The 121,896-nt window shown below is 47.1% G+C and overlaps 33 protein-coding genes across 33 annotated transcripts; 14 read left to right on the forward strand and 19 right to left on the reverse strand.

Moving 5' to 3' along the window:
- Positions 1–9,865: 9,865 nt before the first annotated feature.
- On the reverse strand, positions 9,866–10,876 carry F5J12DRAFT_846489 (uncharacterized protein). The gene is made up of 4 exons (XM_051746350.1): positions 10,764–10,876; positions 10,598–10,704; positions 10,450–10,536; positions 9,866–10,396 (listed from the first exon to the last, which is right to left on the reverse strand). The coding sequence occupies exons 1-4, from the start codon at positions 10,833–10,835 to the stop codon at positions 10,054–10,056; spliced, it is 609 nt and encodes a 202-aa protein (XP_051597622.1). The 5' UTR covers positions 10,836–10,876; the 3' UTR covers positions 9,866–10,053.
- A 2,517-nt stretch (positions 10,877–13,393) lies between these two features.
- Positions 13,394–14,639, reverse strand: F5J12DRAFT_266325 (uncharacterized protein). The gene is made up of 7 exons (XM_051738655.1): positions 14,245–14,639; positions 14,100–14,191; positions 14,024–14,048; positions 13,914–13,967; positions 13,672–13,862; positions 13,523–13,616; positions 13,394–13,473 (listed from the first exon to the last, which is right to left on the reverse strand). The coding sequence occupies exons 1-6, from the start codon at positions 14,440–14,442 to the stop codon at positions 13,592–13,594; spliced, it is 585 nt and encodes a 194-aa protein (XP_051597623.1). The 5' UTR covers positions 14,443–14,639; the 3' UTR covers positions 13,394–13,473; positions 13,523–13,591.
- Positions 14,640–15,762: 1,123 nt separating this feature from the next.
- F5J12DRAFT_914384 (uncharacterized protein) lies at positions 15,763–18,800 on the reverse strand (the record flags this gene model as incomplete). The annotated part of the gene is made up of 18 exons (XM_051749116.1): positions 18,622–18,800; positions 18,516–18,560; positions 18,328–18,451; positions 18,137–18,267; positions 18,023–18,087; positions 17,887–17,970; positions 17,709–17,833; positions 17,633–17,657; positions 17,528–17,581; positions 17,286–17,476; positions 17,131–17,228; positions 16,927–17,081; positions 16,705–16,877; positions 16,642–16,655; positions 16,476–16,591; positions 16,313–16,416; positions 16,160–16,252; positions 15,763–16,105 (listed from the first exon to the last, which is right to left on the reverse strand). Exons 1-18 carry the CDS (start codon positions 18,656–18,658, stop codon positions 15,763–15,765), a joined length of 1,977 nt encoding a protein of 658 aa, XP_051597624.1. The 5' UTR covers positions 18,659–18,800.
- A 1,209-nt stretch (positions 18,801–20,009) lies between these two features.
- Positions 20,010–23,080, reverse strand: F5J12DRAFT_266419 (uncharacterized protein). Its single transcript, XM_051738656.1, has 17 exons — positions 22,779–23,080; positions 22,591–22,714; positions 22,410–22,537; positions 22,293–22,357; positions 22,159–22,242; positions 21,963–22,108; positions 21,889–21,913; positions 21,784–21,837; positions 21,542–21,732; positions 21,387–21,484; positions 21,176–21,337; positions 20,960–21,122; positions 20,892–20,905; positions 20,726–20,841; positions 20,566–20,666; positions 20,414–20,506; positions 20,010–20,360 (listed from the first exon to the last, which is right to left on the reverse strand). Exons 1-17 carry the CDS (start codon positions 22,801–22,803, stop codon positions 20,018–20,020), a joined length of 1,932 nt encoding a protein of 643 aa, XP_051597625.1. The 5' UTR covers positions 22,804–23,080; the 3' UTR covers positions 20,010–20,017.
- On the reverse strand, positions 22,891–26,627 carry F5J12DRAFT_266545 (PLC-like phosphodiesterase). Its single transcript, XM_051738657.1, has 10 exons — positions 26,346–26,627; positions 25,882–26,267; positions 25,658–25,828; positions 25,256–25,604; positions 24,914–25,206; positions 24,690–24,855; positions 24,184–24,633; positions 23,992–24,125; positions 23,541–23,931; positions 22,891–23,447 (listed from the first exon to the last, which is right to left on the reverse strand). The coding sequence occupies exons 1-10, from the start codon at positions 26,485–26,487 to the stop codon at positions 23,359–23,361; spliced, it is 2,571 nt and encodes an 856-aa protein (XP_051597626.1). The 5' UTR covers positions 26,488–26,627; the 3' UTR covers positions 22,891–23,358.
- A 1,049-nt stretch (positions 26,628–27,676) lies between these two features.
- F5J12DRAFT_846543 (uncharacterized protein) lies at positions 27,677–28,787 on the forward strand. Its single transcript, XM_051746351.1, has 4 exons — positions 27,677–27,952; positions 27,984–28,096; positions 28,175–28,294; positions 28,377–28,787. The coding sequence occupies exons 1-4, from the start codon at positions 27,751–27,753 to the stop codon at positions 28,521–28,523; spliced, it is 582 nt and encodes a 193-aa protein (XP_051597627.1). The 5' UTR covers positions 27,677–27,750; the 3' UTR covers positions 28,524–28,787.
- Positions 28,788–29,198: 411 nt separating this feature from the next.
- F5J12DRAFT_846546 (uncharacterized protein) lies at positions 29,199–30,133 on the forward strand. The gene has a single exon (XM_051746352.1). The coding sequence runs from the start codon at positions 29,367–29,369 to the stop codon at positions 30,006–30,008; it is 642 nt and encodes a 213-aa protein (XP_051597628.1). The 5' UTR covers positions 29,199–29,366; the 3' UTR covers positions 30,009–30,133.
- Positions 30,134–30,563: 430 nt separating this feature from the next.
- F5J12DRAFT_928613 (uncharacterized protein) lies at positions 30,564–31,331 on the reverse strand (the record flags this gene model as incomplete). The annotated part of the gene is made up of 4 exons (XM_051749454.1): positions 30,564–30,772; positions 30,833–30,902; positions 30,994–31,142; positions 31,170–31,331. The coding sequence occupies 4 exons, from the start codon at positions 31,329–31,331 to the stop codon at positions 30,683–30,685; spliced, it is 471 nt and encodes a 156-aa protein (XP_051597629.1). The 3' UTR covers positions 30,564–30,682.
- Positions 31,332–32,926: 1,595 nt separating this feature from the next.
- Positions 32,927–33,426, forward strand: F5J12DRAFT_784531 (uncharacterized protein; the record flags this gene model as incomplete). Its single annotated transcript, XM_051743054.1, has 2 exons — positions 32,927–33,093; positions 33,147–33,426. 2 exons carry the CDS (start codon positions 32,927–32,929, stop codon positions 33,424–33,426), a joined length of 447 nt encoding a protein of 148 aa, XP_051597630.1.
- A 677-nt stretch (positions 33,427–34,103) lies between these two features.
- Positions 34,104–35,023, reverse strand: F5J12DRAFT_266755 (uncharacterized protein). Its single transcript, XM_051738658.1, has 3 exons — positions 34,558–35,023; positions 34,398–34,464; positions 34,104–34,336 (listed from the first exon to the last, which is right to left on the reverse strand). The coding sequence occupies exons 1-3, from the start codon at positions 34,914–34,916 to the stop codon at positions 34,244–34,246; spliced, it is 519 nt and encodes a 172-aa protein (XP_051597631.1). The 5' UTR covers positions 34,917–35,023; the 3' UTR covers positions 34,104–34,243.
- Positions 35,024–36,415: 1,392 nt separating this feature from the next.
- Positions 36,416–37,995, forward strand: F5J12DRAFT_846559 (eukaryotic translation initiation factor 1-like protein). The gene is made up of 6 exons (XM_051746353.1): positions 36,416–36,768; positions 36,862–36,969; positions 37,073–37,242; positions 37,268–37,274; positions 37,376–37,525; positions 37,566–37,995. Exons 1-6 carry the CDS (start codon positions 36,648–36,650, stop codon positions 37,589–37,591), a joined length of 582 nt encoding a protein of 193 aa, XP_051597632.1. The 5' UTR covers positions 36,416–36,647; the 3' UTR covers positions 37,592–37,995.
- A 440-nt stretch (positions 37,996–38,435) lies between these two features.
- On the forward strand, positions 38,436–38,855 carry F5J12DRAFT_682090 (uncharacterized protein; the record flags this gene model as incomplete). The annotated part of the gene is made up of 2 exons (XM_051740266.1): positions 38,436–38,568; positions 38,647–38,855. Coding segments are annotated over 2 exons (342 nt in total), but the record flags the coding sequence as incomplete, so codon positions are not given.
- Positions 38,856–39,449: 594 nt separating this feature from the next.
- Positions 39,450–40,405, forward strand: F5J12DRAFT_266808 (uncharacterized protein). The gene is made up of 4 exons (XM_051738659.1): positions 39,450–39,799; positions 39,853–40,001; positions 40,091–40,160; positions 40,222–40,405. The coding sequence occupies exons 1-4, from the start codon at positions 39,647–39,649 to the stop codon at positions 40,309–40,311; spliced, it is 462 nt and encodes a 153-aa protein (XP_051597634.1). The 5' UTR covers positions 39,450–39,646; the 3' UTR covers positions 40,312–40,405.
- Positions 40,406–40,852: 447 nt separating this feature from the next.
- F5J12DRAFT_846574 (uncharacterized protein) lies at positions 40,853–41,580 on the forward strand. The gene has a single exon (XM_051746354.1). The coding sequence runs from the start codon at positions 41,220–41,222 to the stop codon at positions 41,430–41,432; it is 213 nt and encodes a 70-aa protein (XP_051597635.1). The 5' UTR covers positions 40,853–41,219; the 3' UTR covers positions 41,433–41,580.
- Positions 41,581–42,541: 961 nt separating this feature from the next.
- F5J12DRAFT_846579 (uncharacterized protein) lies at positions 42,542–43,387 on the reverse strand. Its single transcript, XM_051746355.1, has 3 exons — positions 42,954–43,387; positions 42,791–42,860; positions 42,542–42,733 (listed from the first exon to the last, which is right to left on the reverse strand). Exons 1-3 carry the CDS (start codon positions 43,322–43,324, stop codon positions 42,644–42,646), a joined length of 531 nt encoding a protein of 176 aa, XP_051597636.1. The 5' UTR covers positions 43,325–43,387; the 3' UTR covers positions 42,542–42,643.
- Positions 43,388–45,694: 2,307 nt separating this feature from the next.
- F5J12DRAFT_846586 (uncharacterized protein) lies at positions 45,695–46,595 on the forward strand. The gene is made up of 3 exons (XM_051746356.1): positions 45,695–46,128; positions 46,222–46,291; positions 46,350–46,595. Exons 1-3 carry the CDS (start codon positions 45,758–45,760, stop codon positions 46,440–46,442), a joined length of 534 nt encoding a protein of 177 aa, XP_051597637.1. The 5' UTR covers positions 45,695–45,757; the 3' UTR covers positions 46,443–46,595.
- Positions 46,596–50,153: 3,558 nt separating this feature from the next.
- Positions 50,154–51,369, reverse strand: F5J12DRAFT_784536 (uncharacterized protein; the record flags this gene model as incomplete). The annotated part of the gene is made up of 4 exons (XM_051743055.1): positions 50,154–50,351; positions 50,420–50,598; positions 50,687–50,924; positions 51,292–51,369. 4 exons carry the CDS (start codon positions 51,367–51,369, stop codon positions 50,154–50,156), a joined length of 693 nt encoding a protein of 230 aa, XP_051597638.1.
- Positions 51,370–54,110: 2,741 nt separating this feature from the next.
- Positions 54,111–54,682, forward strand: F5J12DRAFT_895008 (uncharacterized protein; the record flags this gene model as incomplete). The annotated part of the gene is made up of 3 exons (XM_051747793.1): positions 54,111–54,263; positions 54,332–54,480; positions 54,574–54,682. The coding sequence occupies 3 exons, from the start codon at positions 54,111–54,113 to the stop codon at positions 54,680–54,682; spliced, it is 411 nt and encodes a 136-aa protein (XP_051597639.1).
- Positions 54,683–70,695: 16,013 nt separating this feature from the next.
- On the reverse strand, positions 70,696–73,037 carry F5J12DRAFT_784539 (uncharacterized protein; the record flags this gene model as incomplete). The annotated part of the gene is made up of 10 exons (XM_051743056.1): positions 70,696–70,752; positions 70,810–70,861; positions 70,909–71,090; positions 71,140–71,286; positions 71,337–71,417; positions 71,570–71,607; positions 71,660–72,020; positions 72,072–72,102; positions 72,246–72,781; positions 72,936–73,037. The coding sequence occupies 10 exons, from the start codon at positions 73,035–73,037 to the stop codon at positions 70,696–70,698; spliced, it is 1,587 nt and encodes a 528-aa protein (XP_051597640.1).
- A 220-nt stretch (positions 73,038–73,257) lies between these two features.
- Positions 73,258–74,966, reverse strand: F5J12DRAFT_784540 (uncharacterized protein; the record flags this gene model as incomplete). The annotated part of the gene is made up of 5 exons (XM_051743057.1): positions 73,258–73,301; positions 73,443–73,464; positions 73,570–74,166; positions 74,262–74,411; positions 74,625–74,966. 5 exons carry the CDS (start codon positions 74,964–74,966, stop codon positions 73,258–73,260), a joined length of 1,155 nt encoding a protein of 384 aa, XP_051597641.1.
- A 1,736-nt stretch (positions 74,967–76,702) lies between these two features.
- On the forward strand, positions 76,703–77,323 carry F5J12DRAFT_784541 (uncharacterized protein; the record flags this gene model as incomplete). The annotated part of the gene is made up of 3 exons (XM_051743058.1): positions 76,703–76,867; positions 76,909–77,085; positions 77,276–77,323. 3 exons carry the CDS (start codon positions 76,703–76,705, stop codon positions 77,321–77,323), a joined length of 390 nt encoding a protein of 129 aa, XP_051597642.1.
- Positions 77,324–79,378: 2,055 nt separating this feature from the next.
- On the reverse strand, positions 79,379–79,945 carry F5J12DRAFT_683361 (uncharacterized protein; the record flags this gene model as incomplete). Its single annotated transcript, XM_051740278.1, has 3 exons — positions 79,379–79,585; positions 79,646–79,766; positions 79,815–79,945. Coding segments are annotated over 3 exons (459 nt in total), but the record flags the coding sequence as incomplete, so codon positions are not given.
- Positions 79,946–81,268: 1,323 nt separating this feature from the next.
- Positions 81,269–83,541, forward strand: F5J12DRAFT_784543 (uncharacterized protein; the record flags this gene model as incomplete). The annotated part of the gene is made up of 8 exons (XM_051743059.1): positions 81,269–81,552; positions 82,033–82,188; positions 82,530–82,558; positions 82,617–82,756; positions 82,861–82,882; positions 82,968–82,996; positions 83,072–83,150; positions 83,348–83,541. The coding sequence occupies 8 exons, from the start codon at positions 81,269–81,271 to the stop codon at positions 83,539–83,541; spliced, it is 933 nt and encodes a 310-aa protein (XP_051597644.1).
- A 545-nt stretch (positions 83,542–84,086) lies between these two features.
- Positions 84,087–85,966, reverse strand: F5J12DRAFT_951702 (uncharacterized protein; the record flags this gene model as incomplete). The annotated part of the gene is made up of 4 exons (XM_051749812.1): positions 85,311–85,966; positions 84,891–85,270; positions 84,623–84,847; positions 84,087–84,578 (listed from the first exon to the last, which is right to left on the reverse strand). Exons 1-4 carry the CDS (start codon positions 85,612–85,614, stop codon positions 84,087–84,089), a joined length of 1,401 nt encoding a protein of 466 aa, XP_051597645.1. The 5' UTR covers positions 85,615–85,966.
- Positions 85,967–86,069: 103 nt separating this feature from the next.
- On the reverse strand, positions 86,070–87,757 carry F5J12DRAFT_771575 (uncharacterized protein). The gene is made up of 5 exons (XM_051742250.1): positions 87,668–87,757; positions 87,377–87,609; positions 87,262–87,320; positions 86,938–87,201; positions 86,070–86,887 (listed from the first exon to the last, which is right to left on the reverse strand). The coding sequence occupies exons 1-5, from the start codon at positions 87,695–87,697 to the stop codon at positions 86,562–86,564; spliced, it is 912 nt and encodes a 303-aa protein (XP_051597646.1). The 5' UTR covers positions 87,698–87,757; the 3' UTR covers positions 86,070–86,561.
- A 2,190-nt stretch (positions 87,758–89,947) lies between these two features.
- On the forward strand, positions 89,948–90,973 carry F5J12DRAFT_784545 (uncharacterized protein; the record flags this gene model as incomplete). Its single annotated transcript, XM_051743060.1, has 5 exons — positions 89,948–90,259; positions 90,361–90,469; positions 90,580–90,680; positions 90,728–90,737; positions 90,840–90,973. 5 exons carry the CDS (start codon positions 89,948–89,950, stop codon positions 90,971–90,973), a joined length of 666 nt encoding a protein of 221 aa, XP_051597647.1.
- A 625-nt stretch (positions 90,974–91,598) lies between these two features.
- Positions 91,599–93,205, reverse strand: F5J12DRAFT_784546 (uncharacterized protein; the record flags this gene model as incomplete). The annotated part of the gene is made up of 7 exons (XM_051743061.1): positions 91,599–91,620; positions 91,677–92,112; positions 92,150–92,347; positions 92,394–92,741; positions 92,815–92,921; positions 92,975–93,029; positions 93,058–93,205. 7 exons carry the CDS (start codon positions 93,203–93,205, stop codon positions 91,599–91,601), a joined length of 1,314 nt encoding a protein of 437 aa, XP_051597648.1.
- Positions 93,206–95,935: 2,730 nt separating this feature from the next.
- Positions 95,936–96,960, reverse strand: F5J12DRAFT_784547 (uncharacterized protein; the record flags this gene model as incomplete). The annotated part of the gene is made up of 4 exons (XM_051743062.1): positions 95,936–96,052; positions 96,248–96,342; positions 96,651–96,844; positions 96,908–96,960. The coding sequence occupies 4 exons, from the start codon at positions 96,958–96,960 to the stop codon at positions 95,936–95,938; spliced, it is 459 nt and encodes a 152-aa protein (XP_051597649.1).
- A 1,514-nt stretch (positions 96,961–98,474) lies between these two features.
- On the forward strand, positions 98,475–102,070 carry F5J12DRAFT_906675 (uncharacterized protein; the record flags this gene model as incomplete). Its single annotated transcript, XM_051748809.1, has 18 exons — positions 98,475–98,628; positions 98,858–98,922; positions 98,971–99,142; positions 99,224–99,342; positions 99,388–99,563; positions 99,609–99,774; positions 99,824–99,972; positions 100,027–100,361; positions 100,479–100,664; positions 100,727–100,792; positions 100,814–100,865; positions 100,975–101,050; positions 101,072–101,118; positions 101,140–101,173; positions 101,195–101,282; positions 101,322–101,579; positions 101,641–101,758; positions 102,025–102,070. 18 exons carry the CDS (start codon positions 98,475–98,477, stop codon positions 102,068–102,070), a joined length of 2,307 nt encoding a protein of 768 aa, XP_051597650.1.
- Positions 102,071–102,251: 181 nt separating this feature from the next.
- On the reverse strand, positions 102,252–104,433 carry F5J12DRAFT_951708 (uncharacterized protein; the record flags this gene model as incomplete). The annotated part of the gene is made up of 4 exons (XM_051749813.1): positions 102,252–102,362; positions 102,457–102,491; positions 103,039–104,297; positions 104,405–104,433. 4 exons carry the CDS (start codon positions 104,431–104,433, stop codon positions 102,252–102,254), a joined length of 1,434 nt encoding a protein of 477 aa, XP_051597651.1.
- Positions 104,434–109,288: 4,855 nt separating this feature from the next.
- Positions 109,289–111,631, reverse strand: F5J12DRAFT_784550 (uncharacterized protein; the record flags this gene model as incomplete). Its single annotated transcript, XM_051743063.1, has 7 exons — positions 109,289–109,759; positions 109,810–109,951; positions 110,073–110,250; positions 110,297–110,795; positions 110,904–111,156; positions 111,337–111,413; positions 111,488–111,631. The coding sequence occupies 7 exons, from the start codon at positions 111,629–111,631 to the stop codon at positions 109,289–109,291; spliced, it is 1,764 nt and encodes a 587-aa protein (XP_051597652.1).
- A 2,719-nt stretch (positions 111,632–114,350) lies between these two features.
- F5J12DRAFT_784552 (uncharacterized protein) lies at positions 114,351–117,098 on the forward strand (the record flags this gene model as incomplete). The annotated part of the gene is given in 13 exon segments (XM_051743064.1): positions 114,351–114,498; positions 114,563–114,627; positions 114,677–114,778; positions 114,798–114,915; positions 114,969–115,085; positions 115,194–115,448; positions 115,563–115,835; positions 115,889–116,034; positions 116,127–116,249; positions 116,287–116,308; positions 116,462–116,511; positions 116,639–116,861; positions 116,911–117,098. The coding sequence occupies 13 exon segments, from the start codon at positions 114,351–114,353 to the stop codon at positions 117,096–117,098; spliced, it is 1,830 nt and encodes a 609-aa protein (XP_051597653.1).
- A 2,932-nt stretch (positions 117,099–120,030) lies between these two features.
- Positions 120,031–120,548, reverse strand: F5J12DRAFT_724273 (uncharacterized protein; the record flags this gene model as incomplete). Its single annotated transcript, XM_051741525.1, has 2 exons — positions 120,031–120,201; positions 120,255–120,548. Coding segments are annotated over 2 exons (465 nt in total), but the record flags the coding sequence as incomplete, so codon positions are not given.
- Between the last annotated feature and the right edge of the window lie 1,348 nt (positions 120,549–121,896).

Below are 121,896 nucleotides of genomic sequence, written 5' to 3' on the forward strand. Positions count from 1 at the left end.
ATTCAAATTAAACCCAAGGATGACATCATGGTTAAAATCTCTGAGATTACCATGATAATGGCTGCTATTCATGGCCAGGGTATTGATTTGAATGACAAGATGAAGGCTCTCATCTTAGTCCATTCCATGTCTCAAGCCTGGGATCAGGCTCCTGTCAATATTTTATCTTCTATTGCTGCCAACCAATTGTCCCTGGATACCATCATTCCCAGGATGAAAGAAATCTGGGCATATAAGTCTGGAAAGACTTTGCTCCCACAACAAGATAGAGCTAGAGGTTCAGGTACCCAAATTAAGCAGGAGTCCAATTCACTCCTTGCTTGGATGAATAAGCTGCCACTCTGCAATGTCTGCAGGGGCACACATAACACTCAAGATCATTGAGGAGGAGGTCAAGGATCATTCTGTGGAGGTCATGGTTGTGGTCATGGAGGTTATACTCCTTACCCACAACAACAGCAACAGCAGCAACGTCCTTTTCAGAACTGTGGTAACAATCAAAACCACTGTTGTGGCAAAGGCAAGGGCAAGGCCCAAGCCAGTGCTTTAGAAATAGAAGCACAGGGAGCTGAAGTTGTTAACTTTGCTTCTATTGAAGAAATGCCCAATGAATATCCCCAAGGGGATATGTCAAACAAATATGCTGCTGAAGATTTTGATATCACTGCTATTGAAATGAACCACGAAACCACTCCTGAATATTCTCCTGCACCCCCTGCAGTTGAAAATGTTTACTCATCCAACCTAAACATGTTCCTTGGCTCCCATACTATTTCTCAAGGAGCCACTATCAAATATGATCCAGATCTGTCCCAACAGGACATTATGATGGCCATGGAAAACATTGGCACATCTTCCACATTCCCAATAGATGGTTCTACCAGAGAATTGTCCTCCTGGTTCCTGGATGAAATTCAGGGATCCTTCAATGATTGAGTTGAGTCAGTTGAAATTTGTGTCAAAATCCCATGTTCTGATTTGCCATGTACATGTACTATTTGTCACTGAGCAGCCACAGGTCCACTCCACATGGACTTACCCCTACAGGAACCATTACAATGGGAGAGTGCGAACTCTTCACAGAGGACAATACCCTTTCCCTCTGATTGGGAGGACAGGGTATGTCATCACAACTCCAGTCACCCTCAACAAGAGTGGCAACTCCTGTTTTGGCTTGCACATACATGGCACAGGCAGGGATTGTTGAGGGTTATAGCATTATAGCTCTGCAGGGAGACTGAAATTTTAATCAGTCTTCCAGAAGACTTTGAAAATGCTACCCTTTATCTTTAAAAGAATTTCATGACTTTGTACCTGATGTAAAACCTGTAAAACCTCTTCACTTTTCTATCTTTTGAAACCATCCTGATGTAGAATATGATCCTAATGACTCAGCTGTGGGATATTTCCCCAGTGAGTTCAATGGGAATGCTTACAATGCCTTTGACTGCTATACCTTTGACTGCTATGCCTTTGGCATGCACTCATCTAAGAACTTACCTAAACACAAGTCAATTTGGATGTTGGATTCTGGAGCTTCACATCATGTGACTCCATTTAAAACTGATTACCTTACTTTCTGAGAATTCTCCAATCCCACTCAAGCATCTACTGCTGGATTGTTGAGAGTACAAATTCTTGGGGAAGGAACAGTTGTTGTGCACCTTGAATCAGGCCACAATCTCACTCTCCATAATATAGCTTACAGCCCTTTCTTTTCAAAGAGCTTTGTTCTAGAAATGCACTCCTTAAAAACAGGTATAGGAGCACAGTGACTCTAACTCATGAAGTGATTCAAGCACCAGATAGCTGGATTGTCCTTGAAGCAAGAATAGCTTCACTGACTTCACCACCACACTGGTTTGTGGGTGCACTGCTTCCACCTACCAATGCCTTTGCAGTCCTTTGCCCTCTGGTAAAGTCATTATCACTGGAACAACTCTGGCATAATTGACTAGGACACCCAGTGAATAATATTCTTCATCATCTTCACTGATTGGGTCTTCCTGAAATACATATACAGGGGGAGACTTCTTCCTGTAAAGGGTGCACTCAAGGAAAAATGTCTTCCAAGGCATTTAAACCTTCTTGGAAATGTGCTACTAAACCTCTCAAATTGGTTCATGCTGACCTACTCAAACTACTTGTCAAGTCTTATTTTCAATCCAAATATGCTCTTACATTTTTGGATGACTACTCTTCCTTCAGCTTTTGTCTCTACCTTCACAATAAATCCAACATGTATACTGCTTTTGCCAACTGGATGGTGTCTGTCCAGAATACTACTGGTCACCATCTTCTTGTGCTCCATTCAGATCAAGGGGGAGAATTTATGGGTCACACTTTCAAAGCACTCCTCACTACTCAAGGTATTACCCATCAATTGTCAATTGCCAATCAACCACAACAAAATGGGTGGGCTGAGTGATGTAATTGCACCATTCTTGACAAATCTGGTGCTATCTGACATCATGCTTGCATTCCTAAACACTACTGGAATTTTGCTTTTGATTGTGCACTTCATGTGTATAATCGAACTCCACTCAAGCAAATTCTCTTCAAAACTCCTGCTGAGCTTTTCTTAGGAAAAGTTCCAGATATTGCTTATTTCTGCACCTTTGGCTGTAAAGCCTTTGTATGGGTTCCAAAAGAACAAAGAAAAGATAAATTGGAACCTCATGTGAATGAAATGGTTTTCTTAGGTTACAAACCAAACACCAAAGGATATAGATTTATTCATGGTCAGAAAATTATTCTCTCTCACACTGCAAAATTTGTAGAAGACTCCTTTCCTTTTTGCTAAGATTCAAAAAAGAAACCTGATACCTTTGACCCCAATCCTGAAGATGACCAATCATCATCTTCTGACTCTGAAAGCCTACATTCACTTCTGAAACCTGATCAGTTCTAAAATGGGTCTCATCAACCCAGACCACCTAGTCCTATTAATCCACAACCAAACTCACAGCAGGGAAGAGCTGTGGACCAGCCTAGAGCTCAAAGAAATCAGAGAGCACCTGCTGCTGAACCACCAGTCAACCCTCAACTTATGCAGCATCCTTATCAACCTTGGAATGCTCCTCATTGAGAACCTCATCCTCCTACCAAACCTCATCCACAAAGACAGACCAGAGTTCCTAATCAACCTGGCAATGTCTATGGAGATAAAAGAAATCCTGTTGAAATTGAAAGGGAGATTCATGAGCAACAAGGTCACTTACAACAACATTTATGAGATGTTGAAGAGTCTGCTCAAGAAATTCAAGAAAGGAGACAAGAATGAGTTAGGGTAGAGTTGGAAAATAGGAGACCTCCATCACCTGTTTTGCCTCCTCATTTACAACCTCCTCCAGTTCCTTCTCAATGGACTGGACACCCTACTCAAATTCCTCCTTCACCTCACACTCCTCTCCCAGAATCTCCTTGTGGAATGCTGGATCAACAATTTGAAATGCATCCTTTTAAACTTGCACTAGCTGCTAGAGTTAAAGAGTCTCCAGAGCATTTCAAAGATGTTCTAAAGTTGACTCCAGATTTACAAAAGAAATGGTTCAATGCCATGAAGGATGAATTAAAGTCTATTGAAGAAAGACAAGTATGGACTTTGGTGGATCCTCCACAAGATTGGAAACCTGTTAAATGTCAATGGGTTTTCACTATAAAAAGTGATGATCATTACAAAGCTTGTCTTGTGGCAAAAGGCTTCACACAAGAATTCAGAACCAATTTTGAAGATACCTTCTCTCCAGCCACTCACTTTGAGACTGTGTCAATTCTACTCACTTTCACTGCTCAAAAGAACTGGGGAATGGAAGCACTGGATGTCAAAACTGCCTTTTATATGGCAACCTTGATGAAGAAATTTATACAAAGCAACCAGAAGGCTTCAAAATTAAGGGTCAAGAACACAAGGTTTATCAGTTACTACATGCCTTGTACAGCCTAAAACAAGTGGCACTTGCATGGAATAAAGCCCTACATGCATCTCAACTTTGCATGGGCTACATTTGCTCAAAAGTGGATGCTGGGATATATATCTATTCCTCACAAGCTGGTATTGTCATCTTCCTTGTCTATGTCAATGATGGACTTTTCCTTGGATTGGACAAACATCTTCTTAAAGCCAAGAAAGACAAGTTTATGAAGAAATGGAAATCCCATGACTTAGGAGAAGTAAAAGAATATCTCAGTATTCAGGTTCACTGAGATTGATCAAAGAAAGAACTCTATCCTGATCAAATTCCCTATGTCAAAAAGGTTATTCACTTCAGGTAACCATTTTTCATAAGCATTTAGGCTGAATAGTTTCTCCAAACCATCCAGCCTAATAGCCTCCCAGGCCAAGGTCTGCCCAGGGACATCTGGTCATATCCCAGGGCTATGCAGATTTTTAGGCCCTGGGACAGATGGGATTTCCCACATAGCCATCCATTCAAATGCAATTATTTAGGATGTCCCAAGACTGCCTTGGGTGGCAGGGGTCCCTACTCCTGAAAGTGCAGCTTATATTAGCATTGAAATAGCTGCAGAAATCCTAGCCCCCTTGCTCCTCTGACAGGTTTAATCCACAAAGTATCCTTCAACCTATACATCCCCTCCCATCCCACCATGCATAGTAGTATACAATTTGTACTGTATGAAGGAAGAAGTAAATGGTTTTTGAACACTTGTGTGACAAGCCAATATCTCAAAGTCCCCCACATAGAACATGGTTTTGGTCACCTTTGCAACACCATCTGCAGAGGGCAGAATGTCCCAGATGAGCCTCTGAGGTTGTCATGGGGCATTGTGCTGGTATGCAAAGGCAACTTAGGAGGATGTGCCATCATAGCCCCCTGAGGCTGGGATGGGACATCCCACTGACTTTCATAAGGGGACTTGGGATGTCCCACAGCAGCCTCTAAGGCTAAGTTGGGACATCCCATCCCCCTGTCTGGCAAGATGTCCCACAACACCCTCCACATAACACAAGGCCAAAATGCTATCAGACCATTTGCATGACCATAGGAGGCATGCACCCTTGTTGCACTCCAAAAATTCCCAGATTGAAGGACCATGTTGGAAATGATGTATTCTGTGCACTGCACTCCACATAGTCTTGTTCCCACATCACTGGTTTATGCCCCATGCTAGTGGAGAATCTCCAAGCAGGTGGGGGGAATCTCCATGCAAGTGTGGAAAATCACCAAGTGGGTTGGGAGAATCTCCAAGCAGGTATAGGGAATCTCCATCTAACTGTGGAGAAGTGACATTTAGCATAGACAATTGTATTTTTCCAAGTATTTTGAGTGTTTCTCATGCAAAATTTCACTTTCTGATAAAATAAGCATATGGTCATGATTGTACAATCAGGGGCTACAACTTTTATTATGGTGGCATCACTCCATTTACACTTCCTGGGGTGGTAATGCAGTACCAGTACTGGCTATAGTAGTTATTAGTGTCATGTAGTGTAGGCTATGCTTCACTTTGGTAGTGCACATTTTTGACTACCATTGACTATGAAAAGTGTAGCATTGAGTGGTAGTGGTCAAGTCACATGACAAAGGATCACATGATGCAAGGTCATGTGCAGCAATCACATGGCCAATTATGTAATGGTCATGTGCTCCAGTGTGGTCCAAATGCAGTGCTAGCCTGATCACATGATGGGCAGTCATGTGACTGTCACTGCTCATGGTCCCATGACCTGAGATCACATGACAGAGAGTCATGGAGCAGGATGGTTGTTCAGTCACATGACTAGATATCACATGACCAGTTGCCTCAGGTGGCCAGAGATGTGGGTCATGTGTAGGCATGAACCCATGTCATGTGACTGAAGTTACCTCATGTTTGACACTGTGAACCTGGCATGTGACTAAACTGTCCCTGAATGCATGCTGTTCCAGAGTGTGGCTGTGCTACAACATCAATCTTGTTATTACTCATTCATTCCTCAATGAAATGGTCTGTATTTCAGTAGGTGAACTGGTCCACATGGTATCTACATCATGTCCAAAGATCAACCAATCAACATCTCTGGTTTCTGGGTTATACAAGGATTGAAAAAAGCCAGAAAACATCACACCATGCATCCCTCACTGGGTGCATGCCATATTTAATACCTCAACCGGATTCCCCATGTCTACATCCATCTATCTCCAAAATTCCAGGGCAGTCCATTGGGAATTGAGTGAACAGGAAGCCAATTACACATCCCAGATGCGTGGGAAAACCCAAAAAAGCGCAAATAAAATAGTGGAGATTTCCAAAACATATCAAAGACATTTCATTGCTCACTCCCCAGTGGGGCTATGACTACCAGAATTGAGGTGTGACATGGTGGGGCATTCTCCATCAGATTGGCACCATGTGCCTTGCAGTTGCATCCCCTCAAAGTGACAGAAATACAACATGGTCCAATGGTACACTTTGCAATGCTCATCACAAAGCCATAAATCACTACTAGACTTGGTGTTTAGATGTGCCCATTTGCATTTCTGTCACTTTGAGGGGATGCAACTGCAAGGCACATGGTGCCAATCTGATGGAGAATGCCCCACCATGTCACACCTCAATTCTGGTAGTCATAGCCCCACTGGGGAGTGAGCAATGAAATGTCTTTGATATGTTTTGGAAATCTCCACTATTTTATTTGCGCTTTTTTGGGTTTTCCCACGCATCTGGGATGTGTAATTGGCTTCCTGTTCACTCAATTCCCAATGGACTGCCCTGGAATTTTGGAGATAGATGGATGTAGACATGGGGAATCCGGTTGAGGTATTAAATATGGCATGCACCCAGTGAGGGATGCATGGTGTGATGTTTTCTGGCTTTTTTCAATCCTTGTATAACCCAGAAACCAGAGATGTTGATTGGTTGATCTTTGGACATGATGTAGATACCATGTGGACCAGTTCACCTACTGAAATACAGACCATTTCATTGAGGAATGAATGAGTAATAACAAGATTGATGTTGTAGCACAGCCACACTCTGGAACAGCATGCATTCAGGGACAGTTTAGTCACATGCCAGGTTCACAGTGTCAAACATGAGGTAACTTCAGTCACATGACATGGGTTCATGCCTACACATGACCCACATCTCTGGCCACCTGAGGCAACTGGTCATGTGATATCTAGTCATGTGACTGAACAACCATCCTGCTCCATGACTCTCTGTCATGTGATCTCAGGTCATGGGACCATGAGCAGTGACAGTCACATGACTGCCCATCATGTGATCAGGCTAGCACTGCATTTGGACCACACTGGAGCACATGACCATTACATAATTGGCCATGTGATTGCTGCACATGACCTTGCATCATGTGATCCTTTGTCATGTGACTTGACCACTACCACTCAATGCTACACTTTTCATAGTCAATGGTAGTCAAAAATGTGCACTACCAAAGTGAAGCATAGCCTACACTACATGACACTAATAACTACTATAGCCAGTACTGGTACTGCATTACCACCCCAGGAAGTGTAAATGGAGTGATGCCACCATAATAAAAGTTGTAGCCCCTGATTGTACAATCATGACCATATGCTTATTTTATCAGAAAGTGAAATTTTGCATGAGAAACACTCAAAATACTTGGAAAAATACAATTGTCTATGCTAAATGTCACTTCTCCACAGTTAGATGGAGATTCCCTATACCTGCTTGGAGATTCTCCCAACCCACTTGGTGATTTTCCACACTTGCATGGAGATTCCCCCCACCTGCTTGGAGATTCTCCACTAGCATGGGGCATAAACCAGTGATGTGGGAACAAGACTATGTGGAGTGCAGTGCACAGAATACATCATTTCCAACATGGTCCTTCAATCTGGGAATTTTTGGAGTGCAACAAGGGTGCATGCCTCCTATGGTCATGCAAATGGTCTGATAGCATTTTGGCCTTGTGTTATGTGGAGGGTGTTGTGGGACATCTTGCCAGACAGGGGGATGGGATGTCCCAACTTAGCCTTAGAGGCTGCTGTGGGACATCCCAAGTCCCCTTATGAAAGTCAGTGGGATGTCCCATCCCAGCCTCAGGGGGCTATGATGGCACATCCTCCTAAGTTGCCTTTGCATACCAGCACAATGCCCCATGACAACCTCAGAGGCTCATCTGGGACATTCTGCCCTCTGCAGATGGTGTTGCAAAGGTGACCAAAACCATGTTCTATGTGGGGGACTTTGAGATATTGGCTTGTCACACAAGTGTTCAAAAACCATTTACTTCTTCCTTCATACAGTACAAATTGTATACTACTATGCATGGTGGGATGGGAGGGGATGTATAGGTTGAAGGATACTTTGTGGATTAAACCTGTCAGAGGAGCAAGGGGGCTAGGATTTCTGCAGCTATTTCAATGCTAATATAAGCTGCACTTTCAGGAGTAGGGACCCCTGCCACCCAAGGCAGTCTTGGGACATCCCAAATAATTGCATTTGAATGGATGGCTATGTGGGAAATCCCATCTGTCCCAGGGCCTAAAAATCTGCATAGCCCTGGGATATGACCAGATGTCCCTGGGCAGACCTTGGCCTGGGAGGCTATTAGGCTGGATGGTTTGGAGAAACTATTCAGCCTAAATGCTTATGAAAAATGGTTACCTGAAGTGGGTTATTAAACATTTCAATATGGAGACTGCTCAAAATGTTCACACTCCATTACCTTCAGGATATCAACCTGAAAAAGCTCCCACTGATTATCAAGTAACTTCCCAACTCTGCTCTCAGTACCAATCTATTATTGGGTCCTTGCTCTATACAGCCCTTGGTATACATCCAGACATTGCTTCTGTGGTTATTCACATGAGTCAATACATGGCAAATCCCACTGAGGATCATCACAATAAAGTGCTGCATATAGTTCACTATATTGCATCTACTCCAAAACTCATGCTTTACTATTCTGGACTTGAATCATGGATCTTCAGATTTGCTGATTCTGATTGGGCTGCAAATAAAGACACTCATCATTCAACTACTGGATATGCCATGTTCCTTGGCAGCTCCTTGATCTCTTGGCAATCTCAAAAACAGAAGACAATTGCACTTTCCTCTACTGAAGCCAAGTATATGGCTTTATGTGACACTGCTCATCAAATCAAATGGCTTCACATGCTGTTTGATGAACTCAGTTTAAAAACAAACAAGACCATACTTTACTGTGACAATATGGGTGCTCACTTTATTGCTGAGAATCCTGTCTCAGATGCATGTTCCAAACATATTGACATCCAGTGGCACTTTGTTTGTGAATGCATACAAGATGGTTTGTTTGGTATTGAATACATTCAAACTGACAAACAAAAGGCTGATGGTCTTACTAAATCCTTGACATGGCAGAAGTTCAAAACAAATTGCTCATCAATGGGACTTGTTACTCTCCCATTCTAGAGCAAGGGGGAGTGTTGGAAATAGTTATTAGTTCTGATCATCTAGACACTTCTAGATTTACATGTTGTGATATATGAGGCATATCACATGACATGCTCAGTCATACAACTCCACAATGATGTCACATAATACATCATATTCCATGACATTCTCCACTGTTCTACACTATACATGGTAGTAGTTTCCTTTTATGCTACTGGTCTGTATGTACATCTACATGTATATAAACTCAGGGTGTTTTCCCTTAGACCCTATTGTTCTACCTACAGAACAATCTACTCAGTTATTGAGCCCCTGCTCTAACTTCAGAACTACTTCTTCAAATCTACCAAGCCCAACTTAGTATTATCAGGCAAGTGCTCTGTCTGTGCTCTCATTCCCTTCCCATTCCTCTGCACAATACATTGTACCACAATATGTCCATTGTGGCAATTTGCCAGGGTGCCATTCATAACCCTCCAGGAAAATGGCAAGATGTGGGCTGTAAGGTGGACAATAGTGTAGGTATTACAGACAACTGCTCGAAGACTTCTCTGTCAAAAAACACTCAATCCAAGTCAGCTACAACATGCAAATATAGCAAGACAAGGCAAACTGTGATACAACAGGAGAACTAATGAAAGTACACAAAACATCAGGAACATATGCCAAATGAAAGCACAAGCTTCACTGCAGGACTTCTTGGCCCACCCACTCCTCATCTTTCCCCAGGTCAACTGATAGCATCCTTTCGGGCATCGTAGACACTAGAACCTCCCTGTCGCCTGAAGGGATCATGGATGTAATCTTCTCGAGAATCACATCACGAGCCATACTCAGACATCCAAAAACACTAATGTCCTTGTGGGTGTATGTTATCCATTGCAATCTAAGGAAGGCATTATATGCCACCTTAATTGCCATGCAAGTAAGCTTTTTTGCTCTCATGCCAGCTGTGAGTGAAAACAGGATCCCCAGTACATGTGTCAAGTCAATGATGTAAGCCATGAACTTTGTAGGGGCACCTTGTCTGAAAGGATCTGACTTGGTTGATGCTTGAAACATCATAAAAATGCCACGTACAGTCGCTGGTAAGATTCATAAACCCACTTGCCAATGGCATTTAATGGTAGGATTACGGGAGCTAGAGCCATAAGAGGTATGGGGCTCCTTAACATGCAATGATTCTCCTTGAGTCCGTTACACAGCCAGATCCCATAGCAGTACTTACCCAGATAATGCGTTGCTACGAGAGAGATTGGGATTTGACTTGGCCGGTGCATCGACCCTGTCAACCATGCTGATCATCACCTTACAGAATTCCTCACTATTCAAATACTACAACGGAGGTGTCAATTTGTCATGGTGGGGCTCACCAGCAAGGTAATTACACTCACTTGGCAAGGATCATAAAAGTTCCAGACCACCACAATGTCAGTGTGTATGACACAAAGGCAATTCTCCATCATGTAATCCCAGAAATTTGTGCTGGTATCCAGTACCCTCCAGTATCCTTGTAGAGAGATGAGTCATCAAATAACTTGTTTCAGGCTCTCATGACCTACTCTGCTTTCCTATGCTGTTTAACAAGTCAAAACACATGCACTGTCGCAATGATTGACACTTGTGTGATTGATAAGTCAACCTTCAATGTAGGCAACATTCGTTGTGCCCCTGCAGCTGCCAGAGGCACTGGTGATACTCGGTTCTCCGGGGAGGTGAACTCATAGATACCATGTCCTGAGTAAGGCTTATTAGGTCCTTAAGCCCCTGCTCATATCTGGCTTTCGCTGGTGGTCTCTGGGCTGAGCGGGAGAACGGAATCGAAGGAGTAACACCCACAGCTAACTGCAACATGTGCAATATTCTCTCCCGTAAACTCCTTGATTAGCTGGACACATTGCTCTTGCAGATATCGTTGCCCTGCTTCAAGATCGTTTGGCATTCTCTGCCGCATGAAACTCACAAGCCGGTCATGTTTCGTGAATACGACTATTGTCAGCGCTGAATGCGGTTGGTATACTGGAGATTAAACAACAATATAATTGCTCACTATTCCCTAGGACTTCCTTCCTTTCTTTCAAGAGCGCCTCTTCAGCGTCTTCCACAAATCGTTCACCGTACGTCGGGATGGGTATCTGAAAACACAACCTATCATATAGACCCTTCCGTCAAAACCTTCAACGTGGCTGTCTCAGAACTACGTGCCAGACCGCGTGAAGCCGATTTTTGATATCAGGTTCTTTCTTCCTCTCTACTATGAATGACTTCACGGTTTCAAAGTTGCCAGCATCGCCCGCCTCAAAACCTTTGCTATCATGCAAAATGAGCCGGTCGTTCTCTGGCGAAGTGAATTCCTGTTCAATGTCTGCCTCCCCTGGTTTATCCTTTTCTACAATCTACGGACGTCATCAATGCCGGGTAGGGACACAGAATTTGAACCACTCAACCGCAGTGTTCACACCGAAGATTCGATTGATCAAAGTGGATTTTCCAGCACCTGACTGTAAGGATGTTAGAACCTAGGCGAGTGGCGGCGTGCAAGTCCAAGTTACCTTTCTAACTGCCAAGACTCGGAAACTATTACACGGCAATAAGTGAGACACTGGCAAGTGTGAAGTTGAGACTCACTGAGGACACTGTTCAATGAGCTCTTCAGTGGTTGGTCGTAGACTATCGCGATTCGCAGGTGCAAGTGTGTTGGCAGCTACACCTGTACCTGCGTTGCCGACTGCAATATCCTGCAAGCCCTATATGTCAGGACTCGTCTCATAGCGCTCGATTCTTCGCTTACGGTTGGTACGCTTCGCACTACGACCGACTGCTCGGCATTTGGATGCAGACTCTCGGCATCTGCAGGGGAAGATGGGTTCGGGTTCGGAACTCTATTCTGCAGGCCCTCTGTCAGGACTCATTCAGTGGCATCTGTTATTTACGTACGACTATTGGGGCTTGGGATGCGAATCCGAGGGTGATGAGTAGCTCGCCCCATTTCTGCTGAACACTGCGAGGGTCTCAGGATCGAAGGAAAGATGTACACGGTAGAATATACCATGTCCTTCCAATCTGGAGTGAACATCGTCCGATCCGAACGTGACGGTTTCAACAGGCGGCTGGCGCCGGAAACGGTGGCGCGACTTCTTTCAGCGTACGGAAATGGAAGGCTGCCCCGCAGTGAACGTTCTACGGTGGGTCAGTCAAGGGCTTGATGACGTGCAGTTTAAACGAGACTGACAATGGTTCATCGAGGTCCTTGCGAAATGCGCCACTCTGCTGTTGGCTTCGAGGTATAGGGTATACCATGTCATCGACGACGAGCTCTACGGATTCGACATCTTCCGCGTCTTCCAACGCGATATCCGCCCAAAAAGTTAGTCCAGTAAATGCTTTAACAGCAATCTCAAAGCCATACAGGATAACTGTAGAGGCAAAGACATGGCTCGAGATAGTGCGCGTCTAGGAAGCTGCTGTGCGTTTATATGCCGAAATTCACAGGTGGCCGTGCTACTCTACATCTGGGAAACAGCTACGCGACGCGGCTGTTAACAGCTCTTCCGCACTTGAGCGAGCTCTCTCATTGGCCAACAAGTGTCTTAGCGAGTCTTACGACAAGTCACTTCCAAACGGAGGCAGGTATAACCTGCTCACTCCCTCGGGTAGTTTTGCAGATGTAAATGGGAATCAATTTAGACCAGATGTCATGATCGCCATGAACCAGGCTTACTCGATGGACAACTCGACCTTCAATGTTGGTAACATTCGTTGCGCCCCCACAGCCGCCAAATGCACTGGCGATACTGCATTCCCCGGGGAGGCGAAATTCTTAGATACCTTTTCCTGAGTGAGGTTTATCAGCTCCTCGAGCCCTCTCTCGCACTTGTGTTTCGCTAGTGATGTCTGAGCTGAATGGTAGCAGGGAGTTGATGAAATGATACCCACAGCTAGCCGCAACATGCGAGATGTTTGTGCTTCCTGTGAAGTCTTGAATCGGCTCCATGCGATACGTTTGCAAATATCGTTTTGCCTCCGCCTCAGGGTCTGTTGACTTCTTCTTTCGCACGAAACTCACAACTCTGTCGTACTTGGTAAATACCACTGTGGTCGGGACTAGCAGTAGTCGAAAAACAAGAGATGCGAAGAGAATGGTTTTGCTCACTGTTCCCTAAGGCTTCCTTCGCTTCTCTAAGGAACGCTTCCACACCGTCCTCCAGCAGCCGTCCGTATTTTAGAATTGGTACCTAGAACATAACCTATCGTGCACATCAGCTCTCGAAACCTTCAAATGTCTACCTCAGAAGGACGTACCAGACCACATGAAGCTGATCTTTGACATCTGGCATCTTCTTCCTCTCTTCTATGAATGACTTCACGACGTCATAGTTGCTGCCTTCGGCTGGTTCGAAACCTCGGCTGCCGTGCAAGATGAATCTGTTGTTCTCCTGTGAAATGAGTTCTTTCTCGATAGCTGCTTGCCCTGGTCGATCTTTTGCGACGTGCTATAGAGTTCGTTAATGCAAGGTAAGAATGAAAACCTTCAATCACTCAACCGCAACTTCCAGACCGAATATTCGATTGATCAGAGTCGACTTCCCTACACCTGACTACAAGGATACCTTTATTGGGATCTTCTCGAGTGACGAGTGCAAGCCGAGATTACCTTTCCAACTACAAAGACTCGAAAGCTATTGCACATAGATGAATCAACTGTCCAAACATGGGGATTTGGTACTCACCGAGGACAAATGTCGATCAGTTCCTTAGTGGTTGGCTGTAAACCTTCGGAATTTGACAGTCCAGATGTGCCTGTACTGCCGACTGTAACATCCTCCAAGCCCTCCATATCAGGACTCGTCTCGCAGTGCTTGATTCTTCACTTACGGTTGGTACGCTTCGCACTGCGACCGACTGCTCGGCATTTGGTTGCAGACTCTCGGTATCTGCGGGGGAAGATGGGTTTGGGTTCGGAACTCTACTCTGCAGGCCCTCTGTCAAGACCCATTCAGTGGCATCTATTATTTGCGTACGGCTATTTGGGTTTGGGATGCGAATCCGAGGGTGACGAGTAACTCGCCCCATTTCTGCTGAAACACTGCAAGGGTCTCAGATCTCAGGAGTCGAAGGAAAGATTTGCACGGTGGAATATACCATGTCCTTCCAATCTGGAGAGAACATCGCCCGAACCGATCGTGAAGGTTTCAACAGGCGGCTGATGCCGGAAACGGAGACGCGACTTCTTTCGGCGTACGGAAACGGAGAGCTGCCCCGGGGCGAACGTTCTACGGTGGGTTAGTCAAGGGCTTGACTCAGACAGGCAGTTTGAACGAGACTGACAAAGGTTCATCTATGTCTTTGCGAAAAGCGTCACTCCGCTGTTGGCTTCGAGGTACAAGGTACACCATGTTATTGACGACGAGCTCTACGGATTTGATATCTTTTTAGTACATCTTCCAACGCGATATCTGCCCACAAAGTTAGTCCAGTAAAGATGTTAACAACAATCTTAAAGACATACAAAATAACTGTAAAGGCAGAGACATGGTTCGAGATGGTGAGCGACTAGGAAGCTGTTGTGCGTTTACATGCTGTCGTCAGGCGCCCAAGAAGTACTGTTGGCAGGTTGTTGGCCGTCACGCTGCAGGTGGCCCGCTTCACCCTTCTTTCCAACACCAGCCATACTTCACTGGCACAACGACATGAAACCCCACAGCCCCACCCTCCAATTGACTGGAACGAAGCTCCCATAATCCATTTACATTTACGGGTAGTCTTGACCCGGACGTTATCACTGTGGGTCACCCCTGAGAATCCTAAAGGGGGACTGTAACGTCTGGTTCGAGATCATGATCACGGAGGAATCTGACGCTCAGCACAGCCAGAATTGACCTTCGGAAATCAACTCCTGTCAGAGGTACATTCAAGGTACAGTTGAGGTACAGCCGCTGCTCCACGATGTACGATGAGTCTGCAACCACCACCGTCGAGAGCGCCCGACTTCGCCCTCATGCAGAACAGAATTTTTCGAATACATGCCAATCCGTTTACTTGTCCTAAGCTACCTCAACCTGCCAATCCTAGTATAGGCTGTGTCAGTGGCCCATCTGATGCGTCCCTTGCAGTACTCTGTTCGTAAACCTCCAGGAATGCAGGCGAGAGGTGCATTATAATGTGGGCAATGTGTTGTAAACGGGTGACGTGTGGGCACCTCCGGATCGGTTTGACACCGACGCTCTCAACTGCCCGAGGACTTCTCGCATCAGGAAAATTTTGATCCAAATCAGCTACAACGTGCAAATACAGTGAGATACGGCAGGAGTAGCGTTAGTACCGCGATACAACAGGAAAGCTAGTAAAAGTATGCAAAACGTCCGGAAAAGATGCTGAATGAAAGCACAGGCTTCACCGAGAGGCTTCTTCGCTCGTCCACTCTTCATCTCTCTCCAAGTCAACCGATGGCATCCTTTCGAGCGCCCTAGAAACTTGAACCTCCCTGCCGTCTGAAGTGATCATGGTCGTAATCTTCTCGAGAACTACGTCACGAGCCGCAGTCCAACATTGGAAATTCCTAATTTCCACGTGGGTGTACATTACCCATTGCGATTCAAGGTAGGCTTTGTATGCCATCTTAACCGCCATACGAGTAAGCTTCTTTGCTCTTATCCCAGCCGTGAGTGAAAACAGTATTTCCAGTACGTGTGTCAAATCAACGATGTAAGCCATGAACTTTGTGGGAACGTCTTGTCTGAGAGGTCACTGAGTCATCTGATGCTGAAAGCATCACAAAAGTGCCACGCACAGTCGCTGGTACGTTGCAAGAACCCACTTGCCAAGGCCGAGGAAAGCATTTAATGGCAGCATTACAGGAGCTAGAGCGATGAGAGGGACCCCCCTTGATGTACAGCGACTCGTTTGAGCTTGTTGCACAGCGGGTTCCAACAACGACACATACCCGGTTAATGAGTCGGTGCGAGCGAGGGAATTTGGCTCGGCTGGTGCATCGACTCTCTCAACCATGTTCATCATCACCTTTCGGAATTCCTCACTATTCAAGTACTACAAGGGAGATGTCAGTACATTGTAGTAAGGCTCGCTGCTAGGGCAACAATGCTAACTTGATAAGGGTCATAAAAGTTCCAGACCGCCACGATGTCATTGTGTATGACACGAAGGCAGTCCTGTATTGTATGACCAGGGAAATTTGCGCTGGTACCCAGCGCACTCCAGTATTCTTGGAAAAAGGTCAGCCTCTAATGAAGTGTTGCATACATCCAGACTTACTTTGCTTTCCTACGCTGCTTAACAAGTCAAAATACATGCACTGTCGCAATGATTGACACTTACGCGATTGATAAGTCAACCTTCAATGTAGGCAACATTCGTTGTGCCCCTGCAGCTGCCAGAGGCACTGGCGATACTCGGTTCTCCGCGGAGGTGAAGCTCATAGACACCATGTCCTGAGTAAGGCTTATTAGGTCCTTAAGTCCCTGTTCATATTTGGCTTTCGCTGGTGGTCTCTGGGCTAAGTGGGAGAACAGAATCGAAGGAGTGCCACCCACAGCTAACTGCAACATGTGCAATATTCTCTCCCGTAAACTCCTTGATTAGCTGGACGCATTCCTCTTGCAGATATCGTTTCCCTGCTTCAGGATCGTTTGGCATTCTCTGCCGCATGAAAGTCACGAGCCGGTCATGTTTCGTGAATACGACTATCGTCGGCGCTGAATGCAGTTGGTATACTGGAGATTAAACAACAATATAATTGCTCACTATTCCCTAGGACTTCCTTCCTTATTTTCAAAAACGCTTCTGCAGCGTCCTCCAAAAGTCGTTCACCGTGCGTTGGAATGGGTATTTGAAAACACAGCCTATCATATAGACCCTTCCGTCAAAACCTTCAACGTGGCTGTCTCAGAACTACGTACCAGACCGCGTGAAGCTGATTTTTGATATCGGGTTCTTTCTTCCTCTTTACTATGAATGACTTCACGGTTTCAAAGTTGCCAGCATCGCCCGCCTCAAAACCTTTGCTATCATGCAAAATGAGCCGGTCGTTCTCTGGCGAAGTGAATTCCTGTTCAATGTCTGCCTCCCCTGGTTTATCCTTTTCTACACTCTATGGACGTCATCAATGCCGGGTAGGGACACAGAATTTGAACCACTCAACCGCAGTGTTCACACCGAAGATTCGATTGATCAAAGTGGATTTTCCAACGCCTGACTGTAAGGATGTTAGAACCTAGGCGAGTGGCAGCATGCAAGTTCAAGTTACCTTTCCAACTACCAAAACTCGGAAACTGTTACATAGCGATAAGTGAGACACTGACAAGTGTGAAATCAAGACTCACCGAGGACACTGCTGAATGAGATCTTCAGTGGTTGGTCGTAGATCTTTGCGATTGGGAGGTGCAAGTGTGTTGGAAGGTGCAGGTATGTCGGCAGCTACACGTGTACCTGCATTCAGAGCTTTTGTCTGCTAGTTGCCATCTATCAGCACTTGTCCAGTACCGCCCGCTTCCCACTTACAGCCGATGTGGAACGACCAGCGATTGGTTGCTCAGTGGTCGATTGTGAAGGCACAGGGTTTGCGGGTACACTCGGAGCCGTAACCTGTAAACCTTCCGTCAGCACTCATCGTGTAACGCCTGTTTTTTTTGCGCACGCCTGACTGGGTCTGGGGCAGAAAGCGGAGCTTGATGGATATTTTGTCCCATACGTGCTGAAACTCTGTGCAAATTTGAGGAGCCTAAAGAACGATGCATAGGCTGGAGTTTACCTTGCCTATCTAACTTGGACTGAACATGATCAGGGCGAATTGTTACGGTTTCTGGATCCGTTTCGCTACAGCAAGAGAACCACGACCTCTTTCGGCTTACAGAAAGAGAGAGCGGCTCTGTATCCAATGTCCTATCGTGGATCAGCCGTGAGCCTGAGAGGTGGGATTGACGTAGCTGAAAGTGTACTGACAATGGCTTATCAAAAGCTTTCGAAAAAGTGTCGCTCTTCTCTTGACTTCGAGCAAGGGAGTATTCACCGCCATTGAGTTGGAATTTGACAGATTCTATGCCCTGTGCATTCTGCAACTCGATGTCTGCCCACAGGTGTTTCGGGAAGTTAGTCCCCAGGAATTAGTAGTTGACAGTCTCAGGTCATACAGGAGAGTTTCAGCGGCGAAGCCATCATACAGGGCCGTGGGGTGACTGCAGGAAGAGCAAGGGGTCAGCGCAAGTCGCACAGCGCCTTCGGGCGCCTGAGTCTTACTGTGTACAATGCTGCAGAGAACACGCGATGGCCTCATGTCCTTTTTCGCTCTGTTCGGTTACCGGCCAAGCAAGCGCCATCCTTCAAGGTTCCTTCCTGCTTCCCACTCTTATCGAGGAAAGCTACTAGAAAAGTTAGCTCATTGTAAGTAACTTGCTGGTCGGAGATCTTCAGGTAGCACAGAGGCAGACGTGTACTGGATCATCTCATTCACGTATCTGCACTGTCCGTTTTATGTAACTGGTCTTCGTCGTACTACAAGAACACTAAGGACAACTCGACACTAGGCGTCCAAAGCTGACCTCACAACAGAAGAACGGTGTGTCTAAAACGCGCGGTATTCATGCGTTCGTGAGGTACCAGTGGACCATGACTATGACGCTGCATCTGTAACATTAATAAAACTGCCGATTGCGCGACTTTTGTAGTACTGCTCCTGCGCAACTTTTTATACTACCCCTGCATAATTTTTAACACAGCCACTTTGCACCAGTGACTTTGCACTTACCAAGTCCAGCAAGTTCGCGGCGCACTCAAACGTCAGACGAAGACTTTCTTGCCAGACGGGGTTGAACCCGTTATTCTTCACGGAGCTCGTTCGAGCAGTAATGGCGCGGGTCGTGCCCGAACCACTCGGTCCCGATGAAACCGATGGAGACGACGAGCCTGAAGACGGCGACGAAGAGGAAAAGAAATGTGCCCAGTCTGGAGTGCATATCGAGACTTCCACATAGGGATCTACGATGTTCCGGTCGATTACCTCACGACCCATGGAGTCTTTCGGACAAGGGAGTAGTTGTGCTGAAAAGATCTACACCAAGTACAGGCGCTAAGCATGGTAACAACTCCACATAGATAAGAGAGTACTCACAGTAACGTCCAGGTAATGCACAGTCCGGAGAGCCAGTGCCCCCTTGTCAGGCAGACGAGCAGTCAAAATTGACCTTCGGAAATCAACTCCTTCCGCAGGTACATTCAAAACACAGTGCTCCACGTTGTACGACGAGTCCGCAACCACCACCGTCGAGAGCGCCGGGCTTCGCCTTCATATAGAATAGAAATTTTCGAATACATGCCAATCCGTTTACTTATCCTAAGTTAGCTCAACTTGCCAATCCCAGCACAGGCTGTGCCAGTGGCCCATCTGATGCATCCCTTGCAGGGCTCTTGTTCGTAAACTTCCAGGAATGCAGGCAGGAAGTTGGCACCTCCGGATCGGTTTGACACCGACGCTCAACTGCCCAAGGACTTGTCTATCAGGAAACACTTGCTTCAAATCGGCTACGTGCAAATACAGCAGGATACAACGGAAGTAGCATCAGTAGCGCGATACGGCAGGAAGACTAGTGAAAGAACGCAAAACGTCAGGAAAAGATACTAAAGGAAAGCGCAGGCTTCATCGAGAGACTTCTTCGCTCGTCCACTCTTCATCTCTTTCCAGGTTAACCGACGGCTTGCTTTGGAGCGCCCGAGAAACTCGATCTTCCCTGTCGCCTGAAGGGATCATGGATGTGATCTTGTCGAGGACATCGTCACGATCCTTAGCCGAACATCGGAAATACCTAATGTCCGTGTGGGTGTGCGTCATCCATTCCGATTCAAGGTAGGCTTTATATGCAATCTTAATCGCCGTGCGAGTAAGCTTCTTTGCCCTCATCTCAGCTGTGAGTGCAAACAGTATTTCCAGTACGTGCGTCAAATCAACAATGTAAGCCATGAACTTTGTGGGAACGCCTTGTCTGAAAGGTCGGGAGTCATCTGATGCCGAGAGCATCACAAAAGTGCCACTTACAGTCCCTGGTATGCTGCAAAAACCCACTTGCCAAGGGTAAGGAAAGCATTTAATGGCAGCATTACAGGAGCTAGAGCGATGAGAGGGACTCCCCTAGAGGTGCAGCGAGTCTTTTGAGTTTGTCGCATAGCGGTTCGAACAACAAGACTTACCCGGCTAATGTGTCAGTATCAATCCGGGAGGGGGAGGCCGGTGGATCAACTCTCTCAACCATGTTCATCATCACCTTTCGGAATTCCTCACTATTCAGGTACTACAAGGGAAACGTCAGTACATCATAGCAACGCTCGCCGCTAGGGCGAGAATGCTCACTTGGCAAGGATCATAAAAATTCCAGACCGCCACGATGTCATTGTGTATGACACGAAGGCAATCCTGCATTGTGTAACCCGGAAAGTTTGCGCTGGCACCCATTACCCTCCAGTATCCTTGTAAAAAGATGAGCTTCAAATTAAATGTTTCATATACCCGCACCCACTCTGCCTTCCTACGCTATTTGACAAGCAAGTCAATATATATGCGGCTATCGCGATGGCTGAAACCTACGCAATTGATAACTCAACCTTCAATATAGGCAACATTCGTTGTGCCCCTGCAGCTGCCAGAGGCACTGGCGATACTTCATTCCCCGGGGAGGTGAAACTCATAGATACCATGTCCTGAGTGAGGCTTATTAGGTCCCTAAGCTCGTGCTCATATCTGGGTTTCGCTGGTCGTCTCTGGGCTGAGTGGTTAAAACGGAATCGAAGGAGTAACGCCCACAGCTAACTGCAACATGTGCAATATTCTCTCCAGTAAAGTCTTTGATTTGCTGGACGCATTCCTCTTGCAGATATCGTTGTCCTGCTTCAGGATCGTTTGGCATTCTCTGCCGCATGAACATCACGAGCCGGTCATGTTTCGTGAATACGACTATCGTCGGCGCTGAATGCGGTTGGTATGCCGCAGATGAAACAACAGTATAATTGCTCACTATTCCCTAGGACTTCCTTCCTTATTTTCAAAAACGCTTCTGCAGCGTCCTCCAAAAGTCGTTCACCGTACGTTGGAATGGGTATCTGAAAACACAACCTATCATATAGACTCTTCCGTCAAAACCTTCAACGTGGCTGTCTCAGAACTACGTACCAGACCGCATGAAGCTGATCTTTGATTTTGGGTTCTTTCTTCCTCTTTACTATGAATGACTTCACGGTGTCATAGTTGCCAGCATCGCCTGCCTCAAAACCTTTGCTATCATGCAAAATGAGCCGGTCGTTCTCTGGCGAAGTGAATTCCTGTTCAATGTCTGCTTCCCCTGGTTTATCCTTTGCTACATTCTATGGCCATCATCAACGCCAGGTAGGGACACAGAATCTGAACCACTCAACCGCAGTGCTCACGCCGAAGATTCGATTGATCAAAGTGGATTTTCCAACACCTGACTGTAAGAATGTTAGAACCTACGCAAGTGACAACAAGCGAATTCAAGTTACCTTTCCAACTACCAAGACTCGGAAACTATCACATGGCGATAAGTGAGACACTGACAAGTGTGAAGTTGACTCACCGAGGACACTCCCGAATGAGGTCTTCAGTGGTTGGCCGTAGACCCTCGCGATTGGCAGGTGCAAGTGTGCCTGCAGTTGGAGATATGTCGGCAGTTGGAGGCGAGTGGACAGGTACAGGTGTACCAGTACTCCGAACTGTGTCCTGCTAGTTGCCATCTATCAGCACTCGTCCGGTATCACCTGCTTCCCACGTACGGCTGGAGTAGAATGAGTAACGACTGATTGCGCAGTGATTGGTTGTGGAGCCCCGGACTTTGCAGGCACAGTCGGAGGCGTAACCTGTAGATCCATAGTCAACACTCATCGTGTAACAACTGGTACTTGCATACACCTGACTGAGCTTGGGGCAGGAAGCGGAGCTTGATGGATACTTTGCCCCGTGCGTGAAGAGACTCTGTGCAAATTTGAGGACCCCACTTAGGAACTATATATAATCCGGAGCTCACCTTCTCCATCTAACTTGGACCGGACCTCATCGGAGCGAAGTTCGATGGTTTCTGGCACAGTTTCGCCAAAGCATGAGCACCACCTCTTTCGGCTTACAGAGAGAGAAAGCGGCCCTGTTCCCAATGTCCTATCATGGGTCAGTCGTGAACCTGAGAGGTGGCATTGAGAAAAGATACTAACAATGGCTTATCAAAAGCCTTCGAAAAAGTGTCCCTCTTCTCCTGACTTTTAGCGATGGAGTACTTAACGCTATTGAGGTGGAGTTCGACGGATTCTACGCCTTGCGCGTTCTGCAACTCGATATCTGCCCACAGGGGTGTCGTGAAGTCAGCCTCCAGGAATCGGTAGCTGATACTCTCAAATCGTACAGGATAGTATCAGAGGCGAGGCCATCCTAGAGGACCGTGGGGCGACTACAGGAAGGGCGAAGGAGTTAGTGCAAGTCGCACGGCGCCTTCAAGCACCTGAGCCTTGCTGCTGAGATCACGCGGCGGCCTCATGTTCTTTCTTCGAAAGCGCCCTGTTCGGTTACCGGCCCAGCAAGCACCGCCCTTCAAGATTCCCTCCTGCTTCCCACTCTTATCCGGGAAACCTATTAGAAAAGTCAGGTCATTGTAAGTAACTTACTGGCTGGTGTGTGTTGCAATGATCATCTCATTCACATAAATATTTGTGCTGTCCGTTTCACTGCGGCCTTTCGCGTGACTGCTATGATTTGGTTCTACTCTATATATACTCCTGCGCTAAAAGTACACTTGTACATGGGATATGAGGCTAATAGATGGGTATGCACGCCAGGATCAGCCGGTATGATCGAAATGGTTGTTTGCAGTGAAATATGAACGATGGGAAAAAAAATACGTCGACATCGAAGTTTAGTTTAGTTGAATGCTTGTGAAGTTGTGACGGACGATCCGTGATGAGCGTGGATGGGTATAAGTCGAAGATTCAAGCATCCTGCAATGAACACTTCACGAACAACGTCGAGAACAGATACTGGCAGAGTTGAGAATCGTGTAGAGGTAGGTGCCTGTACCCTGTCAACAACAACAGCACACAAAAAAATCAGCTATCCCGTCGTACAACGGAAGACTAAAGAACTAGTTGGAAGAAGATGAAGTCGCACTTACCCATAGCCAGACTTGCCAAGTTGACACAGTACACCGCAATAGGTTCACTGTCATTTTCTCCGTCCCTCAGGACCGTAAACCGCACAAACACCAAGTCCAGCAAGTTCGCGGCGCACTCAAACGTCAGACGAAGACTCTCTTGCCAGACGGGGTTGAACCCGTTGTTCTTCACGGAGCTCGTTCGTGCAGTAATGGCGCGGGTCGTGCCCGAACCACTCGCTCCCGATGAAATTGATGGAGACGACGAGCCTGAAGACGGGGATGATGAAGAGAAATGTGCCCAGTCTGGAGTGTATATCGAGACTTCCACATAGGGATCTACGATATTCCGGTCGATTACCTCACGACCCATGGAGTCTTTCGGACGAGGGAGTAGTTGTGCTGAAATGATCTACACCAAGTACAGGTGCTAAGCATGGTAACAACTCCACATAGAGAAGAGAGTATTCACAGTAACGTCCAGGTAATGCACAGTCCGGAGAGCCAGTGCTCCCTTGTCAGGCTGACGAAGCGCTTCTGGTTTGAGAATATACCCAGCTCTTCCATTGCGCTGGAACATTGCATGGTTGATCATATATCCCAAGTCTTTCCAGAGGGCCAATCAACATAAAAAACTAAGAGGCGATAGGGAACGCCAACATACCAAATGTCTGCAAGTTGAGCGCGACGAGTTGCGCACCAGCCGCCCAATACCGATGCGGGAGGTAATTCGTGGAACTAAGCCGTAAGCCTTTGGGATATATCCTGACGAGATGGTCTTTGTTATGCTTGATCAAATCCACCATGCCTTGTTTCATAATCTTGTTGGCGGTGGTTTCAGAGAGGGAGAACATATGCTCCGGAGCATAATGTTCTTTCTTATTGATACCTCTACACTTCACACCGACGGTGTACACCAGTAAAGCGACGAGGGCGGCAGACATCTTCACTTTTGTGCCTTGTTTGTCGGACTTCACCGGCTGCTCGGCAATCGCTGTCGATGTTGCTGTTGCTGCGCCCACAAGGGCAGTGGTAACAGACTTCTCCGGTACTTGGTGATGCCCACGAACACGGTTGAAGACGTTGCGTGCTTTGCGGAATTCTTCCTTCAGCTCTGGCATGTGGCCTTCAGCTACGCTTATCAGGTAAACTACGGACAGATTAACGCACCTTTGATGGCCTCGATATTCTGCGTCTTGGCCCTGCGCAGTTCCTCTTTAACTTCGTGGCCGATGTCCAAGTCCGAAGCTGACGTCTCTGTAGAAGACGACTCCGTATCGACTACTACATCCTTCGTACGAATCCGCTCTCGTTCCGAAACGTAGAGATTCTTCGCCTGGAACAGAAAGCACAACCCGTCATGATGAGATCACACCCGCAGCTTTCATACACACCTTCAGTAATACTCTTCCCTTCAACTCTTCGGGACTCGGAAGCTTATCGATCTTCGGATGCTCCCCTACAGGAGCACTGACCAAAGCCTCTCGAAATACTTCATGCATGATCGCGACAAGCATATTTTGCTGGGCAACGGAGCAGTGTATCTCAGCAGAGATGATGATCGGGTAAGGTGATGTCACGAATGCGTATTTCGATATTGCTTCGCAGACCTCTCGGACGGGCACTTTCGACGTTAAAGTTTTGCCGTGGAAAACCATTGGTTCGTTGTCACCGTCAAAGATATCCACTGAGAGGACATCAGAAAACGTGATAAGACAAATGATGGATGCACTTACGCTCAACACTTCGACAGCCATGAAGAAGAGCGCGGATGTATCCCTCAATTGTGCTGTCCCCTACAAGCTGGTGACCGACGAGATACGTATTGTGAGAGGAAGAGATAAAGTAATGGCAGAGTGGTTGAGTCATATCCTGGTATATTTTTCCATGTTGGTCCGTGAATGCAGAGTTGTCAGAGGATAGCAGAAAGGCGGTAAACGCATCGAGAGACATGACTACATCACCACAGCCGTCCGACGGCGACGACGGTAGTGAAGGTGAACCGGGTATAGTCCCAGCCTTCGACTCGTATTTCTTAGCGTAGCGCAAGAATATCGATCGCAGCTCCTCCTGGGTGAGAGAAGACTGCAGGCGATATCAGCCGACGCATGCTTAGGATCATGCGGCACGGGACATGCCTTTTGACAGTTCCGCATAAAGGCCTCGAAAACTGTGAGCGTGAACCTTCCGCCGTTTTTCGAAGACAGCTTCTTGTAGAGGAGATCGAGCTCTGGTCGCGCTTTGAGGAGCTTGACAAACTTCTGAAAATCGATGAAGTCAAGAAAGCCGTTGCGTTTTGAATCCGCTTGCTTTAAGGGTATCAATGGTGTTGTCTATTGTAGAAATAAAAAGTTCAGCCCACCTTGAACAAGCGCTTCAAATCATCTTGGGAAGAGTTTATATTGAGGCGCTTGCAAAGTCTTTCGACTTCATCGAAGGACAGTTTCTGATCGTTTTGATGCTCGGTCGATTTCCAACACTGCCTCACCCATACAGCATGTCGCATCTCCTCGTTTCCTAGACCGATCATTAATTCTTGACGAATTGCGTGTAGTTTCCGTAACGTAATATCCCACAGCTGGAAGCTATCTTTTGAAGAAGCAATCAAGTGAAGTGTCTTGTATTGGCCATCGAGGATGTAGATGATGGTTATCCATCTATCCTCGTACTCGCGAGCGAGTTGAAACTGTTGACGATAGTATCTTGCGTCCGAGCCAAATCGAAGTTCCTTTATGTTCTCGATAGGTACTACACGTGTGGTTGCATAGCATCGCACGCGCAAGTCAGAAATAGACGATTGCAGGTTAGGAGCAGGACCACACGCACTGATCCTCAACTTCTTAGATTCCCAGATAATCTGACCCTGATCTGCGTCAAGTCGAAAGATGTAGCTCCTTTGTGATCCGGGGGAAACCTTCGTCATGGGAACCCCGTGTTGTAGGAGTTCTGGGACAGGCACATCGGCCATGGATGCCTTGCGTACAATTGTCTGGAATGGTTGCTGTTGAACTAATGGTTGGGGATTTGCGACGGTATCCAAAGAGATTGGAGAAGAAGTTTGAGTGGGTTCGGGGTACTCGGCCAAGCTATAAATGTTGGAGGTATGGGGAAGTGACTCTGACAGAGCTCTGCCGTGCCGCTTCCTAATCTGGGTATTATTAGAGGGGCTACGCAATGAGATGGCGCGGACGACAGGTCCAGCTCTGACTTTGGAGAGTCGATTTGAAAGAGAACGACGGATGCCGCTGTCAGTAGAGTCGCGCCTGGGAAGATCCAGGAGTGGTGGTATCGCGCTGTGGGTTGAAGGCGTCTTGAAATGCTCGAACGGGTTTGCCCTGAGTCGTCAAGAGCCCTGCCGCCCGTCGTAGGATCTGCGTTGGGGAAGGACTTTGTTTCTGCTGTTCGTGTCGCTCCATGACAGGAAGGGAAGACGCCGGCAGCATCAAAGAGAGTATTTAACCGACGAATGAAGCACCCTCAGCAACTAACCGCGCCTCGTGTGTAAGCAGTGCTCCGATACAGCAAGCACCCCGGGCGCTGTCGACGGCGTCTCGAATAACACTGTCGTGGCCAGCAGTGGTATCCTTGTTGAGAGGGTGGCTTTGAGGCCACCGCTGCGAGCTTTATGGCGGCACCAGGGGTAACCGAGTGCCGGGCCACATCACTGTGACTCCGGGTCCTCTCCTCAGGATTACAGCGACGTGCGTGGGAATGCAGGTGTATAGACTGACCATCAGCATCACACACCCGAACACAAAATCCCTCGTTCAGACCGAAGTGCAGCGAAAGGCACTGCGCCATCGAAACGACCTGCAGCCGAAACGACCTGCAGCCGAAACCCAACGTTTGATGCGTTTGATATCCACGTGTGGTTCTCAAGGTCGGTTCACTGCCATTCCATTCTCAAACTGTGCGCACCACAGGTCTGTTTCTGTGTCTCCACCAGGACCTCCGTCAGTTCACATTCAATTGAGTCCCGGCCCTCCTACACCGCCTTCACGTCTCGGTTGTGATTTCTCTTTTTCGGTGCGCGCAACGAGGGCAGCCTCGTGGCTTCAAGGCCATCCTTTGTCTCCGATGATGGATCTGAAAGGATTGAAAGATTGGTGGGACTCTCGTCTTTCAATCCTTTCAGAGCCTTTCAACCTCGGCCAATATATAAAGCAAATGCCACGGTACGTCCTTATCTCTCCATTGTCTTCTGAAAGTCGTACTCAACAAACGAAACGCTATGCCTAACTTTTTCAACCCGCTCCACCAACCTGTCCCGCCGACCTTCCAATCTCAAGACAGCGCTCTCTCGGACGCATGTCCGACACTTGTCCCGCCTTTCCCAACGAACCTTCCTTATCCCTCATTCGTAAGACTCCCACAGTCACCGCCACAGAAGATCACTGCCGTGCAACCGCGCGCGTTCCCTGCTCCACCGATCAGTGTTTGAACTGATTGGGGCACCGAGTCGAGGGATGGGTGTCCCCATGCGGGAGCTGGTCGTTAGATCAGGCTGTGCGCTCGAAAGAATGCTTGTAGGTGCTGCTGAGCATGTTGGGGCAACGATGGGCAAGGCCTTGCGCGTGGTTAGGATCAGGACTCGTCATTTCGGTATGTCTGAATGCTTGTAGGCTTTCCACGTCCACGATTTAACGGATGATTAGTGGCCGGGGTACGAACACGTCGACTGGAGCTCTTCTATCGAACTGTTTACCTCTTCTGGTCCGCTGACGCGCGGACAGCTCGCCGTAGAAATATCCAATGCATTTCATAGCTTCATCATGGTCAGTGCATCATCTATTCCCCACTTCTTCTCTTCGAGTACACCCTCTCATGTTTACACACATACTAACCAATCTCCCACAGAAATCATCCACATATCCTCCCTCTCCCCTTGCGTACGATTGGCGAACAAGTACGGGTGGTATTAGCTTTGATAGACTCATTCTCCTTGCGTGTTGGAATTTACATGACGACGTGTGGATGGCGGACGTGTTTGTGGACCGTCGGTAAACAAGCCGATCGTTTCGCGACTTTCGCTTTGATTTCTTCTTTCTTCTTTTCCTTTGTGTAGTTCTTTTGGTGTTACTTTAAAGCGACGTCTTTCTGTTAATGTAGCTTTACACACGCTATCCAATCTACATCTGCAAAACTACCCGAGGGCATGAGCAGCATATGGATGCCTCCGTTTGGAAGTGACTTGTTGTAAGGCTCCTTTCGCGTTCGGTAAAACAATTGTTGGCCAATGAGAGGGCCTGCTGAAGTACGAAAGAGTTGTCAACAGCCGCGTCGCGTAGCTGCTTCCCGGATGTAGTACATTTATGGGGCGTCCTAATATAGTAAAACCCTTACACTCTATCGGTGATGCGTGACGTCATGATCGTCTTTATGATGTCATCCCTCCTTTTCTTCCGTCCGCTCGATTTTCGACACCCAAGAGCTGTAGCATGACTACGGCCTTCCAGCGAACCAGACGAAAAACTCGACATGATTTTATTACGGGCTACTACGCCGCGCGTGTGGATATCGTGCACAAGGGCGGATATCTGCGTTCCTCGACGTGCCATTGCGAAAACTGCCAGTACTCGCAGTGTCAACACCAACGCTGGCATTAAATACAGGAATGCAAACACAAAACCTACCACCTCTCCCATAGACGACGAAAACAAGGACCATCAACCGTCCCAAGGGCATGTCACAGCTCCTGCTCAACGGCATCCGCAGGATCCACTCTCACAGGCTGCACGTTCCGCACTTGAAACCCGGCATCCCAGTTCCACCTCACGGCTTGAAGGAGAGGCAGATAAAATAGATGGCCCATCGTCCCTCGATGCAGCCTCCCCCTCTGAGAGCGGCATGAAAGCACCGAGATCAGGGTTAAGCGGGAACGAGGAGGGTGTCGGGTTCGTCGAACAGGTTGGTTCTGCGAGTGGAACAGAAGCGTCTCGTTCGATGCGGGCCGGAAGGCAAGGAGAAGGAGAAGTAAAAGAAGAAGCGAGACCACCTGGCATTCTTGCCTCACTCAAGCAGATGCTTGGGATCGGAACGTCTGTGGAGGACGTGAAACAGAACAGGGGAGGTGGAGAGGGTGTTACGGGAACCGGTACTCGGATGGGTATGACCACTGGAACCAAATTGGATACGACGGGGACTAGATTCGGGAAGGGGATGGCAGCAAAACCACGAGAGGGAGGCAGTACAGAAGAGGGGACCAATCCGAGGACGCCCGGGTCACGCAGATTTTACTATAATTGCGCAACGCTAGGAAGCGTCGACATGGCCAGCTCGTCATCAACTGCACCAGAAAAAGTGTCCTCCCAATCCCAGTACTCTGATTCATTTCGCAAACCAGAAGAGAGAACGCATGGGGGCCAGAACGAGCATGTCGAACCTAAACGACCAACTTGGGATCGCGATAGTGGAAGTGGGAATGCGGTGGAGGAGCCGTTTTTGCCTTCTCACCTGGATACCAACGGGAAAGGCGAAGGAAGAACTTAGAAGACGTGGTGCCGGTAGTGAACAGGCTCGAGCACGGGTCAGAAAATGTTAGTTATCCCTGAACGGAACGGCATCCACAGGGGATGAGCCGGGGGAATCGAGATGGAGACGGGTAACAGGGCGACGTGCACTGGCTAGCACAGCGTACATAACTATACTTAGGCTATGTGTGTGACTTGAGAAAAAAAGGAAACAAAAAAGTCGTTGGTCTCTCAAATTTTCAGATCTCGAATATGGTCAAGCTTGCCTCGCCGTGTCTGACGGATGGCCTGTGGTCTAGGATGAACTCTTACCTTTGACCTCTTCTATCACTGTCAGAACAGCGAACCCCAGTACAGGAGCGTCATTCGGGTGAAATACCCACTGCATTTCGCACGCATCCGTATGGGGCCTATTCTACGCGGTAATTAACGGGTAATACATGCCACCCCTATTCAAGCTTCAAGGAAGTCCCCTTCTGTGTGCAACAAACGACTCGTCAGTGTCCCGTACTAGTATACAGCTCCAGTCAGGACATGCAGCACAGTTTCTTTTTCAGAAGCATATAGCAGCTTTATTTCAATTCATCCGTATGCAACACCAGCTGAACATTTACAGACGTCCACCCGATACTTTGTGCTTTCTTACACTGACACACGTGTTCAATACGTGGCTCTGACTCTACCATCCCTCGTTCACTCGCTGGGAAATTTGAACCTATACAACTCCGTCTCGAGGTAGCCAGGTGGAGCTGTCGGAGTCTGCTGGAGGGGTCCGACGCTGATCTAAAAGAAAGGCGTGTTTCAATCCTCTAGAATGTGCCATAATCGACGCTCTACAGCTACCTGCGGGCTTTTATCATCGGTCGGAGCGATCCACCCAATTTCTCCGGGTTCATCGAGCCTCTTGACAATCCTGTCCATCCATCCATTGACACGCAACCACGACCCCACATTAAATTGTCAGAATCCAACGGGCAAGAACGAAACTGGTGAATGCAACCTACGTATAGGCATCTTGAAGTTCTCTGTATCTAATCACCCACTCTTGTGCGCGTCCCTCCACCACAGCAAATACCTTGCCTTCCAGTTCGATAACTTGCATCCCATTGGTGGTCAGTGTGTATATGTCGCCTTCGACATGCCTGAGGACGAACTGTACAAAGTACGTGGATGAGCGTACGAGGTATGGGTATGTTAGGTGACGATTCGTACCCTCGGAGGTCGGATACCGGAGCTCCTTGCAATCAAGTTGACTGGTAGGATGGTAGGTAGGATCAGGGAAATGCCAACGTAGGGGTTCCCCCAGCGCCGTTGAGAGCTGAGGAGATAACGACCTCGGCATGTGTTTTGATATTGTTGGGCATGCTAACAGTGATGTGTTCGCTTGCAAGACCGGGTGTGGGGGTTTGGGGACTCGACAGAGTCGACTCTGGGAGTTAGATGAAGGCGGCCGGTCACCGTCCTTTTATCCTCCATGACACGGCGCAAAGGACTTGTCACAATCAGGTGAGAAGCCTACGAGTTGTCGCAATGCGACACTTCTCATGCCCACGGGATTTAAGATCAAGCGGGCTTCCATTCCCCTGTCTGACCACAATGAGTAAGTCTCAGGTACCGAGGCTCACTGGATCATAATTCTTCACTGCAATGTTTTCCGCCTGTGGGTAGAAAGAGCGTTCGACCATGTCCTTACAAGAACCGTCTCATGCAGTACCCCGGATGCCATGAAGGTCACACAGACACAGTACATGCAATTGTTCATTTCTCAGATCCCCATGTCTCGCGTACAAAGGCTTCGGGCTCCGTGGTAGATTATAGAACACTTGAATTCACCGCCGTATCCCCCACCTATTATGTGTACAAAGGTCATCGGGGTCAGGTGAGCTGATACAACACCAAACTTATCCTATTTGAATGGGCTTCCACTCAAGCTGTCAGGCATCAGAACACAAGAAAAAGACATCAGCCCATCGTTCCCGGACTCGAAGAATGCTATGGGGCAAAATTCATTCCTCGGATCCCCCAGATCCCCCAGATCTCGCGTACCGAGGCTCCCTGGATCTTAGAACATTTGATACTTCACCGCCGTATCCCCTACCTACCATGTGCATGTAGCATAAATCATTTGGAAGTCTTGATCGACCACGGCCACTTCGCGCGGCACCATCCTCCACGCAGCATTCTGGAACCAGGGCTTACAGACGCTTGCAGTTGGAATCAGCGATGAAATAGGCCGGTTCAACCGGTCTCATCGAGTATTGTGTTTTAAGCGTAACCCGGCGATGAGATACCCGGGAGAGGTAGACCATCGCCGCATCGATGGAGGCCGACTCTCCTACGGTGATGCATGGATTCGCTAGCACATGATTGGTCAATCAACCCGGAGAACAATATACATCCTTATATCCTACCGCTGTCACCCGGAATTTCCTTCTCGCATAAAGTCGGTGTCTGTGATAAATGCGGCTCTCCAATGACCGTCCCGACACAAAAACATTAGAAATTCCATTGTACGGTTGAATCCATCAAAAAATACTTCTATGTGAGAACATTCGTAGCTGGCTGCAGAGGAATTCAGATGGAATCGAAGTGACAACTAGGCGACGCGCTGCACACAGCGAGTGTGTCATCGGCTCGAGAATATGAAAGTCTTTTCCTCCGAAAAGGGCAAATCTGCGTGCGCCAAAAGATACCCTCCATAGTACAGCACAAAAGACATCGTGATCAGATGAGAAGTTCTCGAGTTGGCACAATGTCACACTTCCCATGCTCGATTCGAAGGGGCTTCCTTTTGTGCACATAATAGGCGGGGGATATGGTAGTGAAATCAGTGCAAGCAAAACAGAAGCGTCTCGTTCGATGCGAGCCAGAAAGCAAGGGAGATGGTAAGTACAAGAAGAAGGGAGACCACCTGGCATTCTCGCCTCACTCAAGCATATGCCTGGGATCGGGACGTCTGTGGAGGGTGTGAAGCAGAACAAGGGAGGTAGAGAGGGTGTTACGGGAGCCCGGTACTCGGATGGGTATGACCACGGGAACCAAAACGGATACCACAGGGACCGGATTTGGAAAGGGGACGGCAACGAAACCAAGAGGGGGAGGCAGTAAGCCCAATCTGAGAACGCCCGGGTCACGTAATACAATGGTGCAACGCTAGTAAGTGTCAGGGTGACCATCCCGTCTGGAATTCCACCTGTGTCATCACAATTGCAGCAGAATTCCAAGCGCTGTCCCAATCCCAGTGCCCAGACTCGTCTCGAAAACCAAAAAAGAGAGCGCACGGGGACAAGAACGAGCATCGCATGCATAAACAATCGAGTTGGGACCGCGATAGTGGAAGTGGGATTGCGGCGGAGGAACCATTTTTACCTTCGCATCTGGATAGCAATAGGAAAGGCGAAGGAAGAAGTCGTGGTGCCAGCAGTGAACAAGTTTGAGTACGGGTAAATCGTCTTCGTCTATTCCTGCTTCTTGCACCTCTGGGGTCACGTCGTTGGTTATTTTACAAAATCACACACAGCTCTCATACTGAACAGTGGAATTGAGAATGAGGTGTAGGGAGTGGAGCCAGGTGAGACAGTTGCATGCGAAAACGCCGTCAAGTGCCCTGCTAGTCGTCCCATGGAATGCAATCAATGAAATGTGCTGTCAGTCTCGTGAGTACCACTGCACAGGTGAAGTGCACAAATGTCGTCTACTTGGTCAACGTTTCTAGGCTCAACGTTTCCAAGCTTGGTGGTGCCTACGATTGTCAGAAAATGCTGGTTGTTCTGGAACGGAGCGGGATGTGCAACCACCACAGAGGATGAGCTAGGGGATGTCCTCGCCGTCTTGCCTGTGGGTCTAAGATGATTGAGAAGGAACGATTGTCTTCTGTCGAGTCTTTCGTTTGCCTAGAGGAGACTAGAGATGCCGAGATGTCTAGTTTCTCCGAGTCTTTTACTGTTGCAGTGGCACGTGAAAATTATATCCGCTGTGTTTCGCACGGCATCCGTAGAGGACTCCTCTACTCCTAGTACGTGGCAAACCGGGCAGTACCACCCCCGTCCTTTGAAAAAAGGCCTGCGATCCCTTTCTGTGTGCAACGTCAGACTCAACAGTGTCCTGATAATAGTATACGGCTCTGGTGTCCAAGTCTGGGATTTTTCAAGTATCATCGACATACTACACAACAATGGCTGAACATTCACATAACACTCCGCGCTATCTTACACCGAAGAATCATCACGCCGCTTCGACTCTCCGATTCCTCGTTCACTCCAGGGGAAATGCGAGGTTATATAATTCTTCGGGGCGGTATTGGCCCGGTGGGGCTGTCGGAATCTCCCTGAGGCGTCCGACACGGATCTGAAAGACAAGCATGTTTGAGTCCTCCAGAATGTTGCCATAACAAGCGTTCCACGGTTACCTGCGAACTTCCATCGGTCGGAGCGATCCATCCAATTTCTCCGGGTTCATCGAGCCTCTTGACGATCCTGTCCATCCATCGATCCACATCCAGTCACGACCAGCCACGTGAAGTTATCAGAATCCAGTGGGCCAGAACGAAAGCGGTCAATGCAACCTACGTATACCCATTTTGAAATTCTCTGTATCTAATCACCCACTCTTGCGCGCGTCCCTCCATCAGCAGCAAATACCTTCCCGTCCTTCTCGACGACTTGCATCCCATTGATGGTAAGTAGTGAATATGTCGCCTTCGACCCTCCTGAGGACGAACTGTGCAAAGTACGTGGATGAGTGTACGACGTATATTGGTGATGATCCGTACCCTTGGAGCTTGGATATCAGGATTCCTTGCAATCAAGTTGACTGGTAGGACTGGTAGGACGGGTCGGGGGAACAGCCAACGTAGGGGCTGCCCCCGGGGCCCATGAGGACTTGAGGAGATAACCACCTCGGCATCTGCTTTAATAATGTTGGACATGCTGACAGTGACGTGTTCGTTCGCAAGATTAGGTGTGGGGAATTGGGGACTCGACAGCGTCGACTCTGGGGGATAGATGAACGTTGCTGTTCACCGTCCTTTTATCCTCCATGGCACGGCGCAAAGGACACCTCCATCGGGTGAGAAGTCTTCCAGTGGGCTTCCATTCGACCTGTCAAGTACCGGGGGAATGGTAATGTAGGGGTTGCCACTGATGCCGCTAAGGACTGAAGGGATAACGACCTCGGTACCCACTATGATACTGTTGGGTATGTCAACAGTAATGTGTTCGCTGGAAAGACCAGGTGTAGGATTTGAGATTCAACATTGTCGACCCTAGGAGACAGATACAGGTTATTGCTCACCGTCCTTTTGTCCTCCGTAGCACGGTACAAAGGACATCACGATCAGGTGAGAAGCCTTTGGGTTGGCGCAATGTCACATCTCTCATGTTCGGTTCAAGTGGGCTTCCTTTCGATGGGGTCTCGGCTCTGGCAGGTCGAATGAAAGCTTGTATTGTCTCAGCTCCGCAGTTGATCGCGATGGCCGTTGTACACATCATAGGTGGGGGATATGGCGGTGAAATCAAATGTTGTATGACCTACTTCTGTAAATTTCGTCCCACAGGAACTCTTAAGGCCGAGCTTCCTTAATGGTGTCAATATCATTCATTGTCCGACGAGCCGGATGGAAAGTACCCCAATCGTAGTGGTGCCGCAGTCACCCCTTTCCCCCCGCTCCTCTTCAGGTGTTATCAAGAAAATGAAAATAAGACAAAAGTTGCTTTGTTTTGGGCATGGTGCCCGTCGTCATACGATTTGTGTACAGTCTTCTCAAACTGTCTGATTTCACGCCGTTGAAATCAAACATCGTTCCATTCTTCTTTAGTGATTGCTACCCAGCTCGCAATGATGATGAGAACGAGCGACGGTGAATACTCGACTGGTGACCTCGATTACGGATTTTGCACTGGTTCATCGGGGTGGAGCAAAATGTCTATGACAGTTCCAGTGCACGCGCCCTGCGCCGCCGGTGAGGCTTGAAGTTGAAGGCAGTCTGGATAACCATCACTTTCATCCTAATAGTGATGTTTATGGCGTCAGGGAGGTTAATGTGTCATCAGCATTTCTTTTCACCTCGCACGCCTGCACGTCATTTCACGAAAGCATATTGGTCAACCGAAGCGACGGGCTGTTCCTTGAGAGAATCTTCCGCCGTGCACCAGAAAACAAGTATGTAGCTTTCGCAAGCATGTTTTGCACTGTTACCTGCAATGAAAGGGTCAGGTCATGCATCTGTCCATTGGGCGAGGGTGATGTTGGTCGGAATACAAGCCACAGTCATGATAAATCCCACGCCGTGTCGACACCAGTGCAATTGAGTCTTTCCTTCCAAAAAAGGCAGCTCTGTATTTGCGCAAAAAGGCAACTGTGCCATCCTCGCGTGACAAACAAATTGCAAAATCCTGCTGCCGTGCAACCAAACAGGGTAGAGCCCAGTGTCCCCTTCGGGGTGACATACGTAAAAATTGGAACGATACAGAGAAGATTAGCATGGCCCCTGCACAAGGATGACACGCTGTTCCGGAGTGGTAGACCTACGGGTCTCAATATTTATTTTCCTTTCTTTTTCTTACTCGGTACTATACAGCTCGAACGGACGTCTATTCATCACGAGAGGATAGATCTTTTAAAGATGTGTGATCATTAGTTTATCTATCGTATATGGTAGATGTCATGTCATCTTCTTGTCTACTATCATCGCGAGTCGACTGCCATCTTTGCAATATTCACCATGTCCTCTGAGACTCAACCCGAACCTATCCAACCTGTCGAAGTCCTGTATTGCAAGGGTAGGTGCTGCCTGCTTGTCCATTTACGAAAATTGCTGACACTTGACTTGCACACCACTTTACACGACACTGCTCATCATCAACGACACGCAGTCTGCACATTTCCACCCGAGTACTGCGAATTTGGATCCAGCTTCACTCGATGCAAAGAATGGTTGAAAGAGTCGCATCCGGCGTTGTATGACAAGTATTATTCAGATGGTGGGTTCTACCGTACATATGCGAAGGATTTATTTCGCTCAGTCTGATACGATATCGACGACACCACCCACCATTCATTCCATTGGCGATACGTATCGAGCAGAAGCTCTCCAGTCCAAGCTCGGAACCCTCAGTCTAGAAGCGCAAGCTAAACTCGAGAAGGACACCGCCGAGAAGGAGGCCAAAGCGGAGAAAAAGGCGGATGCGGCACTCAAGAAGAAGATGGCGTCTCAAGTCTCGATAAAACGGATGGAGAGGAACAAGCGGAAGTTTGTTACGGCTATCCACTGGACTAGAGGCGTTTGGTGCGTCACGCTCCCATTCTTATCCCCAAACTTTTCCCTGTAACAATCCTATCCTAAATTCATACGAAACATCTTAACCACCTCCCCCCATGCAACAACAGACGTCGAGCTAAAAAAGGCTTCTAAATTCCTCGCCCAAAAATTCGCTACTGGTGCATCCGTCACGAAGAACCCGCAAGGACAGGACGAGATCGTCGTACAAGGGGACGTTGCGGAGGACGTGCTAGAGCTCATCGAGAGCAGGACTAGGGGTGTTTAAGTCCGTGCCGAGTGCAAATGTGGTGATTGTAGAGGAGAAAAAGAAGAAGGGGGAGTGAGCGATGGCGCTCGTGCATAAGATAGGAGAGGACGGCATGTCATGGGGTGGTGTAGGAATGGGTTTAAATTAGCTGGGGTAAGGCGAGACGGACGGACGAAATCGCATCTGTCAGGCAGGTCATTGGTCAATTCGCTCTAGTGAGTATTCCCGAATGAATTTTGATTAAGAGGCATTCATATATTGTGGTTATCCCTGAGCCGCTTTGTCGTCCGTTCTATGGTACGCTTTCACAAATTGAGACAGATCCCATTCAGAATTCATAGAACTCGTTCGATCCGGTACTTGTAACACGCTATAGTGACCGTACCGTCTCTTTTGACCGTCGGAACTTCATTTCTGAAACTCTAGTCCCCCGTGGTTTGGCTCGTCTTAACCGTGCCAACCACATACCTAACAGCCCCGTTCACTCATAAGCTGTTCAGGGAGTTGGTGAAATCATCCTCTCCAAGCTTCTAATCGACATAGTCACGTGTGAGGTACAGTGAGATCATGACGTCATACGAGAACTCCATATATGTATCAACCAGAGGCCGTGGCTAGCGGTCAAAAAGCACTAGTTCCCAGACGCTACCAGATATTGAAAGATGTTACGACTCACGTTCAAGTCTCCCTTCGCAGTTGCCACGTCCATCTCTACTGTGGTGCTACGCACCCCCGCTGCTCCAGTTCTCGTACCCAGCGTTGCCCAGAGGCATCTACACCATTGCGCTCCGCTTTCCAGACATTCTCTCTCTCATGCCCCTGGTTCTCAGTCTACAACGCTCTCCCATATCCCCCCATCTTCTTCGTCTTCAAGGCCATCGGATAGATTCCGACCTGACACTGAACCATCACCCCATCCAAATGCCGAAGACTACTGCAAAGATGACGTCGTTACACCTCCACCTTCCTCTTCTGTGTACGCCGTCGATCCCTCATGCGAAAACGTCCAGTCTGCCCAAGACGCACCGACGTCGGGGGAATGGTCCCAAGCCAGTGCACACTCTGGGGAATGGACTCGATCTCCTGATTCAGCGCGGATGATGCGCGAGAATGAAAAATCGAGATGGGAAGATCAGTACGAAAACGTAAGTCGGGATGAACCGTATGATGTTCCGACTCCTTCCAAGGAAACTTGGTCATTGAGGGACGGTTCTAAAGGAGAGGAGAGGAAATTAAGGTACGGTGGGCAGGAGGTTTGGGCCAAGGAGAAGGGGCATGAGGTTAGTCCGTCGTGGGAGGGTCCTTCAGGGACAGAGAAGGGGGGCAGGAAGCCGGAGGGCATATGATAAAAATGCTTTTTTTTTGGGGGGGATTTCTTTGATTTTTTCGAGCCTTTGGCTGACGTGCAGCTGCATCCATAGGCTTAGAAGGATCAACAGGTCGGGTCTCGTCAGAGCTGTGGTGACGAAAACGCACTGTAACATTAAGCTTGTTGGAATCACATCATTTTCATCGCAAGCACACGGTGACTGTTGATCGCGCATACTATGGAGCTGATTCTAGGAAATCTACATTTCGGAATGTACAGATTGAAACAACGACCATCGGCAAGTGTACGGTTTGGCCTTTGGTACTCTTGCATAGCAAGCCAACAACCTACATGCGTGTCACCACTACGGTCTCTTTCCATCGCAGAGTCCAGTTGCAGTACGGTATCTGTGTAACCTTCGCGCCATGCGGGGTATTCTGTGAGACGTTCTTGAAGGACATGATAGAACGCTCTTTCTGCGACGGGTGGGGAATATTGCGGCGAAGAATTATGATCCAGGGAGACTTGGTACCTGAGGGGAGAGTTTAATGAATTTCGTCCCCCAGGATTGGTCAACTCCAGGGACGGGGATTCGAGGCCTTCTCCCCGATGACCCTTTGTTGTCTGACATGAATGGAAACACACTCGAATCGGGTATGAGAAGTGTGGCATTGCGCCAACTCGAAGACTTCTTACCTGATCGTGATTTCCTTTGCGCCGTGGCACGCAAGATAAATGACCAGCGACATTTATCTATCTCCCAGGCTGTCGAATCATTAAATTCTCACACCTAATCCTGCGAGCGAACACATCATTGTCAGTATGCCCAACAATATCAATGCAGATACCGAGGTCGTTATCTCCTCAGCTCTCAACGGCATCGGGGGCAACCCCTACGTGGGCATTCCCCTGAACCGACCTACCCGCCTACCAGTCAAATTGATTGAGAGGATTCCCGGTGTCCGACCTCCACGGGTACGAATCGTCACCTAACATACCTCGTACACTCATCCACGTACTCTGTGCAGTTCATCTTTACGCGGGTCGAAGACGAAATATACACGCTTACCATCAATGGGTTAAATGTCGTCGAGCAGCAAGGGAAGTTGTTTGCCGCGGTGGAGGAACCCGCGCAAGAGTGGGTGGTTAGATACAGAGCATTTCACGATGCCTATACGTAGGTCGCATTTACCGGTTTCGCTCTGGCCCACCGGATTCTGACAACTTCATATAACCGATCGTGGCTGCATATGAATGGATGGACAGGATCGTCAAGAGACTTGATTCCCGAGAAGAAATTGGGTGGATGGCTCCGACTCAAGATGGCGACCGGCAGGTAACTGCGGAACATCGATTATGGTGACGTTCTAGGGGACTGAGAAATGCTTGTCTTTTAGATCCGCATCGGACGCCTTGGGGAGATCCCGACAGTCCCACCTGGCTACCTCGACCGGGAGTTATATAGGTTCGCGTTCCCTGAAGAGTGAACAAAGGATCGGAGAGTCAAGGCGGCGTGCTGAGCATGTTTGTCGGTGTAAGAAGACACAGTGTCGTGTAAATCCTCAACCGTTGTTGTCTATGTCAATGATACTTGAAAAAATACCGCACTTCGTGCGCACGGATGAAATGAGTAAGATTGTCCATAAGAGAGCACGAACCGAGCAGAGCTGCAGGGTAAGATAATATACATAGCACAACTTGCCAGTGGTGCTTGGGCGAGAAGATTACCGGACAAGAACCATCGGGTCGCTTGATGTACACAGAAACGGACTATGAAGCTAGCTTGAACGGAGGTATCACCGTTTGCCACATAGAACTGACCTCCACCTGTTAGACCACTATCTAAAATGCCTCCTGGTGGAGTTCGCTATAGCGTGATACCGTAGCGGGTATTTCGCCGGAACGTTTCTGTGGGTTAGCCGTTCGGACAGTGACAACAGAGGACTTAGGCATCGCCTTCAGACAACAGTTGACTTCGTAGTCCAGACGTCCAACCTTGTCTCACAACGCTGTGAAACCTAATTTGGATCCGGGTTTTCACGGCCCGCGCGGGCCGACGAAAAAAAAAGAGTAGGGAGCTCCCTACTACGAATCTAACTGTGCCAGTTTCGTTCAGAGGCCTTTCCAAAATCTCTCCACCAATTCCGTCATGTCTTTCTTTCACTCATCTGTTCAAGAGGGTCCCTCATTTATCACACATGAATTCCTGACTGTGTGCACTTACCAGGCCGAAGCAGAGTGGCTGCAAAGATTACGAGCAAATCCTTTCCACCCTCGCTGTGGACGTGCAAAAATAACAGACGCGTTTCGCCGAGATCCGCCTTCAGGAACGGCGTTGGAGTAGCGAGAGAGAGCCTCCGAGCAACGAACTGAGCTCAGGGGAGGCTATAGGCTAATGTGTGTAACTGTACATGTGTACGCCCGAGTCTTCGTCCGTCTGTATGCGGCTGTTCTCTACCTCCTTCCCCAGGCCTCCCTACTACAACACGCGACGCTGCATTTCACGCTTGGGACGATCCTCAGTTGGTTCGCATGTGTATACGCGGATGTGGCGCGAGTCGTGGCTAGGAATGACGGCGGTGCTGGGATTAGACCTCTAATATTGTGAGCGTAGCACTCCAATCTACTCTATCTGCAGCCCTCTGGTGCGATCTTGTTTGCGAGGCGGGTAATGTCTCGTAGTACTCATGGCCGAAGAGGGTGAATCCGTTCTTGACCCGTTCAGAGGACGCTTGTGGCAGTGCTCAAGAAACAACACACCAAAATTGAGGAAGAACTAATATTCTACTCGAAACCTCATCGAGGAGTACGACGAGCGACTCGACTACCATCCTCCGTATCAAATTCCATTACCTCGTCGGAATGTCACTGCTAGTGCGCCCATGACACCCCTGGAATTGCAAACCTCGTCATTGCAACAGTACCCGGCAACCCCAAACTGGCAGACAAAACCGACCGTCCTGCAGTTATTCTGTATGTACATTACTACTTATTATGACAATAGATTGACGTCTCCGATTCAGTGACACCACAGTCAATACAAGCAACGCGCAAGCAGTGATGCGATAAACTTGCTGATGCAATGTCGAGGGACGACGCGACCGGAGCCGTCCATTCAATTTCTTCCAAGCCATCGAAACCATCCGTTTTATCCTTCATGGCATGTCACAAAGGCCATCGCGATCAGCTGACCCGACGCCGTACCATGCTTGTCCTATTCGAATGGGCGTCCACACCACCTGTTAGAGGCCAGGCCACAAGGAGAAAACATTAGTATCGAAGAGACGGCTTTCAACCTTCATTCTCGGGGTGACTAGAGTCGACCAATCCTGTGGGGCGACAGTTATCAAAATTTATTCCTCCGGGTCGGATCCCCTGGGTCTCGCGTACCAAGGCTCCTTGGATCATAGATCAACGATCGGCTTCACTGTCATACCACGGCCGCCTCGTTTCATCCCCTACATGGCATGCCACAACCGAGGGTTTACAGATACTTCGTCGCAACCAAAATTGTCAATGGAAAGCAGTCGTAATAGGCCAGTTGGAACTACGTTCTTGCTGAGTACAGCCACGAGAATGCACCATGGGGTATTGCTCCCCAAACCGGTGTATGTCGAGTGTATCTCTCGGTTCGTGCCACCATACCTAAGGCCTGCAACGATCAAGTGGATGACTTGATATTGGTTTCTGATCATTTGATATTGATATTTCAAGTACCATTGAGATAGACGACAATGGTTCAACATTTACACGACACTCTCTACTTTCTTACACCGACAAACGTGCTCATCACGGCACTTTGACACTTTGAACCATCGTTCAGAGTGGAAATTGGAACCTATATAACTGCTCGAGGGGGTATTGGCCAGGTGGGGCTGTCGGAGTGTCATTGAGAGGTCCAACACGGAGCTAAAAGGAGCGCATGTTTCAGTCGCCTAGAATATCACCATAACGTTCCTCAGCTACCTGCGGGTTTCCTTCATTGGTCGGGGCGATCCATCCAATTTCTTCGGGGGCATCAAGTCTCTTGGTGATCCTGCCCATCCGTCCATTCACATGCAACCACGATCGGTCATACGAAGTTATCAGAATCGGGAGGGCCAGAGCGAAAGCGGTGAACGCGACCTACGTGTATGCATCTTGAAGTTCTCTGTATTTAATCACCCACTCTTGCGGGGCTTGCTCCACCGCGGCAAACAACATCCCTTCCAGCTCTACGACTGGCATCCCATTGATGGTAAGTGTGTATATGTCACCTTCGACTCGCTTGAACACGAACTGCACCACATAGGAACGTGAGATGATCAAGTATTCATCATGCGCAGGGGGGAGGACGATGATACGTACCACTGGGGGCCGGACACCGGGAGTCCTTTGAATCAAGTTGATTGGAAGGATGGTAGGCAGGATCAGGGGAACGCCAACGTAGGGGTTGCCCCCGATGCCGTTGAGAGCTGAGGAGATAATGACCTCGGCATCTGCTTGGATGTTGTTGGGCATGCTGACAGTGATGGGTGTGCTCGCAAGACTAGGTGTGGGAATTTGGGGACTCAACAAGGTCGATTCTGGGAGACAAACAAAGGACGGTCACTGACTTTATATACCCATGGCATACTGCGAAGGCCATCACGGTCAGGTGAGCCGATGCAATATCACACTTGCCCTACTCGAGTGGACTTCCATTCGGCCTGTTCAGACCAGACCGCAAGGAGAAAGCTCATCAACATCGAGGAGAAGGCCTTAAACCCTCGTCCTCGCAGTTGACCAATCCCTTGGGACGAAACTTACCAAACTTCGTTCATGGGATTCCCACATCTCGCCTACCAGTGCCATTCCGGGGTCCCTAGTACATCATAGACCATTTGATTTCACCGTCATATCCCCCACCCATTATGTGTGCAAAGGTCATCACAATCAGCTAGTAAGCTGACGCAATAAGTACCACGCACTCGCCCTACTTGTTTGGATGGGTTTCCACTCCACCCGTCAGAGTCCAGACCAAAAAGCGAAAAGCATCAGCATCGAGGAGAGGCCCTCCAGCCCTCGTTCTCGGAGTCGACCAATCCTGTAGAGTGAAAATTTACCTAAATTTATTCCTCGGATCCCCCAGATCATGTGTACCAAGGCTTCCTGGATCACAGGTTATTCGATAGGCTTAGCTGTCATACCACGGCCGCCTTTCTTCTTCCCCCACACGGCATGCTGGAACCGAGAATCGGTGATGAAAAGCAGCCTTAATGAGCCGGTTGGAGCTAGTGTCTTATTGAGTAAAGCCACCTCGAGAAATGCACGGTGTGGTATTGCTGCCAAACTTTGGTGCATGTCGAGCCCTCGATGAAGGTCGAATCTCCTACGGTTATTCACTAGCATACGATTAGTTCATTGCCTAGAGACAAATGTATATATACCCTCACTCTCATCGCCTTCACCGATTTTCTGTCTCTCATCAAGTCGGAATCTGTGATAAATACAGACCTTTGGATGGGCCGAGCAGAACACTAGTGCCGGTCATGTGAGAACCCCTTCGTGTACAACACAATTCCCCGTTTCTGTGAAATAAATGGGGGCAGCTTCTGTTCGACTTTTTCGAACAACGAATGATAACAATGCCATCAAATACTAGTACTCTTGCTTCTCCAACACCTTCTGGAAGAACAATAGTTAAAGACTTGATGGTTGCTATATCACGTTTAGCGGACGCATATCGCATTGAATCCACACCGAGAGTTCATGCATGTCATGCTGAGTGCTCTCGCACTCACAGCATCAGATATCAGCTTGTCGGACGAAATACACTGCTGCACATATTCCGCAGACTGCATGACTTTCAACCCCTGAAATGTGAGTTCGTACACACGAGAGCCATGACATGGTGCTCCAGTAGTGACGGAAATGTTCCTGACTAAAATCCTCCACCCACTTCGTGGGAGTTGGGGATCATTCATCGTTGCGACAGAGTCGAACGAAACTACCCAAATCTGGTTCCTAGAAACAAGGTATTGGTTGCCACAAACGGGTTCTCGCACGATCAGCACTAGCGTTTATTAGCGCTCTGTTCGGCTCGCCAGTGGTCTTTATTTGCACAGACACCGACTTTATGAAAGAAGTATCCAAGTGAAGGTGGTAAGACATGAGGGTATATATTGTTTTTTTTGGGTTGATCGATTGATAATGTGCGAGCGAATACATACATGTAGGAAGTCAGCCTCTATCGACGTAGTGATAGTCTACCTCTTCCGGGTATCTCATCGCTAGGAAAAGACTAGTTTAGCAGCAATACCCCATTGTGCATGCCTCGAGGTGGCTCCATGAACCAGTTCCAACCACGTCATTACGGCAGCTTTTCAAAATTGATAATAGGGGAAGCATCAAATGTCTAGAGACATGGTAGGCGAGATCTGGGGGATCCGAGCAATGACTCGACAGGATTGGTCGACTCCTAAAAGATGCTGATACCTTTCTCCTCGTGGTCTGGAGCCTGACAGGTAGAGTGGAAGCCCATCCGAATAGACGGGCTAAAGTGCTGATAGTGATGACCTTTTTATAGATAATTAGATGGGGACACGGCAGTGAAATCAGAACATATGTGATCTACTAGGGACTCGGAGCCCGGTGCCTTGGTACGCGGGATACGAGAGTCCGAGGAATCAAGTTTTGTCCTCCAAGATTGGTCAACTCCGGGCACAGAGGGTTTAAGGCCTTCCCCTTTCTGATAACTTTTCTCCTTGTGGTCTTGTTTGAACAAGGCGAATGGAAGTCCACTCGAATAGGACAAGTGTGGTATTGCGTCAACCCACCTGACCGTGATGGCCTTCGCAGTATGCCATAGGTATATAAAGTCGATGACCGTCCTTCCTTTGTCTCCCAGAGTCGACCTTGTCGAACCCCCAAATCCCCATACCTAGTCCTGCGAGCGCACACACCACTCTCAGAATGCTCAACAACATCCAAGCAGATGCCGAGGTCATTATCTCCTCAGCTCTCAACGGCATCGGCGGCAACCCCTACGTTGGTATATCCCTGAACCTGCCTACCATCCTTCCAGTCAACTTGATTCCAAGGATTCCCGGTGTCCAGCCTCCAGTAGTATGTATCATCGTCCCGCCCTCCGCGCATGATGAATACTTGATCATCTCACATTCCTACGTTGTGCAGTTCGTGATCAAGCGGGTCGAAGGTGACATATACACACTTACCACCAATGGGATGCAAGTCATAGAGCTGGAAGGGAGGGTATTTGCCGCCGTGGAGCACGCCCCCCAAGAGTGGGTGATTAAATACAGAGAACTTCAAGATGCATACACGTAGGTCGCGTTCGCCGCTTTCACCCTGGCCCTCCCGATTCTGATAACTTCGTGTGACCGCTCGTGGTTGCATTTGAATGGATGGATGGACAGGATCACCAAGAGACTTCCCGTCCCCGAAGAAATTGGATGGATCGCTCCGATCGATGGAGAAAACGCGCAGGTAGCTGAGGAACATTATGGTGATATTCTAGATGACTGAGAACATACCTTCCTTTTAGATCCGTGTTGGACCTCTCAATGACACTCCGACAGCCCCACCTGGCCAATACCCCCTTGAGGAGTTATATAAGTTCCAATTTCCTTCACTGTAAGCGATGAATCGGAGTGTCAAAGTGCCATGATGAGCACGTTTGTCGGTGTAAGAAAGTACAGAGTGTCGTGTAAATGTTGAACCACTGTCGTCTAGGTCAATGATTCCGCATGCCAAATAATATGTGTCAGTGAGGTATGACGCCATTCCTGACCGGTCAGACCTGTGAGGTCACACGAAAGGGGGTAGCACCCGATTGCGCCTCGTAAGAACGAGAGATCCAGTGAATGCTTAGTGATAAACCAAGTTTATACTCCATGAAGCATTGCATCATTATGGACCTCCATCGCTCGTCGATGGTATGAAGGTAAGGAGTAACTAAGAAGCTTGTCTTCTAACCAGTTCCTTCAGGACCTCGGTTCCAGGCTCAGCCCCTTGGATATCGTTTCCATAGGCGAGAACGACTCTTACATCTTCCACAGCCACAACTCCTGAAGGGGGCGAACGGCGAAAGACAAATGGAGAACTTGAAACATGCTCATTACAGGTCGCAAGTTTCAGGAAAAGGTCGTGCATGGGTTGAGAGTCAGCTATTTCACACCCATGATGGAAATACCAACCGTCGCGTCAGGCCAACGATACCTCATAGCAGATTACCATGGCTCTGACAAGTGTCACAGTGATATTTGCACTATTGGACAACTTCCTTCGAGGCGTCATGGATTCAAGGATGCACGTTTCTGAATCTGAACGGTCATCGGAGATCCATATTCGCCCAGATTCCGACTTTATGCAAGAAGACCCCTCGTGAAGGTGATAAATTTCGATGTAGAATGTGACCAATCGTATGCTCCATCAACGTGGCGCATCATGGTATACCCAGGCTTGACGTAGGCTCCCAAGTATCAAATCATCGAGTTGTCGTCGAAACGCGCCAGATTCATGATAATACCCCACCACACAGGTCTCTAGAGGACTCTATTTAGCAGGAAGCCAGATCTGAACCACCTACGTGTGTGTGACCACTACAGTTTCTTTCGTTGCGCAGCCCAATTGCAATACTTAGGCTTCACGGCACCCCGCGTATTACGTGAGACGACTTTTTCAAGGACATGATCGAACGCTCTTTCTGCCATAGGTAGGAGATATTGCGGTGGAGAATTATAGTCCAGGGTGCCTTGGTACCTGAGATCTGGGGGATCCGAGGGATGAAGTCGGGGTAGCTTTCGACCCATGGAATTGGTCGACTCCAGGGACGGCGGTTCGAGGTCATCTCTTTGATGGTGATAGTTTACTCTTTGGGGTCAGACAGGTCGAATGGAACGGACATGAGAAGTGTGGTATTTCGCCAACTTGAAGGTTTCTTACCTGATTGTGATTGTCCTGTGTGCCGTATCATAGAACCTAAAGGGACGGCAATCAGCAATCTTTATCTATCTACCGGAGTCGACGCTGTCGAGTATTCGCTCCACATTTAGTCTTGCGAGCGAACAGGCCACTGTTAGCATGCCCAATAATGTCAGAGCAGGCAAAGAGGTCGTTATCTTCTCGAATTTCGAAGGAAACCAATGCGTTGGCATCCCCCCGACCTTATCTGCCTTCGTACCAGTCAATTTGATTGGAATGCATCCCGATGTTAAACCTCCAGTGGTACATATCATTGTTCTCCCCCATGCACGATGAATACTTTATACACTCCTCCGCATACTTTGTGCAGTTCGTATTCCAGCGGGTCAAAATACATGGAGCGGGAAGAGAAGTTGTTTGCTGCTGTGGAAAAACCGCGCAAGAGTGGGTGAGAATTTCACAATACCTGCCGCATTCACCGCTTTTCGTTTTGGTCGACCGAATTCTGACAACTTGGCGTAAATAATCGTGGCTGCTTTGTGAATGGATGGATCGCTCCGATCGAAGGTGGAGGCCGGCAGGTGGAACATGGATTGTGGTGACGTTGAAGAGGAGGAGTTCGGTATACGTGACTGCCGTTCCGAGTCAAAGCGTATGCACCGCCACCACTGACTGGTTCCTCCGTGCCACTGCAGGCCAGGGCTGCACCACCTCCCTCCATCGTTTTCTGAAAACTGTACTCTAAAAAAGAAACATTATGCCCATCTTTTTCAACCCTCTCCATCAACCTTTCAGAACCTCTCTTTACAACGTCACCACAGCACGCTTGAAAACCCTCCCTTCATTTGTGAAACTCTCAGCACGGAGACCATTCGCGAGTACTATACATACGCCTACGTAGTACAGGGCGCAGCTTCAGCAACACTTCAAGTTAGCGATCAGGATAGGAGAACAGCCCTGCACTTTGGAGACCTCCCAACGACAAATCGGCATAACCCAACTTACTTCCCACTTCTGGTCGCAAGGGTAGGTGCCAATGAGGAAAGGACGGTCGTCCACATCAATGCCACATACACTCGTGTGTATCATCATCCATTTCTCATATGGACAGCGGAACGCCTCATGTTCCAGCCAGCGCAGGTATGTAGCACGTCAGACCTCACCATTATCACCATCGCGACAGAAATTCAAGTAATATGTGAAATATCTAAGTAGCTCCGGCTCCTCATCGTGTACAAATACTCCTTTTGGAAAGTAGCTCGGTTACTCAGCGACGCAGATGGCGGCCTGACAGCTAGTCAGTCTTTAAAGTCTGCAATGAGTTTTGACGACTATCAGCCTTCTTTTTGCGGGGTTCCAAGATCGAAGGTCTTCCTGAGATGAGGCAGATTTTTCTGCTGCGTTGCTTGAGGGCGCAGTTAGCGTAAGGTCGGAGTTCGCAATGGGCACCTCTATCTGATGTTGTGGATGGGAGTTGTACTTGCCATAAGGTGTTCTTTTCCACTTCGGGAGGTTGGCTTTGTCCGCCGGATCACAGTTCCTGTGCTTCCTTTTTCGCGGCTTCAACTGCTCTTCATCGCATTAGGCCCTCTCGACTCCTTGCAGCTGTGCTGACGATCGGCAAGCCTGGAGAGGTGTTTGCTGCAGCATTCGATACCTGTAAGGGTCTCACGCATGCCTTGGCAAGGGACGACGATATCACCGACGAAGATGATCGAGCTGTTCGTGACTTGTTCAAGGTGATATCCGTTCCCGAAGGTATAGGGGCACGAGGTGTTTTATCATTCCTGTTTTCTTGTTATGGGGAAAACATCGCGAAGCAGACCATGAAGGTGGATATTTGCTTTTCCCTGTACTTCAACGAAGTCCCAAGTGGCTACGACCCTCACCTTCTATCGAAGAGGATCTTTCCGGCTCTGTAAGGTACCGATACTCCGCAACTTAGTGTGGCGAGGAACAAGTCCCGTCCGTGCGAATGATGCATGATCTTTTGAAGATTATCACGGACGTGCTTCACGATTTCATCTTGCAGAACATCTCAGAAACGCCATATCTCTACCCCCTCTGTAGACAGCTTGCATTCGTAGCCCTCGTTCTCAAAAGGTCTCGTCTTCTACATTTCCTCTGCGAAGACACCAGTCCCATCCATCTCGACCAGACACTGCAGGCAGAGAGGCTTCAACGCCGTTTCGCCGAAGTTTGCCAGTAATTTGACGGTGTTAGTAGTCTGATTAGGCATGGAATGGCCGACTCGATTTACGACATGGGCGAGACTACATTTAATCCAGACGGAGACCACTTGAGGGCCATAACACGAGAACTTAGCAATCATTCCCCTTCAAAGGACACTCTAGCCACACTGTGCAGGAAGTTCCCAGATATGGGGGAGATGTAGCACAGGAGGAGACGGAAGAAAGAGACGAATCTAGGTGAAGACCGGGTAGAGGTTGGCATTGGAGAACTCGGCCTTGATGATAAGCCAGAGCCAGAACATCGGCGTGGCATAAGTAATATCCGACGAATCTGTCCTGCCAGACCCGCCAGTAAGGAGGCCACCAAATTCCCCGTGCCGCAGGCGATCATCGCCCCGGAGTCTCCGCCCTTGGAAAACGCGCCTGAGTCGCTGTCGTATGGGAGGATTTCCCATTCAACTGAGTCCCGGAGAGTTTGGTTGGAGAAGTACTCGCACACATAGGAGAAGCATCCAGTGGCACGACCAATCGTGGTAAGAGGGGTAAGGCTGCGCTTGGGGACGTAGAGGCTGTTTTCGCCGTCGTGGTCCTTCGTCTTGGGATGGCGCATGCAATCCTCAACGAGACTGTCCCTGAGCACCAGGAGGCGTTCGGCTGGGTGCTTGAAGCCGAACTGCACTTGCGTGCGAGGATACATCTCGTTTACGTCGATCTCCGTCCATGAATATAAATAGTTACACCTTCAGTGAAAATGATCAGCACGCACCTAAGTCGATAACGTTCTCCTTAAAGGTTAGGCAGAATATGGCCTTTTCGAGCTCGACGACGCGAACGTCCTTGGCGAAGCCATGCGGAGTTGTACCGACAGTGATAGCAGGCGACCAGACAACGTGGCCGATCACACGCTGGCTCTGCTCACCGAAGTCCTTCTTCGTCTGCTCGTAGAGCTCCTGAAGCTCGTTAAAACGCAAGAAGCTGTATTTCACGCTTGGGAAGGTCCTCACCTGGTTCGCATATGTTAGCCTGTAGTATGCGCGGAAGTGGCGCGACTCGGGGCTAGGAATGACGGCGGTGATGGGATTGGACCTATATTGTAAGCGTAGCACTCCAATCTAGTATATCTGCGGCCCTCTGATACGATCTCGTTTGCGAGGCAGGTGGCGTCTTATGGTAGTCATGGAAGGGTGGTCAAGAAGGCGATTCATTACGGTGACCCGTTCAGACTCCTCAGGGGACGCGCTCGCTGACGTCTACAGGACGCTTTGCTCAAAAATAACACATGGATACTGTCTACTCGAAACCACGACGACCGCCATCCGCCGCACTAAAATTCCACACCACTACCTCGTCGGAATGTCACTGCTTGCAAACCTCGCCATCGCAGCAGTACTTGGCAACTGCGAACGGGCAGACAAAACCGCCTGTCCTGCAGTTATCTTGCACGTACATCACTACTTATTACGACAATAAATTGACGTTTCCGATTCAATGACACCACAGCCAATACAAGCAATGCGCAAGCAGTGGTACGATAAACTTGCTGATGCAGTATTGAGGGACGACGCGGCCAGGCCATCGAGCCCGTCCTTTTATCCTCCATGGCATACTGCAAAGGCCGTCACGATCAGCTGACCCGGCGCCACACCACGCGTGTCCTATTCGAATGGGCGTCCACGCCACCCGTCCGAGTCCTGACCACAGGAGAAAATATTGGAATCGAAGAGAAGGCTTCCAGCCCTCGCTCTCAGGGTAACTAGAGTCGACCAATCCTGTGGGGCGACAGCTACCAAAATTTATTCCTCCGGGCCGGATCCCCTGGATCATAGATCGTTTTATCGGCTTCACCGTCATACCATGGCCGTCTCGCTTCATCCTTTACATAGCATGCTGGAACTAAGGGTGTACAGATGCTTCGTTGCAACCAAAATCGGCGATGCAAAGCAACCGTAATGGGCCGGTTGGAACTTGTTTCTTACCGAGTACGGCTACCTCGAGAATGCACCATGGGGTATTGCCGCGAAAATTGGTGTGTTTCAAGTTTATCTTTAGCAAATGTATATATTCCTCCTCCGGCACAGTTCCACTTGGTTCGTGCCACCATACCCAAGGCATTCGACGATCCGATGGACGACTTGATATCGGTTTCTGTTCATTTGATATTGATGTTCCAAGTGCCATTGACATAGACGACAATGGTTCAACATTTACACAACACTTTGTACTTTCTTACACCGACAAACGTGTTCATCGTAGCACTTTGACACTCCGATCTATCGTTCACAACGAAGGAAATTGGAACCTATATAACTGCTCGAGAGGGTATTGACCAGGTGGCGCTGTCGGAGTGTCATTGAGAGGTCCGACACGGAGCTAAAAGGAAGGCATGTTTCAGTCGTCTAGAATACCACCATAATGTTCTACAGCTACCTGCGGGCTTTCTCCGTCTGTCGGAGCGATCCATCCAATTTCGAGGGGCCTGTCAAGTCTCTTGGTGATCCTGTCCATCCATCCATTCACATGCAACCACGAACCACAGTCAGTCATATGAAGTCATCAGAATCGGGTGGGCCAGGGTGAAAGTGGTGAACGCGACCTACGTCTATGCATCTTGAAGTTCTCTGTATTTAATCACCCACTCTTCCGGCGTTTTCCCTGCACCGGCGACCAACCTCCCTTCCAGCTCTATGACTTGCATCCCATTGGTGGTAATTGTGTCTATGTCACCCCAGAGAAGAATTATGTAATGTATACCCTCATGTCTTACCGCCTCACCGGATTTCTGTCTCTCATCAAGTCAGAGTTTGATAAATTTTGAAAGACCGTTGGCTGGGCCGAGTAGAACACTAGTGGTGATTATGTGAGAACCGTACAACGCAATTCCTCGTTTCTGTGAACTGAATTGGGGCAGCTTCCGTTCGACAAGTCGAATGATGAACGATAACAATGCCATCAATGACTAGTACTCTTGCTCCTCCAACACCTTTTGGAAGAACAATAGTTAAAGACATGATAATAGCTATATCGGGTAAGTACCTTTACCGGACGCGCATCCCATACCTCGTCCCGTACGAATCCACACCGAGAGTTCATGCATATCGTGTTTACTGTTGCACATATTCCACAGACGGCATAACCTTCAACCCCTGAAGTATGACTTGGTACACACAAGAGCCATGACATGATGCTCCAGCAGTGACGGGAATGTTCCTGACTAAAATCCTCCACCCGCTTTGTCGCAGTTGGGGATTATTCACTGTCGGATAGAGTCGAACGAAACCACCCCAATCTGGTTCACAGAAACAAGGTATTGGTTCCCACAAAGGGGTTCTTGCACGATCAGCACCAGTGTTTGTGAGTTCTCTGTTCAGCTCGCCAGTGGTCTTTATTTGTTACAGACACCGACTTTGTGAAAGAACTATCCAAGTGGGAGCGGTAAAACATGAGGGTATATATTGTTTTCTGGGTTGATTGATCGATAATGTGCGAGCCAATACATACATGTAGGAGGTCAGGCACTATCACTATCGATGTAGTGATATAACCTCCCTCTTCCAGGTATCTCATCACGGGGAACAGACTAGTTTGATAGCAATACCCCACTGTGCATGTCTCGAGGTGGCTCCATGAACCAGTTCCAACCACTTCATCACGGCTGCTTTTCCAAATCGATAATAGGGGAAGCATCAAATAACCCGGGGGCTTGGTAGGCGAGATCCTGGAAGACGTTGGTGTTTTGCTCCTGGTGATCTGGAGTCTGACAGGTGGGGTGGAAGCTCGTCCGAATAGGCGGGTTGAAGTGCTGATAGTGATGACCCTTTTATAGATAACTGGATGGGAGATATGGCGGTGAAATCAGATCTTACCTGATCTACTCGAGACTCGGGGCATGAAAATCCGAGGAATCAAGTTTTGTCCTACAGGATTGGTCAATTCCAAGGTCGACGGTTTAAGGCCTTCTCCTCGGTGTCAATAAGTCTTCTCCTTGTGGTCTGGTCTGAACAGACCGAATGGAAGTCCACTCGAATAGGACAAGTGTGGTATTGCATCAGCTCACCTGACCGTGATGGCCTTCGCAGTATGCCATGGGTATAAAAAGTCGGTGACCAGCCTTCGTTTATCTTCAAGAGTAGACGTTGTCGAGTCCCCAAATCCCCACACCTAGTCTCGCGAGCGCACACATCACTGTCAGCATGCCCAACAACATCCAAGCAGATATCCCGGTCATTATCTCTTCAGCTCTCAACGGCCCCGGGGGCAACCCCTATGTTGGAACTCCCCGGATCCTACCCACCGTCCTACCAGTCATCTTGATTCAAAGGGATCCCGGTGTCCGACCTCCAGTGGTACGTATCATCATCCCTCCCCCTGTACATGATGAATACTTGATCATCTCACGTTCCTTCTTGTCCAGTTCATGTTTACACGGGTTGGAGGTGACATATACACAATTACCGCCAATGGGATGCAAGTCGTAGAGATGGACGGGAAGTTATTTACCATGGTGGAGGGACCCCCGCAAGAGTGGGTGATTAGATACAGAGAACTTCAAGATGCATATACGTAGGTCGCGTTCACCGCTTTCGCCCTGGCGCACCCGATTCTGATGACTTCGTATGACTGATGGTGGTTGCATGTGAATGGATGGATGGACAGGATCGCCAAGAGACTTGACACCCCTGAAGAAATTGGATGGATCGCTCCGACCGATGGTGAAGACCCACAGGTAGCTGTGGAACATTATGGTGATATTCTAGACGACTGAAACATGCCTTCCTTTTTAGCTCTGTGTTGGACCTCTCAATGACACTCCGACAGCACCACCTGGCCAATACTTTTGGAGGATGATGTGCTGCAGGATTGTCAAGTCTATGGAGAGGAATATACTCAGACTTCAAGTTGGTTGAAGCTGAACAATGAACTACCTATGGAGAGGACTATACTGTAGGTAGGTAAGTAAATGTTCCAATATAATGAATGGAAGGAGTCCCACCTCAGACTTCAAGTTGGTTGAAGCTGAGGTGCAGTAAGGAAAAAATAAACTGCTAAGTGTCCGCTTTTGGATTATATAATGCTGTGCTCGGTGAACCACAACTAAGGTAAAGGTGATAAACTCCAACACACCCCTCCAGTGAGTATAGTCAAGAAGGAATTAAAAGAAAACAATACCCATAGCTTCAGAGAAACAAACATGCTTCTCCCTAGACACACCCTTAGTCAGCACATTGGCCACCTGGTCATTGGTAGACACATAGTTGATGACTACTTCTCCAGAATCCACCTTCTCTCGTATGAAGTGATGACAGATTGCAATATGTTTCATGTGGTTGTGGAACATCGCATTTTGAGCCAGTGAGATAGCAGATTGATTGTCAATGAGGAGGGGAGTGGGTTTGTGTGATGACACAGTCTTGAGTTTGAGGAGACTAGGGTATGAATCCAGATAGCTTCCTTCGTGGCAGCGCATGTGGCCATGTACTCGGCTTCTGTACTCAAGAGAGCAACAGATGATTGCTTTTTTGATGACCAGCTAACAGCTCCACCAGAAAGGATGAACGTATAGCCAGTAACAGAGCGGTGGTCATTGATATCCACTGCCCAATCTGCATCTACATACCTGATCGTGCATGCATTTGAGTCTCACTTATAGGTAAGGCAGACATCGGGGGTGCATCGCAGATAGCAAAAAACGTGCTTTAGCGCAGTAGAGTGTTCATGCCCAGGGCATGCAGCATGACGGCTCAACATGCCTACAGTAAAGGCAAGGTTGGGCCTCATTGCTAGCATTGCATACATGAGGGCTCTGAGAGCACCCTGGTATGACTTGGTGTTGGCCTCTGGAATTTCTAGTTTTTTGAGCTTTAGGTTAGGCTCAATGGGGGTTGTGATGGCTCGCCCCTTGCTCATTCCAAAGTGCTTGAGAATACTCTCAACATATCTCTTCTGTGAGAGCTGTATGATACCTTTATCATGGTCGTGAAGTATCTCCATTCCTAAAATCCAATGTGCCTCCCCCAGATCTTTCATCTCAGTACTCCTGCGAGAGCTGAGCCTTGACATGCTCAATGGTTGTGTGGCACTTTGAGAGTATTAGCTTGTCATCTACATAGACAGCAACAACAATGAGTATGCTGTTCTCGACTTTAAAGAAGAGGCTATGGTCGGCCTGGCTTTGAGTGAAACCCAGGGATTCAAAAACAGTCTGAAGGCAAGAGTACCATAACTTGGGGGCCTGTTTAAGGCCATAGAGCACTTGTAGCAGCCACCAGACTTTGTTGCTGTCAGGAGGAAAGCCCAGAGGGGGGTGAAGGTATATTTCTTCATCTAATAGTCCATTTAGGAATGCGGATTTAACATCCATCTGATGAATTTCAAGATTATACTTAGCAGCAAGCACCAGGAGTATGCGGATGGTTGTGAACTTGGTGACAGGTGCAAATGTTTCCGTGTAGTCGATCCCATGTACCTGTGTAAAGCCTTTGGCTACCAAATGAGCCTTGTACCTCTCAATTTCACTGGTCAGCCCTCGCTTGATCTTGTAGACCCATTTTGAGTCAATCAGTTTATGGCCAGGGGGCAGGGCAGCTTACTCATACTGTCTGATGGACTTAAAGGTCTGTAATTCATCAATCATTGCAGCATACCACTGATCTGCATCGGTGCATCACATTGCATTGTTGAATGAGCGAGGTTCATTGTCATGTGTTGTGGATGCTTTGTAAGCCACTTCCTCATTCGTCTCAGCCACCTCAGCCTCACTGTTGCCACATGCACGCTCTCGCTCTCGAGCAACTTCATCAATGGGGCTTCCACCCTCACTCTCTGCACCTGAACCCTCTGGTGCCACAAGCTGTTGACTAGGTAAGGTTGTCCTGTCATAGGAATTGATGAAAAAGCGATAATCATCATCTCTAGGTGGTGCTTTTCATGTTCTGGTGGACCTGCAGGTCTCTCGAGGCAGAATTGGAGTTGGATAGGGCTGTGGGGGTGTCGCTTTATGCATGGTAGGTTTCAGCATCGTCCTAGCTCGCTTTACTGATGGTTTTGAGGCTGTTTCAAGCGCTTTTTTAGGACTCTGGCCACTGCCTGGCATGTTACCCTCTGAGTGCTGTGGGGAATGATCTACCTTTGATCCTGAGTGATCAGGTGCGTCATTTGACTTGATTTCAACCTCATGGACAACATCTTCACTCTCTCCCTCACTAGACTCGAGATCCCCATCATCAGACTCCATGTGAGCATGGCCTTCCATGCCTGAAGCCCTGATGGTATCCAGGTGCAACATATTGCCCTGTTGGGCATTCCCTCTTATGTCTGCTGGTTTACTAACCATGCCTGCAGGATCTTCTTCTATCCGGATGCGATCTAGGCCTGCTGCTGTGCTTCCCTCATCAAATACTACATCCCAGGATTCGAAGACATGACCAGTGGGCTGGTGTAAGCATAGGTATGCTTTCTTGTTCTCTGCAAAGCCCAGATGAATGCATTCTAAGGACTTTGCATCTAGCTTCTTTCTTTTTTTCTCAGGTATATGTACGTGTGCGGTGCAGCCAAAGGTTCAGATATGGGCCAGCAATGGCTTAATCCCTGTAAAGGCTTCATATGGTGTGACATCCTTGGAGATAGCATGGGTTGGTGATCGGTTGATTAGGTAGGCCACATACTGGATAGCATCTCCCCAATATTTATTTGGCAGTCCAGCATCTTTTAGCATTGCCCGCACACTTTCAACAAGTGTGTGGTTCATCCACTCAGCAATGCCATTCTCCTGTGGGGTATAGGCATTTGTCTTCTTGTGGTGGACCCCTTTCGACTTGAGGTAGGCCTTGAACTCATCTGAGCCATACTCCCCACCTCTGTCACTCCAAAAATAATTTTCTTTTTCACCAGTCTCAACCTCAGCTTGAGCAAGGTAGTCTTTCACTGAGGGGAAGACTTCATCCTTGGATTTTATTAGTTTAACCACAAGGTGGTGCGAGCAAGCATCAATGAAGGTTATGAAGTAGTGGTGTCCAGTTTGGGCTGTAGTCTCCATGGGGCCACATACATCAGAGTATGTGTGGTAGAGTACTGTTGGGCTTTCAATGTTTGACCTGATGGGTATCACCTTACAGTGTTGCTTCCCTTCAAGGCAAGGTTGGCATACAGAGTTCAAGTGCTCAGTGCTGGTAAGCTCCATGCCTTCAACCATTCCCGCTTTAACCAGTTTAAGCACAGATTTTGTACTTGCATGCCCAAGTCGTTGATGCCACAAGTCAAGTGTGGCTACAGACTTTGGTGCTGCAGCTGCGAGAGCCAGGAAAGTAAGCGTAGGGTCAAGTAGTGGAGATGGTCCTTGTACAACAAGTGCTCCATGACTCAGAGAGTGAGTCCTTGCTGCAAGGATGTAGAGTGAGCCCTGATGACGGCCCACACCTACAGTGTCTGTACCATCGGTGATTGAGCATGTTCCACCCATGAAGGTGACCTGGACATTTCTAGTGGCAAGGTATGCCACCGAGAGGAGGTTTGCGCTGAGATCTGGAACAAAATAGACCTTCTGTAGTAGGATTCTACTGGTCTTCCCATTTGGAAGATCCATACGAAGTTCGATCCATCCAATGGCAGTAGCAGGAATTGTGCTCCCATTTCCAATGACTACAGGCTGCAGGGGTGAGAGCATCTTTAGCAAAGTGAACCATTTCTGCTGACAGCACATATTCACAGAGGCACCGGAGTCAATGACCCAGTGCATGTGTAGATTCTCGCCATTGTCAGTGGCCATGAAGAGCCATAGGGCGCTGTCTTCAACAGGTGAGATGCATGCGACTTCAGCAACAAGTTTGTCCTCCTTAGGCTTATCCTTTTTGGCCTGTGATGGGGACTTGGCTGCCTCATCAGCCTTCTTCTTGTAGCAGTCATCTTCGACATGGTTCATCTTCTTGCAATAGCCACAAGCCTTTTTCTTTTTCTTGTCATTCCTCTTTCCCTTTTTGTTAGGCATCTTTGTTATGAGGGCAGTTTGTGCCGAAGAGGTGTGGCAAGACTTTTCTTCTATCAAGACTTGGGAAATGACAGAGTCCGGAGTTAGTTTCTCATCAGATGACATGAGTATAGTGCGAAGGGTTGAGTACGAGGTTGGAAGGGAGATGACCATGGCTATGGCAGCAAGAGAGTCTTCAAGGGGCTGTCCCAGAGACTTTAGGATCGTTGCCTTCTGCCACATGGCATTAAGCTGCGTCTCCATCGAGACATCATCTGCTAGGGTACCACGAAATAGTTTGCCTATAAGGTAGGCTATCGTTTGTTTCCCTTTGCCTTCATAGCACTCGCATAGCTTTTTCCAGACTTCTGCTGCTGTTGTGGCATGCAGAACACCACTAAGTGGGTCGTCCTTTAGAGTAAGCATGATTTGAGCCCTTGCTTCTTTATCCTTGTAGTGCCAGTCTGCACATGCAACTGGATCAGCTGCTGCATCAGGTGCCTTCAACTTTCCTTCTACGAGCTCCCAAAGTCCATGGACATCTAGGATCATCATAATTTGGTACTTCCACGTCTGGAAGTTCAAACCATTGTCTTTGAGGGACGGTATGTCATAGAGTCGACTGGAGGCTTGAGTAGCTTTACCTGAAGGTGTAGTAGAGGTTACTGTTGAGGTGGAGACCAGGACCTTTGAGGGACCAGAAGTGGATGCTGACAGACCAGACATAGTAGACACTTTGTACCAGACTTGATGTGTTCAATTTTCCTAGGATTAGAACTCGCAGGCAGGGCTCATAACCTTTTGGAGGATGACACACTGCAGGATTGTCAAGTCTATGGAGAGGAATATACTCAGACTTCAAGCTGGTTGAAGCTGAACAATGAACTACCTATGGAGAGGAATATACTGTAGGTAGGTAAGTAAGTGTTCCAATATAATGAATGGAAGGAGTCCCACCTCAGACTTCAAGTTGGTTGAAGCTGAGGTGCAGTAAGGAAAAAATAAACTGCTAAGTGTCCGCTTTTGGATTACATAATGCTGTGCTCGGTGAACCACAACTAAGGTAAAGGTGATAAACTCCAACAAATACCCCCTCGAGCAGTTATATAGGTTCCAATTTCTATCCTGAACAATGAATCAGAGTGTCAAAGTGCTGCGATGAGCATGTTTGTCGGTGTAGGAAAGCACGAAGTGTTGTGTAAATGTTGAACCATTATCAATGATATTTGAAATTTTCTATCATAATTGATCTCTGTTGCTTATCAATGTATCAACGGTATGAAGGTAAGAATTGCGAAAAAGCTTGTCTTCTAACCAGTTCTGTCAGAACTTCGATTCCAGGCTCAGCCTTTTGGATATCGTTTCCATGGCTGAGAGCGGTTGTTACATCTTCCACAGCCGCACTCCTGAAGGGGCGAACGGCGAAGAACAAACGGAGAGCTTGAGACATACTCATTGCAGGTCGCAAGTCCGCGCGTGGGGTGAGCATCAGCTATTTCACACCCATGATGGAAATAGCAATCGCCGCGCCAGACCAACGATATCTCACAAAGTGATATTGGCATTATTGAACAACTTCTTTCGAGGTGCCATGGATTCAAAGATGCACGTTTCTGGATCTGAGCGGTCATCGGAAAACCATGTTGGCACAGATCCTGACCTTATTCAAGGTGGAGATCCCTCGTGAGGGTGGTGAGTTTCGATGTAGAATGTGACCAATCGTATGCTCCATCAACGTGGCGCATCGTGGTATACCTAGGCTTGATACATGCTCCCAAGTATCGAATCGTCGAGTTACCATTGAAACACGCTAATTTCACAATAATACCCTACTGCGCATGTCTCTAGAGGACCCTATCCAGCAGGAAGCCAGTTGCGGTCAGCCTACGTGTGTATGACCACTACGGTTTCTTTCGTTGCCCAGTCCAATTGCAGTACTTGAGCTTCATGGCACTACTGCGTATTACGTGAGACGACTTTTTCAAGGACACGATCTAATACACTTTCTGCCATAGGTAGGAGATGTTGCGGGGGAGAATTACAGTCCAGGGCACCGTGGTACCTGAGATTTGGGGGATCCGAGGTATGAAGTTTGGGCAAATTTCGTCCCACGGAATTGGTCGACTCCGGGGACTGCGGTTCGAGGTCACATCCTCGATGGTGATAGTTAACTCTTTGGGGTCAGACAGGAACGGACATGAGAAGTGTGGCATTTCACCAACTTGGAGGTTTCTCGCCTGATTGTGATTGTTCTCTATGCTGTGTCACAGAAGATAAAGGGACGGCAACCAGCAATCTTTATTTATCTCCCAGAGTCGACGCTGCTGAGTATTCGAGTCCTCCACATCTAGTCTTGCGAGCGAACAGGTCACTGTCAGCATGCCCAATAATGTCAAAGAAAGTAGAGAAGTCGTTATCTTCTCGACCCTCGAAGGCAACCCTTGCATTGGCATCCACCCGACCTTACCCGCCTTCGTATCAGTCAACTTGATTGGAATGGATCCCGGTGTTCAGCCCCCAGTGGTATATATCGTTGTTTCCCTCGTGCATAATGAAGACTTTATGTGCTCCTCCGCGTACTTTGTGCAGTTCATATTCCAGCGGGTTGAAGGCAAAATATACACGCCTGCAATCAGTGGGTTAAAACTCATAGAGCGGGAAGAAAAGTTATTTGCTGCTGTGGAAGGACCGCACAAGAGTGGGTGAGAAATTCACGATGCCTGTCGCATTCACCGCTTTTCGTATTGGTCGAATTCTGAAAACTTGGCATAAATAATTGTGGCCGCTTGTGAACGGATGGATCGCTCCGACTGAAGGTGGAGGCCGGCAGGTAACGGTGGAACATGGGCTGTGGTGATGTCGAAGAAGATGTTGAGGGTGTCACTGCACCGACCGCTACCAGAGACTTGCTCCTCCTGCAAACGTGTATAGGCCAAGGCCACTGGCACAGAGACTATTCACGTATCCCCTCTCTCCTCTCATGTGCGACTGGCGAACGAGTGTGGGTGTGCAGGCAGTCTCAGTTTAAACCTATGGCTATCGAATCGGGGAACAGGTGGCACTATCGCGGGTACTAATCACATGTCTACGCAGCACAGGGTGCAGCCTCATCACCAAAATTGCAGAAAAGCGAGATACAAATATATATAAATATATTCAATGTAGACACCAACGATGCTGTAGATAAAGAGCAGTCATGTAGTAAAATCTATGAAAACACTCTTTTACAGAGGAATGCCTGTTGATGCTGTCATTGAATAGAGTTTTGATGTCAGTTTTCATTGGCATGCTTGTTGTCACTGTTCACTGTCCATGATATAGCAGATGACAACAACATATATCATGATCATCACATTCATCAGTAAATCACTTTGAGCTGTGGAGCTCTCCACAGTGCTCCATAATACACAGAGTCCCCTAGCTAGGTCCAGGCTGGACAGATGCACCCAACAACACTTTTTGCTATGGCTAGTTGCCTGTTACTATGGAATGGTCACATTGTCATGGAACTTTGTCCAGTATCTTACTTACTATGGATTGCTATGGAACTTTCATGCTTAGATATCACTGTACAAAACTGGCCAGACTGTATTCTCCTTGGGGTGTTGTCTGTTATGCCTGAGTGCAGTGACTTCTTCAAATGGAATAGGCACAAAGCACACAAGAGGGAGTCTATGGGCCAAACATGTCATGACCCCTATGGCTCAGTTATCTCGAAGGCCGGGCAGAGGTTCTGTCTACTGGCAAGTCCCTAAGGTTGTTCATGTGGAGAGAGAACAAAGGCAAGTGAGAAGGAAGTTAGCTGAGTTGCGAGCTTTCGAAAAACTGCAGATACAGGATGAGGTATGGAGGACTATATACCCCTAAGTACGAGTACCATACCAGTCATGACCGACACATTGTGACATGTATCTGCAGTAATCAACAGAAACATCAGTGAAATAAATAAGAGTCATACAGTGTCAATGATGGGAGTAGGGAGGCAATGAAGGCTATACCGGCTGGTGCAATCAACATGCAGCAAGGAGCCTGACACCAGAACTATAGTACAACAAGTGAGCAATGAAAACGAGTCAGAGACAAACTAGTGGAACAAGAAGTAAACAAGTTGTCCATCAGAGAGGGCAGTGGAATACCGGATCACAGTGGCAATGCGGTCGCAACAGGTATTGGAAATACCTTGACAGCTGGCAATCTGAATGTTCCCTGGAGCATTTGAGCCCCTAGGATGGCGACGATTATGAGGGATGCGATGAGGCACGTGATGCACATGACTGTGAAGAGTCAAAAAAGGAAAGACCCCTGGCAGAAGCATAACATCACCCCCCCTCTAAGGTCCTCAGACCCTTGAGGACAGGCTGAAAGTCACATTAGACGGGTGGGAGGAAAGGGGTTGGCAAGTAGTATAGATGTGGGAGTGCATCCAAGAGGCAACAGGTGACAATGGTGATGGAGATGACGATTCTTCAAGGGCCAGAGTATAGCAGGAGCCACATCCATTGCGACATGACCAATGTCCCAGGTAATGACATTGGTAACATGCATGAGTGCGCAGGGGGTGGCCATTGGGGATGGGAGACTGCCCTCCAAGGTAGAACCAAAGTTGATCCAAAGGGACAGGGACGAAGGGAGTCACAGGGAGAGGGTTGGTGGAGTGGACAGCATTATGATAGTGGTGATGAAGCCCCGCCCATGAAGCATCCTGCAGTAAGACCTCCCAAGAGGAGTTGTGAGTCCCAGTTCCAAGTCAAGCACCAACCTCTTTAAAGAGTTCACTGGAATCGACAAACCCTAACTCAACAGTGTGCCATGCCTTCTCCTTCTCCTGATCCAGGATATCCTTCGTGACTTCTTTCGAGACCAATGGTTCCTCTTGTCTCGGGTGAATGCGATCAAGAAGTTGGGAGGAAGGTGGGGCAAGAAGCCCATCAACTTGCGAAGTTTGAAGGTGATGATAGGCTCCACCTGTGATGGCTTTGGAGATGTCTGCTGATCCCTTTTCTAGCATGTCAATCATTATTACCTCTGATAACGGGGCGACCCCCACAACCTTTCTTGTCCAGATTTTAGATATGGCTGCATTAATTAGGTCTGTCGCTCAGTAGATCTGAGACAGCAACCTAAAATATTCAACCTGTTCTGGTGTGCACCCATCAATGTCGTCCACATCGTGGAAGAGGTCAAGTGCCCAAACAATGTCCAGGTAGTCACCTGCTGAGATTGGTAATCACAGCTGGTCATCCCAGGTAGTGGCCATGCTTGCGAGGAAGTTGAGTGCTGCAAACTCAGCTCAGCTGGGGTAGGTGCAGAAGGTGCTGGATACATTGGAAGGTTTGGGAGCATTGGTGGTACTCTGGCTGGTGGTTCCACTATTGGGGTCACTGTCAGTGCATGCCTTACCCTTTCCCGATCGGTTACTGTCCCCATGCAGGGAGACTCTGGCTGGAGGGACAGGGACATGTTTGACTGAGATCCCCTGGAGTGGATGTGGTCTACAAGCTCTGGGGACAGGGGGTGATAACAAGTGGGGTTGCGAGAGTGGTGATGAATATCTGGAGACATAAAAGCCAGAGGGGGACGTTGGGGGAGAGGTTGGGGCATAGACAGTGATGGCTGGTATGAGCCCATCATTGTTGGCATTGTAAAGGGATTCGGGGATGGGGAGGTTGGCATAGTCATTCTCAGTGTTGATGGAGTGAGGGGAGTCCATTAGTTTCTGAGGTGTCAAGCAAGTTTGTATTGGTTGAGGGCTTCTGAGGCATGGTCTTTTAAGTGTTCTTTGGGTTCCCAAGTGTTTGACGAATGTGGGAATCCCTCCCTATTTGACCAAATACTGTTGTTTCCCTCTATGCCCATCGGTTTTGTGATTTATTACTGACTCGACCTCCCATTCGATCTCGTCGTCAACCAAGTCCGGTAAAGGAGCTGTGGGCACAGTTCCATAGGTGTCATTTTCGGTGAAGGGAAAGATCTGGGAAGTATGGAACACAGGGTGTACCTTCCATGTTGGCAGTAGGTCCAATCAGACAGCAACAGGTGAAATCACCTGAATCACTTTGAATGGTCTGAGATGTTGGGGCACAATCTTGTTGCACTGGTTTTTGACATGAAGGTGCCCGGTATCCAGGAGCATTAGATCTCCAACCTTGGGCACAATGTAGGATCCTTTTGAGCATGAATGCATCAGGTCCTGTGCCTTCTTGTGTGCGAGGATGGTGATATCATGACTTGAGGCCAACCTTTCCAATCTTTCATCAACCGAGGGTACTGCGGTAAGTCACGTTTTGGGGTAAGGGGATGGGTCATATCCCAAAAGCAGTGAAAAAGGAGTCATTTGATGAACCAAATGGACCTGGGAGTTGTGAGCGAACTCAGTGGAGGGAAGTTTACTGGCCCAAGAGTTTGGTGTCTCGGTGCAGTAGAGACATAGATACCCTTCCACTTCCTGATTGACTCGTTCGCTCTCTCCATCGGTTTGCAGGTGGCAGCTGGTTGAGAGTTTTGTTTTGACCCCTATCGCTTTGTATAGTTCCCTTGTAAATGAAGAAGTGAACTGGGGACTGCGATCTGAGATTACTGACTCTGGGATGCCAAATTGGGAATAGATGAACTGATGGAAGAGTCGGGCAATTCCAACAGAGTCAATAGTTTTGTGGCATGGAATGAACAGGGTGGCCTTTGTGAGGCCCTGATTGACAACCATGAGAATTGAGTTGTATTTAGCATCTCCCGAGATTGGGAGATCGGTGATGAGATCCATGGATATTTGCTGGAATGGGAACATGGTTTTAGGGGTATTGTGTGGGACCACTGGAGGTGTGAGAGGATGTGTGATGACCTTGGTCATCTGGCACACCAGGCATCCTGCAACATAACTTTTAATGTCTTTTACCATACCTTCCCACCAGACTTCTTTTCGCATTTTTGCAATCATTGCCTTTTGTCTGGGGTGTCTGGCTGACTCGTGGTCATGATATGAGTGCATGCAATGATGCCGATGATTGGGGGGAATGTATAACTGTGTTGTTCCGAACTGTTTTGTTCCATCTTCTGTGATCATGATGTTACCACTTGGTTCTGGGCCTGTTGAATCCTTTGACATATCTTTCTTGATGTGTTCGTACAGGTCTGCTGAGATGGCGTAAACTCCTCTAGCTCCCTTTATGGGTTTCCTCAAAGGGCGAGCATCAGGCAGCCTATTCCCAATTGACATGTCCTCATTTGGGCAGGAATACAGCTTGGAGTTATTTTTTGATTGCTCCACTTGGGCTGGGATACGTCTGAGTCTGCAGAGACGGTTGATTTTTAACTGTTTTTGTATTTTTGTTATTGAAAAAGAGGGTGAAACAAGGCAAATTTGGGGATCCACCCCCTCCAAAAGCCAAAGGTCTGGGGGAAGGACCATGGCCACCAGGGCAGGCTCCGCAGCTTTGCTTTTGCAAGAGAGTGTGTCAGTGGGGACCTGGAGGTGACCAGCCTGCCAGGAGAAACAGATAGGGTAGGATTGAATGGTAGAGGCCCAGCAGGCCTGACAAGGACTGAGCTGCTGAGGCTCATGGTAGTACTCCAAGTTCTTGTGATCAGTGAAGACCACAGTAGGTTCAACAGGGGAGAGTAAGTAGGGCCAGAATGCCTTGAGGGCACGAATGATGGCCAGCATTTCAAGGTCATAGACCTGGTAATGCTGTTCAGCTCTGATCAGGGACTGGGAAAGGTAGGAACAGGGGTGCCACTCATTGTCAATGCCCTTCTGTGCGAGGACCACACCAGTACCGAGCTTTGAAGCATCTGTGAACAGAGCGAAGGGCTTCGAGAAGTCTGGGATAGTGAGGACCGGAGAAGAGCATAACCATTCCTTAGTCCACTGGTAAGAGACCCCTTTCTTGGTTAGGTTGTGCAGGGGTTGGGTGACACTTGAGAATGAGGGGATGAACTTGTGGTAGAAGTTGCAGAATCCAAGGAAGCAGTGAAGACCCGTAAGATTGTCAGGGGCTTCCCAAGTACTGATGGCATCAGTCTTTGTTGGGGAAGTCTCCATATGTCCTTTTCCGATTATCATTCCTAGGAATTCAATTTCTTCAGCCTCAAAAATGCATTTGCTGATTTTGAGCCAAAGACCTTCTGTCTGGCAAATCTCCAAGAACTCCTGAACACAGGTCTGGAGTTCTTCTCTTGTTTTTGCATGGATAGTGACATCATCCATATACCCAACTTGCTTTCCTTGCTGAGATTCAAAGGTTTTACCCATATACCTTTGGAAAGAGGGGGGTGAGTTGCATTGACCAAAGAACATTACCATTGGTTCAAACAGTCCTCTGGGCATAATAAATGCTCCTTTCCACTCATTGCCTTCTTTTACCTGAAGGTTAGTAAAACCCCAATGAATATCAAACTTGGCATAATATTTTGATTTGACAAGTTCGTCGAACAGAGCCTGGGCATTTGGTAATGGATGGGCATTGGGGATGGTGAATGAATTAAGGTAGCAGTAGTCTTGGATTAGCCACTTCTTTCCATCCTTCTTTGCCATGAAAAATACTGGGGCTGCTTGAGGTGAAGTTGACTGTTGAATCTTTTTGCATTTTAAGTTTTCTTCCAGGAACTCGTCTAAAACTTTTAGTTCATCAGGAGACATAGGGTATACCATGGCTTTTTTGGGTTTGAAGTCTTCACAGAGTCTAATCTCGTGATCCAAACCTGTCCTATGGGCTGGCAATGGTATATCATCTTCTGCAAACACCTTGGCAAAGTCCTTGTACATTTCAGGAAGCTTTACTTCCTCTTTGCCTGCTGCTAAGGCAGCTTCAAGTTCTGTAGAAAGAGTTGTTTTATTAATAGCAATGGGGGTTTCACCCGTTTCCATTTTTACCACTTCTGGGGGTAGGCCAGAAGATTCCTTCTTACTACCCATGTCCGAAGACACCACCTTTTTGATGTAGTAGTCAGATCCTTCGGGGTACTCAAATCCATCATTCCAGCATGTAATCTTTCCAGTTTCCCAATTCATTCAAGGTTTGAATTCTTTGAGGAAAGGCATGCTGAGAAGGATATGTTCTTTTCTGACCAGCAGTCTGATGTAACATTTGACCTGAACAATGTGATCTTTGATATCCATCTTCAGAGTCACTTTTCTGGTAACCCACTCAATGTCCTTGCTGGTAAACGAGGTGGTCTTGAACTTGTTTTTGACATGATACATCAGGATTCCAAGTTTCTGTACCATTCACTCCAAAATGAGCGAAACCTCGGCACCTGAGTCAATACAGGCCCATAATCCTGCTTTGAAGTCCGGGAGAATGACCAATCCAAGCAGTGAACAGATATGCATATTCGTTTTGTCATCTATAGAGGTACATTTAGTGGACAAGATAGCAACAGGACTGACTGTAGCAGGGATTTCGTCAGTCCTCTTTAAAAATCCAATCCAAATGTTTTTCTTTCATCTGCTGTTGCCACACAATCTCCGATGTAGGCAGTCTTCATGCCATCCTCTTGGAGGACTATGTGGATCCCTGAGAGTTGTTTGGTCCTTGATTTACAGTCACATTGGTAGTGACCTTTGGCTCCACAGTTGAAGCATTTAATTTCTGAGCCGGAACATCTAACATTCCACTTTCATTTGTCGATGTCCATCACATCAGGATCTTGGGAACCTCCACAGTAATGAATGAATTTGCATTCATACCAAGATTCCTTCCCTTCTAGGATATGCTTCGTGGCAATCACGGTTTGGGCTTCTCCCATGCACTGTATCCACTCTATGACTGTGGAAGGGGTGCATCCAGAATTGAGAATCCAATCACAATATTCTTTGTTCAAGCCTTTCCTGAAGAAGATCCCTGCTTCACATGATTCTTCTTTAAGTTGAGCCTTGTTAACAAGCCCCGTAAATTCAGCAATGTATGCCTCTAGTTCTTGTTTGCCTTGTGAAATGTCTGAAAGGTGAAGTATTGCAAGAGCGGTCTGATCACTGGATTCAAAAGTAGCTTTGAGACGTTCTACAAACCTCTGGAAGGTGTCTGTATAATAAATTGTTCTGTCGAGAAGCTTGTTTTCATTTTGGTAGTTTTTGGCAAAAGAGACTGCTGTGCCTTTGGTCATGTAGGTGAGCACAAACAAAATCTTGAGCAACTCTGTGTTGTATATGTGCTTGTTCAGGTTCAAGTAACCTTCAACCTGTGTAACCCAGGTCTGGAGGCTGTTGTGGCTTCCATTGTATTCACCGGGATGCCCGACATTAAACTCCCTTCCTCCATTGGGGGGGCGGCAATCATATGTGTTGTCAGGATCGGCTGGGGCCTTACCCTTACTGGACCCTCTGAAGGGGACCTCTGGGGGAATTACCTTTCTGAAGTTCCTGGCATACCATTCACATAATGCCAAGTCCATAGGCATTCCTGTTGGAAAGGGGTCGCTACTCTGGGCATGCATCGCCTTGCGAAGCTCTTCTGCCATAGCAAGCTGTTGATCTTCCAACTGTTGTCTCAGCTCCTCTTCTGAGATGGTCCTTGTAGGCATCTCAGGAGCAGACTCTCTGTGACCGATTGTCATGGACATAGTAGGTGATTTGTGGGCTCCTTGTTCTTCTTTGAGGACTGATCTGAATGAAGTATCAGACTTCTGATCATCTTCTTCTTCCAAACTAAGTGTGACTTCCAAATCCCTAAACCGGGATAGATAAGATAACTGAGGATTGGTTGTAGTAACTGAGGGGCCTAATCTTCCTAATGGGATGGGCGGTAAAGGAGGATTCCTTCCGAGCCCTAAGGGATTTGAGCAAGGAGAAACAGGCGGTCTCAATTTCTGTGGGTTAGACACTTTAATGAGAAGTGGTAATGAAGGCTGAGGGAGGATTTATTTCTTGAAAGAAACCTGTCAGTGTGGGGGTGTATGGGTGGTGTGCAAGTGGCTTTAATGCATAGGGAGACACGAGCGCTGGCTCTAGGGAGGTGATCTATTAAAGCCTAGTGGCTGCCTGTAGAGTGGTGAATTTGATTAAGGGTAGAGGGATGCTTCTCAATTTTGTTATGCTTGTTTAGAGCAGTTGAGGAGTGGGCCGAAAGTGAGTTAGTCTTTACACTGAGGGAGACCAACAAGCCTTGGATAGTGAAACTGGTTTGTTGAAGTTCAGTAACCAGGGACAAGTAGACTTTTCACAAAGAGGTCAACAAGTCCTGAAAGCTGCATGGAGTTTTTCAATTTTGTTATGCCCAAGTGCAGTGACTTCTTCAAATGGAATAGGCATGAAGCATGCAAGGGGGAGTCTATGGGCCAAACATGTTGTAACCCCTGTCGCTCAGTTATCTCGAAGGCTGGGCAGAGGTTCTGTCTACTGGCGAGTCCCTAAGGTTGTTTGCATGGAGAGAGAACAAAGGCAAGTGAGAAGGAAGTTAGCTAAGTCACAAGCTTTTGAAAAACTGCAGATACAGGACAAGGTATGGAGGACTATATACCCCTAAGTACAAGTACCATACCAGTTGTGACTGACGTGTTGTGACACATATCCGCAGTAATCAACAGAAACATCAGTGAAATAAATAAGAGTCATATGGTGTCAATGATGGGAGTAGGGAGGCAATGAAGGCTATACTGGCTGGCGCAATCAATGCACAGCAAGGAGCCTGACACCAGAACTATAGTACAACAAGTGAGCAATGAAAATGAGTCAGAGACAAACTAGCAGAACAAGAAGTAAACAAGTTGTCCATCAGAGAGGGCAGTGGAATACCGGATCACAGGACCCCTGGTGGAGGTGTAACATTGTCCAGTACTCCCCATCTCAATGTTTACTTTGCAAACATGTGATCACTCCACAACTAGGAACAGTTCACAGCAGGTATGACAAGAACAGGAACATTGGCATCAATTGTGTACTATGTGTAATGACAAGTACAACAGGACTAGGTATTATGAAATCAATCAAGGACTACCTGAATGTGCTGGTACCTCTCTACATTCAAATCAACCTCTTGCAGTGCAGCCCTGATACAAGGAGTCAGCACAAGCATGTCGGCCACCCCAGTACTTACCATCCTTCCTTTGCCCACTGAGAAAGCAGATTGTGCAACCTTGCACTGTGATAGGGATTATGAAGGATGTCATTCAGCACCTTCATCATGCCACGGAAAATGGAATTGTAAGCCTTGCTGGAGAATTGAGGCATTGTCTTTCCTGTGCCATTCTTCACAAATCCATCCAACACACAATGATACTGCAAGAAAAGTTTGAGTTGCAGTGACTCAGGGTGTAAAATAACTCACTGCAGCTGCAATGAGAGCCAGACAGGAAAGGGGAACTGAATTGTTGAAGGACTCAGGATGCTTATCTGCAATTTGATAGGTCCTGGTATAGTAGAATTGTATGACAGCTTCCTTGAGGGCAGGGTGAGTGAAATTCCTGGTTTTTCCCTGATAAACCAATCTGTTAGTAGTGCAGACAATGAACCATGTGAACATACATTCTCATTGAAACTGTCTCGCAGGAAAAGCGAGTTGTCAAGGAGCTTTGTGGCAGCAGTCTCTATCCATTGTACATGAACCTGTGGTGCAACATCAGAAGGAGGGATAAGGATGAATGCAGATGGCATGGTTGCCAGCATAACTGACTTCAATTCCAAACACCAGGTAGATATATCACCAAGGGCTACTGGCAGTATGTCAGTAGCTGTAACTGAAAGATGGGACTACTTACAAGGCATGCCATATCTTGCTTGTGGTCAGGCCAGTAACCTATAAAGTTAGGATAACAAGACATGTATAAAACAAAAACATTGTTACTCACCATCTTCAAATTGCACACTGTGTTGATTCCACTCAATGACAACAGTGATAAGTACCTCTGTTATGGAGAGGTTGAGGTCATGAGATTTCAATGGGAACAGGTTAGAAAGTGCATGTGCAGCCCTGCATTCTTGCTTAGCGTCTTCAAGACAGTCCTTCCATACTGCCTTGTAAAATCTCAGTTGTGAAGGCAATGGGCCCTCATCCTTAGCTTTCTTGGAGTTATGAGGGGCTCTGGCACACTGAGATACTTTGTTGACCGAGTCATGCACAAGGGACAGAAGATCACGATTGGGAATGGGGCGGCCATTAGTGCGATGGTGGCGTTCAAGAACATCAATGGCAGTGCCATGTTGGGAACCCTAAAATAACAATCTGAATAAATAAAGCTAGCAGGAATGGCATTTTCGTACCTCTGGCTGAGCCTTGTCCTTGGATTGTAAGCTTCACAGAGCTGCATCATCATCCTCATTGTGTGAGTACTGGAACTCATGGTCAGGGGGTAAGGAATTGTGGTGAATAGGATTGCTTGTCATCATTTCTTGGGAGAAGCCTGACAAAGAATGTTGAGCCAATACCATAATAACCTCTGACATGTACCAGGATGAGTTGATTGCCTAAGATTCGTTGCACCCCATCCAAATGCATCATCCTCATCTTTGTTGAACTCATTGCCAGAGACCTCGCCAGCCTCTGCATCCGATGGGTTATTACTCAAGGACTCTGACTCCTCTTCTGAGGAGCCCTCTGATGACAGCTTCTCTGAACTCTTGTGGTGAATGTCAGTGGTTGCCAAAGTTTGTCTCGATGAGAGCGAGCTATCAAGGGAGGGGTCAATACAAGAGTTGGGGATAGTAGCAGGTGGCTGGTGGGGGATAAACCAAGACTGGTAGTTGGGCTGGGGTGTTGGCAGATGAGATGTATTACTGGGAACTTGGTCACCCCAAATTGCAGCAATATAAGTATAAGGATTATTGAGCACTTGAAGGTCAGGTTCCATCCCAGGAGGCATGATATGACCTGGCTGTTGAACCAGAACACTGAAACCAAAGCGATGGGAGTCTGTGGGGTGCTGATGGAAGACAGGTGTTGCTACTGCTGTTGAAGACTGAGGGATGGGATTCTGAAATGAACATTGTATATCAGTATGAAAAGACACTTGCCAGAGGCATATCAACTGGGCTAGGACCATTCACAATGGCAGGCATGTAGGGTGGTGGGGCAACATTGGACTTTGCAAGTGGTTAGCTTGATATTTGCAAATAACTAGAACTGACCTTTGGTTTTGCATTCTGGCCAGCACTGTGGCCCCCACCCTTTTTCTGCTGAGTGGGCAGAGGTGCAAGAGGATTTACAATGGAATTGTTGGGGAGATCCATCGACTTTCGCAGCCATGTAGCTCAGCCTTCAAGGGCAGTACCAATCTGCTCCAATTACTTGACCCTTCCACCTGAACCCGCCCCTGCCCTTCTGCTATGATGGAGTCCCACTGTGGCAACAGACTGAGACTCTTCGAGATTGACAGGTGGGCTTCCTAGATGCTTGTTTTTTGTGGGTTGAGTGCTTCTGTCAGCCTCTGGTCATCATTTGGCTTTTTTGCTATCCTTCTTTTTTGGTGGGATTGTTCCAGATTGGGTGGACATCTGAAGGTACAAGCAGTTAAACAGAGAACAGTATAAAATGGAAGCCTGGGGACCACAACAAAATGACATCTTGTGAATCCATATAAATGTTGACAGGTTCATCATGAGATGTAAAACAAAATGATGCATGGAGATGGTTACCTGCTGCAAATGAATTGAAACACTTTACATGTAATGTACAGAATGTGAACTAAACATAAAATTCATGCTAAGACTACATGCCTTTGAAGCATTTATTGGGTATAGGAGGGTTATCCATGCTCCTTACCTCTTCACAAAGGCATTTAGAAGACATAATTGCCAAAGACATAACATCCATATCATTCTCCTGACTTGGACGCATGCTTGAATTAAGCACTTTGTGCTGGGCAATGATCTGCTGGAATGCATTTGTCATCTCTGGTGGTTTCTCGTATGGCATGCTGGCCAAGAAATGATCAAAAAGGGAGATAACATCAGAGAACTGCACTGCAGTTCCACTCAGCAGGGACTGCCCAAGCAATATGTGCCACTCATTAGCCAGAGGGATTAGATCTTGAAAATATTGCAAGACCTTGGAATCCAGCCTCAATTCAGACAGGTCATTAAGGAATGTGAACTTGGTGCATCTGGCAATTTCGAGATCTTCAGCCACCTTTTCACTCCACAAGCCAAGAAGTGTCTTTTCATGGCTGATATCTTGACACTCATGGCCAAGTGGCCCATCATAAAGGATGAGGATCCAGATGAAAATGTAGAACAGGGATTCAATATCATCCACAAATGTATGGTGTATAGTAGTAGGGTGATCAATGAATATGTGGGTGAGAGAGGCACTTTTCCAGATCGATGGGACATTAGTCTTCCCACTTTTAGTGATGGCTTCCTTGAGTTGGCAAAGGGTATTCACTGAAAGGAAGGGGACTGTCCCCTTTGCATACTATCAGCTTCGAGTTCCAAAACGTTTTGCATAGTACTTACTGTGCCACCCAAGTCATATTCCCCCTGTAACATGACCCGTACAGCAAATTCCCAGTCAAGGAGAAAGCTGTGTGACCCATTTGTGAAGTCCTTGATCATTGTATTGTTGATGCTACAATCTTGATGGAGGACACCCCTCTCAAGAGCCTGCTGTTGGACTGATAAAGCAATTAGTATTGATTTTACAAGTGGAAGAGGATATGTACTTCATAAAATATCTTGGATGCATGAAACGAGTTCCTTTTTTGTCTTGAACATTACCATTGGCCTTGCACATGGCTTCATAGCCAATTGCACATGAGTTCTCCAAGACTTCATGCATGATCGCCACTTCTCATCATGATATCATTCAGTTTTATTGACAATGCCTGGCTCAACCTTGATGACCCAGTAGTGTTGCAACTTGGGAACTCTGTCAATGTCCTGGACTAGCTTCATCATGTTGACTTCGTGCAGGGCTGTCCTCTGCTCTGACTCCTCCACCCAATAATCCTTGATGATGTAGTATTCCCCATTGTAGCGTGCAAGGTAACAAACAGTACCCCTTCCTAGAAAGCCTGTGCTCAAGAATAATACATCAAGCACCTCATAGAAGGTCTTGTTTACTTGGATCCTCCCAATTTCTGGGATGTGTTCAGGTGATGCAGGAGTCAGGAGTGAGTTTGCACTGGGGAGGATGCCTGACTCCAAGTGAGGAGAAGGCATTGCAGGAGAGGAGAAAGGGGAGAGAGGTATCACAAGTGCTGTGCATTTGTGGCTGTGTGCAGGATGGGGGGATATCTCTATGGTCAAATTGAAGCCAAGGGTTGAGCAGGAGCTGAACACAATGGCACATACAATGTATATGAAGACTTCTGTGTCAGTGTGGATATTGATAGAGGGTGAGATTGCACCACCAAAGTGGTCATAAAAGTGAAGTCAAAGAAGTTTGCTATCAGTAATTGATAATCCAAGGACATAGTGCCTCCAGGGCTGGTCAATGAAGGTTAGATATGCCTTAGTGTCCATTGTCTTCCCAAGGCAGGATGCTGGCTTGAAAGACTCCTTTGAGTACTTGGCAATGACTTTGGGACTTAACCACATAATCTCATCGAGGGATACTGGGGTGTTATCAACAAGGATGAGGTCAGGCTTTCAGGAATAACCCATAGAACCTCACAAGCTGGTTCTGCTCCAGTCCACCATCCATTGACACTGGGGTTTGCTGGATAGACTGGGCATCATGGATTTGGCAGCAGTTCCGATAGCATTGAGAAACAGAGCAACTTGCTTTTCAAAGCAGAGCTTTTCCAATTCTACCAGCAGCTCTGAGGCAAGTGGCCCAGGTTGCTTGGGAGGTGAATCAGAGCCTGGGGGTGGACGAAGCTCCCAGTTCCAGCACTTTCTATTGTTGTCATATAGGCTGACCAGGCTGTCCTCTGACAAGCCACCCTGGTTGAAGGAGGCAGAATAGCTATGGACACATGTGGGAATTGTTTTCAGAGGGACAATCAGGGACCTGGGAGCTATGGAGGTAAATGTATCTCTGAAGGACTCAAAGATAATATTTGTAACATAACCAAGGCTCTGAGGAGAGCTAACTTGTATCCATGGTTCATGGATGATGTGCACAGGGTGTTTGGTTGGCTGTGAAGGAGTAATCTCCATTGAGTGCCAGCACAGCCTGCCAGGGAGTAACTCAGCCAGCCCATGAAGTGCTCTGGCTGTATGAAAGGAAATATTTAGTAGCTGTATCTGGCGCACATCAATAATGATCTTTGGAGAGAATAGGGACAGGCTTACGATTGACAATGACAAGAAAGAGTCTATAGCTCTCATGCTCAGGCCTGAATGAAGTAACCACAATGCCAGCTCCCATTCATTGTGGGAGTTGAAGGGGTAGTACAGATTTGATGCCTGTAGGTTGCTGAACTGGTCGCTGTTAAATTTGTCCATAAATGTTGGGCCAAGTCCAAATGTTTTAGCTGTGCCCTTGAAGTCATCTGTGGTTGGCCCCCATGTGTCAAATGCCATATGAACAAAATCCAGGTAATCGTGAGTTGCATAGTCATCAGGGTCAGTGTTCATTGGGACATCTTCTAAGTGTGTTGGGTGTTGAGAGTTACAAATGTTCAAGCTCGAAGGTTGGAGAGACTCGTGAAGGCAGACTAAGTTATTGACCCAGGTATTGCACCCAGAGGATGGCTGGCTCATGTGCATTGCAACAGCGCTGTGACTCTGGAAGCCACCTTTACCACAACTTGGACAGTGGGGCATACTCTAGATGGTCAGGCAGGCTGATTCTGTGTTATGTGATTATCACTTCAGTGCAAATCAGGACATTGTTCAGATCACTATGGAGTGTATTTCTCATATACTACCCAATCACATCCCATTTGTGAACATAGACACTCATGCCTGTTTATAACCTCAATCACACACACCTTCATGCTGGATCAACCATGCCCACAGTCAAGCATCACCCAGGTGGCAAAGGACTGCCCCATAAGCCTCATGATGGCAGGTTCTCTTCCTGCAACAGTCCCTCTAGCAGTACTGAGGTCAAAGCAAAGACAACTGGTGTCTTAGCTGAGATGTATGGGATATTGGAGTCGTCCACTCACACAGTAAGTTCTTTTTTTCCTTCCTAATAACCACTCATTGATAGGTTTTCAATCTGCAGCATGAATCAAAGAGTCAGCTGAATCACAAGGCACTTCTCCTTCTCGATGTAGTGTGCACACAATGCAAAGTCTTTCATGCAGAACAAGCTCTGGCTGCATGCATCGCCCACAAATATGAATCAATGGCCAAGTTGTACAAGTACAAGGCAGGCAGCGGCAAGGTGAGAGTCCACGAAAAAGATATGGAGGTCAGCTCATTACATGTAGCAATGAAAAAACGCAGACTGGGGGAGCCTATTTTTGACATTAGTGTTCTGGCTGGTGAGCTGCAGCCATCTCTTGAGTCTGATGGTATGCTATGCTTGCTCTTTTCTTTTGGGCCACTATTTTACTTATTCTGGATCTTGATAGGCACAGTTATTGAGCATGCTGGTAGTTGAATACTTGCCATTTGTCTAGACTAGTACTATCCATTACTTTCCTGTACTTATCAAAAAATGCTGTATGTTATGTCTGTGTGTTGTTGCCTTCATGCATAGGAACAAAGTTAGATCTACCAAGTTCTCTACTACAGTGGGAATCTAGGTTGCTGTATTAGCTAGGTGTGTCTGTTCCCTTGTATGCTAGGTAGCTATTGGTCTTTGGATTGCTGGTATCACTGGTGTGGCTTACTCAGGTGCTATGAGTTGCTTGGATGCTGGCCACTACTTTGGGCAAGTCTGGTGTAGTCTACTCTGGCACTATGAGTTGCTAGGATGCTTGACATTGCTTTGGACTAATATGAAAATTGTGCAAATACTATGGACAGCTATGAGTTACTAACACATTTTTGTGTTTTGCTGATGTTACAACACCATCATACCACACACAATCCCAATACCTGTAGCTATCTGAATGTATACATCACTAGTTGGTGATCGATGGTTCCATCTTGAGAAATCCATGGAATACCAATATACACAGCCAGTGTGGGACTTGGAGAGTAAAATGGCTGGGAAGTGTGCAAGTGAGAGAGCAGAACAAGACAGTGACAAGTGGATGAATAAAACACATGATGGTGGCTGCCTCAAATAGGTAACCACTGAATGACAGAACTTAATGAGATTAGGCATGCATGAGTTACTTTTTCTTGGAAGCCCACAAGCTTGATCTCCTTGTCATCATTTCCTTGGTTCACACCTTACTCTGATCCTTAGTCTTCTTAGAGTGTCCACCACATCCCTCCTTTGTCATCTTAGAAGGCTTACTCATGGTGGCCTTCCTACCCCACCATGAATCACAGTCCATTAATGGACTACTCTGTTCACCAGTGGAAAATGTCACACTGCACTTGCATTTGAGTTGTGGCATCCGATCAGTGAGATTGTTCACCTGCAAAGCAGGTGAAGGATCCAGATTTGCTTGTGATTGCCCTTGGGCATGGCATTCCAGTTCTGAAGTAGAAGGCTGTAGTGAGCACACTAGGGACAGCTGACTAAATGATGAACCTGTATTTTAAGGAGACTGGACTGGAGACAGAGGACTTCCTGGCAACACCCTGCAGCCATTTGTGTCATTTTCTGAAGCAGATTTTGGTGAGCAAAAGGAGGACAGCTGACTGAATGAAAAACCTGTATTTTCAGGTGACTGGATGGGAGACAGGGGACTTCCTGGCAACAGCCTGTGTCCATTTGTGTGATGTTCTGAAGCTGGGGGCTGTGGAGTATTTGGGAAGGACACCTGAGTAGGTGAACAATTTTTGGAAGGGTGAGTCCCAGAAGACAGGCCAGACAAACTGGCAAGATGTGCAGCAATTTGTTGCCTCATGGTGGCAAGGTTGTCATCATTGTCATTGATATTGACATCATCACCTGTGGTGCCATGAACATCATTAAACAATACTCTATACCTTTGTGTCAGTATGCACTCCACAAGAGCCCCTTACATACTTGTTGTAATGAGAGAACAGCTCTTCAACCCAAGCCTCGTCTTTGTTGTTGATGATAAAGTCAATAATTTGATAATAAAACTTGGAAAAAGAGAATTGCCCATCGAATTTGATGAATTTGTCTTGTGAACAGATGCTGAAACGTGCCTGTGGAAGAGGGTAGTGCATATCATTCTAATGCCATATCACTTACATGTACTGTGGCATATGCAATATGGTAAGCTTCTATGTGGGTCATGTGGTGGATCTTCATGTTTCTGGCACATGTGTTGCACACTTTACTACCAGGCAAAGCAGAAGATGGCAAAGTGAAGATGTGTTTGAGGACTTGATTCTTAAATTAGTAGTTGATACACATGCAGTAGTATACACTTACTCATTCAACGAAATATCCACAGAGGAATCCTTCATTGCTCTTCTCAGGATTATAGTCCTTACCTGGGATGTTGCCAGAGTAAAGAAATGCTGGCCACTTTTGGGTGGTAACAAGGATGCTACCATTCTGAAGCTGCTTCCTCACCCTATGGAACAGCAAATCAGCTGATTGATAACATCAAGTGGAATGGTACATACCCATACCCAGTCACATCTGCTAGCAAAGCCTGCAGGCTCCTCACTGGACAGAGGAGCTGAGTGAGCTCTGTGTGGTTGAACCCAAGCCTGTCTTTTGAACTCTTTGCATTGACAGGTGGATTGACAAGTTTCTTGTCCAGATGGGGAGCTGCATAAGCTGAAATCATAGGCTTGAGATGACTGGCGTTGTCAGATCGCATCTGGCTGATCACTTGTTGCATCTGAAAGAAAGTCACTTGTTAGCTGCATGATGCACTAGACTCGAGTCACTGTTGACTTACCTCATGCATGAGAAGTGTGGTTTTGCCACTCTTCTTCTTCTTAATGAGATCTATGAAGTACAGTGCCTGCTCCTTCAGGTAGTCATATATGCACTTGTATTGTTTGCATTTCTCAGGGTTGCTGTGACCATAAGAACATCACATATATGCTGTTAAATGTTGTACTTACACTTTTCTAAGGATGTTATCGCAGGCCTTTCTAGCACTTTCATCATTGGGGTCATTGGTACCACTTGCTGTATTGTCTGCTTTGAGGGCATGGGAGACTTGAATGACTTTGTTCAGGTTACAGTACATATCAAACATGCAGGAAATCCATCTTGCTGCATGGAGACACTGTACTTTCATGAAGACAATGTGTGAGTACTATGACACACGTGAACTACCACAAGAGACAGCTGTCCGTGGCTGCTGTACCACAGCAATGGCAGTAAAGACCAGTATATTGAACTCAGCTGGGTCATCTGGACCCAAACACAAATCCCTCAATCTGCAAACATACAAGTTCCATGCCCTAGGTGACTATCCAAACATGATCCAACAATGTGATACAACAGATAATTACACAATGCAACCAGTAGGATTGTTTTTGCACAATTGTAAAACACTTACAGATGAATTTCATAGGGCAAATTTGAACACAGGCAGTTGAAGCAGCAGTACCCACAAACTTCAAAGAACCATGCTACAACAATGGCATCCATGAGCAAACACGAGGCTCAAGAATGAGTTATTGACCAAATAGTCAAGTCTCTTGATAAATTGGCATGCAACAACACTGAAGGAAGTGAAAGTGGTGGTGAAAACTGCCCAAGGCAGAAATGTGAGAGGTCTTCACCCTCTCAACATTATCACATTGCAGCATCATCATGAATTCCTGTGGACATCCCTGGTTGGCTGAGTTCATTGGCAGGTGACAGAGCCACTGAGGTATGTCATCTGGTGTGCATGGCTGCATGCAACCAACTAACTCTTTGCAGGACTTTGTTGACCACCTCAAAGACCATCTCCTTGAATGCATTCTTGGAGTGGACTACACTGGTGACCCACCAAGCTTTTCCAATGCCAACCACAACAATCTTATCATCTCACATAATATGATGTATGAGCATCAGACATTGTGTGTCAACTATACAACCTACAACCTCTGCTGAGAACAAGACACCATTAATCTATGCACTCATGTTGATATCATGCTCTTGTCACACGAGACAGATGATTGTCATCACCCATATTGGTATGCATGCATCATTAAAATTTTCCATGTCAATGTATGGTACTATGACAACAATGCCTCATCTGATGGGATAAAGTGGATGAACATGCTCTTTGTGCAGTGGTTCAGCTGCAATAATGGCAGAACAGGGGGATCAGGGTTTGCTGCATGCTGACTGTATTGGGTAGGATTCATTTCCAGTGATGACCCAGATGTAGTCATTCATGGTGTCCATCTGATTCCAGCTTTCTTGCTCAGAAAAACATCTGAATATTTAGGACCATCATTCATGTGGCCTGATGAGGACCTCCATGAGGACTGGTGATATTTTGATGTTAACATGTAAGTGAGGAAATAAATCAACATGGATGCATACTTAAAGCTCAGATAGGTTTGTTGATTGAGATATGTTCATGTGGTTTCGAGGTGGCAGCATCAGGCATAAGGTATCCAGGGAGTGGGATTCATTCTTACAATCAGACTGTCAAACTGCTGGTGAGGAGGTCAGTGGCACATGCAAAGAAGCTGATACAGCACAAGGAGCTGAGGAGGACAACGAGATGAGTGGAGAAGAGGAAGATGATGATACAGACCTGGATGAGGATGAGGGAAGCTCCAGTGAGCCTGATGATGACAAATCAGATGATAATGACAGCAAAATGGTGGCAGGCCTCAATGATAACAAGAACTTGTATGCCCAGGAGGGATATGGGATGCTTTAGTTACTCATCATTTTCATTCAAAGTCAATGATTTTGTCTTCTTAGATGCCTCTCAGCTTGAATGTGTACACATATATTCATGTTAAATCATCATATATTTGATGTCATTTCTCAACAGATGCAATTATAGTTACTTTGTAATTTGCATTACTGGAATTTGCTGATCTGCTTCTGAGTGGCAGTGGCCATTTTGCTTCTGAGACAGGGCCTTACTACAACAGGGTAATAATGGCAGGTGAAATCAGGGCAATGACCATCAACATGCTTCAAGATGTCATCTACCCCAAAATCAATGGCACCCTTTCACCCTGGAACATGCATTACTTCAATGTCAACATCACCACCCCTGACAGGAAATGAGTTGTGTTTTGTCTGAAAGACATCTGCAGTAGGTAACACAAGCTATCCTTTTACATTTAAATGTGTATTCTAATTGTTCCCCTATCCCAGGAAGCCTTGTCATGATGTTGCTATACAAACAGACAGCAAGGAGACAAAGGAGCAGGCCATGCAAGCCAGTGACCCCTCCCTCACCCAAGCCAATGATACTACACTCACAGTAAAGTGTGAGCCTACATTGCAAGATGTGGAGAATGTAAAGTTTAGGTGTGCTGTAGGGTATTCTTTGTGGTTTCTCTACTGATGTCTGCTCACAGCCCATGCTCTGCAACTCCCTGCCAGGTATTCAAGCAGTGCTCACCCTCTGAATATTTTGTCACCCCCCTTGTTCCTCCAGTCATTGTCAATGAGCTTGCTATGGCATGCAAGAAGCTTAAATGTCACCAGAGCTCCTCTTAGGCTTTCAATTTCCCTCTCAGTATGGATTACTGTAAAGTGTAACTATGTTTTACTACTGAGCATGTCATAGGAGTGCATTCTAATGAAGTGATTGGCAAGGCCCAGAACAATGAACTTGTGGTGATATATATATTCATTGATATGTACAGGCCTGCATGTGTGGTAGACGCAAAATATAGTAACCAGCGCATGCTGGATGTTGATGTAGATCGATAAATGCTATGTCGTTGCCTCAGCAATCAACAGGACACACAGGGGTGCACGGTATCACGAGACCGACTCGCGGCACGTCAGCGGCACAGCCACTCGAAAATATATTCCTTATCGGGAAATAGCGGAGTTTGACAATTTTGGTGATGCTCAGCGACATTTCAAGGTGGGCGGTCCATCTGATTCTTTCAATCAACCATTTCTACGATCAAGATAAAAGAACAACCTTGCACTTTGAAGACCTCCCAACGATAAATCAGTGTAACCCAGCTTCCCACTTCCGGTCGCAAGGGTAAGTGTCAATGCGGAAAGGACGATCGTCCACATCAATGCCACATACACTCCTGTTTACCATCACCCATTTCTCATATGGACAGCGGAACGCCTAACGTTCCAGTCGGCGCGGGTATGTAGTACGTCTGACCTCACCATTATCACTGTCGCGGCAGAAATTCAAGCAATACGTGAAATATCTAAGTAGCTCCGGCTTCTTGTCATGTGCAAGTACTCCTTCCGGAAAGCAGCTCGGTTACTCGATGACGCAGACAGCCTGACGGCTGGTATGTCTTTACAGTCTTTAACGAGTTTTGACGACTATGAGCCTTCTTTTTGTGGTGTTCTCGGGATGATGCGGATTTCTCTGCTGCGTTGCTTGAGGGTGCAGTTAGCTTAAAACCGGAGCTCACAATAGGCACTTCTATCTGATGTTGTGGATGGGGTTGACGCGATACCCGTAAGGGTCTCACGCTTGTCTCAGCAAGGGACGACGATGTCACTGACGAAGATAATCAGGCAGTTTGTGACTTGTTCAAGGCGATCACGGCTGCCAAGGGTATAGGGGCACGACTTGTTTTGTCATCCCTGTTTTCCTGTTGCGGGGAAAATAACGCGAAGATAGATAAAGCTACGATACTCTCTGGTGCACTTCAACGAAGTCCCAAGGAGCTATGACCCCTTACCTTCCATCGAAGAGGATTTTTCCAACTCTGTAAGGTACCGATACCCCCCAACGCAGTGTGACGAAGAACACATCCCGCCCATGTAAATCATGCATGATCTTTTGACGGTTATTACGGTCGTGCTTCATGATTTCAACTTGCAGACCCTCTCAGAGACGCTAGATCTCCACCCCATCTACAGACAGCTTTGCATTCGTCACCCTCATTATCAAAAGAACCCGTCTTCTACATTTCCTCTGCGAGGACACCAGTCCCATCCATCTCGACCAGACACTGCAGGCAGAGAGGCTTCAACACCATCTCGCCAAAATTTGCCAGTAATTTGACGGTATTAGCAGCCTGATTAAGCATGGAATGGCCAGCCCGATTTGCGACATGGGTGAAACTATATTCAATCTAGATGGAGACTACTTGAGGGCCATAACACGAGAACTCAGCAATCATTCCCCTTCAGAAGACACTCTAGCCACACTGTGCAGGACGTTCACAGACATGGGGGAGATGTAGCACAGGATGAGACGGAAGAAAGAGACGAATCTAGTTGAAGACCGGGTAGAGGGTGGCATTAGGGAACTCGGCCTTGATGATGAGCCAGAGCCAGAACATCGGCGTGGCATAAGTAATATCTGATGACTCCATCCTGCCAGACCCGCCAGTAAGGAGGCCACCGAATTCGCCAGTGCCGCAGGCGATCATCGACCCGGAGTCTCCGCCCTTGGAGAACGCGCCTGAGTCGCTGTCATATGGGAGTATTGCCCATTCAATCGAGTCCCGGTGAGTTTGGTTGGAGAAGTACTCGCGAGCATAGGAGAAGCATCCAGTGGCACGACCAATCGTGGTGAGAGTGGTAAGGCCGCGCTTAATGACGTAGAGGCTGTTTTCGCCGTCGTGGTCCTTCGTCTTGGGATGGCGCATGCAATCCTCGGCGAGAATGTCCCTGAGCACGAGGAGGCGTTCGGCTGGGTACTTGAAGCCGGACTGCGCGTGCGTGCGAGGATACATCGAACTTGGCGCCCTCGATCTCCGTCCCTGAATATAAACAGTTACACCCTTAGTGAGAAAGATCAGCACACACCTAAGTCAATAACGTTGCCCTTAAAGTTAGGCAAAAACCTGGCCTTATCGAGCTCGACGACGCAAACATCCTTGGTGAAGCTATGTGGAACTGTACCGACAGCGATAGCAGGCGACCAGACAACGTGGCCGATCACACGCTGGCTCTGCTTACCGAAGTCCTTCTTCGACCGCTCGTAGAGTTCCTGAAGCTCATCGATAGCATTGGTCGCCTCCTCCAGTAACTGCCTGAGTCTTCGTCAGCTCCTTCTTCGCCTTCTCAGCGACAGGGGTATCGCCTACCGCCCTCCCCTCCAACCTCCTGATCGACTCCCTGTAAATCTCCGCTGCAGTGCCAAGGTTTCCGATCCGGATCTGGATGGACTTGAGGTAGTCGTCCCACGCCTTGGTGCCCATGAGGAGGACTTCCTTACGAGGCCTGCTGGGGTTGTAGGTGTAGTCGGAATTGTCCTCATCTGCTGGGAAGAGGACATGGCGGGCCGTAACACCGTAGAGGTCGTCTCCGTTCTTGAAGTAGAAACCCATAGTGCCCCGAAGGTGGGGCGTCTTTGCAGCAGAAATAGGAAGTCCAAGCGCAGTAGTGAGAGGATCAATGACGTGCCTGGTTGCATCCAGGTCTGAGGCGGGTTCGTAGAGCTCGGCACTAGCTGAGCGCCTGAACACCGATTCACGGAATTCGATGTCGACGGCTTGCAATGCCCTCGTCCTCGAGGAGTGCTAGTATGGCGTTGGCTGTATTGAACGCATCTTCACCGGTGAGACTATCGGGAAGAACGCCGATCCAGATCACGACGGGGCCAATAACAACAGGTGTTTGTTGGTCCGGGACCGTGCGGAAACGGACGAGGTCAATGGTCGAAAGGCGGACCTGCTGCTCGTCGAGAAGATGACGAACCTTGGGACCGAGGTCCCCCCATTTGTCGCCAAGCTTGTGGTCGTAGACTGGATAGAGGTGCTTCAAGCGACGATATGCCTCTGGTCCCTTGGGCATGACGAAGGGGTCCTTCGAGGTGCGGTAGACCAGCTTGGGAGGGGAATTGGAGATCCCCGAATAGTAGAAGGTAGCCTCGACTTTGGAGATAGCGTTGGGAGGGGAGCCGGAAGAGACATGCTCGTCGTAGAGACTGGGGTCGGTGAAGTCCGTGTCGGTGGGCCTGGAGCCAGTACGGCCCTGGCTGTTCTGCCTGGCTAGCGTGATACACTCTTGGGGGAATGTCGAAGCATTCACTTAGGCGAGTATACGAGTGGGTCAGTATAAAAGGATAGTAGTAAAACGATACAGCGATTACCAGAAAGGTTTGCCAGGGGAGCAAAACTTCAAAATTGCGGCTACCACCTCAGTAATAGCAGTCAGCAGCATCAACATTGACTCGGTCTACCCAAGCTATCGACAAAATTCCACTAGATTTAGTTAGTTGCCTTTCTAGTGTGTTTACATCCCTCTTTCCCCCCAAAAAAAACTAGAGTGCGTGTTTCATTTCTGTCACGACGGAAGTATGGTCAATGCGTGAAGTATCTAGTTTAGACTCCTCCATCATGCGCAATCATGTCGCCTAGTTACACGACGATGCAGATACCCACTGGGACTGGTCGGCCTTATTAGGTGACTGACGTACACTCTCTGTTCATTCCATGAGCCTAAGCTACAAGTTATTCTCAGTTGAATGCGAGATCTATCAAGTATCCAGGATTAAAATGCCTACAAAGCCAACAAAGGCGAGTGACAAACCAAAAACAAGAAACGGGGGGGAAAGCCACATAGAAAAGTGACTTATTCCTATCTCGGATAATGAAAATAGCCACGGAAACGACACGAATCACTTGCTGTCCACTTCCATCGCTTCTTCCGGCACCGAATGAGGATCAGATAATCGCGGTTTCGAGTTCGAAGTTGACGGCTTGTGCTCTACCGATCGAACAGACGAAGGAGTGGACGTGTCAGGCGGATGAAGGTGTGCGAGAAGCACTTTGCTTTTTAGACCTCGCCGAAGGGTTGAAGAAGCCACACTTGGGGCAGATATACTCTGAAATCGACATGAGGTTAGCATCAGAAGGGCAACTGCGTTCAGAGGGTTGAAGGTGTAGCTCACGCGTATCCTCCCATTGGCTTTCCTTCACGAGGCCATTGTGCGCGAAACACTTTTGACAGATGAGTGCGTATCGTGAAGCTGCCACGCTCTCAGACGACTCGTCGTCCCCCAATATCGCATCAGCAAGTTTATCATACCACTGCTTTCGCGTCGCTTGTATCGGCTGCGGTATCGCTGGGTCGTAGACGTCAGCTTAATGACATAACAAGCAGTGATGCACGTACGAGATAACTGCAAGGCGGACGGTTCTGTCCGCCGATTCGGGGTTGCCGGGTACTGTTGCGACGATGGGGTTTGCAATGTCAAGGGTGTCGGAGGCACACTAGCAGCGACATTCCGGCGACGTAATGGCGTGGCATTTGGGGTGGACGATGACGGTGACTCGTCGTACTTTTCGATCAGGTTTCGAGTAGAATAGTAGTTCGTCTTCTGCTTAATTTCCTCGATTTTGGTACGTTGTTTCTTTAGTACTGCCATAAGTGTCCTCTCTGCATGTAGCCGTTAGTGAGCACGTTCAGGAGTCTAAACGGGTTATCGAATGGAGTCACCTTCTCGGCCCCCTTTCCATGAATACCATATCTGCATCATCCGCCTCGCAAACAGAATCCTGTATGTTTCGCATGAGAAGGCTGCACATAAACCAGATTGGCATGCCACACTGACAATATAGGTCCAACCAACACCGCCGCCTTTCCTGGTCCTGACTCGCGCCACGTCTGTGGGAGGGTCCGCGTATACCACAGACTGACATATGCGAACCAAATTAGGATCGTCCCAAGCGTGAAGTGCAGTGTCGTGCGTCGCTCTCGAAGACGGATCTCGGCGAGACGCGTCTGTCGCTTCTGCACGTCCGCAGCTAGGGTGGAAAGGATTTGCTCATAATCTTCGGAGCCGCTCTGCTTAGGATCTGGTAAGTGCGCACAGTCAGGAGTTGATAAGTGAAAACTGACAGACCCTCTTGAACAGACGGGAGAAGAAAGACATGGCGGGACTGGCGGTGAGATTTTGGAGACGTCCACCGAGTCTGACGCAGTTAGACGTATTGCACAGCCACCCAGTGTGAACACGTGGAAATCATGGCACGTGACTGCATACGTGAACGGGCGTTAATTAGCAAGTTCAGCTTCAGAAGCTGGTGTTTCTCAGAGCGAATCTTCTCGGTTGCGAACACGTCGGGTGGAGTTCTCCTATCGAATTGCTTGCTCCCTATGGTCTAGTGAAGTGTGGACAGCTCGCCGCACACAACCAATATTAATGCATTGTGCGGTTTCGCCACGGTTAGCACACTTCTTATTCCCTTTCCTCTCCTCTCCACGTGCACCCTCTCACATCCACACCCGGACTAAACCAATCCCCCACCGAACTCATCTACATATTCCCCCTCTCCTCTCATGTACGACTGGAAAGTGAGTGGGCAGTGTCAGCTCGAAACCACGACTGACGAGGCAGGCTCCTACACAAACTTATCCCGAGTAGTACTACATGTATGTTGCTACCCAGCACAGGCCGTGTGGTTCATTCTATTTTATTTTCCTCCTTCTTATCAATATTTCTGCGGTAAGGATTTTCTTTGCAATACTCCATTTGAAAGACAAAGGTCGATTTTTCAAACGATTCCAGCATGAGTACCGATCTGCACCTCCGAAGGACAAGTGGATCTAATCAGTACCTGTACAACCGTCCATTCCTCATGGGATCAACAGGGTCCCTCGTAGTCCATCCAGCGCAGGTACGTGGTGTGTCTCACTGCTCCGTTATGATTAGTTCCGGATGTCGCTCAGTTCTACAATCCGGTAGGTCTTATTCGTGGTGGACAAATGCTTTCTGTTCACTGAGACGGCGGTACTGTCTGCATCCAGAACTACATTCCCACAATAACTTCGGCGTCTCTTCATTTTTGATCGTACTATGAGATGGGGGCTGGGAGCAACTTGGTGAAACAACCGACGAAGTCTTACTCACGATAATATTACGAGCCTGACTTCGTCAATGTTTCAATTTTCGGTCGCGGGTTCAAACTGATACGACCCGCGCATGCTCGCCAGTCACATGTGAGTGGAGCGGTTGGACGAACGCTGTGGGAAACAAGTGGGGTATGAGTGTAGACGGTCTACCCCCATACCATACCCCCCCCTCACAGAACGTCTACGTATCCTCTCCTCCCCTCTCGTATACAGCCGGCGAACGTGTGCAAGTTGTATCGGCTTGAACCCACGATCGAATCGTTGACGAGGCAAACTTGTAACATGATCGTAAGTACCACAATACGTCCACCAAGACACCTCAGGGAGCGTATTTGTATTTCGTTCGACTGTTGTTTATCAACTATTTCCGCGGTACAGTGATAGCGTCGATGTCATGGCCAGCGGTTGGACTATTTATCAACAGCCCGTGCAGGCAGGTGGTACGTCTCACCTCACCATCATGACAAATACGTGCAGCATGTTAAACATCTACTTGGTTTGTACTCCTCCATGTTACGCAACTTCGTTGCTCAGATAGCCGACGAATACTTTTATGGGTGTTAGCCGCAATCTATCGTATATCTGTCGAGCCCACGAAGCCAACACAGGCGGGTGATACACGGAGCGTATGGGAGCGACACAGAAAAGCGACTTGTTCCTATCCTCGTCATGCAGTCGGTCACGGCAGACTCACATCCCTATACTATTTTAGCTTTGTGTCCGCCACAGACGTTCCGATCCCATCAGTTGCTTGGTGGTCTCATTTCTTCCTGTACTTCCCTATTCCCTTGTTTTCTCCCTCACCATAAACTCGGACGCGGATCACTCGCAGCGCAAATATAGGAACAAAGATTACGAGTGCCTACTGCTGCGGCTGAATATGATGCAGCCAGGATGAATGTACCAGCCCACCGGTTAGTACGATTGCCACCCGCGTCGTACTTGTCCATTCCACATTCAGCCATCAGAGTCTTCCAGACTTCTGGTGGTTTTTGTCGTCCTGGCGGCGTGCAGACCACTGGCAGCCCTTGTTGTTATTCTTGTGTTCTTACCAGAAGTGTATTGTAGAATCTGTTCGAGAACGCGCCCACACCCGAAGTTTAAAACATGAGGACCTACATATGAGTCATACTTATTGAAGTGCGCACTGCTGGGTGCACCCTCCCAGCTATTGCTATCGACCATCGCAGGTTATTGGTGTGTTTCTGGGTTGTGGCAACACTGACCAGCCTGCCAATAACAGCAGATTGTGAAACATTCCATCTGCGACATGGCGCCTCAACAAAATCACCAGAACGTATTAATGAGCGACCAACACCGTCTTTCTGAACGGCTTCACCTGCTCTATCACTTCGGGTACTCAGATATTGATATGCGTTACCAGGATGTCGACCATCTTAGTAATAGGCATAGGCTGAAATGGTATGACACCAAATCCACCATTCACATTCTCGACACCATCGCGGTCGCACTGACCACCGGCAGGCCCGGAGATGTCTTCGCTGCTGCATTCGACACCCGTGGAGGTGTCACGCTTGTCTTGGCAAAGGACGACTCTCCCACCGCTGAAGACGACCGGGCTGTTCGTGACTTGTTCGGGTCCTGGATCACCGCTCCTGAGACTACGGAGGCATATGACGTTTTACCTTTCCTATTTACTCGTTGGGGGCGAACATTGCAAAGCGGATGGTGAAGATGGATGACGCTGTGCGCGATTTCTCACATGGCCTCGAGGAAGTCTCAAGGCACTACACACCTGTCTCCTCCATCGACCTCTCCACGCTTGGTGATCGTCAGTATGGCTGCAATGGCGTCGAGAAGGCGGACAGCCGTTTTGTTACTGCAGTCCTGCACCCGGTCTCACGATCACGCATATCGAGATCTGAGTAATTGAAATGGTAGATCAACTGAAGCTGCTCCGCAAGAGGCGCTTGGCCGTCCAGGACCCTAGGGTGGTTGGCTGCCACATCGCCGATGGAGAGCTCCGCAATCTGTTGAGCACTGTGAGTGGGCTAGTCGGTGTCTTGTAACAGAGTCCCAATTCTCACAGTTAGGGGTGGGTGAGTATCTATCATCTCCGCCTAGCGTTCGACTTCTTACGGGCATTCCTACCCTTTATTCCTCATCCATTCGTGTCCCACCGCAACTCTCATCTGTCTTAGGACCAGTACGAGCTAGTTCAGGGACCTTGATACAATCGCTCCAGAGTTCACCGCGTCTGAGCCCACAACGCAGTTGGGTGCTCCCAAATAGTGCTGTGACATACCAGAAGATCTGCCCCACACGAGGCACATAATACTCGCAATGGTATTACGTTCTCAAATTCCTCACCACTCGCTCGCTAGTCGGGTATGAGAGGAGAGGGGGATATGTTGCGGCGAGAGCCTCGCAAATGTCACGAAGCGGTAGAATGTATTGTGTACAGCGAGCTGCCCGCATTCACCGGACCCAGAGGAAGTAACCAGTACAAGAAAGGGGGCAACGCGGTCCACATCACCGAGCGATTAGTATAACATTCTTGCAATGAAAAGCGGTAACTACCATCAGGTAGTGTTGCATTGTTCACGGCGACAGGGTTGTTGCAAAGAGTGTTGCAGCATTTTGTCAACATTTCAACAATCATACTAATTTTGTTGCAGCATGTTGCAACACTCGTTGCAATGTCTATACTACTTTCATTGCAATGTGTTGTAGTGCCCTTGCCCCTTTCGTTGCAATGTCTATACTACTTTCATTGCAATGCATTGTAGCACCCTTCATTGCAATATGTTGCAACACCTTGTGACCACCATATTAATTACAACTTGATTGCTTATCTGCCAGCATATGCAGTTGGATAGCTCAAGCATGTTTGCACATAGAAGTATGACATATACATGATGATGAGACAATTTCAATGAAGAGTATGAATTACAAAAAGCTTAAGGAACTGTCTTCCTTTTCCTGGTGTGAATGATTATCATCAAAACATAGCATCCCAATTGAATTGTGCGACTTACTTTGACTTCCTTGCCACACCATCCTTGAGTTCAGACTGCTTCTTCTTCACCCTATGCACTGCCAAACCATTCTCCTTATCCACATTGCCTATCATGTTGTCTTGCTGGGCATGCAAGGATGGGACTGGTTCGTGTTTAGGACAGCCTAGCGGAGGGTCCCCAAGCACCTTGGAGGCTGGTGGCAGAGAGCTGTCATCAGATGGGGTGGGAGGTAACAAAGGCAGGTCTTGTGTCAAGTGCTCATATTGCCCTGCCATTGTGAAATAGTCCAGATATGGATTGGTAGTACTACCAGTAAGAGACATCAAATGGTTCATAGCATGGACAGTTGCAGGGTTAGAGCTAATGAGTGGTAGGCCATCGAAGTTCCACTGTGGTGTAAACATTGACATTGTGTCAGGCCTGGAGAATGCTATCCAGTTCTGCACCGAAAGAGCTGAAATCCTGTGAAGATAAAAGATGATTGGAAATACCAGAAGGCTGGATACTTGCTGAAGGGACAAGAGTGCACTCAGGCATTGCAACACTTGGAAGTCCCATGATGGAACTGGGCATTGCAATGTGTGAAGGTGTTGCAACATATGCTGGAGTTTTGGCTGGACTTGCAATACTTGGATGCATGGTCTGAATGTGCAGTGGCAAGATGATAGGATAACATGATGTTGCGAGAGCTGGAACCTGTGATGAGTCAGGGTGGAGTTGTTGCAACAGACATACCATCACGAGAATTTGCAACACTTAAATACCAAAGTGTTGAGAATATAAATATGAGAGTGGAAGCATTGCTCAACTTGTCTGAATGCCCAGCATTGTCGACCTCCTGGTCATCATCAATGCCTGAATCATCACCTTCCTGGTCATCACCAATGCCCACATCATCCCCTTCATTGTCCTTGCCAATGCCTGCATTGTTACCTTCCTGACCCTCACCAACATCAGTGTCATCTTTGTCATCCATGTTCCTGTGGTTGTCAGGCTTGTCATCATTGTCACCCTTCATGACATCAGCACCATTGTTTGTGTCGCTGCCCTTGTCATGGCCTGTTTTCTTGCTGATGGAGGAGGCTGCAATGACATGGTACATTATCATCTTCCCAGTCAGCATTGTGGCTTTTCTAACTAAAGAATAAAAACTTACAAAGCTTGGAGTCAAGGAATTCCACATATGCTTGCACCACAGTGGAGTCAAAGTGACAGTAAGACTCTGCAAAATTAAGTCCACATCTATTCTTCCTGATGTGAAGGCTTTATGAACACTGTTGTGTGAGCTAAAACACAATCAGTAGTACTTTGCTCACCTTGCAATCACACACTGCTCCTCAGCATCCACCAGATCTGGCCCACCCATCAGAACTGAAAAGGACCAACCAGTCTGTTGTACCAGTATGTTGCTTGTTATGGATGTGCATAACTTTGTCTTGGATCTCTTGAGGTTCCACCCTAAACTTTTTGTTGATCTGATCACAAAGACTGGAAATGTTACTATTGGTTGAGATGTTGTTGGGCTTGACCCATGAGGTATAGTACATTTTTGAATAAATTTCCAGCAGCTTTTTTATGTGTTTTAGCTTTCATCAAGCCATTGATAATGGTCAATGTCTTCCTGTTTGCAGCCTGATTTTTCCCAGCTCCCACATGCCAGCACAACCACTGTTGTAATTGCTGCACAAAGTTCAGTGAGCTCTTCCATGAAGTAATGTGATATTGCTGACCTGTTGGCACTTGGTGACAGCATCTCTGAGGATCTTGTCCTGCTCAAGAGTCAATGATACATCTGGTGGGAGGTCTGGGAATGCAACAGCCCTCTTGGGCCAGAGTTGTGACCATTGTTTGAAGATGGTTGGCCAGTGTCGTGAGTATTCCTTGGTGCTCATACTCAGTACTGCACTAACTCATCCTGCAAAAACTTCTTCTGCTCAGGAGTCGTCCATTCCTTCCTTGGCATGTCTACAATGTGATGTCAGTCACTAACCCTAATGTGTACTGTGCAACAAAATAAAACTTACTGGCAGCTGACAGTTATAATGCAATGGACAGAGAGTCAAGACAAGGTGAGCAAGGAGTGTGTCAACACATCTTATCTTACACTAGGTGATCTACATTGATTAGGGATCTAGGCCACTGCATTTGAAATGAAAAATTAATGCAGATCCTAAAAGGTATGTGTTGGCAAGTCTTCTGTGTAATATATCAATGTATCTTATGTTACAGGATCTCAGGTGACTGCAGAAAGCCTCGGATTCATGGAATGGCCACCAAGCAAGAGTGAAGGCAATGATGGTAATCCATCTTCATGCTTGCGTAGCGCATTGATGTGTCTTTGTACAATGCATCCATGTATCTCATGTACAGATCTTGGCCACTACTAGAATGCATCAGATTCACAGAATGGCCACTGAGTAACTATGTGACCAGCATGTAGGAGAAAAGTGCAAGAGGCAAGACAGTGATGGCGAATTCAGATAAATTGGAGATCTTCAATTATCAAATACCACAAGTCATTGTTCTTGAAACTGTGGCAAGTGCAGGGTCAGCACATTTGGATAGTGAGAGAACCACTTCATTCTGTAGTACTACATAGTGTCTAGTGGGTAGTTCTGGAACAATAAAATGCCTCTTGTATGCATCCCAGCTACATCTGCACCTTCCATAGCATTCATCAAGAGGTCCTCCAGAATTTGTGATACTAAGTGAATATGATTGTATGTTTCCTTGGTAGGATCATTCAGGTTGTCCCAGTGTTGCCATTTCAACATATGCACTCATGACTCCAAGCCATCCACCTTAGACAGAACAGCCCAAATTTTTGAATAATCTCCACTGTCAACGTAGTTTTGGCATAGGTTGTCCATAAATGAGTGACAGGAGTTCCCTATTATTGCCTTCAGTGAGTGGTTGATCTGATCAATGGAATCTGGCCCAGAGCACAATGAAGAATTGACACAAAACTGCCTATCAGGGTGCGATGAGGCATGAAACTGTTCCAGGCAAGTACCTCTGACCTGCCTGGGCCTAAATCCTTGTCGTTCCTTAGGATTGCTGAGGGGTCTCAGGTTACAGGATATGGGGAGTGGAGTGAGTGCACACAGCAGCTTAGGGGACAATTCTGTGTCCTGTTGTTCACTAGGATCACTGAAGGGTGTCAGGTTATAGGATATGGGGAGTGGAGTGAGTGCACACAACAGTTCAGGGGATGGTTCAGTGTCCTGTCATTCACTGGGACCACTGAAGGGTGTCAGATTACAATATATGAGGAGTGGAGTGAGTGCACACAGCAGTTCAGGGGATGGTTCTGTGTCCAAATGGATCGCCCTAGACTCATAAGAGTAAGTAACTCGCTGTGACAACTAGTTAGAAACCTGATCGTATGAAGAAGTCTCCTCTGACTGGAAAGAACTCTTGGCTCTGCCTCATTTTGCCTTGAGCTTGAGGTTGATTTCGTTTCTATGGCTGAGGATGAACAACAGCCCTGAGCTGAGAAGCGTCCTCCAGAATAAAGAGAAATAGATTTGATACCTCTGATAGTATTTCATTCAATAAGCCCAAGCAGCCAAAACCTTTTGATCTTGTGTTTTGTATAATTTTGGCCACCCCATGTCGAAGTTGTCAGAGTAGTGAGAGCATGTTGCTGTGATAGGAGATTTACTATGTATGCCTATTACAGCAGATAACCATATACACACAAACAACTAATCCTAATCATGTATTTGCTTTGTACCTATTAGTGCATTTGCATGTATACCCTTCAGTCTCCAGACATTCTGTAGCACAAAGAATTCAGACACTAGACAGCACCTCCCAGAATGTCCCAAGACTATCCACCCCATGTCAAAGTTGTCAGAGTAGTAAGAGCATGTTGTTGTGATAGGAGATTTACTACATATGCCTATTACAGCAAATAACCATACACACAAATGACTAATCCTAATCATGTATTTGCTTTGTACCTATTAGCACATTTGCATGTATACCCTTTAGTCTCCAGACATTCTGTAGCACGAAGAATTCAGACACTGGACAGCACCTTCCAGAACATCTTGGGACTTTATACCCATGTGTTTCGTGCTGTTTTGTTTCATATTCCCAGTCTGATAGTTAGATTTTGCAGAGTCATGCACATGTTTAGGCAAAAATCAGTTGTTAATTTGTGTATACAACTAATAATGTTCAAGCAAAAGTCAGCACAAGATGGATCACTGTAAATAAATCAAACACCACAAATACAAAGCTTCCACCATGGCAAGGCCATGTTGTGAAAGTCAAAGAGCAAATATGTGGTCACTTAATGCGCCATTATGTGCATGTATAATAGTGTCAATAGCCTCATGCATATAGCGATGAGCAGTGAGATATTGTGCTGCATGAGCACCAAGCACCTGGGCATGAATATAGGTAGCTGTATTTTCAGAGTAGTGGTGGTGACTTTCTGTGATCCCCCTAAGACTCTGTACATGTGCATATATAATTGGGCTTGTATGAGATCCAGAATCACACCAAATCAGAGGCAGAGCTGAGGTCAAAGTGAGAAGTTGGATGTCGATGAAGGACAACATCATCCACCCACCACTCACGGAATGTCCACACCCTTGAGAAGGCATGGATTGGGTCAGTTGAGGGGCCACAATGTCAGTGTCTTGAAGGCCTACAACATCAGCATCTTGAAGGCCTATTCATGGTAAGCACACAACATTAGTGGGGAGAATGGTATATGACACCAACTGGTGGATTCAGCTACTTCATCTACTGTCACCACTCATGGTAGTTGATCCTCAATGCCCTTCACTGCCATATACACTAAGGCCTCATGAAGTGTGTCGGTCCATTTCCATTTTGCCCAATGAAATGAGCTCCCTGCACGAGTGGCTCCTTCTCTAGTATAGGATTGTGATTAGTCAGGGAGAATTTGTAGTATGAGACACTTAGTGCGATGAACACTGGGGGGGTTTCCAACAACAACTGCATAGAAACTATCACCTGTGTCTTTGAGGAGGTCTTGAACTGCTGGCGATGTGTTGAGGAAGGTGACCAAGTCATGGGTGGTTGGTTCAGGTAGTATTGGTTGTAAGATGCTATCCAATGTTTGCATGACAAGTTTTGCCTCATCCATGGAAGTACACTCGATGGCGATGGGGAGTGGAGGTGACAACCTCCCACAAAGGATATATGGACTATAATGATACAGTTTTCCATCATTATTTGTATGCATTAGTCAGTTGAAGAGTCTGACTCACCACCCATGGTAAATGCTGGGTTTGGTCCCACCTATGATTACCCACCAAGACATTGTAGTGCATGGCAGGTGATTCTAGTCTCATGCTCTCTCATTTTGTAACCAGTCCACTATCTAAGCACCATCTCCAGGCTTCAATTAGTCCTCAGATCGCATAACCTTGGGTGCCAAATGCTAAGTGCAGTGTGCAATTCGCCATCGCCAAAGTCCACAGTCTGCAGTCTGGGGAATGCTCATGCTCCGTGTTACACAAACTTCTTCAGAGGTGAGTGATTAGGAAAGAAGCATCACTGAAAAACCCTGAGGATGAATCAATGATGCCTGATCACCTGCTGTTTTGCCAGGATTTTGCCTTATAAGTTTTAACTTTAATCCTGAAGATCAACATACTGCAAACCCCAAGGATGTCCAACTACCTGTTGTGTTGCCATTGTCAAGATTAACCCTGAAGATCGACATGTATGTTCCTTCAACTTTAAATCTGAGGCTAGATGAAAAGCATGTTACTATAGGTCAGGTATTTATTACAGCAGTTGCACATTCAGCTTGCTTTCAACCCCCCTTCCCTACTTGTCCTTTGTTACTGGTATTGAGTCACTGTTTATCATGCTGCATAAATCCATCAAGCTGATATTGCTGAATGAAACAGGACTCCACAGTTTCTCTATTTCATATATGCACGAGGAACCAGCCATAATGGTATGTGTAATGATGTTTGCATGAGCATGAGATGACTGACTTACCTCTCTCAAGACATTTCAGATTCTTATCAATGACTCTGACAACAGCAATTCTCCAATCAATACTAAGGTTCCGGTGGCATCCAATGTCACCTGGGATGTTACCAAGAAGGAGGTGTCATCAGTGAGCATTCCATTCCATTATGTAATGAGCATCTTGCTTATGGCCTTAAATTTACAGCCCAAAACTCGCAAAAGGGGTGTCAACAGCTCTCCCTTGCCTGTGGCAGTGAAATGGACTAGGGGGAGTGCTTGAACTACCTAAAGGGTTAATAGATCTACCCACTTCTTTGATTACATAAGTTGTATTTGGTGTGTTGTAAATGCATGGCTCCCAAGTTTCAACCTATCAATGTATATATGAAGGACCATATATGATGTGATGTGAATAATCCACAGTCATTTTGGTCAGCTTTGTTGATTGCCATTACCCCAGCATTCAAAAGCTCTTAGAATGTGGCACTCAGATTCACCAACAATCTATACAGCTATTCATTTGATCATTTTGGTGAGAGATTCAGTGGTATCAAAAATTTGTAGATCCTCATCTTTTTTCACAAGCAAAAGGCCAAGGAGATGAAACATACATGCTTTTGCTTTTGTCAACAGTATGTTTATGCCCCTCCTGCACTGTACTTACATACTGACCATTATCAACAGGTCACTTTCATGCAGCAAGAATCGCATATCAGTGATGGGCTGTCCCCGCCCCAACCTCCTATGGGCCCACTTTGTTTCTGAAAAATTCCTGGCTTTACCATTCATAAACAAAAGGTTGAGGAGATGGAATCTGCATCTACCTGTCACCACACCAAGATTCAGTTGGACATGCATGGTACACTCCATTTGACTACCCACATATTCACCACTCCCAACCCTGTCCCCAAACCTACTGCTGTGCAGCCCAGGGTTGTGTACCATTGCCTAGAGATTCCTGAGTGTATGGACAGACTGCTGTCTGGTGTTGACCTTGGAATTTTGGGTATGGAGCCCAGACAGACAACAGAATCTGTAAGTGAACTTTTTGTGAGATTGGATGCAACTTGGCTGATGTATTGATTAGGACTTACCACTCCTCACATGGTCAAAATTAGACCGTGAAGACTACTTATCAGAGCTACGCAGGCTGGAAGGTAGATGTGGTGTTTCCAGTATCTGTCCCAACTGCAAGCTTTGACTGGCTCACTTCTGCTGTGATGATTGCCTTGGAGTTGACACATACTGCCAAGAATGTGTAGTGACTCATCATGGAGATCACCCATTGCACTGTGTGAGGGTAAGTGGTAATACACTCAGATGAGTATTGTACTTATACTATTGACAGGAGTGGAATGGCAGATACTTTGCAAGCAAAACATTGAAGGAGTTGGGCTTGATTGTGCAGTTGGGCCATCCTATTGGTGAAAGGTGCTGCAGGCCCCAGTCTGTCCTGAAAGATGAGTTTGTTGTTATGTACAGGAATGGGATTCACATTGTCAGCCTTACCTTCTGTGGGTGTGAGACTGCAGATTCATATACACGACAATTGCTGTGCATTTGATGGCTCCCTGCAACTTCTGATAAGCCCTGCACTGCAGCAATGTTCCAAGTGCTGGAAGACTTTCATCTCCTGTCATTAGAATCCAAGCTTTCTTGTTACAAGTGTTACAGCACCTTGTCACGTTGTTCAGATAATACTGGATTAAATCCACCTAAGGTGTGTCACAGTTCATGTTGTAAAGTTTGTGCTCAGTCATGTCAGGCTCGTTACGAACAGTTTTTGAGAATGGTCCATCAATGGCACCACCTCAAGATGCTCAAACATTCAGGACGAGGACATGATCCTGCTGGTGTTTTGAATACAAAAGAAGGTGAATGTGCAGTGTTATGTCCAGCATGCCCTCAACCTGGGAAGAACATGACAGGGTCACCAGAAAGGTTAGCTATATCTTAACTCCAATATTCAACTAAATTGTTATGTAGAGATGTTGACACACTTTTTGTTGCTCTTGATGCCAACTTTCACCTCAGATGTCATGCAGTCTCAAATAATGAGAATGATCTGAGCCTCAGTCAGGGCTGGGCATATTTTGTGGAGGACACCATGTTCAAGAGATGCTTAAGTGACCACTGGCATGATATCCAAGAGGTATGCAGTTGTCCACTGAATGCACTTGCAAACATTTATTTTAATCCAGAAAAGCACATGCTCAAATCACAATGCAGTGAATATGGCAGATGCAAAGTCAAAGAAGGGTTGCGATGTGACTGGCGTTGGCATGGTTGTTTGCACCAGGCATGGCATGAGGCTCCCAAATGGGATAGTTGACCTACAATACAGTGAAAGGTGTGTATCATTTACATCCAATGTGATATCATTTCATGAGCATAAAACATAGAGATATGTGAATATGGACTGTGCATTTGCATCTGCACTACACCACTCAGATGTGACTGTCCTCAAAGTTTCATACAACATTGCCTGCCAGTGGCACAAGAAGTTATATCAGCAGATGGACCAGATGCCACCTTCTTTACAGTCAAACTTACATGACTGGGCTGTTATGTTTCTCATACCCAAGTTTCACCTTCCTGCCCACATTGCCTCATGCCAATGGTCCTTCTCCTTCAATTGGACCAAGGGTGTTGGTCAGACAGATGGCAAAGAACCTGAGCATGGATGGGCAAACCTTAACCCTGCTGCTTCAAGCATGAAGACCATGGGCCCTGGTCATTGTTGAGACACACTGGATGACTACTTTGGTGACTGGAACTGGAAAAAGCTTATTGGACTGGGTTTGCTACCATTTCTGTTGATTCACTGAGGACTGATTTACCTCCTGTTCATTGTAGGCACTTCTCTTCTTAGGAAGGTAAAGGAGGCCATCCCTGAGCACAATGATCATCAATGTGACTTTGAAGAATTAACATGGTTGCTCAAGCTCAAGTTTCCTGAGCAACTTGCTCTATGGAAGCAGCAGGTAGAGGACTGGGAAGCTGACTTGACCAAGCCTAATCCATTTGAAGTCAAGAATGATGGTATGTACAGTCTCGAACAAATTTTTGTTTCCCTTCAATTCATCTATGCTGTACCTTCACAGGTATCATGCAAGCTAGTATCTGCTTACAATTGGCGAAGGATGAGGCCGATGCACTTGTGGGAGGGAGTGAGCTCCTACTACATTCAGATGTAACCCTGAGTGTTCTCATTGGTGCTGGGATTGACCTAGAGGATCAGCAGTAAGTCACCCTCTGTGGGACATCTGTTGATCTAACTCCTGCAACATAGATGACATCTGCATGATGCCACTGAGCTGGCATCATGTGTCACAGATATGCACAAACTCAGGGTTCAACAACAAAGCAATGCACTGGTGAGGCAAATCAAGGCATGGCAAAAACTTCAAGTCCTGTTTATGCCTGGTGTAAGTGCCCTCTGGGATGAGTGGCCAGAGTTTGCCAGTCAACCTCATTCCCTGGAGGACATCCCGTTGTTCCTCCCATTGCAAGTTAGTGGCAAAGTCGCATGTCTACTGAAATTGGCAATGGTTGAACTTCGACTCAGGGAGGGTCAAGCACACAATGCATTGAATGATCTGTGCCAGGGTCTTCGATCTTGTGCATACATGCTCAAATTCAAGGATCATTTTTTATGTGGTCAAGGAGCCAACACCCACACATGAAATTGTCTCAAAGCCCTAGATACCAAGATAAATACTGCTGCTACAAGGTATCATGTAGTTTATCAAGCATTAACCATTCTTGCCCCCCTGGTTGGACAAGTTAGGTGGAGGGACAAGCTTCACCCACTTGCAGATGAGGACATTAGTGCACTCACAGATGCTTACAACCTCTGGCCTGGAGAGGGACAGTGCCATGTTTCTTGGATTTGGTGGTTATATGGGTACAGTGATCACACCACAGAGAAGGAATCAGATGATGGTTTTCAGGAGGGTAAGCATCTGCTAGCAGCCTCATCAACCTCACTTTAGTGCTAATCTTAACTCCATATTAGCCATCTGTGTGGAGTGGTGCAAAGCATGCACATGTGCACACTGCTGGGAAGAGGAGGTTAGGCTACTATTTGAAGAAAAGCAATGTACATTACAGTTTCTTGAGTGGCACACAAATTGGTGGATGGGCCATGCTAGTGCCATTGCAACAGGTGACAAAGCTCTCTCCAATGGGTGTCATGCATATGCTGAGTGTCAGGCAGAACTTCAGCATCAGCTCACAAGGTCATTTGCTGATATGTGGAAGGACACACAGTGTTTCTTGGATGTTGCTGATGCTTATAGTGTATCTCCCTCTCCTATGCTCTGAAACATCTTAGTTTCTATCTTACTGCTTTGTAACTGTGAATTGACTGTGACCGTGAGTATCTGTGTATTGTGCACAGCACCATAGCACCATTGGGTAGTGTTGCTGTTGCATTATTATACTAATCTTATTGCCATCTATACTACACATGTTGCAACACCTGTTGCAATGTCTATACTACTTTTGTTGCAATGTGTTGCAGCACCTTGTGTATCGCATGCAGTGCCATAGCACCATAGGTGTTAGATTTGGCAAGTCCAAGTCATGAGAGTCACTTTCTGTTTTAAGGCTTTATTTTGTATAGTACTACTTTTGTTGCAATGCATTGCAGCACCCATTGCAACAATTCATGGTTGACATGCCATTGTGAGTGGTGCAACAGAGCCCAACGGTAGTTACCATGTTAGTTGCAACAAACTGGCATGAACTTGTGCATCACCCACATTTGGAGGATTAAAAGATAAACTATCTCATGCATAATGCATTTGACACACTACTAACTGAAGCACACCTGAAGCTTGGACTCCCATTCTACCATCTCCAGCCCTGGATGGCCCAAGCATCATAAAGTTGTCACTCTGCCACCTCCTCTTCCAAGTCACTTCATCAGGAAAATAACACTTTACTATTTTTGACTTTTTGTGACTAATGTGACTTTTTGGGAAGGAATCTACTATCATTACCCATGTCCTGCAGGCATGGCTGCACTTTTCTTGCTGATTTTGGTCTTATTCAAACCACCTAATTCATAGCTTTCAGTAGATACCACATACATTCAAATTGATGGAGGTTCCAAAGAGATATTATGATTTTTCTCTCAGACAGTGTGCATCACACCAATGGCTCAATATCTCTGAATTTTCAGACATTTTCTAGTCTTCTTGGCTTGGATATATCATCACTTAGTTGTCTCAATAGATTCTGTTCCCTTTTCATTCTTCAAAATGCTGTATATGGTCAAAAAAAAAGTACAGATAGTAGGTTCCTTCCCAAAAAGTCACAAATAGTCACAATAGTCACAAAAAAGTCAAAGAAAGTCACAAAAAGGTCAAAAATAGTAAAGTGTTGATTTCCTGATGTGATTCCAACCCACTCCACTGAAATTCATCAGAGAGCCTCCTCTGGTTTGGAAATAGCTGAGCAATAGTCTGAATTAGGCATTTCTCAACCCCTTTCATGACAGCTATATCAACATCGCTCTGCCTGTTTGCTGCCCAAGCATGTGCATAGGAGTAACCAGGCAAAGCCCAGGCAGAGTAAGGCTTTCCATGCGACCCAGATGTCAGCCACTTTGTCCGGTACTTGTTATTATATGCCCAGATCCACAAAGTGCAGCATAAGGAACTCTGTTTGCTACATCCAATAGGTTGCTGCTGGGAGCAATTCAAAATATTGAATGACTTGCTGAGATGAAGCAGGATGTGGATTTCGGTGTGAAGTTGAGTTGTGATAGAATGACTGGCACCCCATGTCCCTCCCATGTTTGGGAACTTTCTGCACAATGTGGTTAGAGTGTCCACTGAGGGAGAAACACTGCTGGGTGCCTGTTCAATGGCCCCCAAATAGTTGCCCTCTAGATTAACTGTAGTTTCACCCATGTCATGAATTGGGTTGACCCAGCAATGTGCAATTCCTTGCAGGAAATGGCACCTCATATGATCGACGAGGTCTTCAATACCATGGTAATACTGGCAGACCTTAGCAAGGTGGCATTTCAGTTGTTCCACCTGCAGTTTGCAGTTGCGATCCATAGGACTGGTGGATTTGCAGAGTGAATGTAGAAGACAGGATCTTTTGAGAATGAAGGCGACTAGTGCAAGCTGTGCATAGCAGCAGTAGATGTCTGGCATTGCTGACAGATTCTGTAAGTTGAAATCTTGAAATCTGCCCCTGATAACCTCCAACAATTCATGCATCATTTTCACAAATGGGACCTGTTGGTCACCATACTGGAGACTGTGACAAGTCATAGAGTAAGGAAACTCTTCGTCGATGGAGGAGACAGGTGTGTAGTGCCTTAAGACTTCCTCGAGGCCATGTGAGAAATCATGCACAGCATCATCCATCTTCACCATCTGCTTTGCAATGTTCACCCCACAATGAGTAAATAGGAAAGGTAAAATGTCATATGCCCCCATAGTCTCAGGAGCAGTGATCCACCTGAACAAGTCATGAACAGCCCAGTCATCTTCAGTGGTGGGAGAGTTGTTCTTTGCCAAGACAAGTGTGACACCTCCATGAGTGTCAAATGCAGCAGTGAAGACATCTCTGGGCCTGCCAGTGGTCAGTGTGACTGCAATGGTGTTGAGAATGTGAATGGTGGATTTAGTGTCATGCCAGTTCTGCCTATGTCTATTATGAAAATGGCAGCATCTTGATAATGCATATCAACATCTGAGTAGCCAAAGTGATAGAGCAGGTGAAGCTGTTCAGGAAGACAGTGTTGGTTGCTCATTAACGTGTCCTGGTGATTTTGTTGAGGTGCCATGTTGCAGATGGATGCTGTTATTGGCAGGCTGGTCAGTGTTGCCACAACACTTCAGTCACCCCCCCAGGGGACCTATTAGGTTCATATATTCTTATAGATGTATCCACCTAATAGGTGTTGACCACCTGGGTATTCTCCAGAGCAAGGTGTGAGACATGGACTTTCTCCAGGATTATTACATCTATAACAGAGTGCCTGGGGTCCAAATGGGGCTTTCCCCAGTGAGTTAATAGACCTATTTCCTGGGTATCCTGGGGGATTCTCCAGCCTAAATGAACCTGTTCCCAGTGCATCCTAGGGGATTCCCCAGCCTAAATGGACCTGTTCCCTGGGCATCCTGGGAGTTTCCCCAGCCTGAATGGACCTGTTCCCAGGGCATCCAGCCCAAACAGACCTATTCCAAGATGATCATGGGAACCTCCAGTTCAAATAGACCACCATCACAGCATGAAGGATCAATCAAAATGTTTTGGAGTCTCCATGTTGCTGACAGGAGTGTGTATCACACCAAGTACCTATTTCCCCAGAATCTGATCTGAGCACTACATACAATATGAATATGTGAAAAAGCATGGCCATAGACCACTGAGGAAAGACTGGTGACATCTGATGGAGGGAGTAGAATATACTTGGTGATGGTGATTGCCCAGGCACAGCAGACATATACTTTCACCATGCTTCCCAAGGCTTCAGTGATCTCCAGTCTTGGCCATTGCATACAAGTCAAAGATTGTCCAGGTGCCATTGGAATTTTCCCACCCACTCTGGGGATCCACAGGGTATGCAGCAGATCCTCCAGGCAATGCTTGGAATTTCCCAGCCAACTCCTGTCTCTAGGGGCTCTCCTAGCAATGCTGGGGATTCTCCCACCAACTCTGGGGATTCTCCAAGCTATGTCCTGGGGATTCCCCAAGCACCGCTGGGGATTCTCCAACCCACTCTGGGGATTCTCCAACCCACTCTGGGGATTCTCCAATCACTGCTGGGGATGCTCCAGGCAATGCTGGGGATTCTCCAACTGACTCTGGGGATCCTCCAAGCTATGACCTGGGGATTCTCCAAGCACTGCTGGGGATTCTCCAGGCAATGCTTGGGATTCTTCAACCTGCTCTGGGGATTCTCCCACCCACTCTGGGGAGTCTCCATGGTATACTGGGGATTCTCCAAGTTCTGTCTTGGGGATTCTCCAACCTGCTCTGGGCATTCTCCCACCCACTCTGAGGATTCTCCAAGCTATACTGGGGATTCTCCAAGTTCTGTCCTGGGGAATCTCCAGGCAATGCTGAGGATTCTCCCACCCACTCTGGGGAGTTTCCAATGCACTATGTGCATTCTCTTGTTAGTTTAATCAATCATAATGCTTGACCCAGCAGGAGGCCAAAGGCATTGCAGGTCACCATAAAACAGAGTGCCTTAGGGTAACATTGAATGTGGATCACTCATACATATCTTTTCTCTGGGTACAAACTATTTATTGATGACACTTAGGTATGCATCTAGTATCTACACCTTTTTGATGGCACCTGCAATGGTGATGAGGACAAATAACCAGTTCCAATGTCCTCCAACCAATCCTCATCTTCTGTAAATTCCCCTTCATTTGCTTGCTCAGTGGGACATTCCTCTTCCAGTTCCATCTCTTCAATGACCATCAACAGCTCATCATCTCCTTCTGACATTACATCCCCTTCATCAGAGTCATTCTCTTCTAATACTGGTGCTATTAGATCCTCTGAAGCATGGGTTCCACCAGGATTATGTGTGGCAGCAAGGCACTCCCTGATGTCTTCTGCTGTAGGTCCCCATGGCCTAGATGCAGCCCATGCATATGGCATATGTCAAACCTTGGCCTCCCATTTGACATATACTGCAACAATGGAATCCCTGTAGGCATGCAGGTGATACTTGTAATATTCATCTAACTCCCTATGGGATGGGACATAAACATGGTATTTGCACTCACCTGCCACATTTTCCAGAGCAGACTTTACACTCAGCCACTCCATGGAAAACCATTCCTGTATGATAGACTGCTCTCTTGACAACCTTCTTTCTTCTTCATCACAGCAATCAACTTCCAACATCAGCCTGATTCCCTTGTGCACACTCTCATCAGCAAGCCAATGTGGGGTGCTAGCACTAAGCTCCTCAAGACCATCCTGCCAAATATCACTATCAACATCCAGCTGAAAGATACATTTAGAAGGTATGGGATTGGGAGGGATGGCACCAGGTGGTGCCTTACACAGTTGTATCATACTCTGCAGTTCACCACAGAGATTATTGTATGTGGTGACAAGTTTCAGGATGGTAGGCTCTCATTGTTTTATGGATGACTCCACATGTGACTGTAAATGGTTTTCTACATGATGTTATTGAAAATAGCAGCCAGAAATAAAAATTTGCTCACTACTGGAAGAGGTTCTATATGACCATTGTAGTTGCTGGAACTCAAACTTGTGCTGACAAAGTCATTCCCTTATCTGAACCTTAAGTGCTTGTGCATTTGTTTGCATTTGGAGCCACTTGTTGTTCCTCAGCAGAAAGTCCCAATGAAGCCTTTTTCTTTTTGAGGGCCTGGGCTGCCTTTGACAGTGACCCTTTTTCTGCAGCAAGTTGTAGATTGTAGTCAACAATGTCATTGACATGATCATCAACAAGATCCTTCTCTAACTGATCCACACAGCACTGATAGTCCTCGACTGTTTTCTCCAGAGCAGGAACATGTGCCAACTGTTCAGAACCCTTGTTCTTTGACTGACCCACAGGTTGGTGAGTCATATGATCACACACACACAAAGGGAACAGATTAACAAGGTAGAAGTTGAGTTTGTGCATGTACTTGTGCAGCCCACTCATGCTGTAGAGTCTGCATGTCAACATGCAGAGCATGAAGAGCCTCCAAAGCCACCAATTTCCTACTTTTGCAGATGGACCATTTCCTGCTCAGCCACTGGCCAAATGCATTAAAAGACTTCTTGTCCAAGTGTTGAATTTTGATTGTCAAGGACAAATAATCTCTGATGATACTAAGGGTAAAATGAGCACTGGAATTATATTTGAAGAAGAGTCAATGCTCACCCCAGATACTGAAGAATTGGAATAAGCATTTTTAGAGCACTCCATAGTCACTCACACCCCTCACCATCTAACAAGCCAAAGCCCACACATTTATGTGGGTGATATACCAATTGGCATGGCCATTGATGACCATAAGCATGGAAGACAGAAATACCAACCTTCAAGCTGGAGAGTATCCCATCATCAAGGAGTTTCCACTTTTGACAGCTACACTCCAATTGACAACCAATGTCATATAAGAGGCCAACAGTCATCTTGGCAGGGAGATGGTATGTTTCACCAGCACTAGGGCATAGTGCTGCTTTTCCCCTGCTGATGTCATATTAACCAACCAGAGGACACAATCTTGATGACACAACAAAGCCATAAGCCCTGTATCTGCAAAAAATTGTGTGCTGGCTTTTTGCCTCTTCTCATCTGCTGCATGGAAAGAACCTCCACACCCATCCAACACAGGGGCAGGTACCCTCATTCCATCCCCCAACCTGTCCTGCTGGTTTTGAGTCTGAGAATGATGTTGACTGGTTGGGAAGGATCTCTGTTTCTCAATGAAAACCTCCATGGCCTTCACCTCTGACTCAGGGATGAATACAGTGCTGGTGGGATTGGGAGGGTCATCAGTGGCAGATTTGTTGGTTCTCTTCTGAGTGAAACATGCATCTAAGCAGTCAATGCAGTCAAAGCTATTGGGTCTCAGTCATCTAGTCAGCAACAATGAGCTTGTCATTGACTCACTCATCCTGAGGAGGGTTAGAGCTCTGTAAGTCACCTCCCCCAAAGCAAAGAGGACAGCAAGCACATAGGTAGTCACTTGGCCAGGGGCTATCTTGCTGTGGCATAGAGTTTGGGTGACAGATGATGAAGTGGCTACATTGGGCAGCAAGTTGGTTGAGGAAGATGACATTGATAAGACCTGTGGGGGAGCTAAGATGATATGAAGAATACCATAATGAAATTGCACACACTGAAGGGCCAGAAGTACAAAGTGATGGCTCATTACCAGAAAAAGATGAAGGATGGTCAGTGAGTACACTGGGTACCAGACCAGCTTGGACAGATGAAGCAGAGGAGGCCTGTAGAGAAATGATGAGCACAACATGAGGCTTGAAGACAGGGAAAACTCACAATATTAGAATTACTCATAGAAGGCAAAGCAATGCAATGCCTCCAAGGCTTTGGATGGCAAACAGCCATCTCAGATTGTTCTGGAAACTATGACACAAAGCCAACAGCAGTACACCTGGGACTCAAAGTCAACAGGTGGTGGAAAGCACAACATGAAGTCAGCAGGGGGTGTCAGTCCAAGGGGATTCTGACTTGATGACAAACCTCTGGAAGGGAAAAACTATGCAGAAAATTTGTCAGATCACCACATACAGCCAAGTAGGATCCTACTTACCAGAGCACAAGTCTTGAGCAGTTAAAAACAAAAGTCACTATCAACATCACAGTGAGCAGGAACCCCATCATCAAGATGTCATACATACTGAGCAGAATGAGTCTTAAAGAATTAAATGGTGCAGACCTTGATGCAGATAAAGCATCAATAGCAGTGAAGGGGGATGGGAACATTCCTTGCCTGGCAGTGGGAGTGTCAGTGAATAACATGTTGCTATCAACAAAAAAAAAGCAGTGAGCACAAAGTGTGAGATTAAGGTTCAGTCACAGGCAACATTCCAAATCATTGAATTGATTCAGCCTGCTTTATGACATGGTACATACTCATACTAAACAAATTTGGACAGAAAAAAAAAAGTATATGTGGTGGAGGATGTCAGACAAAGGTAAAAATGCAGGGGAGGGATGGTTGATGCCCAAGATAATCAAATGCAGTTTGGATGTAGAATTTGCAAGCCAAGATGAAGGCTTCAGATGCTGCTTGGTTCCCAGAGCCATCCAGCTTGATTGGGGACTTCAAACAAAAGGGCACTCCTGGCCATGCAGATAGCAACTGACAGAACTTGTTCAGATAGGGAAATGCCACCTCCATCTCACTAGCAGTCAACCCCAAATCATGTGGCTCCTGAGGAAGAGGCACTGACCAACTTGAAAGACCACATTCACCAGGGAAGATAGACCAAAGAAGTGATTGGCATGTATACTTATCTAGGCTATCAAGCCAAAGCTGTGGGACAAGGGCTGGATTGAGTGTGTGAAGTTCATAGTGGAAGTTGAGTTCATAGAGTTCCCATAGAAGGGAACATGTGAAATGAAGGGGTGGGTCTGAAAGGCTCAAAGCCTGGACCTGCACAAGATAAGTATGAAGAACAGATCTAAATAGGATGAAATACTAACCTGCATTCCCCTCCACTCAATCTCTTCTGACATATGAACAGGATCATCATGAGCTACTTGAATGATGTCCCCCAACATTGCCCAAACTGCCAACTTTGTGGATGCACTCTGTGTCAGTACCATTGAGGAAGTCCCTCCACATCTGAGGGGAGGGGTTCTTCTGTGGAGACCAAATGTCAACTTGATTCATCCAAGCTGGATGAGCAGAGAGCCAATTCAACATGTACATCTTCTTTCATTCAGGGGTGGTCACATTGACCAACAGTGTGGGCTTCAGAAAGTGATAACCAGGGTCCACAATGCCCAACTTGACTCTGGACATATTCTTTGAAGCTTTCCTCCAAGCCAATGCAAACAGACTGTGGGGCTTGGGAATTTCTGGAAGATCAGGCTCTTCCCACCTCACCAAGTCCCCACCACCTGATTGTTTGGGGTGTGAAGCTACAAGCTGGTCAGGAACAAGCAGAAAGAAAATTAGGGTACATACCTCTGGATGGGCCTGTAGTTGCTTGTTCCCTGGCAGCCCTTGTCTGCTTTTTTGTTGATTGCTTTCCAGTGCTTGAAGATGGGTTTGACAAGGATGTGGCAAATGATTCTTGCATGGGCTCTGGTTTCTCCATGAATGTACCCTCATAGTCCCTGCAAGTGTGAATGTGGCACAGGAGACTGCCAGGACCATGGTAGATCAATGGGAATGGCTTAGATATGCCCTTTTCCAAGTACATAGCTTTCACTATGTCTTCAGGGCACACCAATCTCACAGGCTCCTTGATATTCATATCAGGGGAGATGTATGCCTCAGTACACACAAGCCAGACTGGCACCCCAGCAAAATATAGTGCTTTGCAAGTGGCAGTATCCTTCATGAAGCACCCCATCCAGGTGGGGTTTGCATGTACAGGTTTTGAGCAGGGAGACAAAAGAAGCAGGTAGAGGATCTCAATGTATTCAAGCAAAGCATAAATGTCAAGCAGCTCATGCTGAAGCTGGGCAACAAAAATGACAAGGTCTCAGAATAAAAGGGGGTGATTCCACAAGCACAAAACCTTGTGTTGAACTGACCACACTAGTTGGGTCATAAGGTCTTGACCCACAGGTTGATTGTGGAGGGGGTGATAGTAGCTGCACAGTTGCTGAAGTAGTTCTTCAAAGGCCTTGACCTTTGCCTCTTCAAGTGTTCCCACCAGATACACAGAGCCAAGTGGAAGGATGAAATCCACAGATGTCAGAGTGAACCAAGCAATATTGAGAGTAGGGACCATATTTTTTTGAGGTATGCAAACAGCATATTTGTAGTTTTTTTTGTATGTTTGAGGCAATTGGAAGCAATCGACAAGGCCAAACTGACTGTCAGCATGCAGACAAAGATCAATTTCTTCAAAAATGTATGGCTCTGGAACAAAGTCCACATTGGGTGATGTGATCAGCCAGCAGTCCTTGCACATGACCACTCATGCATCCAGTGATGTAATTTTAGCTGTGGATGGTAAGTAAGCTCCAGGAAAACACAAAAGTAGAGGAACATACCATTGCTGGGCCAGGTGAATGCTTTGAAGCAGGTAAGTGCAATCCCCCAGGACATTTTTGCTTGTGTTGGAATTGAGCTGCAAGGAATAATGGACAGATCATGTGTAGATTAGTTGGTGACAGGGTGAAAGGCATGTAATTAAATACTCACCCTTGTGAAAGAAAGCAAACAAATGTTGGTGGTGGGAGAGGGTCTGGGATAAAGTGCAGGGTGAATGATGAGGGTGAATGATGAAATGAACAGTGGGGTGAACAACAAAATGAATGACAGGGTGAACAATGGGGTGAATAGCATGTATAGAACATGCACCTTATACAAGAAAGTAATGGAAGGACAATGGCAGGAGAGGATCTGGGGTAGAGGGCAAGATGGACTCCTCAAGGTCTTGAACCCCACTAGCAGCATGGTGGTGCTGGGGTGACCTCAGTGATGTGAAGTCAACAGAGTGTGACCTAAAGTGACATGAAGTCAACTTCAGGTCAAGATGAGCAGCACAAAGCCAACTTGAACCCAATGGGAGAAGATGCACATGGTGGGGAGGGAATTGAGACCTTGAGGGTGGAGGTGCTGAGTGATGAAGTGAGGAAGGCAAGGGTAGTAGGATGAAGAGTAGTTGCAGTCAGAAAATCATAAGTATTTGTTTGTTTGTAGGTATTTACCTATTATACTTATGTACATATATTGATAGCAACATTTGATGTGATAGCCTGGAGAATTCCCAGGGCAAAAATACCTAAGTCATGGGACCATGTTCCAGCTGCACAGTGCCCAGCAGCTCCATGCTTTGTTGTGAACAACTGTCATCCTCTCACCTCCCCATCATCATCTTCCCACTCACTGCCTCTATGCTTCAAGTTTGGATGTGTTGGCTGAACCTGAGCTGGCTCCATGCCACTCACTCAGAGCTGCAGCTGACTTTGTGTTGCTGCAGTTCATACTCTGTTGACTTTGTGTCACTGAGGTTGCCCCAGCACCACTGCACTGCTAGTGGGGTTCAAGACCTCAAGGAGTTTGTCTTGCCCTTCACCCCAGATCCTCTCCTTCCTGCTTGCAAAGGTATGTTTTATAGCACTATTCCCTCCAGCTGATTCTAAACACCTATGTTCATTCATTAGCACTGATCTCATTTCTCTCCTGGGTCACTGTCACTCTGCCTAGTATTGCTGTCTGAGGTATGTCTATTGTTAGCAGATGTTGATCCTGACTCATTATCATTATCAGGTGTGAGGTTTCAATCATCTCATTCAAACCTGTACTTGTTGCAACTCTTGTTATTAGCTATGAGATTTAAATCATTTCATTTGTCCATACTTGTTGTGTCCCTCACCCACCCACTCTGTGCTCTATTGCAGTCTGCAGTAGGTGTATTGTTATTGGCTGTTGATCCCCACTTATCATTATTATAAGGTATGTGCTACTGTCACTTTTCATTGAACTTACAAATCTGATCATGCTCTTTAATATCCAGGTATAAGTTATCTCATTCATCTCCACTCAACCACTTGCCTCATTCTGCACCCACCCACTCCATGTTGAATTGCAGTTTGTGGTAGACACATAGTTATTGACTGTCAATCCTCACTTATCATTGTTATGAAGTATGTCCTACCTTTGCATTTCATTGGACCTACAAATCTGATCATGTTCTTTAATATCTAGGTATAAATTATCTCCATCAGTGCTTGCCTCATTCCTCACTCACCCACTCCCTATTGTATTGCAGTTGGAGGTACATCTATCATCATCAGGTGTTGGGCTGACTTATCATCACTATCAGGTATGTGTCAGTCTCTTTTTGTTAGATTTACGAATCCAATCACCCTCTCTAATATCTAGGTATAAATCATCTTGTTAGTTGGTGCTTGCCTCATTCTTCACTTGGCCAACTGCCATCATAGTCTGAGCTATGGATATCATTACATACTCTTGATCTACAGTTACTGCTGTTATCAGGTGTGTCTTGTGGTCTGTTTACATTGATTTACAAATGTGGTCAGCCTCTCATAATCCCTAGGTACCTATCTCATTTGCTAGCACCTGTCAATCACTGCAGAAATAAAGTTTGATGTCAATGCTCCCAGAACCGAGTTTCTGGTAATGATCTCCTTCCATTCCTCACCAACTCTGTGCTGTATGTAGTCCAAAGTACCCATATCGTTGTCAACTTTGTTCACCATTGTCATCAGGTATGTGTAGTGGTCTCTGTTTGTTGGATCTAAGAATATACCTGCTCTAGTTACCAGGTATACATAATCCTGTTCATTGGCACTTGTCTCATTCCTTACCCACTCCATCTGATACTATTGTCCAAAGAGGTATGTTTAAATCTTTTTGTTGAATCTACAAACATTATGAAATAGATGTCAAAATAACATTTAATGTCAATGCTCCCTGAACCTAATTTCTTGTAGTGATCTCATCCATATTCCAAGGTACCTGTATTGTTATCAACTGTTCACTGACACCTACCATGGTTATTTGTCAAAAGAATATATCACCCTTGAGCTGCTGTCTGTAGGTTTGACATCAACTTTTTGTTTTTATTATATCTTCTGCTCACAATGACAATGACAGTCCTGCTCTATTGGTTGACATGCTGCATTTTTCCTCTGCCCTGAATGCCAGATTTCTGTTCAATTGACCCTTCTCAATAGGATTGTGCAAGCTAGAAGGAAGCAAGGGTGCTAGTGTGAATTAGGTGTGTAGGCTTCTTCTGGGACCAAATAAATAGCTCAGTAGTGAACATTTCATCCTCCATTTTCTCTTCTTCCTTGCCTTCTTTTCTTCACTTGCTTCAAATCAGGTGTGTAACCCTTTGTGAAAGATCATAAATCATCCACTAACCAATGTTTGGCCTGAACCCAGTCTTTCCTTACCCAGTTGTTCCTTACCTGAATGTCTTTTCCTTTCCATCTCACTTGATTTTGCATCAGCAAAGAGTGTGTGGTGACTACATGTTCCACAGTTCCACCAGCCCACAGTTTGACTATGTGTCTACCAGGTCAAATTCATCATGCCTGTGACTAGGTCATCTGCTGTTACTTTCAAAGTTGGTCCCCCCATTGGTGCCTGGAGGTCAAAGAGAGTCAATCCTACTGTCACTTCACCCACCAAAGCCCAACCTTCACATGGTGCAAAGGCCCATCACCAGGTAGTCAAATGTGAGTACAGACCTACTTCCTGTGTCTTGTGTACTACTGTCTCAACTCTTTCCATCAGCATGAGGTGGAAATCAGGATACAATTTCTGAAACACACAAGCCAATGTCAGGGGATGGTGAGGAGTGCCTGGTGTGTAGTGCTACCTTTTTTTTTTTTGCTTACTGACCACTGTTTTCAGAACTGCAAATCCAGCTCTGTAGCTCAATGTCCCCCTCTCCAACCATGCTCAAGTTACAATTCTTCGCAAGGGTTGACAGAGAAAGAAAGAATGCAAGGATCAGTACCTTTACTCCTTCTAGACGAGGCAGGTTGCACTCCAGAACAGTATGAAGCTTGACCACACTGTTGCCCTTGAGCAACTACAATTGGGCATCATTTCTATGGAAGATATAGTTGCTGAGAAGGGTCACAAAAAGTGTAAGTGTGTGATCTATGTATGTAGCTGTATTCCTTCTCAAGGTTGCCACCAGCTGTTACCCCCAATGACAGTGAAGAGGATGAACAAGCTGTTGAGAGTACAGTGCAAGCTGAAGGTGATCTGGTCTCAGAGAACCTGGTGGATCATGATGGTTGCCAAGCTGTTGAAAGTATGATGGACTGCATTCATCATGATGATGTTGAGCATGAAAGTGCATCAGGCTTGTTTATTTGATTAAACTGCATTATTCACATAATTTACATGTGTCATTGAATAGACAGTGATTGGTCAGCTGACCAGAGGTGTGACCCTAAATGTGAACAAACCCTGAGAGAAATCTGTGCTGGCAATTATGATACTGATAATGATCCTTCCACACCCCCTCTCCCTTCTCCATCCTCATCAGAAGAAGAAGATGGAGCTGCTGATACTGAAGGCAGCAGTGACAGCTCTGTGACCAGGAGGTGTAGGGAAGCCAAAGGGAAATCTTGTGCCCTAGCCAACACATCCTCTGAAGATGAGGATGGACCTAGTGACACTGGAGACCTCCCCAATGGCTTGGAGATGACTGGGATGCATAGGAAACCCAAAGGATGACATTGTGGCTTCTGCAAGGTAGTAGTCACACCCTCTGCACCTACCCTAGCCAGTGACCTCAGTCAATGTGAGGATGCATCCAGTGCAGAAGCAGGCTTACCATGCTTCAAACCAGGGCAGCTTCCCTTGGAAGCCATACGAAAGGCACAGGCACTTGGCATGCACACCACTCAAGAAGCCCAGGTGATTGCAGATGAGTATGGCAAGACTCTTGGGTCAATCATGGCTGCTGCTGGTCTTACCACAAAGGCAACTTGTGCTGAATCTGTGCAGAACATGCATCAGGCTTGGTATGCACATACCAATCCAAAAGTGTCTGCAGGTCAGTACATCCTAACTTGTTGAAGTTTTGACTCCACATTGATTCAATTGCAGAGGAAACCAAAGACTACTATAGGCATCACACCAAGCACTATGAGGACCATAAAGATGAGGACAAACATCCTCAACTGTGGGCTGAGATCTGGAAGTATTGGAGTGAGTGTGTCAGTGGGTCTAAAGACATCAGTTTCAAGGCAATGGTGGGTCATGTAATGGCTTTCCATGACTCCTTTACACAAGGGGTGGGTAATACCATTGTGATTGTTTGCTTCTTGAATAACCTCTTGTACAGGCACAAACTTGGTGCAATGTGGAGGGCATACATGTCTTCAGATGTGTAATTTATAGTGGGAGCAATGGAGCTGCATGCCAATCCCAAGGAATTTTTGCTGGATCCTCCCTTCTCATGCAGCTTGTGAGTGAGAGGCAGACTGACATAACACAATTGTTAGAATACCTGTCCACAATTATCAAGTATGTATAACATATGCCATGTACAATTGCCCACCAACTTTTCTTTAGGTATAAAATCCTTAACTATGCTGCTTCAGTGCCTCTTCCTGACTTTAATGTGCTGTCACAACCCCATTATGACCATGCACTGGGATTAAAACCTCAAGAATATAGGTGTGATTGCAACCAGCAAATTTTACCTACAATCATACTCCATAAATTCTGTATGTCAATAAATCTATTTGATTCATATTCATCCTCTGAAGTGCTGCCACAGAAGAGAATGGTATCACATGAGGCCAGAGAAATGTTTCTTGGAAGTTGTTGCTTGATCTGCTGTATGTTCACCAGTATACCATCACTGATTGGCCTGCTGGAGTCCCTGCTGTTGGTCCAGATTTCAATGTCAAATGCCTCAATGCTGATGAACTTTGTGCTCTGACTGTTCCTTTCCTGAAAGAGTCAATAGGTGCAGATTACCATGCTGAGGCTCCACTAGATGATGATGAAGACCAAGCTGGATACCTTGTCCCTTTGCTGAATTCATCATTTTACCTCAAGAAGTGGACTGATGGTGAGTTGTTGACACAAAATGGTCACCCTCACTGACATGAATAATCCAGATCAGATTGAGCTATTTCACCACAGTGATGCAAGGATGTGTGACATCCCACTTGTGGTGAACAAATTGAACCAGCACCTCCATGTTCTTTCTGATTCAGATGCATTTGTTAAGGCCCTCCCTAAAGGTGACAAGTTTAGGGAGAGAAGTGCCCCTTCATCTTTCCCTGACCAACCTGTGCAAGGATGAGTGCCATCCAACAGATGTCACCCCTTGCCAGCAGCATCCAACACCCACCATATGACTGTGCCTTCTTTATCCCTAGCTTACAGATTACCCCAGCCACCTGTGTGGCACCATGTGTCTCCCTCAACATCCCACCACACCTGATGACAGCAATCACCATCCTGCACATGTCACCCCTCTCCTGCAGGATCACACCACCTGAGGCAAGGGCAATTGCCATCCTATGGACCTCATTCCACTCAGCCAGCATCCCACCACTCCCCTCTCCCTCCTTCATCCCCTGTCAAGGAGTCACCACAGTCATCTCCACAAGGTCCATCATTGCATGGTGATCATCACACATATCTTGCTCCAGCAGCTGCATATCATTGTCACCCCCCTTCTGATAACTATTCTCTGACCCCACATCCTTGCCACTGCCCTCAGCATGAGTCACACAAGTGCTATAGAGGATATCAGGACAATGAGAGTGATCATGGTGGTCCTTCACAACAGGGAAGAACTCACTGAAGGTATGTTGCTGGGTGGCCTACATGTACAATGAGATTAACATGCACAGTGTGGTTGAATACATTTATTGAAGCCCTCCCCACAAGAGACATCATTGTCATGACAATGATGACTCTGATGGACATTCCTATCACACCCATGATTGACACAACTACTACTAGGCATGTTTTCATCTTGATCAATCACTCGCTACTGGCTCATGTACACACCAGTTCAACATGTTTGCATTGTTAGCATGTAACTATGATACCCTGTGGCTGTATCATCTTCCCCCTGCATATCCTTCCTTTGTGTAATGTCTGCCATCATTCATTTTGTCCATTATCCACCATGGTCTTTTTGTTACCATCATAACTACAATACCCTTACAAGACCATTCATTTTCTCCTCACACCTATGCATACTCAATCTGATAGCATACCCTATCATAAATACAGATTAGATTTAGGTGCAAACTGCTATGTGTGAGATAGGAATGTGAAATCCATGGAACCAGACATCCACTAGAGCTATGATGTCCATGTGACAGGCATAGGGCTCTGCCCTAGGCTTCAGGGGGAAGAGTTCTCAGTAGCTACTAACATAGACATACCAGAGTTGGTTAGAGAATCCCCTGGACATAACATGGAGAATCCGCACCAGTGCTTGGAGAATCTCCAGAGTGGGTTGGGGAATCCCCAGCAGTGCTTGGAGAATCTCCAGAGTGGGTTGGAGAATCCCCAGCAGTGCTTGGAGAATCCCCAGCAGTGCTTGGAGAATCCCCAGTAGTGCTTGGAGAATCTCCAGAGTGGGTTGGAGAATCCCCAGCATTGCCTGGGGAATCCCCAGAGTCAGTTGGAGAATCCCCAGCAGTGCTTGGAGAATCCCCAGAGTGGGTTGGAGAATCCCCAGCATTGCCTGGAGAATCCCCAGAGTGGGTTGGAGAATCCCCAGAGTCTGTTGGAGAATCCCCAGCATTGCCTGGAGAATCCCCAGAGTGGGTTGGAGAATCCCCAGAGTCTGTTGGAGAATCCCCAGCATTGCCTGGAGAATCCCCAGAGTCAGTTGGAGAATCTCCAGAATGGGTTGGGGAATCCCCAGCATTGCCTGGAGAATCCCCAGTAGTGCTTGGAGAATCCCCAGAGTCAGTTGGAGAATCCCCAGCAGTGCTTGGAGAATCCCCAGGACATAGCTTGGAGAATCCACAGAGTGGGTGGGAGAATCCCCAGCATTGCTTGGAGAGCCTCTAGAGACAGGAGTTGGCTGGGAAATTCCAAGCATTGCCTGGAGGATCTGCTGCATACCCTGTGGATCCCCAGAGTGGGTGGGAAAATTCCAATGGCACCTGGACAATCTTTGACTTGTATGCAATGGCCAAGACTGGAGATCACTGAAGCCTTGGGAAGCATGGTGAAAGTATGTCTGCTGTTCCTGGGCAATCACTATCACCAAGTATATTCTATTCCCTCCATCAGATGTCACCAATCTTTCCTTAGTGGTCTATGGCCATGCTTTTTCACATATTGTATAGAGTGCTTAGATCAGATAACATGGAAATAGGTACTTGGCATGATACACACTCTGGTCAGCAACATGGAGACTCCAAAACATTTTGATTGATCCTTCATGCTGTGATGGTGGTCTATTTGAACTGGAGGTTCCCATGATCATCTTGGAATAGGTCTGTTTGGGCTGGATGCTCTGGGACCTGGTCCATTCAGGCTGGGGAAACCCCCAGGACACACTGGGAACAGGTCCATTCAGGCTGGGGAAACCCCCAGGATGCACTGGGAACAGGTCCATTTAGGCTGGGGAATCCCCCAGCATGCCCAGAGAACAGGTCCATTTAGGCTGGGGAATCCCCCAGGAGGCCCAGAGAACAGGTCCATTTAAGCTGGGACATCCCCCAGCATGCCCAGAGAACAGGTCCATTTAGGCTGGAGAATCCCCCAGGATGTACAGGGAACAGGTCCATTTAGGCTGGAGAATCCCCCAGCATGCCCTGGGAACCAGTCCATTTAGGCTGGAGAATCCCCCAGAATGCCCAAAGAACAGGTCCATTTGGGCTGGGGAATCCCCAAGCATACCAAGAAAACAGGTCCATTTATGCTGGGGAATCCCCCAGCATGCCCAGAGAACAGGTCCATTTGGGCTGGGGAATCCCCCAGCTTACCCAGAAAACAGGTCCATTTATGCTGGGGAATCCCCCAGCATGCCCAGAGAACAGGTCCATTTAGGCTGGAGAATCCCCCAGGATACCCAGGACATAGGTCTGTTAACCCACTGGGGAAAGCCCCATTTGGACCCCAGGCACTCTGTTATAGATGTAATAATCCTGGAGAAAGTCCATGTCTGACACCTTGCTCTGGAGAATCTCCAGCAGTCACTGGGAATACCCAGGTGGTCAACACCTATTAGGTGGATACATCTATATGAATATATGAACCTAATAGGTCCCCTGGGGGGGTGACTGGAGTAACTGAGCATTGAATACAAAATGTGGCCCCACACTGGTATCCTTCAAAAGATCAGAAGCCCAATCCCACAGTGAATGATAGTGCACTTCAAACTCCATCATCTTGCCTGCAAATGGTGCACTTATTACACTTTCCTGAAACTGGACTAGTGTGTGATTAGTGTTGGCAGTAATAGTAAGTTAACAATAGATACCATCACCATGTGATGGGAAGCAGCCTGCCAAGTACTCTCAAGATTGTTGCAAGTTTCTAGGGTGCACTCCTCAGTACAAAAATGTCTTGAAAGCTTGAGGATAAAATTAGTTTGCTCCCTGTTAAGAGCAGCCCCACAGATGAATTCTGAAAGGTTGAAATTGAGATGAGTGTGAAATGGATACCACAGAGCCATGCAGGGATCAGGGGTGTATGATTTGGGTACATGGCCTTGACTGAACTCATCAAATGGCACTGTTACAGTTGGCTTGCCAGCATTTGGGTGGTATTCAACTCAGATATCATCAACATTGATATCAGCCTCAGGTTCAACAGCTGCACAGTGAATCAATATGAATGATACAAATTGAACATCAACATGCACCATCCACCAGGTCATCTGCACCCACAATGCTAGCCACTGACTCAAAATCCATAACCATGGGCCATAACACTGCAGGCTCTGCAAACAGTTGTGAGAACACAATCCAAAGGGTAACAGGATACTTACTAGGTGCTGGTCCCACATTTGCCACAGTGGTGGATCCAGTTGCTAAGTCTGGATGATTATCAACAGCAAGTCATCCTCACAAACATTCACCTGTGCCAGAACAGATCCCCAACAATAAATCAGGAAATTCAGCCAATAGAAACCTGGCACACCTTGTTAATGAAGCAAGTCAAAATGAGCAGAATCTTCATGTGTTTTGCAGATTTGCTTGAGACATGATTTGTGATGAGGACCTATTCCAGTTGGCTTGAATGATTTCCCACACAATTTGCATGAAACAGTTTGCTTTTCAGGAGGCATATTGTTGGTAAATGAAAGGAATGTGGTCCTTGAGAAAAAAGACAGTTGGTACAGGGAGAAGAACAAGTGGAAAGGGAAATGGGGGGCAGATTCAGTAGCAGCTGCTATTGTGAAGGGCATTGCAATGACCTTGCCAGCAAATTGCAACCCCACACTCCCACATACAATCTTATCATAAACTGATTATCACCATGTAAAAATCTGACATCATTGCAATGAACTAAATAACTTTCCAACACATGATTTCACAGAGCACAGTAAAAGTCTGGCTTTCCCTAAGTTCCCTCCACATCTCCACTTCCCAGTCACTTTGCCTTGGTTCCAACCCACTCAACCAATATTCATCAGAAAGTCTCCTCTGGTTTGGAAATAACTGAAAAATGGTCTGAATTAGGTGTTCCTGGACCCCTCTCATGACAGCTATATCAACATCACTCTGCCTGTCTGCCACCCAAGCATGTGTGTAGGAACAACCAGGCAACGCCCAAGAGGAGTAAGGCTTTCTGTGTGACCCAGACATCAGCAACTTGGTCCAGTACTTGTTATTATATGCCCAGATCCACAAAGTGCAGCATAAGCAACTCTGTTTGCTACATCCAATAGGCTGCTGCTGGGAGCAATCCAAAATATTGAATGACTTGCTGAGATGAAGCAGGATGTGGATTTCAGCATGAAGTCAAGTTGTGATAGAATGACTGGCACCCCACATCCCTCCCATGTTCAGGAACATTCTGTGCAACATGGTTAAAGTGTCCATTGAGGGAGAAACACCACTGAGTGCCTGTTTGATGGCCACCAAGTAGTTGTCCTCCAGATAAACTGTAGTCTCACC

The sequence above is a fragment of the Pisolithus orientalis genome (assembly GCF_024613125.1).
Source record: "Pisolithus orientalis strain OTSU chromosome Unknown F5J12scaffold_27, whole genome shotgun sequence".
In the NCBI taxonomy this organism is placed as follows: domain Eukaryota; kingdom Fungi; phylum Basidiomycota; class Agaricomycetes; order Boletales; family Pisolithaceae; genus Pisolithus; species Pisolithus orientalis.

Coding starts and splice junctions, on each gene's coding strand:
- F5J12DRAFT_846489 (XM_051746350.1), bottom strand. CDS start 10,835: ATGATGGAGAATTGCCTTTGTGTCATACACACTGACATTGTGGTGGTC. Junction 10,705..10,763: donor ACTTTTATGATCCTTGCCAA/GTGAGTGTAATT, acceptor CCTCCGTTGTAG/TATTTGAATAGTGAGGAATT. Junction 10,397..10,449: donor TATGAATCTTACCAGCGACT/GTACGTGGCATT, acceptor AGATCCTTTCAG/ACAAGGTGCCCCTACAAAGT.
- F5J12DRAFT_266808 (XM_051738659.1), top strand. CDS start 39,647: ATGCCCAACAATATCAATGCAGATACCGAGGTCGTTATCTCCTCAGCT. Junction 39,800..39,852: donor CCGGTGTCCGACCTCCACGG/GTACGAATCGTC, acceptor TACTCTGTGCAG/TTCATCTTTACGCGGGTCGA. Junction 40,002..40,090: donor GCATTTCACGATGCCTATAC/GTAGGTCGCATT, acceptor ATGGATGGACAG/GATCGTCAAGAGACTTGATT.
- F5J12DRAFT_846546 (XM_051746352.1), top strand. CDS start 29,367: ATGAAAGCACCGAGATCAGGGTTAAGCGGGAACGAGGAGGGTGTCGGG.
- F5J12DRAFT_266545 (XM_051738657.1), bottom strand. CDS start 26,487: ATGGCCGATGTGCCTGTCCCAGAACTCCTACAACACGGGGTTCCCATG. Junction 24,126..24,183: donor GCTCAACTTGCAGACATTTG/GTATGTTGGCGT, acceptor CCCTCTGGAAAG/ACTTGGGATATATGATCAAC. Junction 23,448..23,540: donor CTTGGCAAGTCTGGCTATGG/GTAAGTGCGACT, acceptor TGTTGTTGACAG/GGTACAGGCACCTACCTCTA.
- F5J12DRAFT_846586 (XM_051746356.1), top strand. CDS start 45,758: ATGCTCAACAACATCCAAGCAGATGCCGAGGTCATTATCTCCTCAGCT. Junction 46,129..46,221: donor GAACTTCAAGATGCATACAC/GTAGGTCGCGTT, acceptor ATGGATGGACAG/GATCACCAAGAGACTTCCCG. Junction 46,292..46,349: donor TCGATGGAGAAAACGCGCAG/GTAGCTGAGGAA, acceptor CCTTCCTTTTAG/ATCCGTGTTGGACCTCTCAA.
- F5J12DRAFT_846579 (XM_051746355.1), bottom strand. CDS start 43,324: ATGCCCAACAACATCCAAGCAGATGCCGAGGTCATTATCTCCTCAGCT. Junction 42,861..42,953: donor GAACTTCAAGATGCATACAC/GTAGGTCGCGTT, acceptor ACGGATGGGCAG/GATCACCAAGAGACTTGATG. Junction 42,734..42,790: donor CCAATGAAGGAAACCCGCAG/GTAGCTGAGGAA, acceptor CGCTCCTTTTAG/CTCCGTGTTGGACCTCTCAA.
- F5J12DRAFT_846574 (XM_051746354.1), top strand. CDS start 41,220: ATGTGTGTAACTGTACATGTGTACGCCCGAGTCTTCGTCCGTCTGTAT.
- F5J12DRAFT_846559 (XM_051746353.1), top strand. CDS start 36,648: ATGTCATGTCATCTTCTTGTCTACTATCATCGCGAGTCGACTGCCATC. Junction 36,769..36,861: donor CGAAGTCCTGTATTGCAAGG/GTAGGTGCTGCC, acceptor AACGACACGCAG/TCTGCACATTTCCACCCGAG. Junction 36,970..37,072: donor TGACAAGTATTATTCAGATG/GTGGGTTCTACC, acceptor CGTATCGAGCAG/AAGCTCTCCAGTCCAAGCTC.
- F5J12DRAFT_266419 (XM_051738656.1), bottom strand. CDS start 22,803: ATGGCCTCGCCTCTGATACTATCCT. Junction 21,838..21,888: donor GAGTCTTGGTAGTTGGAAAG/GTAACTTGAATT, acceptor ACATTCTTACAG/TCAGGTGTTGGAAAATCCAC. Junction 20,507..20,565: donor GATACTGACACATTAGCCGG/GTAAGTCTTGTT, acceptor CTGCACCTCTAG/GGGAGTCCCTCTCATCGCTC.
- F5J12DRAFT_846543 (XM_051746351.1), top strand. CDS start 27,751: ATGCCTAACTTTTTCAACCCGCTCCACCAACCTGTCCCGCCGACCTTC. Junction 27,953..27,983: donor GTTCCCTGCTCCACCGATCA/GTGTTTGAACTG, acceptor CACCGAGTCGAG/GGATGGGTGTCCCCATGCGG. Junction 28,295..28,376: donor CATTTCATAGCTTCATCATG/GTCAGTGCATCA, acceptor AATCTCCCACAG/AAATCATCCACATATCCTCC.
- F5J12DRAFT_266325 (XM_051738655.1), bottom strand. CDS start 14,442: ATGGGGCGAGTTACTCGTCACCCTCGGATTCGCATCCCAAACCCAAAT. Junction 13,968..14,023: donor GAGTCTTTGTAGTTGGAAAG/GTAATCTCGGCT, acceptor GTATCCTTGTAG/TCAGGTGTAGGGAAGTCGAC. Junction 13,617..13,671: donor GATCAGCTTCATGTGGTCTG/GTACGTCCTTCT, acceptor TGTGCACGATAG/GTTATGTTCTAGGTACCAAT.
- F5J12DRAFT_266755 (XM_051738658.1), bottom strand. CDS start 34,916: ATGTCCAACATTATTAAAGCAGATGCCGAGGTGGTTATCTCCTCAAGT. Junction 34,465..34,557: donor GAATTTCAAAATGGGTATAC/GTAGGTTGCATT, acceptor ATGGATGGACAG/GATCGTCAAGAGGCTCGATG. Junction 34,337..34,397: donor CGACCGATGGAAGTTCGCAG/GTAACCGTGGAA, acceptor CTTGTCTTTCAG/ATCCGTGTCGGACGCCTCAG.
- F5J12DRAFT_771575 (XM_051742250.1), bottom strand. CDS start 87,697: ATGTCTTTCTTCTCCCGTCTGTTCAAGAGG. Junction 87,321..87,376: donor GTGTTGGTTGGACCTATATT/GTCAGTGTGGCA, acceptor CGAAACATACAG/GATTCTGTTTGCGAGGCGGA. Junction 86,888..86,937: donor GTCCGCCTTGCAGTTATCTC/GTACGTGCATCA, acceptor TCTACGACCCAG/CGATACCGCAGCCGATACAA.